The sequence below is a fragment of the Emydura macquarii genome, unplaced genomic scaffold (genome assembly GCF_026122565.2).
Source record: "Emydura macquarii macquarii isolate MOO-44397 ecotype Brisbane River unplaced genomic scaffold, CSIRO-AGI_Emac_v2 contig_2473, whole genome shotgun sequence".
Lineage (NCBI taxonomy): Eukaryota > Metazoa > Chordata > Testudines > Chelidae > Emydura > Emydura macquarii.
The window spans coordinates 12,394,980-12,539,158 of NW_027132610.1; the positions used below are offsets into that span (position 1 = coordinate 12,394,980).

Consider the following 144,179-nt stretch of genomic DNA (forward strand, 5'->3'; position numbering starts at 1 on the left):
TACAGATTTTTCCTTCAGCTGTGGTCTAAATGTTACTTTTGGTTTAACTTTTAAATACTGTGTGTGAAATCTATTAGTAAAGTAGCTGCTGTTCCTAAAGGAAACACATTACAACTCTTCCATTACAACCGCTGAACAGCTGTCAGAATAAACTGGCAGAATGACTAAGGAGGGCATTGCATTACCCTTTCATATGCTCTTAAAGGAGTCACATAAACATAATGTAGGTTGACACTGTATTCATAAGGACTGATTTTTAAAAAACAAAAGATGGGCCAGACTCACAAGTAGCTTCACTGAAGTCAAAGTAGCTACACCAATCTACATTAACTGAGCAAATAATTGCACTATATGGTAACCTAAAATAATGGTCCAAAACACTAGTCTGTGCACTAGTTTCACTGCAGTGGTTTAGACTGTCTCTATTTACTTTTTTAATAAGAACAGTTCTCATAGTGTAAACTATTAAAAAGCAAAACACCTGATAAATAATTAGAGCAATGTGACAACAACAGAAGTAAGGATGGGTATGAGTAATGAATTTTGGATTGAGTCAGGTCTAAATTTATCTAATGCTCTGTAATGTTTGCATTCCATGCTGCAGTTTTGACTCTTCTCTAACAAATGGTGTTTGGAAAGACCCAGCTAGTTAATATCTTTATAAGCCTGTTTTACAAGTTTGAAGAGACAGTATGATCACATTTGTACAACTACTCTTCACTCTGATCTATGCTTGTTACTTTGATTATCTTTGTGCACGCTGTTAACCTGTAGTTTAACTTCAGATTCCATTTCCAAAATAAAATGTCACTAAACTATTTTGTACAATGGAGGAAAGAGAGCAAAAGTACCTGGCTAATGAAGGAGCAACCACTTAGAACTCCTTCAGCTGGCTATTTTATTTAATCTACTTTTGCTGAAAATAAATTTAGGAGAATGAAACGTTTTTGCAAATTTACAGTACTGGCAATTTGTCATAGTGCAAGGAGTTTCATTTCTTGTAGGATGACTGCAGTAGATCCTGAACTGTCATTTTATCACTGTTGTCAATACTGAATTAGATTAATCCAACAGAGTAGATACTATGAAAATGAACATTTCTACTGTTTCTTACTCTGGGGACAAATAGAGCATGAATGAAAACAGTATGATTAATATTGGAGCTAATAGCAATGCTTTTTCAGAAATTAATCAGTTTCATTGTGCATGTTTAAAGCCAAAAACCTTCACAGAACAGGGCATATAACTTTGTTTAATTTGCATTATTATATTCGAAATTGAAATTAATCACAAAATGGCCATATTGGATCAGTCCAGCACTCCATCTAATTTTGCATCCAGCCTCTGGTTGGTTAGTGGATGTTGCAGATACTTCAGAGAAAGGTGCAGCAACCACACCATTGTAGGCAGTTACAGAATAACATGCTCTTACAGGAAATCTTCAAAACCAGGATTTTCCTACCCAAATTTCACACCGCTCTAACCTATCTCACAGCTGTTTGCAGTATTTGGTTCTTCATAGACTTTTCACTGCCACTGCATTCCCCAATAGCAACAGCTGCCAGAGACAGGATGGGTAAAACAGCAGCAAAGTTACAGCACCAGCTTCCATTCATCTCTTGCCAGAAAGTTATACTTCACCTTATCAGATGCCAAGTTGGTCACAGGAAGCCATGCGTTCCTGGCCTCCATGCTCACTACTCCAGCACACCTCTGCGAATGCCTAAGCCATGGAAAGAGCTGGCTGGTTCTTAATACAGCAGCGGACCTGCAAAGCAACACAGGATGATATGAGTATGTTGCCCTCATGCTCTAGATGCCACTGGCTCCTCATCGAAAACCATATCAAATCCCAGGTTCTCTTCCTAAACTTTGAGGCTCTCAAGGAGGTGGGCCCAGGTTGCATCTGGGCCTGCGTCGCCCTGTTTAGTATTGCTCAACAGGTTGTGCTCCTCAGGAACCATGGAACTGTTAACAAGGGTAAGTTACAAAGTTAGGAGCTGCTTCCTCTCTGGGCTCGATGCCCATATCTTGCTCCTCAGTCCATAAATAACACAATAATTATGAAACAGGATGGTCCTGGTACTTCTCCACTTAAAAAAATGCTCCTGTACCTATCAGAGGGCAAGGGCTGCTGTGCATTGCACATCTTACAGCTGAGTTAGCAGAGAATGAGCGGTGCCATGCTCAAAGGGAGTCTTAGGGTACATTCACAATGCAATTAGACACCCGCAATTGGCTGGTGCCAGCTGACTTGGGCTAATTAAACAGCCCCTTAGCCTGAGTCAGCTGGCATGGGCCAGCCACAGCTTTTAATTGCAGTGTAGACATACCCTTAGATGTATATATGCCTCTCCTTCTATGCTGCATGGTGTAGCTCCAGTGCACATTGATGTTCCTGTTATAAGCTGATTTTTTTGTTTTTGCCTGACTATAAGTGCTTCTGCCACTTTTCTTCTTAATAGAGGCAGTGAGGTGATGTAATGTAATAAATGAATGAGCCCTGCATTGTTCTCCAAAGTTTCCAAAATCTACATAGGGTTAACTCTCAAATTTCGTTGTCTACCACGTTGTGCTGTGCACTGATTAACTTGGTGATATCCACGGATTCCACGCACAAACCACTCTAGCTCTGCTTTTACCTACCTCACTGGCCTTCAAAACAATGCTGAGCACTATTGTCAATATAGCAACATAATTCCATGCAGGTCCCTTAATTTTCAAGCAGAATTAACTCTGCTAAAAAATCTCTCCTTGCCAACATCTGGTATAAAGGGAACCCCAAACTTTTTCTACTTACATTTGTTTGTTTTTTTAAACCAAACTACTGACAATCGGACTATTCCTACTGTCCTCACCACAGAAGAGCTGGCCAAGAGCATCCTGCCACAAAGCTTGTAGTTGACAAAAGTAGTAAAAAGTATATTGCCAGGAAATGTAAATTTTTGGGAGAATCAGGCTTTCCACAACATGGGACTGAGGGCAAAAATAAAATTTGCACAAACAATTAGTGGGGAATCTAACACCTGATCATTGCTTTTAAAATACTGTAACCAAGATTTTTTTCAAAGATGCCTAAAATGAAGTTCTTAAATAAATGGCCTATTCTTGAAATATCATGAACCGTCCAGCAGCTTTTCTTGGATATGGAGCTATTTCTAACCACTGAAGCTGCTAAGTGCTCACCACTTACTTGGGCACCTATATATTTACTTAACTTTAAGCACCAATTTTTTAAAAAAAATCTTGGGCTCTGTATTTCTTTAATTATGTAATAGTCAAAGATCACAGAGAGGCAAGCATATTGCCTTGCACCTGCCATAGGGCTCTCAAGTGTTGGACCATAGATGGCCAATACACAATTCCCCCCACCACACATTTAAAGAGACCGGGGAAGGTGGTTTAGTTTTTTGCTTAGACTTTATTTTTATTAAAAAGTTTACAAAACAAAATTAATAATGTAGTGATTTTTCTAAAAAGACTGAACAAAGTTTTTGTTTGGATTTAAATTTTTAGCATTAATCTTTAGGTTGCAAAGGCTGAAGCACCAGGCTGGTTAAGGAGAGTCAGAACGTGAAAATGATTTTTAAAAGAGTCGAACTAGTGAAATAGACTGGTTTGTTGTTGCTCTCCAGGATTACTGAAATGCAGCCCACAAAACAGCAGCACAAAGCATGAATGTTAAATTCATTCAGATTTTTAAAATTATCCTAGTTTTTGAACAAAGGCATCAGTCACATTGTGAGAGTGTATTAAAATAAGATTTTCAAAATCATATCCTTTCATACAGCAGTATGTTTGAGTCAAAGTAAACAGCACTACTTGGACTTATTAATAATCATAATACAGAACACTAATTGGCTAGAAGACTTTGATTTTAAAATATATTGTATTAAATAACTAATATGAGCAAGACTGATGTGAGATACATCCTCTTCTTTACAAAAGCGGCAGCCTAATTTTTATAGGTTAGAAGGCCAGCTAGGTAAGAGAAGAGCTCATTATCACAAATTTTCTTTCCAGAGCAGGAAGTTCAAGATTATTACAGTTCATTGATATAAAGTAATAGGTATAATTCATCTTGTTTGACAGATTTCCAGTATGCTTGAGTAATCCTTAATCCTTTGTGTTTAACAGTTTCTTGCCTGCACTAACAATTAATGCTGCACAAAATTATTGCATCGACTTTCAGTCAATGACCCATAAAAGAAAGCCTAAAGATGCAGTTCACACAATAAAAGCTAAACTGACAATTAAATGTGCTTGCGGTTCCGGAAAATCTAAACATTTCACTCTTGAGCTTTGAATATTTTTTTAATGTGGGTAGAAAGAAAGAAATTTATTAGCATGCAAAAAGGAATTAACCTTCCACTAATGGGTATGTCCCATAGGATTATCAGCAACATATTGTACATATTTACCTAATGTTACATATAGGTTCATCAGACATCTCCAAAAAGTCTAAGATCAAGGAGTTTTGCCATTTACTTCAATGGGACTTGGAAATCATGCGGAGAGTTTCTGTCCTGTGATTAAATTGAGAGGATTTTCTCTCCAAATTAGCCAGGTCACTCAGGGCTCTGCCAGTCAGCATTTTTTAGCACTTTGGCTGGTTTCCATGGCTGAAGAATTAGTCTATTTGCAATTAGACAGACCTTCAGCAGATTTGCTTGTGCCACATTTATATACAGTGTTTATGTTGAACTCTTAAAAAGAGTGATCCTGAATAGTTGCATCTTTTTAATGTGGTGAGAGATAAATGAGATGATAAAGATACAGGATGCTGTATCATGTCAACTATATTATTTACAGGAAGGTACACTCTTAGGCTTGAGACATTAAAGTGCTGTGAATGCTTCTTTAAGGTGCCCAGAACTCCCCGTTCTCACTGATTGCAATGGGCATTAAGGGTGTTCAGCCTCTTACAGGATCGAGCCCCTGAAGAGAACACAAAGCAGAGGGTGCAAAGATGTGCAAGTGGTGGTGTAGCTGTGCTGGTCTCTAAGATGTAGGAAAACATTTTCAAACTTCTAAGTAGAGCCCTGCGCAGGACTATTCTTTAATCCTGCTCCCATTGTTATGGCTTTGGATCCTGCGGGATCCCAGGCCCAGTGCACAATTCTACACTAGTCCTGCACAGGGCTCTACATCCAAGTTCCTTGTTCAAAAACACTGAATGCCACTATTTCTCTGTCTCTTCTTTTTCCAACTGCTGTGGTATGGTGAGAGATTCCTACCAACTAAATCCTCTCTCTCTGGACTGTGGTTGTCAAAGTCATCATTCCGGTCACACTGGGGATGTCAATCAGAATCACTCTTGGGTCTGGTAGGCAGGCACCAATGCACCTATAGTTGTCTACATTGACAAAAGGGAGCCATTCGCAGCTCAGAGAAGTGTCTCCATTCTTCCTCATCAGGGAACTTCTGCCTTTGAGACATTAGGAAGATGCTTAATCAATTATAAGTGTCTCAGTTCCTCATTTCAGTAGTTGTAAGCAGTTAGGCCTGGATTCAGAAAGGGACCTAGGCTTTGCAATGCTCAATGCAAAGCTCAACTCCATCTGATTTTCAGGTGCCTAGAAAACTACTGGAACAATGTGTTCTATAAAGCCTAAGTTAGGTTCCCTATACAACAAATGGAGACAGCTCAGCGCCTAAGAATACATTCCACAAAAACCAGAATGCTAGGTGGAGAGCCACCTAACTTGACCAATGAGAGATGCTAACAACAGGGGTGAGAACTACATCCCACCCCTTTCACAATTAAGTGCAGGTCTCTGCTAACAATTCACAACTGGGAAGCCCTCTCCTGGTGTCAAGTGGTTTAGACACCTAAGGCCTTTCTTATGAGAATGAGTTAGGCTCTGCCTCACGCTTCACAAAATGGTTAGAGGAGGTGGTACCCACGTTAAGACTTTTGGCCCAGTATTTCACGTACTCACCCAAGATGTGGAAGACCCAGGTTTGATTCCCCCCTCTGCCTGGTGGGGGTGGGGAGGGAAACAGATCTGAACAGGAGTCTCCCACCATTGGAGGAGAGTGCTCTAACCACTGAGCTTTGGGATTGTCTGATGTAAGGCTCTCTCAATCTCTCCTACTGTAGCTGTTCCGGGTTGGATAAATTATGTTATTGGAACAAAGAATGGATCCTAGGATCCAAGAATGGCTCCTCCCAGGTGAGGGCCCTAACCACCAAACTATAGAGTTATTCTCTCTCAGGGTATGTCTATACTGATGATGGGAAAGTCGCAGTCACCAGATCGATCTTTCTGGATCGATTGAGCGGTCAGTGTAGACCCGCTCAATCGATCAGGAAAATCGACTGAGTAAAACCACCCCCTCAAGTAGCGTAGCGCTGCGTCGACGGGAATGCAGTTCCCGTCGGTGCAGTGCAGTGAAGACGGCACGGAGAAGGGAAGCACAGCAGTCGACGGGAGTTACGCAAGCTACTCTGCGTAGTTTGCGTAACTCCTGTCGACTGCCACCAAACCTCCAGGTAAGTACAGACCAGGGCAGAGTGAAATAAAACAGCGCCTCACTCTCTGGCTCAATAACACATAGTGGCACCTAAAACTAGGACTTAAATTACTTTTTTATTATATTTATCACTTTTGCTGTTATTCATGAAGTTCCGACTGTGATTTTAATTGCTATAATAATATTTCTTAGCAACAGTATTGAAGTTTTACTAAATATGCAGAGCTCTATAGAGGGTCACGTCAAACTGTCCCTGTGCCACCAGCTTCTAGTGACGAGCTAGCCACTGGAGAGCAAGAATCCCATCTGCTTTACAGCTAAACTTTAAATGTTTTTAATTGATTTTCAGTAAATGGATGGGGGGGAGGGTGGAAGTAGGGGCAGATGGTTTCCTGGAGAGCAAGCACCAAATGGGAGGGAAGAAATAGAAGAGGTGATGGGAACATGTTGATGGGAGGGAAGGTCACAGGCCAATTCATTGTAATTAGTGGGAGGCTGCAGCTCAAAAAGGCTGGAACCACCGCATGGTAGCTATTTCTGAAGCTCATCAGGCAGCTGTTCATTGTGCATTTCAAGCTTGTTTCTGTTCTCTTTAGAAAGGTCACACATGCCATTGTGCAATAAAAGCCATTTTCAATTAGGTTTGTAGCAAAGTTGTCAGGAGCTCTCCTGATCCAACTGAGAAAAATGTAGAATAAAAATACTTACCTTTAGCTTAGGAGAGCTCACATCTTACCAGAGAGCTTCCCTCATGAATTTCCCTTCTTGCTAATGATATCAGACAGCCCTGAAGTAATTCCATAATTTCTTATACAGAAAATGCATATTTAGAAATTATTTTTATTTTCTTCTAATGTGATAGTTTACAGGTGGCAAAAAGGAGAGTTTGCATTTGTGGACCATCAGTGGTCATAAAGTAGAGTTTGAGATATGCTGTCCTAATTCAGGCAGTGGTCTAGTACAGCGGTTCCCAACCTTTCTGAGTGTGCAGACCCTTTTTTAACCTCCAAACTTTTCGTGGACCACCACATGCTACTAGTTTTATTTGAAATTGTACATTTCCTTGGTGAGGATATTATTATTTTTCTTTTCCGCAGACCCGCTGTAGTAGCCTTGTGGACCACCAGTGGTCTGTGAACCACAGGTTGGGAACCATTAGTCTAGTATATTCCAGGAAGGATTTTTTTTTTTTTTGCCTAAGATTACAGCTGTGCTGCTGCATTAAAACTGAACCCTATAGCCACTACTAGTCAATACTGGCAGAATATATGGGCACAGTTCCATGGAAATAAAAGACTGCCTATATTGGTTTGCAGTGAGATTCAGCCATAGGCAAGCTGGGTTCTTATTCAAAATGTGAGGGTTTACATGCCCACGCGAAATGGCTTTACACAGAAAATCATGAATGTATTTGGAAGTGAACTCAGAACATTTCACAATGCTTTAGTCATCAGAAGAGAGCGGGACTTAAAAGCTGTACATTTCAAGAAGTCTATAAAATGCTTTCTGTGTTTTTTCCAACTAGAAAAAAAACACCAGGAAAATGTTAAATTTCCAAAAGTGGGTGAGAATGAAGGAAAGGAAATTGACAGCCTAGTCAAAGAGAAGGGGGGAAAAGTGCTTTGTAGGAGGCAGCAAAAGTCAGATCCTAAAGGAAGGCAGGTATACTCATCAATGTTATTTACATTTCAAAAGACTAGTTAATTGTATTGTTATTTATCATACCCTAAAGTTGGAATCTTTACCACAGATCATGAATAATGCACATGGGAGTACAGAGCAGGTGACCCAATAGGTCTCTTCCATTTCCTTAATCTGATTTTAATTTGAAAAGTCAGTGGAGACTCCCCTGATACATGGCAACTGTAGGCCAGTAAATACTAATTAAGACAGACGATAAGATACTGGTTAATACACAGCCAACTAGATCACAGGGAACCTTGCAGAAAATGATTAAACCAAATCAAATAGTTATCATCCAAGGCTGTTTCCTACCACATAATACCAGAACAATTTTGAAAATTAGAGGGTATGAGGACCAAAGAAGAATGAAACTGTAGTTTGAGTTTTCTCCAGTGATGCAAAGAAAGCTTTAGATATGATCAAGTGGGATTAGCTACTTGCCACTTGGTATACAATTAGGAGAGGGCAGAATTTTACCCTTATAAGGCAAAAATCCATTATGGCAATTTCACAATCATCCATTCTATCTATGCTAGAAAATTAAAAAAAAAAAAACAACAAAAAAAAAGCCAACCTGAAAAAAACCCTGGAAAAAACGGCCACTGTTGCTAACATTGTTTCAGCTTCATCAATGTTAGCAACACTGAGGAGCTACTGCCTGCCAATCATGTGTCACTTAGACCCCATCTGAATATGACTAGATGATACACTTATTAAAATGGTAGTGGCAGCTAATAGTCTGCCTGTGCTAGGGCCCCCACTGTTGTTAGCACTGGTGGAATTGAAATGGTGTTAGCAACATTGGGAAATGTCCCTGGTACGAACAGGATCTCAATGGCTACAAATGATCACTCCCTTGGGCTATTCCAGATGGAGAGAAGGACAGGTCTGGGTTCTCTCTTTCTTCCTTAGGTTTTGGTTTAGTAGTGAAATCCCATAGTTCATCTGATATAGCACTTTAATACTGTGAGATGACAGGGTGAACAAAATAAATCAATATATTTGTTGCTCACATTTAATTCTACTACTTTGGTCTCAAAAACTGAAGAGGGAATTTGAATAATAATTAGATTCTAAAACTCAGTGCAGAAAAACAAAGATGAGATCCTATGAAAAGAGACACACACACGAAAAAACACCATTTTGAAGAACTTAGCACTTCTACAAATGGTTAACATAACACCAAATATTAGGCCAGCATTTCCCAAAACCTCCTATTTCTGCTCATGTAACTTGGCCCTTGGGATTCCAAATAATGCTGTGTGGTGGGCACAGAAAAAGTGGTAAACCCTGAGGTAACTGATTCCCTGGCTTTGTCAATAGTAATCAGAGAAAACATACCCCTTTTTAAATGGCAGTTTTGGCTTGTTAGTGTTTCTAAACATGTATCAATCTGAGGCAACATTATATGACAATATCCATTTTCTTACGTCCATGTTAATGCTATTTTTATTTTCTCTCCTTCAAAATTCACAAAATGCAAGATGCTGAGCATCATTTGTGATGCACTAAGTACCCTCAACTCGCCCTGGGCTTCATCAGAGTCGAAGACACTCAGCACTTTTCAGGATTGGCCCAAAACTAATTATTTGTTCTTCTATAAGTCTGACTAATCAACATCCTTAGTAGCACCATCCACGTGGAGGTAGGCCCTAGCTCGAGATAGAGAAATTAATTTCTCTAAGAAGCACACAGAGAACAAAAGTTGCTAGAACTTTCAGTATTTCTAAAGAAGGTAAATTTCCTTTTAGATAAGTTGGATACCATCTGTCACATGGGTCCTGTTTAGGCACATGTTTGGGGAAGGAGGAACAGCAGCAGGACTAGATGTAGTAGAAATCAGACAGTGGCATATCATATTTTGGTGCAGGGAGGGAGATAACTGGTAGCTGGGGTGGATGGTACCATTATTAGGAGCAGCAGGGTGTAAGTTTGTAACTGGGAAAACAAAGTAAAATTGAGATACTTCAATAGGTGTCTTGGAGGATTAAACATCTGTTGGGAGAATGATACATCAGATTGCTTTGGAGATACCAATGTTCAAGGGGAGGGATTGGCTGCTCCAGACAAACACACTTATCCATAGCCTTCTGCAGGTTAACAATCTGTTAAACAATGGGAAAATGGATGGCACATTAGTGAAAGCCCGTAAACTATAATGACATCAGTGCCACTTAACACATTGTAAAGTCACATTGGGGAGTAGGGGAAACTATTAAAATCCTTTCACTGTGGAACAATGATATAAAATAAATGCAACTGTGTATTTATATTTTGAAGCTAACCAAATGTAGTAGTTGGAAATAATGATTTTTTGTTCATTTGCACAAAGGTACTAACATCATGGGAAAAAGCCCAACATTGTAGAAACAGACACTGCAGATGGAAGAGACCAATTAGATCATCCAATCTATTTCCCTGCAAATATAAAATGTAGCATACTATTCTGCAGATTACATAAACTATTTCAGGAAGCAGAGAAATTTCATTAGAGATATTACAGCCAAATTGAAGTAAAATTACATTAAAAAATTCAGATTACTGTACAGTTCCCTTACTACTCTTGAAAATACGATATGTATCATGCTACTAAGAATTTAGTAAGACACATTATGAATTATCAAAGACATTGGACATGACTGTCTGTCTCCCCAGAAAATAGGATTACTCTTTGGTTTGGGGATTCCAGAACCCAAAGAAAAGAAACTAGTGAAAACCTCTGGACAAGAATACAAATCACCTAAATAGTGATCATTAGGGACAACAATAACTGATGATTTTTTGCCACTGACTTGCTGCGTGGGTTTGGGCAAGTTTCCCTATCTGTAAAATAGGAAGAATGAAACTTACCTCCTTTGTAAAAGAGTTTGAGGATGAAAAAGTACTAAAAGCATTAATATTGCTTGCTAGTATTGATAAATATTATTTCCTTGAATTCACCTGGCTGTCATCCAAGCATTGTTCTGTATTATCGTCATTTATTATAGTGATTTAAATGGTTTATTAAGAATCCCTTTGATTCCTCTCCCAGCTTTTTGTGACAGAGGAAGAGGATTTTCGTTTTGAATATACATGTCAAACTCACAAAAATACACAGCTTTAAGATTTATTTGTGATATATATGGAGTAAGTCCATTGTATTCTTGACTGTGACAGTTAGGGAGCAACAGATGAGCTGTCATAAGCCTATCTGACAGTATGTCCCCGGCTATTGTCTCTGGGTTATAAATAGCTGGTACTTCTTTCATCAGGACTGTCTCTCTGTTGTGACTTGAGGTATCATATAGAATGACAGGCAGACTGTAAAAAAATAATGAATCCTTCTCAAACACCATCAGCCTTATATTACTCCAATTTCCAATGCACAATGCATTTTAAATATAAAAAAGACATTAAAGATAATAAATTAATATAAATGAATAATAAATGCCTTTAATATCCATATAAAAACATCCCAACAGGGAAAACTTCTAAATACATTTTAACTATTTTAAAACAACAAAAACCAAAACTGACAGCTATTGTTAAAAAGCCAGGGAAAAACATCTTAAAAATGTATTCAACCTGAAATTACAATTATAGAAGGAAATGTTTCTATAAAATGCTCTTAAAAAGGTTAAGTCAAAGAACCCGAGAAAGTCAAAGCACAAGAAAAAGGGGGATAAAAAGCTCCGGAGGTAATTTTCAAAGGCACTAAACACCGAACTCCTATTGACTTTCAAAGGGAGTCAGGCACCCGTGCTTTGAAATCTTCCCCTAGATCTTCCATACTTGAATCTTTTCTGCAATCACACACCAATTTGCATGATCAAAGTATGAATGAATAACATGTAGCTCAGAAACATGATGTTTTATCAGTTCAACCAACTCCCCTTCTTTAAAAACGTGGTAGTACCTAAGACAAGCCCCATTAGGACTTCTTTGCTGCTGCTTGTTCTGTGTGGCCATGGCACAGCCATTGTCTGGATCCTGTAGAGAGTTTCTGTTCTGGGGTTTGCAGAAAGCTGCCTGTTTCGGGTGATAATCTATTTTAAGTTGCTGTTTGACAGTTAGTTCTTTTTGATGGGAAACCAGATCAGGTAAACACACACTGCTGCAGTCATGAATTACAGCTGCACACACTGGGGGCTGCTTAGTGACCTGGCGTAATTCTGAATAACAACTTTCGAAAGGCACAGGATGAAATAACATAGATGATCCTGGTTCTACAGCCACTTCAGAAGCATTATCTTCAGAATTCTGTTGGCAATGTAAAGAGAAGTTGGAAATATGCTCCATGAAGTCACTTTGCCTGGTTTGTTCAAAAAGCTTTTCTCTGTTTAATTCATCCAGCTGAATGCTGCAGTTGCAAAATGTGCTAAGCTCTCTTTGGTGCCACTGATTACTCAAATCTGATACTGAATCAAGTGATCTTGAAAATAGAGACCATTTCATGGATTTTTCAAATAAGTTGTGTGAGGTTTCCTTCTCCCGCAAAAAGGATGAGCTGCTTGCTTTCCTGTGTGCTTTCAAAGCTCCAGCTAACTTAGTGGAGTGTTGGTTCAAAGCCAGCCTTTTGTCCTTTTGATTAATTGATTTCTGGATTCCACATGAACAAGTATTACCCAAGGTCCAGGAAGGAGGTGAAGGATTCCAAGGAACAAAGACATCCTGCTTTTCAAATTTTCGCCGTTTTTGCTCCATTGCCCACACATATATCATTATCTGGCCTCCTATTCTCAAGGTACGAGCCATCTCCTTTATTGCTCGTATACGCCGCTCCTTTGTTGAAAAATGGTGGATCACTGGAATAGAACATATATGGTGAATAAATATTCCTCAAGTCACTAATGACTAGATAGAGCATGGAAGAATACTGGATCGGACACGTTGGCTTAAACCCCAGGAAAGGATAATGTACTACACATATGTCCTTTCCATATGTGAAAGGTATTCACAGCAGATTTATTTATTTTATAAATACAATAAAATTTAAAAGTATGTATTGGTGCTAGTGTCAAGTTCCAGATTGACAGCAACTGCAACTGCAGTTCCACAGTTGCAGTTGCTGTCAATCTGGAACTTGACACTAGCACCAATACTTACTCATGAAATAAGTACAAGACTGGTCATGGCACAGCAAGCTTACCTATTTTTTTACCCTGCTAGCATGGCTCAAGTGTTGTCTGAAGAGAGAACTTCTAAGAGAATAAGGGTCTATCCATTACATATAAATTTGCTCCAATAAGAGTGATACAAGGATGCCAATTATTGAGACATGGACACGTGTTAAATTGGAACTGGACTGAAATCACCTACTCATTTTACTTAAGTAATTGAACAACCACCAAATAACTAATACAATAAAGATTATCTATCACCACTACTCCTGTGTGAATTTAAACCATTGACGTAGCAATGAAAAAGTCCATAGCCAATTACCAGTCATCTAGTCTTGCTAGTTCACAGTGTTTAAAAGATAAATTGAATAATTACAATCCTATTTTTATTTAGTAAAATAAGAACATAATTATGTATGATATTATAAATAGATGAAGTATAGTGAGAACTTGGTAGTTCAGTAGCAAAGATTTTTGTTACCTCATTGGTAAAGTGTTTTGAGATCTACTAATAAGAAGTGCTATTAATTATTATTATTATATGATCTTGTTTTTTATGTTCATAACTTTCTGAACCATTCACCGTTGCAGCTGAAATGCTCCATGCTTGATTTTCTCAGAAGGTTTGACCAAAATCCTTTAGGCCACATTTAAGTTATGAGAAAATGAAAAACAAATACACTTTCCCATCAGACAAATTATCATGTCCCTTTTTTAGACAGGACTGCTGAAAAAATGGCTTAGGTTTGAAACTTAACTTGGCCATAGTCCTCACTGAGGATAGAACCTTTGCCAAATGTGGAAACCAATTAGTTTTGATTAAACAAAGACGTGACTATTGGAAAATTGCATACAGAGCATGCACAGTAGAAATGTTCCCATGTCTACAAGGCTCCCTTTTAAAGGGAGGCACGCGGTTTATGGGTGCATAGTTATTTACAGAATGTTGAAATACATAGTTGTCACTGTCTGAGCCAAATTCTGAAGTCAAACTCAGGCAAAATTCCCAAAGACTTTTCTCAGGGAAGCTTTGCTTGACTCAGAACTGAGTTCAGGATTTGGCTTTGAAATCAATAAAAATTTTGCCCAATGAAGACCCGTGTAGGGCTCATGATTTGGCAGAGCATTTTGCCTGAACACTGAGGGCCAGATTCTGATCTTTATTATACTGGGGAAATTCCATGGTAGACAATGACAAATATCAGATTCTGGTACAGATTAGGGGCTTCAAGATTTGGTTGATTATGGAATTCATACCCCCTATTACCAGTTACACTGAAGGCAAGATATGACTAAGGAGCAGTCAAAGATTTTAGCAGTAGTGACAGAGAGGAAAGGACTAATATTAAAGATGTTGTACAAGAAAGAGCAACCAAATTTGATGCAAGTCTGGATGTGAGAAGAAGAGAGAGAGGGAAATCAAACAGAACACCGAGGTTGTGAACATTGATGGGGAAGATCTTGAACACAGGCTATGACTACACATTTTCATGGATCTGGGGATGGAAATGGTTTTGCTCAATGGGTATTATGTGTTATTTTTATCTAACCTTTTCCCTAAATTTTCTTTAGTGAAAATACCTACACAAATGACTGCCTTCATTTCTATGCACTATCACTTCAATCTTTGGTGATAAAGTAGCTTTTCGTTACTGTGCTGCAGTGCCTGCCCCCAGATGAAAATAAAACATCTCACTGGAAACAACTGTCTCCCCCTTACAGAAATGTATGTGCAAAAATGCTGCCAGCATATCTATATGTTCAGCATATCCTAATCTGCCAGGGTGAGAGCACTGTCCAACCAGTTCTTCTTTCCCTCAGAGGAAAGGGATACTTCTACAATTAAAAGAATAACAGCATGGAATCAAGCTAAAATAGGGAAACACTCTGCCTGAAATGAATGATGAATTCACCTCGTCTGCAGCACTGCGAAGATCAAAAGGTAATCTTTAAAGAAACAGGCTCTTTCAACATCTGGTTATTCAGCTACTCTGCCTGCATGTTTCACTGGTTCTAGACGAACAGAAATCAATTCCAAAACTGCTCAAATTCTCAGCAATAGCTGAGAGTCTGACATTGAAACATTACGGTCATTTTAATTAAAAAGGCTTCCAGTAGCATTTAAAGAGTTACAGTTTATTAATAAAACCTTCAGATGCTTAGCAAAAGTTTAGTGTGGTACAATAAATGTGTGTGTGGAAATGAGGAGTAAATTTCAAATTCCCTGAGTGAAGCATTACATTTAAAAAGGCATAACCTGCGGAAGCAAAAAGAAAGTGTTTTCCTTGGATAACATCAAGTTGCACTTAAATCTCAGATCCTCACGAGACCTACTGAGCATTTTTCTTTTTAACCAAAGCTACACTTGTCAGGAATCACAATTAGAACACATGCCCAGTCACCTAAAGCAAGCTGCTTATGGGAAAATTCATTTAGCTTTTTGTTTACACATTCAAATCTTTATAGAGGGAAGCTAAATTTAAGTCCTCAACCACTTGTGGTCATCAACCATTCAAATACATGCTCATTTTCAGGGTGCTATGGTGAGGGAAGGGATTGAGTTAACTCTGCTGTTGCATCTCTCCTCCTCTGTATCCCTTCTTGAAGCAATCCCTCCTCTCTCTTCCTTCCACTCCCTCTCAGCTGCTCAATGTAGCCTCTTTCCCCATAAGCACTGCAAAAGAGCCCTCCTTCCCAGTCAGTGTCATCACTCATGGGTGTCATCACTCATCTGCCTCTGCATGCACCTTCAAAGAGTGTCACAGAACTGTACAAAGTTGCATCCAGTGTTACAAAAACAGCTAAAAAGACAAAAGCGAAGAGTTTTGAAACTGATCCAAACTCATGTATCAGGGCATAAGCCAACCTCTAGTCACTGTGGCTTAGGAAGAAACTTTCTATTCAAATCCCCTTATTCTGTAACTGCCTACGCTGGGATTTCTTGCATCTTTCCACGAAGCACTTGATACTGCCCACTCATGATCAGGATACTGGACTAGCTGGACCAGTGGTCTGGTCTAAACTAGCAATTGTGATGTTTTTATGCTTGTGCCAGCTTCTCCCCACCATGGTTTATTCTGCTGTCACTGGACTCCTCCTGTTCCTGGCAAGAGATGGGGACAAGCCTGCTAGCAAAGTGCCTGATTACTGGGAGATTTAAAAAAAAAAGAGAGACTCTCTAGTTCAAAAGGAATTATTCTGGGGAAGTTGGATGCCTTGTGCTATGCATGACACCAGACTAGATGATCACAGTGGTTCCCTCCAGCCCTAGAATCTATAAATCAGTGGTTTTTACTCACCTCCTCCACCAGCCACTCACTCTTCCTTTGCACTACTCCTGAAATTCTCTAGCAAATGGCTAGTTGTGAAGGTATTTTACATTTTAGGATTAGCCAGTATTTTAAGGATTAAAGTTTCCCTGTCTCTCTCTGCTAGGCAGGGATTTTGTCCCAATTGTCATGGTCAAATTTAAACATGGGTAATTATATATGAAATTCTCCCTATAGCCTTATCTGCAGAAGGTATTATTTAATTTCTGTTCTAAACTTATTTAGCTTAGTTGCTCTAATCCATTTCAGAAGTCGCTGCACATCAATGATGGATGAAGAATTCGTAAGTATAATGAGGAATTGACTAGTACATATATATATATATGTCACTCTTCTCTACAAGAAAAAATCAGAACTGCACACCTGTGTTTGATAGCCTCTCTACTGGTAATATAGTTAAAGGAAATTCTGCACCTCAGCTGGTTAAGGCCTCTACCCCGTCGGATCATGGAGTCATGAGTTTATTTATTATATAATATGTTTATTACAGCAGTGTTTTGGGGCCAACTCGAAGAGTGATGCCTCATTGTACTAGACACTGTCCATACACAGAATAGTAGATGGTCCCTTCCCCAAAGAGTTTACAGTATCTATCTACAAGACAGGCACATGGTGGGGAAAGGGGTAAAACACACAAGCTGAGTGAACAATGTGATGGCAGCAAACGTCATGTTAGTTCCACAATTTTGTGGTGTAGAGGAAAGGGGAGGTTATGTTAAATGGAAAGAAAAGGGAAGGAGAGGGATGGAGAAGAAGGTGGCAGACAGAATCTGAGGTGAAGAGACTGGGAGGGAAAGGGAGAAAGAAGGAGGGGAGAGGGTTGGAGCAAGCAGCCTATCAGCACTGGGCAGAGAAAATTCAGTCTACACTGTGGAAAGCTCTCCACATGTCCCAAGGACCCTGCTTTAGCTGATTCTGCTCCTACTGGCTGGAGAACCCCAGTGTGTGTGGCAGGGGAAGTCTTTCAAGCCTGCCTAACACCAGACAATACATAGGGAAGGCTGCTCTCCCTCATAATAACCTTTAGTCCAGCGCTTAGGGAACTCAGCTAGCTTATGAACAAGCATGGGTTCAAGTCATCCCTTTGCTTGATGAGGAGAAGGGATTTGAAGAGGGATCTGCTACCTTTCAGGCAAGTGCTTTAACCATCAGACACAGAGTGAATCTCCCTCTTTCCCTGGCACAATTAATACTTATTCATTCAATTATTTAATTAATATGGAACTACTTCAACAGCAGATCTGAGGGAGGCCCACATTAGAACATCCCATAGTCCAGTGGCTAGGGCACTTACCTGAGAGGTAGCAGATTCCTCTTCAAATCCCTGCCCTTCATTTGGGGGTGGAGGGGTGGGCCTGAAGTAGGGAGTCTCCCATATCCCCGGTGAGTACCCTAACCATTGTGACAACGATTCTAAGGGAGATCGTCCCCTGCCCCAACTATTTTGTGTGAAGTGAGGCAGCCTATGAGCACGCCTACCAGATCAGACGTCTTATGCAAGATAGGTCGAGGAGCACCTGTCCTCCCCTGGCAGGGCCCAAGCATAATTTTTTTGGGCCCAGTACAAACTTGTAACATGGGCCCTCTCCCACCCACATACCAATGGGGGTTGCAGCCTGGGCTGGGCCCCCCAAGCCCCAGTAAAGTGTACCATTTTTCCTCCCCATGTGGGGACCCTGTCCCTTGGTTCACGGATTGCTCTGGTGCTTAGGCAGGAGATGGGTTGCTGGATGGCTAGAGGAAAGCAGCAGTGCACATACTCAAAGGCAGGAATATAGGCACTGTGGGAATTTTTACTGCAAAAACTTTATGCACTGCGTGAGTTTTGGCATCTACAGGGTTAGAGGCACCAGCTGAGCAGAAGTTTTGTAGATTACTGTGGAACTGGGACTTAGGCATCTAAGCACCTTTGCGGATCCAGGCCACAACTATTTGATCTAGATGAGCTAAAGTTTCCTAACTTTTTGGTTATGGTCACCTGTGGATCAAGGTATTGTGTCCTGACTTAGGTCCTGATCCTGCAAACAGTTGCACTTGTGTGAACGCCTGCACCTATGGAAAGTCTCATTGAAGTAGTGTATATTGCAACGTATCTATGGCCAAATAGAAAATTAATTGATTTCAACTGGATTCAACAGAGGGACAGGGATCTGCATTAGCACAACTGTTTGCAGGACCAGCACCTTAGTTTGCAGACAAACAGTTGTTCTAAATTAAACATTCCTTTTAATTTCAGCCAGATATCAATCCTCCCCAGCAGATCTAAAAGTCATTCCAAATTAATTTTGTACTCTGCACTGTTCGTTCCCAGCACTTTCATTTAAATTGAAGACTAAAAAGATTTCAGACATATGAAAAATGCATAATGTAATTCTGATCTGAAATGCAGGGGTGGGGGAAGAAGAGCATTTCAAAGATTTTCATTCATTTCATAAGAATATAATTAATTGCTTCTTCTGTTAATTTAATACTGTGACTAATCCTACTAAAAGGGATTATTTAGAACAAGCAGACAATGTATGATACAATTTTATCCCATTCAGCTGTCTTCAAAGGAACAAAATAGAAAGCATCAACAACTTTGAATTTTTTTTTAAGAGGTAATTTTTAAAATGAGTATTTTAGGTCACTGATTCAATTAAAGCCTGTAAAACCTCAAGGAAAATGGTGTATTCTGAAATTACTTTGTCAAATTTTTATACTAAAGTTAAATCCCTTTAGAGACATTTGAAAAGTATTTAAGGATCACAGAATCTCAATCTCTTTTTTATATACTGTATATACACTTTAGATGTCACTTTATCTTTGACAGTCCAGTAATAGGAACACTCAGAACAGACATAGAATGTATGACTCCAAGTAAAATGCAATTTTATTCTCCTCCTTACAATGGTATTAAGAGAATATCAAGGGAAAATATGCTAAAATGCCAATGAATTACCACAAAGAATTTATTGGATAAATTAATTATTTTCCCATGGACTACTTTTTGTCCCCCACAACATACACATTTACAAATTCCTTAGATGATGAAATTCCTGCCACCTTAGATTTTTTCCAATATTTGTGGACAGCGCATAGCACATGTGAATGCAACCTTAATATAAAGAACTGTCAGTTTATTAAAGCCCTGACTCAGCAAGGTACTTTGTCATCTGCCTAACTTTAAGAATCTGGATAGTCCCAATGGCTACAGTGGGATTACTGATGTGTTTCAAGTTAAGCACAATCATAAAGGGGTGCAATCAGCATCACCAAGAGACTGGTTTCAGGAGGTGGGGATAACTGCTGTAAAATATCAACAAGTTGAGTTTAAAAATAAAATAAAATAAGGGAAAAGAGTCCTCATGGAGCCTTTTATTTCGCTCTTTACTTTCTTCTATCCTCAAAGAACCTACACTGAGTTTGATCCCACAATCTTTATTCAGCCTAAATTTACACTGAGATCAATTGAAATTTTGCCTCTGCCAGTCTGCAGGAATGGTCCCACTGCGGCAACTTCAGCATTCAAATGGTAAATGCATTACAAACGTACACCTCCCTTCCTTCAGTCTTTTCTTCATATTAAATTGGTTTTCTTTAACAAAGGAAGCTTCCACTGTGAGCCTGGAATGACATTCCCGGAGACAGTGTTGTTATAGTTGTGTTGGTCCCAGGATATTAGAGACAAAAGGTAGGTGAAGTAATTTATTTTATTGGACCAATTTCTGTTAAAGAGAGAGACAAGCCTTCAAGCTTACACAGAGCTTTTCCTCAAGTCTGGGAAACTTACTCAGTGTCACTGCTAAATACAAGGTGGAACAGGTGGTTTAGCATACATATCTAACAACCAGTTATGGCTCCCTTTCAGTGTTGCTCTATCAGCTGGATAAGGGAGATGTGGTTACTGGAGAGCAATCTGAGCTGCTCACTGGTAGACCTGAGGAGGGAGCTGGGATTTTAAATGGAGCATAAGGTGAGGGAGGAAAGGGGAAGCAAGAACTCTGATGTCATACACCACAGTCTCCATGTAGGGTGCAACCCTTCAGCCCCTCACTCTGGCACTACCACCTGCGATGCAGCAGTACAGAATACTTTCCTGGGGCAAGAGACAGCCAATGAGAGGGCAGCTTGGACTGAGGAGGGGGGCTGGAATCCAGCTCAAGGGGCAGCTTTTAAAAAAAAAAAAAAAAAAGCTGTTAGGGAAGAAGAATTGAGATGGGAGTTGACAGATGAACCGGAGCCTGGGTAGGAGGTCAGGTGATAAAATAAAAGAAGAACAGGAGAATAAAAGTAGGGGACTGGGAAGCGAGGAGGAGGAAAGAAGGCAAATAGGAAAGGTTTCAGGTCACAAGAAGCAGAAACAAAAATAGACCTGGGTATGTGAACAGACATTGTTAGAGAAGGGAAGTAAAGGGAAATAAAATCTACAGATGTACCAGAAAGGGTATCAAGAGAAAATAACTGAAAGGAAATATAATTGGTGAAAAAGCAAATAGATCAAAAAGCTGTGTCAGATAAAAACAGGTCCTGGAAGCAGTAAACAAGAAACCCACCCACAAAGGACCTAAAGTGTATGAACAGAGAGAATGACTGTTTGAACCTCTATTGACAGAATACAGTTCAAAGGTGCATAATGGACAAGTGAGGGCCCACTAGATGAAGAAACCCGACTTGTGGATAAACTCGGTGAAAAGAGGTACCTGCCACAGAACATCAAATCTAAAGAGCGCTTCAAGCTGAAGAGAAGCAAAGGAACAGGACGGCTGAACTTACAGCCAAGGAGAGGAAAAGCTGATCCTTCTCTGACCCAATCTCTCGTTAATAACAATGCATTTGGTACTAACTGCACAGCATGTATAAGCTCACAAAAGTTAATGTGTTGGTAACCTATATTTATTATTATAAGTAGTAAGTCATTGGTAATGTTCTGTTATTTATGTTCCTGGTACAATTTGGGGGTTTTCCTTATAAAGTTCTAAAAATTTAAAATCATCCTTTTTGTCTTAGTTTGCCTTTGCCTCTTCTTCCAGTTAACATAGCCCAGGCTAGTGTCACCACCCTTTCTCAGATAAAGCTCCTATCGATATCAATGGGAATTTTGCCTGAGTAAAGACTACAGCTGTCTTAAGTTAGGATCTTATGCAGCAGGGCAGCGATTTTATTGAGTTATACAATGAAAATTTGTGCTCTGGCTTTCTTAGAGCTATGAAACTAATGGTATGAACTTGAGAAGAAATCTTGTGAAAGTTGTTTAAACCTGAGAACTGTTTCCTTAAAGCCATAGCTGTGTTGTTCTGCACAGGAGAGATTGGAGGACAACAGTCATATTTACAAGTTGCTCAGTCAGTCACAAGCTGTCACTTAGTTTAATGACATGGAACAGATGGCCAAGCCCTAGTAACCAGGTAACAGATTGTTAAGTGCACGCGGCTAATATTTGAAACAAAGCTGTATTGTCAACATGACAGCAGTAATAATTCCACTGATGACCAATTACAATCTAAAATGAATAATTAAATTGAAAAAAAGCTTATCAGGCCACTGACAGCCCAATGGAAACACGGAAAAACTCAAGACCTGATTCTGGTCTCACACCGTTTTACAATACTCTAACTTGTAATAGTATAGGGAACCTGAGAGATACGGTTGTTCCTCATGTGATGCAACTTCCTAGGGGAAGGCAGGGCGTAGCAAATCTAGTTAATAGTGTGGTCAGGTAAAGCTGCCTGTGTAATACCCAATAGAAGTAAACTTACAATTTGCTTCATAAATCCACTACAGCTTACCTCTTTTCAAACATTTATCAATGCCAGGGACACTGGAACAAAGTTCAGTGGAGTTACTCTTGGCTTACTGTAGTGTAAGTGAGATAAGAACCAGGCCCATAACATTTAGCAAGAATTCCACTGACACAATGATGTCAGTCCTCTGCAACAAACTGCAAGGATGTCTGCCAGTCCCGCCACACACTGTAACCACCATCTTGGATTTTCTCTGTCTCAGAGGATAAGACAGTTACTAACCTTCTGTTAATTCTTCGAGATGTGTTGCTCATGTCCATTCCACATTAGATGTGTGCGCGCACCACAAGCACCAATGCCAGAGAACGTTTTTCCTCAGTGGTATCCACAGGGCCAGCTCTGGTGCCCTCTGCAGTGGCACTCGAATGTGCCAGTATATAGGGTGCCTCTGGGCCCCCTCCCTCTCAGTTCCTTCTTGCTTGAACGCCAACAGCGGGGAAAAGACGGCAGGTTGTGGAATAGACATGAGCAGCACATCTCAAAGAATAGCGGTTACAGAAGTTTAGTAACTGTCTTTTCTTCTTCCAGTGCTTGCTCACATCCATTCCCTGCTAGGTGATTAGCTAGCAGCGTCTCTATAGGTTGGCCAGGAGTTCATGGACTGCCATTTGCAAGACCGCTCTGCGAAAACATGCATCATCTTGTGCCTGCTGTACAAAGGCATAGTGAGACGTGAAGGTGTGTATAGAAGACCAAGTTGTGGTCTTACAGGTATCCTGTATTGATTGGCACTTGAGCCAAAAAGGCCACTAAGAAGGCCTGAGCTCTTGTTGAATGCGCTGTCAGAAGTTGGGGGTGCATCCTTAGCTGCTCATAACACGCATGAATACAGGAGGTGATCCAAGATGAAATTCTTTGAGATGACACTGGTTGGCCTTTCTTGCGATTGGCCACCACCAGAAAGAGGTGAGTTGATTTCCTGAAAGGTTTGGTCCTTTCTAGATAAAAGGCCAATGCTCGTCTGATGTCAAGAGTGTGTAGGCGTTGCTCCTCTTGAGAGCCATGAGGCTTGGGAAAGAATACTGGAAGAAAAATGTCTTGGTTGACATGGAACTGCGATACAGTCTTAGGCAGGAATGCCTGATGGGGTCTCAACTGGACCTTATCCTTGTAAAATACCATGTAGGGAGGCTCTGAGGTCAGAACCTTGATCTCTGAGACTCGTCTTGCTGACGTAACTGTCACCAGAAATGCAACCTTCCAGGATAAGTGAAGGAGGGAGCAGAAGGCCATGAGCTCTAATGGTGGCCCCATAAGTTTGGAGAGGGCCAAGTTAAGGTCCAGTGGGGGAACTGAGTCTCTAACATGCGGGAAGAGCTTTTCTAGGCCCTTTAAGAATCAAGTCGTTATTTCACGGGAGAAGACCAGACTGCCCTGGACCTGTTCATGCAAAGCCAAGATTGCTGCTAAGTGCACCTTGACAGACGACAGCACCAGACCTTGCTGCTTCAGGTCAAGTAAGTAACCCAGGACAGCTGGTAACAGGGCCTGAGATGGGGACAGCTCACGATCCCGTGCCCAGGTGGAGAACTGTCTCCATTTTGCCAGGTAAGTGGCCCTAGTAGAAGGTTTCGTACTCTCCAGCAGGACCTTCTAAACTTGGGTGGAGCAAGATCTTTCTTCTTGGTTCAACCATGCAGCATCCATGCTGTCAGGTGCAGGCTGCCTTCACATGCTTTCCCTTCAGGGACCTGGCTGTCCCCTCAATCTGGGCTAGGTCATCATCAGAATCTGGGGGAGGTCACGATGTTGTAAGGGAGTGATGCTCTGAGGCCCCCCCGAGACCGACCAGTGACAGGAACAGGAGACTGCGGGGAACCCCCACGGATTCCAAATTGCCAGGGGCCTGGCCACTGCATGGTTGGCCAGCTGCCTGGTGGGACAGCAGGATGGAAACCCGTCACTGTAGCTGAGCACCTGTGAGTCCCATGAGAAGGACCTTCCTCTAGGTCTGATTCAGAAGAGGACAGCCACAGCAGTGCCGTCCTCGCTTCCAGTTCCTTACAGCGCCTGGAGCAATGTCCCATTGCAGGGAGCGGTACTGGGGTACCGGTGAATGGGCCTGAGACTCCCCAATGGCCAATGCTGTGGACACCCAGGCTCTCAATCTCTTAAATGTGACCTCGACATCAGGGATCGGTGCCAGGAGTCTGCTGTCCTGTGCTGACACTCCGTTGAGCCATGCCATGTTGCTGGCGAGCTACCCCCCAAGCTCTGTTGGCTGCTGCGCCGTAAGGATTGCGGTGCTGTTGGTGACCGGTGGTGAGGCATCAGCAGGTGCTGTGGTGGCGATGAGCCGTGCAGTGGCACTGATATTATGATGGGGCCCCACTGAGGATTTTCTCCTTGAGCTGCCTCTGGCCAACCAGCCTTGTGCAGTTTCTCAGAGGGTTTGTCCTCCCAAGGGGTGGGCAGCACTGGGAGAGACAGCAAATCCATAGCTGACTGGAAAACCTCAGGCATGAATGGACTACCAGGTGCGAGGCCTCCTTCCGTTGCCCAGTGCTGGCGGAGGGGCCTGAGGCGGGCTGGGAGCTCTAGGGGGTGAGGTAACCACTGCTCCAGACTGTGAGGAAGATGAACGGCCCACATTGTTCTTGCTCCCGACTTGCTCCGCTGGGGCGAGGAAAGTCCCCTGTCACTGAGGGTTCCTGTGCTGTTTTTTTGGAAGTAGTGATGGGGACTGATGCCGGGATGAACCCGGTGCTGACACAGATACGGGGGGTGGAGGGGTGCTTTTTCATGTCACAGCTGTGCTCGGTGACAAGTCCGATCGACCGGGGTCGGACATTGGTCTAACTGCCAAATCCATTAGAAGGGCCCTTAATCTAATATCGCGGTCCTTCTTGGTGCGGGGTTTGAAACTCCTACAAATCTTGCACTTTTCTTTCGCATGCTCCTCACCCAGACACTTGAGACAGCTCTGGTGAGGATCAGTCATGGGCATCGGCTTCTTGCAACTTTCGCAAGGCTTGAAGCCTGGGGAGCAGGGCCTTGCCCCAACTTCCTGGCTATCCCAGATAAATGGACAATTCTTAAACTACTAAAAGTCAGTTAAACTACCAAAATTCACTAAAAACAAAAGTGATCAACTTCAAACCAACAGAAGAACTATATACAATACGTAGGTAGAAAAACTACTGGGGAGTTGCATGCTGAGGCAAGGATGTCCCAGCACCGTCACAGGCGGTAAGAAGGAACTGGGGTGGGGGGGCCTGGCGGCGCCCTATATACCGGCACATTTGAGCACAACTGCAGAGGGCACCAGAGCCAGCCCTAGGGATACCACTGAGGGAAAAAGTATTCCGGCACCAGTGCATGTGGCATGTGCACACACCCAGCGTGGAATGGACATGAGCAAGCACTCGAAGAAGAATTGCTGGTTTAAGGATAGCTGATTTTATTTTTTTATTTTTAAAATAAATCAAAATACACCCTTCATATGATTTGGTAGCACTAAGAACAATCAAGCTGCATTCACTGCCAATTTTTATAACCACATGATCTTATTGACATTACTTTCATCCGCTCCATTTCTCTACCATCTTTACTTCTTTGATCTGTACATTCATTTATTACATATTGTTTCCAATAAGGCTGTAATATCTGTGGGGCAGGGACCATATCTTTGTATGTGTTTATTTAGTGCCTAACACAGCTAGTCAGCAAGTTTACAAATTTCCCAAAGGATGTGAATGATAAACGCATGTTAATGAGACTCCCATTATTTGGGAAAAGATGTACAACTATCATCAGTGCCTATGCACTCATCATGACCAACCCAGATGCTGTCAAGGACAAATTTTATGAAGACCAAGGGTCCCTTATGGCAGAAGTGCTGAAGGCAGACAAACTCATCATCCTTGGTGACCTCAATGCTAGAGTTGGCACAGATTACCAGGCCTGGCCAGGTGTGATAGGAAGAAGTGGCCTCGAGAAATGCAACAGCAATAGGCTCCTCCTGCTGAGGAAATGTGCTGAACAGGACCTACTCATCACCAATACAGTCTTCCACCTGTCAAACCATAACAAGATGTCTTGGATGCATCCACGCTCCAAGCACTGGCATCTCAATGACTATGTCATCATCGAGAGAAGAGAGAGACAGGACATTAGAGTAAAGTTATGCACATGCTTAAGTGTGTGCAGGATTGGGGCATATAAAATTTAAGCATTATGATTGCTAACAACAATAATAAGAGAGAAATGATGTTATGTAATAGAACAGTCTCTAAATAGAGAGAGTGGGCCTTATTCTCCTCTGCCTTGCACAATCATTTATAACTGTGCAATGTCTACCACACTGCCATTCTGGTTTAGTAAAGTTTTTTTTTATCAAGGTTTGAAGTGAGGCATGAGTGTATTGTGAATAAAAAAAAGAAAAGAAAGAAGTGTAAAGGCTGTTTTTAGGATCACCTACAACACCTTGTACTGTTCCAGAGGGGTAGCCATGCTAGTCTGTTTTTAGCAAAACAGCAAGAGTCCTGTGGCACCTTAAAGACTAACAAATTTATTTGGGCATAAGCTTTCATGGGCAGAAGACCACAAAGTGCATCCAGCGAAGTGGGTTTCTGCCAAAGAAAGCTTATGCCCAAATAAATTTGTTAGTATTTAAGGTGCCACAGGACTCTCGCTACCTTGTACTGTATTTGTCACTGGTTTCTGTATAATACTATACATTGTACATACTGTTATACAGGTTTATCTGTTAGGTTTTACTGGAGTTAATTCTGGATTTACACCAACGTAACAGAGATCCGAATCTTGCCCTTCAGACAAGAATCCCCATGAATGCCATAGGGAACAATGAAGGCATTAACAGAAAGAAAAACAAGGTTACTTACCAGTAACTGATGTTCTTCGAGATGTGTTGCTCATCTCCATTCCACTATAGGTGTGTTCACGCCTCCTTGCACAGTTACCCGGAACCTTTTTCCCCTTGGCAGATCCCTTAGGGCCAGCTTCAGTGCCCCCTGGAGCCCCGCGCACATGCAATATATACGCAATGTATATGAGGCGCTGCCGGCCCTACACCCCCTCAGTCCCTTCTTTCTGCCAACTCCAGCAGGGTGGACAGGGGGTGAGTTGTGGAATGGACATGAGCAACACATCTTGAAGAACAGCAGTTACTGGTAAATAACCTTGTTTTCTTCTTCAAGTGCTTGCTCATGTCCATTCTACTATAGGTGACTAACAAGCAATACCTTTGGAGGTGGGTCAGAGTTATTGGTGAGCTGCTCCCAGCACCGCTCTGCCAAATCCCGCGTCCTCTCTCGCCTGCTGGACGATGGCGTAGTGGGACGTGAAGGTATGCACCGATGACCAGGTGGCAGCTTTGCAGATGTCCTGCAGGGGCACTCTTTCCAGGAAGGCTGTAGATGAGGCTTGAGCTCTGGTTGAGTGCGCTGTGATGGTTCCCAAAAGCGACACCCTCATCTGCTTGTAGCAGAACTTGATGCATGATGTAATCGACGAGGAGATGCGCTGGGTGGATACAGGTGAGCCTTTCATCCGGTCAGCCACTGCGACGAAGAGCTGGGTTGATTTCCGGAACGGCATTGTACGTTCGATGTAGAAGGCCAGGGCTTGTCTCACATCCAGCGAATGCCATCTCCTCTCCTCCTCTGAACCATGCAGTTTGGGAAAAAACATGGGGAGAAAAATATGTTGATTACAATGAAACTGGGAAATCACCTTGGGCAGGAAGGCTGGGTGTGGCCTCAATTGCACCTTATCCTTATAGAATACTGCATAAGGGGGCTCCAAGGTCAAGACCCTAATCTCGGAGAACCTCCTAGCTGAGGTAATGGCCACCAGGAGGGCTACCTTTCATGAAAGGATGAGCAGAGGGTATGAAGCCATGAGTTCAAAGGGGGACCCCGGGAGTCTCGAGAGGACCAGGTTGAGATCCCAGGGAGGCACCGGGTCACGGACCTGCGGATAAAGCCTCTCCACCCCCTTAAGGAACCTGACCGACATGGGATGGGAGAACAGCAATCTCCCCTCTAGTGGATGATGGAAGGCCAAAATGGCTGCCAGGTGAACCTGGAGCTTTAGTTGGAGCAAGTACTCCAGGATCGCCTGTATAGACAAGAGACTGGGTGGAATACCCTGGGACTCCACCCGATACACAACCTATGTAGAAGGCTTCCTGCTGCCAAGCAGGGCTTGCTGCACCTGCACGGAGCAGGGTCTCTCTCCCTCCGTCAGCCACACCGCCTCCACACTGTGAGGTATAGGGAGTCCAGATCCGGGTGCAACAGGCGACCATGGTCCTGGCATAGAACGTCGTGCTGGCTCAGGAGCTCCAGGGGTGGGGTGATCGAAAGGTCCAGCAGCATGCTGAACCAGTGCTGTCTTGGCCAGGCTGGAGCTATGAGTATCTGTCCCTCTTTATTTTCAGCAGGGCCTTGGGCAGGAGCAGAATGGGTGGGAACACGTACATAAGGGTGCCCGTCCAGTCGATGAGAAATGCATCGGAAATCGACTCGGTCTCATGACCCTGGAGCGAGCAGAACCTCGGACACTGTGTTCCGGGCCAACGCGAACAGGTCCAGTTGGGGAACTACCCACTTCCGGAAGATCGTGGCCGCCACCTGTGGGTGTAGAAACCAGTCGTGGCAGGGTAGAAACGTCCTGCTGAGGCAATCCGACTCGTCGTTCCTCACTCCTGGGAGGTGAGAGGCCATCAGGTGGAAACAGTGCCTCACAGCAAGGTCCCACAGATGGATAGCTTCCTCACAGAGGGCTGAGGAGCGCACCCCCCCGCCACCTGTTTATGTAAAACATGGCTGTGGTGTTGTCGTCAGCACCTGCACCATTCTGCTTGTCAGGAATCGGAGGAACACCCTGCACACTAGGAAAATGGCCCTCAGCTCCTTCACATTGATGTGCAGGAGCCTCTCTTCCCCCGACCAGAGCCCCTGAGTGCCTAGGTTGGCACTGATGTCGGCTCTCCATCCTAAGTCCGAAGCGTCGGAAATTAGGGTGACCGATGGGACCGGTTCCCTGAACGGAATGCCCTTCATCTCTGCCCTGCCACTAGTTTAGGGAGGCTAAGACGGGCGGGGGAACTGTGACCACCAGGTCCAATAGGTGTCTGCTTGGCACATATACAATGCCTGAAGCGGTCTGAGCCTCAGGCGAGCTAGTCTCACTACGTACGTATAGGCTGCCATGTGGCCTAACAGCTGTAGGCAGTGCCTGGCTGTTGTCATGGGGCACTGGTGCAGCTGGGAGATGATAGAGACCATTGCCTCGAAACGTGGCTGAGGCAGGAAGACTCTGGCCTGGGAAGCGTCCACGGTGGCCCCAATGAATTTTATGCGTTGCACTGGGGTTAGTGTGGACTTCTGTTCATTTACGAGTAGCCCCAACCTGCAGCACAGAGAGCAAGTGAGGGTCACGTTGTCCTGCACTTGGGACCTGGACCTGCCTCTGATCAGCCAATCATCCAAGTAAGGAAAAATTTTCAGACCTTTTCGTCTCAGGTGGGCAGCCACTACCCCCATGCACTTTGTAAGCACCCTGGGAGCCGAAGATAGGCCAAAGGGCAGGGCTGTCAACTGGTAGTGGGAGCCAGCCACCGTGAAGAGAAAAAAGCACCTGTGGCTGGGGAGGACAGACACATAAAAGTATGCGTCCTTGAGATCGAGGGCAGCATACCAGTCTCCTGGATCTAGGGAAGGGATTATGGAAGCTAGGGAGACCACGCGAAATCTCAGCTGTTTGACATATTTGTTTAGATGACGCAGGTCTAATATGCGTCTCAGAACCCCTTTTGCCTTGGGGACGAGGAAGTACCTCGAATAGAACCCTTTCCCCCTTTTGCCTTGAGGGACCATTTCCACCGCTCCCAGACTGAGGAGGGCGTCCACCTCCTGTAAGAGGAGTTGATCATGAGAGGGATGGAAGTGGAGGGTTGTTAGATGTAAACTGAACTCAGAATACCAAACAAGTCTCTTAAACAAGGGGAATAATACTTGCTGTGAGCAAGGCTAGTTCCAGCAACCCTCACGGGCAAAAAGAAGAAACTGAGGGGGCGTAGGGCCGTACCGCGGCATGGAGCCGGCCCTACAGGATCTGCTAATGGGAAAAAAGTTCCAGGTAACCGTGCACGAGGGAATGCACAAACCTATAGTAGAATGGACATGAGCAAGCACTCAAAGAAGAATAACATTTAACTTATATTATAATACACACTATTTTAAATAATTTTGCATTTTTTTTAAACTGCCATTTTAACCTGTGCTGCAATTATGACAACTGAGACCCCTCTCAGGGCAGCAGGTCTCCATACGAGTGCAAACACAATCACATGAAACAAGATGTGGCATTTTGCACTTTGTTTAGACCTTGCTTGCCTTCTTCCTTGTTGTGAAGAGGCAGAGTGATGAAAGAATCTTGCTCGCTATAGCTCACAAATATGGAACAGATAAGTAGAGCAAAGAAGAGAACGTGACATGCATACACACCTAGTGGAGCTAATCTTAGGCCTTTCAACTTCAACAGAGTGCTTTTAAAAATTCCTCATTGTGATAAAATATCAGAATGTGATTCCATTAATACAAAACTTTTCAGCATAGAGTTCTATATTGCAGTACTGACAACTAACTAATTTTACAAGAATTTTCTAGGCAACAAATATTTACAATGCAGATACAAAAGGAGAATTTTGCCGTTTGTTCTCATGTCATATATTCAGATCTTTCCATACTTCCTAACGTTCTTAAAGCTTTCTCTAAAAAAACAGTATGAGCAGAACAGTCTTCCTAGCAACTCTGGGCCAAGGCTTCAACCGGTGCAAACTGGCACAGCTCCATTGATTTCAATGAGGCTTCTCAGATTTACACTAGTTCAGAATCTGGCTCTCTATGTATAGTTTGCTGTACTGACCAAAAGATGACAGATTAAATTGAAGTTAATGCCATTATATGAAAGTTAACTTTATGCTATCCATTCTAGCAGTTTCTTTCTTCCTAGTGGGACAAAGTAACTGATCAGATAATTTGGTAATAAAAAGAAACCACTTTACTAACAGAGTATCGGGGGGGGGGGGGGGGGGGGGGGAGGAGGAAGGAGGAGAGAGAGAAGCAGCACACGATGGCTTTACTGCTACATACAAAGGAAAGAAATGACTTATCTTAATTAAAAGAAAAAGCTTTGTCTCTCTGCTGCCCCCATCTCAAGTAGCCGTATATAAATCCATTGCCACTATATAAATCCATGGTACACCCATACCTTGAATACTGCGTGCAGTTCTAGTCATCCCACCTCAAAAGATATATATTAGTATTGGAGGAAGTACAGGGAACGGCAACAAAAACGATTAGGGGCATGGAACAGCTTCCATATGAGGAGACAGTGAAAAGATTGGGACTGTTCAGCTTGGAAAACAGATTACAAAGGGGGATATGATAGAGGTCTAACAAAATCACGAATGGTGTGGGGAAAGCGAATGAGGAAGTGTTATTTATTGCTTCAGATAAGACAAGAACTGGGGGTCACCCAATTAAATTACTAGACAGCAGGTTTAAAACAAAACAAACGGAAGTACTTCTTCACACAATGCACAGTCAACCTGTAAAACTCATTGCCAGGGGATGCTGTAAAGGCCAAAAGTATAACTGGCTTCAAAAAAGAACTAGGTAAGTTCATTGAGCATGGGTCAAACAATGGCTAATAGTCAAGATGGTCAAGGATGCAACCTCATGCTCTAGGTGTCCCTAATCTCTGACTGCCAGAAGCTGCAACTGGACAACAGGGAACAGATCACTCAATGATTGCCTGTTCTGTTCATTCCCTCTGAAGCACCTATCAGAAGACAGGATACCAGGCTAGATGGTTGTGACAGACTGTACCCTATGTTGACCACTTTTACAAGATCATAATGGATTATGTACAAAATATGCCTTATGAGGTATCCTTTGAAAACTCATAATGTGCTCAACATTATTATCCTGCTAAGATTCTACTGTATGACTTTACGGAGACATGCTCCAATTTTAGAAAAGCAGGCACAAACCAGTTCCGCAGAGACAACAGGCAAAATAATGGCTCAGCCAGGTGTCAGAATAATCAAATGGATTATCACCTGGTTAAGTGGCCATTCTTTGGCAGGAAGAAGGGTGTGAGCGATAAATTTACATCTTGGCAAACAGACTTGCTGTCGCCTGAACCCCAGCTGGAGGAGATGATTCTCAAAGAGCACAAATGTTATAAGAAGGGAGAACAGAAGATACAAATCACTTCTCTCCCTTCATCTCTACTCATGGCACTAACAATATTTGAAAGACAAAAGGAACTTCACTGAGCTGGGGAAGGGTCTTGACTGAAAGATCCAGCCAGACTGCTGTAAGCATATGGTGAGAAATCTTTGCTTTAAATTCACTTACCTAACTTATCAAACTATTAGTCTGTGGTTTACCTTTTATTTCTTTGTAACCAATTCTAACTTTTATGCCTCATTACTTGTAATCACTTAAAAATCTATATTTCTGTAGTTAAACTTGTTTTATTATTTTATCTAAACCAGTGTGTGTTTGGGAAACTTTATTTGAAATAACAGGGTTTATGCACATCATTTTCTATTAATGAGATGATGGACTTTCTATGAGCTTGTACTTCACAGAAGGAAAAAGCTGAGCAGTACAAGATGCACATTTCTGGGGACAAATCTGGGACTAAGAATTTGCTGGTATCACTCTGCAATGTAATTTAGGAGTGGCTAACTGAAGCACTCTTGCAGTATAGCTAGTAGTTATTTACATGCTTGAAGTGTGAGAGAGCAAGACAAGGAGTGGTTGCTCTCAAAGCAAAGCAGTGTAAAAGCTGACCACATTGGAGAATTGATGGGACACAGCTATTCAGCAGTCCAGACTGTACCCAAGGGAATATCACAATGGTCCACTGGTCTGACCCAGTATGGCCATTTTTATGTTCTTATGATCATAAAGAGCATGATATCACTAGGATAGAGAAAAAGCCATTTTGAAAGAGCTATAGATTTGCTAAATGGATTCAGACAGCATTAATAATTCTGTAACAGAAAGTGAGATATATGAGTGCCAATCCTACTGTCACTAAAGTCAAGGGCAAAACTCCTTGTGATTTCAATGGGGCAGGGTTGACCCCAGGGCTGCATACAACCACAAAAAACGTCAGTATACGTGATTGTGATAAAGGAGCTGATTTCTGTCAGTGAGTGATATTTAAACTGGAGTAAAATTATATTATGCATAAATGGCGAAAATGTAAAAGCTACCTTTCCAAATGCAGGCAAAGAGATGTGGAATGGATGTAACCTCAAACAGTGAGATTGGTCTGCTGGGAGTTAATCCTTTGAAAGGAAGCTATTTAGATCTATTTTATGCTTGTAAATTTTGCTGGTGTAGCTTTACTGCAAAACCCTTTGAGTGTAGATGCAGCTTATATTGACCAAAAAGTACTTTTGCTGGTACAGCTTATACCAGTTCCCTGAGAAAAATTAGCTGTAATGGCAAAAGCACTTTTATGTCAGTGTATCAGCATCTGCATTAGGGCTTTTATTGGCATAGAAATGTAGCAAAAAAACAAAAAACAAAAAAACCCCATGAAGTTACCACTTATCAACATTGCTTTGCTGGCAAAAAAGTTTCTAGTCTAGTCCTGGACTTAGCATTGCTGAAGGACCTTCTTCGTGTCGCTAGACAATCTCCTGGAGGATAGGGAATACAAATGTTTACCATCATCTATAGTGTTTACCACCATCTATCTTCAGAGATGGGGGCTGTCTGTAATATTGCCAAAAACCAATTTTTTAAAAAAAGAGTCGGATCCAAAAGCCAAGAGATTGGCTTAGAAATCATGAGATTTAAATAATAAGAATAATAAGTTTGGAATTCTTTTTATTTTCCTTTTGATCCTTTAAAGTGCACTTGAGTCACATTTTCAAGCTTTTCTCAGCAACTATGAGGGGCAGAAGCTTCATTTAAAAAAAAATTACAACCAGAAGCTAAGATTCTCACATAATCCTATAACTCCAAAAGCTTGTGTTTTGAGAAAAGCTCCAAATATCATGAGATGCACGATAAAAAAACCTCATGAGTTGGCAATATGATCCACTACAGCATATGGTCCCACTTCTACCATCAAGATGACCCAATGTTTAAAAAAAAATCAGCTTATGTATTAACAGCTGGCTGATGCTGAACCCAACCAAGACCAGTTATACTTATAGTCAGAGGAAAACACTCTGAAGAGTTTGCAGCCATGACTAACTCAAAAAAATTAAGAGAATTAGTTAGGGAAGTGGACTGGACTGAAGAACTCATGAATCTAAAGGCAGAGGAGGCTTGGAATTACTTCAAGTCGAAGTTTCAGAAACTATCTGAAGCCTTCATCCCAAGGAAGGGGAAAAAAATTCACTGGCAAGAGTTGTAGAGCAAACATCTTAGATAGATGATTAAGAGAAAGCAGAAAGCTTACAAGGAGTGGAAGATGGGAGGGATCAGCAAGGAAAGCTCTTGGATGTCAGAAAGTGCAGGGATAAAGTGAGAAATGCCAGATACCAAGTAGAGTTGGATCTTGCAAAGAAAATTAAAACCAACAGTAAAAGGTTCTATAGCCATATAAATAGGAAGAAAACAAAGAAAGAAGAAGTAGGACCGCTAAGCACTGAGGATGGGATGGATCTTAAGGATAATTTAGGCATGGACCAATAGCTAAACATATACTTTGCCTCAGTTTTTAATGAGGCTAATGAAGAGCTTCAGGATAGTAGCAGGGTGGCTAACGGGAATGAGGATATGTGAGGTAGAAATTACCACATCCGAGGTAGAAGCCAAACTCGAATAGCTTAATGGGACTAAATCGGGGGAGTCGGATAATCTCCATCCAAGAATATTAAAGGAACTAGCACATGAAATTGGAGCCCATTAGCAAGGATTTTTAATAAATCTGTAACCTCGGGGGTTGTAGCGTATGACTAGAAAATTGCTAACATAGTTCCTATTTTTAAGAAAGAGAAAAAAGTGATCCGGGTAACTATAGGCCTGTTAGTTTGACCTCAGTAGTAGTAGAGAAAGTAGTTAAGGACATCGAGGTTAACAGTAATTGGGACAAAATACAACATGGTTTTACAAAAGGTAGATGCCAGACCAACCTGATCTCCTTCTTTGAGAAGGTAACAGATTTTTTAGACAAAGGAAATGCAGTGGATCTAATTTACCTACATTTCAGGAAGGCATTTGATACGGTTTAACATGAGGAATTATTAGTTAAATTGGAAAAGATGGGGATTAATATGAAAATTGAAAAGTGGATAAGGAACTGGTTAAAGGGAGACAACAACGGGTCATACTGAAAGGTGAACTGTCAGGCCGGAGGGAGGTTATTAGTGGAGTTCCTCAGAGATTGGTCTTCGGGCCAGTCTTATTTAACCCTTTCATTACTGACCTTGGCACAAAAAGTGGGAGTGTGCTAATAAAGTTTGCAGATGACACAAAGTTGGGAGGTATTGCTAATACAGAGAAGGACTGGGGTATCATACAAGAAGATCTGGAGTAAATTGGAGTAATAGAAACGGGATGAAATTTAATAGTGGAAAGTGCAAGGTCATGCATTTCTAACAAGAATTTTTGCTATAAGGTGGGAATGCATCAGTTGGAAGTGACAGAGGAGAGGAAGGACCTGGCCATATTGGTTTACCACAGGATGACTATGAGCTGCCAATGTGATGTGGCCATGAAAAAAAAACTAATGCAGTCGTAGGATGCATCAGGCGAAGTATTTCCAGTAGAGATAGGGAGGGGTTAGTACCGTTATACAAGGTGCTGGTGTGACCTCATCTGGAATACGGTGTGCAGTTCTGGTCTCCCATGTTTAAAAAGATGAATTCAAACTGAAATAGGTGCAGAGAAGGGCTACTAGGATGATCTGAGGAATGGAAAACTTGCCGTATGAGAGGAGACTTAAGGAACTTGGCTTTCTTAGCCTAACCAAAAGAAGTCTGAGGGCAGATATGATTGCTCTCTATAAATACATCAGAGGGATAACTACCAGGGAGGAAGAGGAATTATTTAAGTTCAGCACCAGTGTGGGACACAAGAACAAATGGATATAAACTGGGCATCAGGAAGTTTAGATTTGAAATTAAACAAAGGTTTCTAACCATCAGAAGAGTGAAATTCTGGAACAGCCTTCCAAGGGGAAGTGGGTTTTTTGCAGTGGGGGCAAAAAACCTATATGCCCTCAAGACTGAAGTTGATATGTTTATGGAGGGGATGACTTGATGGGACAGCCTAATTTGGCAATTAACTGATCTCTGACTACTAGCGATAAATATGACGAATGGCCTGTGAAGGGATGTTAGATGAGGTGGGTTCTGAGTTATTACAGAGAATTCTTTCCCGGGTGTCTGGTCAGTGAGTCTTGCCCACATTCTCATTGTTTAGCTGATCGCCATATTTGGGGCTGGAAAAGAATTTTACCCCATGGTTGATTGGCAGAGGCCCTGGGGGTTTTTTGCCTTCCTCTGCAGCATGGGGCATGGGTCATTTGAAGGTGGATTCTCTGCACCTTGAAGTCTTTAAACCATGATCTGAGGACTTCAATAACTCAGTCACAGGTCAGGGATCTATTACAGGAGTGGGTGGGTGAGGTTCTGTGGCCTGTGTTGTGCAGGAGGTCAGACTAGATCATAATGGTCTCTTCTGACCTTAAAGTCTATGAGCCTATAAGTCGCCTGTCAATGAAGGTACACACCAACAATTGATCAATTCAGTCTGTAGCTTAGGAGTACTCCTGGATACCTTGCTGACTCTAAGGGCTCACACAGCCGCAAGTAATTCTTTCTACCATCTCTGTCTCGTCCTGGCTGACGATGATGACCTGGCCTCAGTTATTCACACCTTCACCACCTCTGGGCTGGACGACAGCGGTATACGTTAGCATGAAGGCATCACCTTTTGAAAAACTCAAACTAGCACAGAATGCTGCAGTGCATCTCCTCGGCCACATGGCCTACTGCAAGCACATCAACCTATCCTCTGCTCTCTATGCTGGCTTCCCATAGAATATCAGATCAAATTCAAGAGCTCAGTCCATATCTTCAAGGTGCTCCATGTCCTGGACCCAGGGTATCTAAAAGACTACCTAAAGCTCTGGGATGAAGACTCTGGTCAACAACTAATTCCATTGTGCTGGCAAAGCATATTTATAATAAGGGTAAAGCTCATCTGCACACAAGACAAAGCTGCTTTGGGGGTTGGCCCTAGGCTGTGGAATACATTTCCACAGGAACTAAGGACCATTACAAATTTCACCACTTTCTGCTCTAACTGCAAGGCATATTTCTGTGACCTTGCCTTCTCTAACAAACACAATGTAATGTGGGTGTGTTAACATTACACACACACACACACACACACACACACACACACACACACACAAATTTCCAAATTAAAACCTGGAGAAAGGATGAGAGAACAAACATGAGACACACATATAGTTGTATGGCTTAATATCCCAGTGGAACTACAGTGGTAAGCATGGCATGAATACCTACATAGAACAGAACAGAACATTCTAACTAGCATGATAATGAACTCTGGAAACCTCTCTGAACATCAAAGGACTTGATGTAGATTTGGTATTTGAAAAACAAAGTCCCAAGGGACTGAAAGACTCTCTGAGACAGGGAGAGAAGCTGTGTCAGGCTGATCAGTGATTAATTTCAAGAGATGTAAAATATTCACATTTAATTTTGCTTTAATGAAACTAGGAGTATCTCATTTTGTTTAACGTATAGGAAAAGTAAATCATCTATTAAGCAAACAATTTCTTTTGTTTTAGTCCCATTAGTTCTCTATTTTTAATCAGTTCTGTTCTTAATATGGTTATTTGACTTGCGGACAGTTGGTTAGGTAATTTCATGCAGACTGCCCCAAAGAGAGGAGAACCCCTCTGTTTCTAAGGAGAAGTAATGAAGGGTATGAAGTTTCAGCAGCCTCAGTCTTACTTGAGGTCTCAATTACAGCAGCAAAGACAGACATCCTCCCCCATTAAGGTGAGCTGCAAAGGGTAGATGAATGAAAGAAAAGAAGCCTTAAGAGAAGAGAGGAGACATGAGTTGGTGGCGAAGAAGGTGATCACATCATGTTATGAAAAGATGGAATACTGGTGATTATTTTAAAATTTCAGTCTATTGCAGTGACTGATATTTGTCAAGTATTCAACAGCTAACTATTTCATGCGGAATTTAAACATTCGACGGGAATTAATGTCATCACAATTTCACCCAAAACCCTGGATAACTGTACAAAACCATCAGCGTCATCTTTTCAATGGGCGCCGTTATCATGCACTTCAACTTGTAATTACCTGATTTGAATGTGCAAATATGGGTTTTCCACACATCCTAAAGATAAGGCTGCTACTACCTTTGACATAAATCTGCTTCACTAGAGACTCCTTTGCTGGCTCCTGAGCACCTTTTCACTGTATTTTCCTGTTGGCAGATGGTCAGCATTTCAAATTTGTACCACTGGGAAAAGCCCAAATAATACCTGGTCTATATTTGGGTTTTTGCAAACCCCTGGTGTAGGCAGTGCTTGTACCAGTGTAACCTACCCTAGTAAATTACTAACAGAGCACTGCAAGTCTCCTTTTGCAATGGCAAAGTAGTGAGTGGTTTGCAGTGGTGCAAATTTCCTTGGTCTTACCCAAGTCTTGTGCTGGCCGCTGCTAAAAAACTTGTCAGAGAGTGTGAAGCCCTTTGAAACTTTGGCCAACAGAAATTGCCAATGTATAAAACTTACCAGCAATGGATAAAATAGCATCAAAGCACTCATTCCGATATGGCAGGCACAGATTATGGCACACCATTACTTCATGGCCATCATTTCGTGCCGACTCCACCAAAGGGAAGCAGTAATCACAGCCCAGCTTATAGGTTTGAGAATTGATATGAAGGTATTTGCCATTTCCACAGCCTGAAGTAGTAAAATAAAGAGGAGAAAAGAGCGTCATTCAGTTTCTGTATGCAAGAGAAGGCTCTCCTGACATGAGCAATGAGATGTGCCAGTGTCTGACCTCAGTAATTTGAAATTCTCTGCCTATTAAATAAAACCCAAGATGGCATTATAGACTAGAATTTATTGTCTTGTGATCATTTTAGAACAATGAGCACAGACCGTTCCTATCTGTCAAACTGTGGGCTCTTTGCTGCGTGTTGTTAAGCGTTGAGATGGGATTGCTAAAGAGCATTTATCTTGGCTTTCTTGTGGCATACAAAATCAATAACATTTAAGTTATGACACTATTGCACTTCTGCTTTGTAAGAAACCAAAAATACAGTATTAAAGCATCATATGGCAGCAGCACAGGATTATTCCTGTGTATTCAAACTCATATAGACAAATTAGAAGGCTAAGTAATTAAATTACTATTAGACCAAGCTGTTAAATCCATTGTTTTCATGTTAACTGCTGCTAATTGTTGTTGCCTTGACAACTGGAGCTTTCTTTGTCTGATATCACCCTGCAGTTTCTTCTTCATAACTGTATGCTTCTTTGATGTGGAGATATACAGCGTTCCCACAGTGCAATAATTCTGTTTTGAAATAATGTAACAAAACTTCAGACAAGAACTATTTTATTGCCAGCATTTTCATCTGGGGCTTAAGTACCTGAATCCTTATAATATTAAGTCTGATTGAAAAACCATTTACAATTTGAAAATCTAACTAAGAAGTTACCAAATGTGATTTCTCATCTCTTGTTTGAACAACTGTCATAGAAATCACAAGTCAAATTAAGAAAAAGGAGGGATGTGCATTGGGTTAATATAATAGCCTTTCACTTCTGGAGACCTCAGTTCAGATCCTCTTTATGTCACAGACAAAATTCAATTTGATGGTTCATAGTGCATATTTATTTGTTTATGTAAAAGGATTGAGGCCTACCTTATAGTGCCCTCCGCCCACCAGACCAGGCTTTGCTCTTGCTGAGTCAGCTCACTCCCTGAGTTAAATCTGTCTGAGCTCTCTCAAGGAATCGAAGGAAGCAGTTTCCAGCAGGGGTTATTTAGTTTATTTTAAGCCTTCTCAACAAACTAATCAAAAACACCTTGCAGACTCTCCCTTCAATGTCTGTGCAGGCCAAGCAGTCCTTCATACCAGTAACCAACATTCCCTGGCTCTTACTTCAGAGGCTCAGCAAAAAAAGGACTTCTCGGTGTCTTTCTTTTGTCCACGTGGCTCCTGGAGCAATTCCCTTTGGCAGTTGCTCCCATAGCAGTCCACTGATGGCATGGCCCTTGGTCCATCAGCTTTCTGGAGGCTATTACAATCCCCTCCTCCATTTCCTTCTGCCCTCTTTTTCCAAGAGTCAGCTAATTAAGTTCCAGCTCTCTCAGATGCAGTGGGTAGGGCCAATCAGCCAGCCAGAGTTGCAGGCCTCTGACCCCAGAGATCCCAAGGCTTATAGCTTGACAGTTCACAATACCATTTGTGAGTAGACCCAGAAATAAAACAGATATGTAAAGCAGAAAGACCAGCATGCACACAAAGAGCCATGTACATGTTTGGCCCAAGCCATTGTGATTGATACCTCTCTTTCATCACCCTAAGAATTGAAAGAAAAAAAGAAAGGGGCTGGAGAGATGATTTTAGCAAATTGAAAAAGGAGTGGAGAAGCAGGTCAGTAGCAGCCGTGAGTTGGCCATATCAGACCTCTGTTTGGTGGTCAACGTGAAATCCTTCTTTAGTCTTAGTTCAGTTTCTAACAGGAAGGCGTCTGTATCACAATTAGCATCCTTGGAGGCAATGCCACCTCTTAAAGAATGAATGAGGACAGTGGCAAAACTACCAGCTGGCCAGTACATGTTGGCCCTGCAGGCAACAAAGTACATTGGCAGAGCAGGACAGGGAAACTTGCCCTGGCATGATCCATGCTTTAACTTTCTTTAGAAAAATAGAAAACTTCAAATTCCAGAGTTATTTATCCTATATATATTAAACTTTTCATATCCACTAACAACACCTTAAGTAAAAAAAGGAAAATTATTTCCAACATTATTCAGCTATTTGGTCCTTTCATACTTTCCTTTACTAGTGGTGTGGCACTCCCTTCACAAGTGCCTCCTAGCAGATGGGTGTTGTGTACTGCAGGCCTTTCCAGCCCCTGGTCCCCCCAGTAGGTTGTCAAGCTTTCTTTGTAGGTCTTCAGTGGTTCAGCCCTCTGGCCAAGTCACACAGTCAAATGGATGTAGCAGGGTTCTTCCAGGGTAGCAGAGTTCAATGGTAGGGTCTTCAGTCCCATCTCTGGGCCTTTTAAATCCCACCCTTCATTCGGGTTTCTAAAGGAGCCTTGTCTGCTTCTCAGGGCTTAGAGCACTTCATCAGTGGGAGAACCAGGGCTCACCCACTACTCCGGGTCCCAACCCAGGGACCCTATCAACAGCAGCAATGTACTGCTGCCTCCAGTTCGCTGCTGCCTGCCTGCGCCTCTTCCCACATAGACTCTTTTTCTTCACTCTTACCTCAGGGTTGATGTTCTCAGATCTTCCTTCTCACCAAATGCAAATGCCACCAGAACCCATCTTCTGGTTCTCTCTCAAGCTTCTGTGACCAAAAAGAAGCATCCTTTTTTGCTCCTCTGGTTCCAGTGACCTGTTCAGGCATTGCAGTCCCTTTTATCTGAGCCTGCTGGGCTCTGATTGGCTGTTTCTGTTCAGCCTCTTTAGGCAAGCCTGGAGGACACACCTTCACTGCTCCTTTCCTGGGGCAGGCTGTGCTAGGACCACGGGCACTCCAGCAGGGGGCCACAAAGACTTGGTACACCCCATCACAAGTAGGTAATGGGAAAAGATGCACAACCACATGGATTGTGTATATCTATGGGTGGCTCTGGAATTAGGTCCATTATAGAGGAAAGAGGAAAGAGGGAGAGCAGGCAGCAGGAGGCAAATTTGATAGGCAGCCAGGCTATGATGATTAAAAGATTACCTACCAGCTCCAAAACACTCTCTCATTTTGCAGATGAGCACTCGTTTCAAACCCTACAGCCTCTGGTAAGGTGGCCTTGACCATCCCCAAAAGTACTGCTTAATACAGAGATGAGACATCCCTGGATTTGATCACTATCAACACAATTAAAATTAATTTAATTTTTTTAAACAGTCGTCATACTCAGGGGTTTAACTTACCAATATCAGCAATCAGACTGCCAGGTTCCTGATCTGAAAGGAACTGTTGTACCTTTGGCCAAGCCTTGTAGCGTGCATCATGGAAGTGAGGAGCAATTTTCTCATACACATTATGGACATGTTCCCTCTCCAATTGGCTTGCCTCCTTCTCCATCACAAAAAGGCTACACTAACTCATTGAACCCAGTGCTCCTAAAGAAGCAGAGAGGAGAAAAACAAATCAAAGGAAATTATCTCAGAAACCTGTGTGGTTTCTTAAAATTTAAGTAGTATTGTGCAGTTAATTTTGAATCTTCATTTTCTACTTGAAATTGGTCAGCATCATAAACAAAGAGAAACAATTGGGATTTTTAAGGCAAAAGGCATTTAATCTGTGCCGCTATCTGACATTATGGAATATTGTGTTATATAAATATGAAATGGGTTATCTAAATCAAGTCTGCTGTTTACAACTTAACTAATAACTTGCTTTTGTTGCCCTACCTCAGAGTTGGTCAACCCGAGTTTCATGACACCCTTCTTTCTTCCTTAATCTTTCTTTGAAAAATAGTTTCTAGCTCTTATGGCTGCAGAGATAACCTCAAACATGAGCCGAATATAAACTGATGCATTGATAGCTGCCAGAATCTGCACAGTGTGAAAACGATACCTCTAAGAAGTATGAGCTACCCCATTCAGTTCATTCAAGGCCCTCTGGACTCTACAGGAGACAAACATCTTTGACGCTTTCCAACCATTGGTATTTGCAGCTGTGTTATACTGGCATGGTGTGTTCATATTTGCACGGATCACAGGAAAACACAGTGGTCTTTTGACTAGAATCCAGCCTATTGCACCTCAAGCCATTTTGACCTATAGAATAAATTCACTGGAAGCACTGGCAGTAAAGGATGTCAGTGGAACCAATGAGTCTGTAACAGTTGTGCTCTTCATTTAAAGTAAGCCCACCAATACAAGCCTTTCCACTATTTTATGTGAAGAAAAGGGCGTTCAATAATGGCAGCTCTGCTTCCATATAAAAATTTGTGGAATGGCCTGATTCTCCACTACTTCACATTGGGGTGAAATCCTGACTCCATTCAAATCAATGGCAAACTTCAATGAGGCCTGGATTTTACCTCAGCTATTGCCACTTTCTCCTGCACAGTGAGAGTATAAGGTATCTGTTCTGATCTGATATTATGTTGTGTGTGCAAGTGACCGTCACCAAGGCAAGGAAGTGGAGAATCAGAACCTGAGTAAGAAAGCGTAAGTAGAAAACACTATATGGCAATTGCTTATTCTCCTTATAAAAGCACTTCCCCAATTCACAATCAAGACTTGTCTCTACATGACTAAGCCTTGCTAATTTTGAGTCCAACTCAGCAACCATTACCTCACATGGAGTAAATAATACGTTATGCTGGATAGCCCTGTTAATTTCAAGATGAGAAACTGTTTCAAAATCAGACCCATCATCACTATGAAAATCCATTAACAGCATAATTGCTGAATATGATCCCTGTGTGCTGACGAAAGCTGTGCCATTGACACTACCATAAGTCACGAGCTTCCTGCCAGCAGAAAAGGCATTAATTATTGTCCTACATCTTATTTCTACTACAAGAAAATATTTAAGTAGATAAATCTAAACAAAGTTCTTTACTGATTGTTCATTTCCCCCTCCACCTGTCCTTTATAATAGTGGACACAACATGCAGTACCCGTTTTACTTGAAAAACTAACAAAAATCTTGCTTATTTAAATTGACCACCACCTAGACCTCCCCCAATACAACTTGAAACCACTTCTCCTTGGTCTCTCATCTGCCACCGCTGAGAACAGCCTCGCTCCATCCTCCCTGGAACCCCGCTTCAGGTAATTCAAGGCTGCCTCACTCTTCTCTTCTGAAGACTAACTAAACCCAGTTCCCTCAGCCTCTCCTCAAATTATATGCACCAGCCTCCTAATCATTTTTGTTGCCCTCCACTGGACTCTCTCCAATTTGTCCACCTCCTTTCTGTTGTGGGGGGGCCCAAAACTGGACACAGTACTCTAGATGTGGCCTCGCCAGTGCCAAATAGAGGGGAATAATCACGTCTCTCAATCTGCTGGCAATGCTCCAATGCAGCCCATTATGCCATTAGCCTTCTTGGCAGCAAGGGCACACTGTTGACTCATATCCAGCTTCTTGTCCACTGTAACACCCCCATACAAAATGATGGGGTTCAAATTAGCTGTTACCACTCCAGAAAGAGATCTTGGAGTCATTCTGGATAGTTCTCTGAAAAACAGCTGCTCAATGTGCAGTGGAAGTCAAAAAAGTTAACAGAATGCTGGGATCATTAGGAAAGGGATAGATAATAAGAGAGTAAATATCATAATGCAGCTATATAAAGCCATGGTATGCCTATACCCTGAATACTGCATGCAGTTCTGGTTGCCCCATCTTAAAACAAGATATATTAAAGTGGAAAAGATACAGAGAAGGGAAAACAAAAAATGATTAAGGGTAAGGGTATGTGAGACAGTCTACAAAATTATGGTCACCACAGTTTTACAAAATTATGATAAATCTTTTACAAAGTATGCTTTGTGTGGTATCAACGTAAAAGTTAGTCTGCTGAATATTACTGCCCCGTTAAAATGCGTGTATCGACATGGAGATATGAGATTTGCTGTATGTTTGTTACTGAAACATGTTGTGAATCTGGGGAATATGCACAGACTAGCTCTTTAGAAATAATAAAAATAACTATAAATGAAGGACTGGCATGTCATCCCCCGAGAGACCTCACTTATACAGAAGTTGCAGGCAAGAATTTGCAATTCATATGAAGGACTGAGTACAGAGCACATGGACAAGGGAACTGCCCGACCCCATGACACAGCAAGGACTTTTCCTGTAAAAAGGGTTGATATAAAAAGGGGGGAACAAAGGCCCCTGGCATACCCTTTTCATTGGGCTCCCCCCTCAACACAAAGGGGATCGATGGAAGACAAAATCCTTTTCTTTTTTCAGGCAATGGCCAAAATAAAATGTAAATGAGGTAAAGAAAGAAAAAGGGCATAAAAAGAAGTTAAAATGAGCAATTCCAAGAGAGTTAACGATCCAAGAACAGGCAGCTCTAGCTCTGTCTCTAGCCAGGATGGTTGAGAAGGAACTGAGGAGGTATTGCCCGCACATGTTGGCTGGCTTTGTGGCAGGTGGGGAGCAGTGCATGCGTGGGCAGGACAAACTGCTACCAAAGTTCTCCAGTCAGCAGCACAGGTATGTAGACACCACAAAGGGGCACCCATAGGGACACTACTCGAAGAAGAACAACATGTTCCTCTTTGGCTGTTACAGAGGCTTAAGGCCACCATCCTGCAAGTACATATGCAGGTGACTAACTCTGTATGTGTGACTAATCCTACTGAATGTGAATTCACTGGGACTATTCATGGGCCTAAAATTAATCACATGCTTTAGTTTATGCAAGGAGTTTTGACAGAGAAGGGTTTTTTAATTATAATTTATTATTATTATTATTACTCTTCATAATAACCAAACTCTGCTGTAGGAGCTTGTTGAAAAAAAAAAATGCCTTCAGAAAAATCCAGGCTGAAATAGTTGAAATGATCTGCTGGGGATCATTCCAAGGGGAAGATGATGTGCAGTCAGATATACTGAAGAGATATATTAAAGAAATAAAAAGGGAAATTGTTCTTTGCAGTTTCTCCAACATAATTTCAAAGGCTTGCTATTGGTTTATTTCACAGGAGGAAACAACTTGTAGTCTGATGTCAGCCCATGGGAGTAGGGAAAGGTATTGTTTATGTTATGCTCTACGTTTAAAAGCAGGAGTTTTAAGTTTTCAAGTTTGCATCTACTGAACATACCTTACTTTCAAAGCATGAACATCCTAAAACTTTAAAACAAACAAATATATAACAATGCAAGAAAACAGGTACATATTACTTAGATAAAGTTGAGACTGGAAGGTTTACTTTAGATGTTAAAAAAAAAAAAAAAGGGAGCAAGAAACTTCAATGGTAAAAGAAATTAACAAGTATTTCTGTGTAAAGATATTCTCTGTCTTTGGAGTAAGAAAAAGGAGAATTACAGGAAAATGTAACAGGAGTTAGAAGTACTTACAAGGTGGAAGAAAGAAAGAAGCAACATCTAATTAGAGAATAATGACTTTAACAATAACCACTCTGCCAAGTATAAAGGCCCAACCCAGAAAGGTATTCTGGGAATAAAGTTCCTATAAAACGCCAGCAGTGGGAAGAACTAGTAGGTACTAAGCCATCACGAAGGAAGAGGCTACTTCTGTGGTGTACATATTATGTAATACATTGGGTTTTTAGGAATGTAAATACTTTAGTTAGAACACATATACAAACCTTTACCTTATATAAAATAAAATATGTTATTCTGAAGGATTGGGTAAAGAGCAAAATTAAGAGAGACACACAGCACCAGTTCAGCATGATCACTTGTCATATAAATACTTAGCTAAACTTGGCACAACTTGATTGAAAATTAGATTTAATTTGCGTTTATCAAACTTCTTAAGATTCATCACCAGCTGCTGTCTTCATACATGATTGTTTATTACTTTCTATGTTTTATGAAACCTGAAAGTGATCTCATGAGATGAAAACCCGCACAAAGTCTATGTGAATTCATTTTGTTTGGGGAACTGTGACACCAATCCACCAGCTCACCAATCCACTCGACTGTAATGCAGTCCTGAGTGTTTAGGCTTCTGGATCCAGAGCAGAATTTGTTCCTCTCTGTGTTACAATTTCTATTTTTCTGGAAGTTTTCTTAAAATTATTTTTAAATAAAAAGGTTGGATTTTTTTCTTTTGATCTTAATCAAGAACACTTTGGGGAGAGGCCAATTATGTCAATTTGACTCAGCTAAACTATGGCTTAATCTGGGCTGTAAAGGGTGGGATTGTTAATGTAAGGAGATTTCCTTTTGGTACTGGTATCTTTTAGAGAAACACCTTCCACTGATATCAGAGATTTTCCAAATGTAATGAGTAACTCCGAATTTTATAAAATGCAGATTATTTGCCTGCGAGTTCTCTCTGCCCTTTCAGATTGTAAAATGATTAGTTAATTGAAAATTCTTATCGCTATTTGAATATTTGTGGTTCTAGAGATAGTTCCAGGAGTAACTATTGTCAAGGATTATGCAGATCTTGGGCAATGGGAGATGCAAAGGTACCCTAAAGCATGGGTAGTCAATAGGTGGACTGCAGGCCAAATCTGGACCACCAAATGCTTTGAATGGACCCCAAAATCTTTTTATTTAGTTATTATCATTATTGGGTTTGGGTTTGTTTTGTTTTTTTTAATTATTATTATTTTTTGTTTTGACTATAAAATAACTGACTTTTTTTAATTATTATTGACCAAGAAATATGGACCTTGACAAAAAAATAACTGACTACCTCTGACCTAAAACCACCATTACACTCCTACCTCCCATTTTAGGGATGCTCTGAACTGGTCTGCCCTCCTCCAAGAGCAACTTGGAGCTGTCTGCCTATGGTCTCAACAAGCAGCAGGACAGATGCCTCGCTCAGGCCTCAGGCAAGGCGAGCCTCTGTGCTGACTGTAGAGAGGCTCAGGCCTCAGGCAAGGCGAGCAAGCAGGAGTCTATTGCAGGGTGAGCAGGCAGATCGCTCAGGCCTCAGGCAAGGCGAGCGAGCAGGAGTCTATTGCTCCAACCCCTAGGCAGGGTGAGCAGAGGCAGATCGCTCAGCGGGGGCAGCAGCTACTCAGCTGCACAGTGGACATTTTCAAGAGCAGGAGAATTTGTTTTTAGGGTAGCTTTTTCCAGCAGAGTGGTGCAAAGCTGGCCTAATGTGGGGTCTCGGTCCAAGGTGGAAACTGGCCCAACATCTCTATAACATAGCTCTTTTACTACCTTGTGAGAGAAGGTGACAATCTTTTTTGCTCTCCACTACATGTTTTACATGTATTATTACCTCAAGGTATTATTTTTTTAGGATTGTCTAATTTTTCTTCCTACCTTTTATCTGTACCAGCAATGTTCTTGTCTTAAAAATGATAAAATAAGCATAAAACATTCTCTTACAAAGATGACTGGTTTTAAAAAAAGAAAGAGGGATACCCTTCTTCACACTTCCAGTTCATTCTGCCTGAGCTGCTTCACTCACTGCCCCGTCTGCTTTTCCCACACCAAGCCACATAGTATTTCATCGACCAGTCATGCTCCTTGTTTGTTGCCTCTTTCCCTTCCCACTTGTGGCTGCAGAGACAGTGTTGTAAAACCTGTCTGTAAAGCCATGGTTCCCAACCTTTTCTCTTCCGTGGCACACCTCAAGATCCAGGGACCTCTTCTCCCCACCCCCAGCCGGTGGCTGCAGGAGAGGAGCAGAGGGGCAGAGGAGCTAACCCATTGTTCACACAGGAGGGGAGGAGGAGAGGGAGATTGAACTCTGATTGGTTGCTCCGCCCCTGGAGGTGGTGCAGCAGTGAGGCAGATGGCCAATCAGAAGATGGCTCCCCCCCCTTGTTCTCACATGTACTTTTTCAAAAAATTCCAGGGCACACCTGTTTGGGCCTGACAGCACACCAGTTGAGAAACACTGCTGTAAAGCACCCTAAGCAAATAGGGTCAGGTTTTGCCTCCCCTTCCAATAGAAAGGGGGCTGATCTGGTGGCAGCTCCTCAAAGTCCAATACCAAGCTTGGTTGTTCACTCCTTGGGTCAGCAGGCAGTGGGATTGACACAGTGCTCCCCAAATTCAGCCTCTTTGGGGATGGGTATTAACATACCTCTCTCTCCCTAGTGACCCCACTGCAGGAACAGTTTCTGTCCAAATAAGTTCTATACATTCAGAGCCTGAAAGATTTCTGGGGTCTTGCATGTGTGGGTGGTTTGTCACCTCTGCAAACAATGCTAATGTGGTTAGTATATATGAGCTTTGGTTTTTTTGGGGTTTATTAATTTCATTTTTAGGGTTCATTATTTATTTTAAAGCAATTTTTTAGTTTTATGTAGATGTCCAAAAATTGAAGGGGGGGGGGGGCGGCGGAGGGAGTCAGGGCTCTCTCTTTGTAATGTTCTCTAGTGCGCTTTAACATAGTACTGTTTCAAACAGCACTATGATGAAGTGCATGAGGGAACCATTAATGCCCACCAGCAGGATCTATACAGTCCAATTAATGCAAAACACATTAGTGCACTTTAGAAATCACATCCTGTAGTCTGCATTCCTGCTCTGTGTACACAAGCCTTTAGATATCAGTAACCATTTCTGGTGTTTTCCCCCATATTTCTTGTATAAAAGACCAATTTTATTATTAGTAGTAGTATTATTAGTATCAGGGGTGTTTTATGGTTGTTTAATGGTTAAAACCTAAAACAGAAGCCCTGATTTCATTTAACTGCAATTATGACAAAAATTGGATGTCCTGCCCAATTAATTTATCATCTACAGAGCGTTTTTATAAACACACAATGGCAACAGCTATGGGTAATCAACAAGCTTACATAATCGCACCTTGCCTGCCTGATTCAGAGAAATAGCCAGCAGAGGGACTTTTACAATTCAATTTCAGTTTGAGACACTGCAACAAATCTTAGTGTTGCCGAGAAAGTTGATGCTATTCTGGGCATTGTGACAGGGTCAGACCAGATGGCTACCAGAGAGTGCTACTATTTGAATTCCAGGAAGTGGGTGGGCTTGTCCCTGGACCTGGGACTCAATTGATTTCAGGGGACAACTAATGAGAAAACAGGAAAGCGCGTGAAGGTCAAAGGGTCAAACAGAGGGAACCGGACACTGAACAGAGAACCCCAGACAGCGCCCACTGCTCCTGGAAGGCGTCTAGGGAGCCAGCAGACCCTGCCCAGAGGGACTCTGCCCAGATGCATGAACGGATGAAGGAATGGAAAAAGGACCCGCAGTCACAGAGCACCCCCCCAGCCAACCTCCTCTCCCTGGTGTTACAGATGGCCACTTTGGCCAGCGCTACGAGGAGGTTGATAAGGAGGTCCTGCAACTCTGTGGGACCTTGGATGAGGTGTGCATAGAGGAACAGGTTCAGGGAAAAATGAAGCCAGAACCTCAGCAGAAGGTTCTGGAGGAGCTGGAACAGAGGCTGCAGCCTGGCACACTTGAGGTAAACGTGCGCCAGGGTCTCCCTCACATCGCAGAAGAGGCAGGTGTCAGGGCGAGGGGTGAACCTGCCAACTACACACCCGTGCTCACAGCTCCATGGAGGAGCCTCCAACTGATGTCCCCGGTGGGCTGCGGGGTCAGGGTGGAATAGAGACTGGCCTCCCGGGGGTCCTCGCCCTTCATAGGTGGTATCAGGTCCTGCTATTTGGTGTCTGGATGGGACACGAGGGTGAGGAAATGAAGGGTGTGGAGCACAAGCGTGTACAGATGGTTCCTGGGCGCGGTTTGGAAATGGACTGGCTGCAAGTCTAGCAGCCGGCTCGGTGCGTGGGGAGAGGGCGGCCAAGGGAGCATGTAGGGCTGGGGCCCCGATGTAAAGCTCCAGAGGGCTAGGACTGGCGGGGAGCACTTTCTCAGAGGACTCGCTTGAGATAAACCCAAGCAGCAGGAGGCAAGGCTGCCGTCACCTCCTGAAGTACATGCTGGGGGGTTCGAAGGGTGGAGAGTCCTATGCGCCAAGCCAGCACCTGGAGATCCACCTAGTCTCCCCCCCCCCGTCATAGTCCAAGAGGTCTCTGATCCTGGTGACGCCTGCCAGGACCATCCTCCATCGCAATGAGGGGGACCTCCGCCACCGGCACAGGGAGTTGGGGGCTGTGTAGCAGGGGTTCCGCAAGGAGGTCCTTCCCCTCAGTGACTTCAATTGACCTGAAGGTCGTGACTAGTCTTCAGGTCCGGAGGAGGTTCTGGTAGAAGACTGGCAGCTCAGAGAGGTCTCGCGAAATACCTCTTGGATGGAGATAAAGGAACTGCCAGTTGTATCGGAGCCCTCGGAGGTGATGGAGGAACGTGTGGGCCAAGTGGCTCCATGCCGGACTACCTGCATTATAAAGGCATCTCTGCAGGGCCTGGAGGCGGAAAGTGTGGACCTGGCTGTGAAAGCAGCACAGTCCCTGCCCTCTTTCCTCCAGGGGGAGACTCAGGGTCCCTGCAGACACCCAGTGCAGTCCTGGCCAAAAGAACTCCAGAACTGTCTTCTGGAGGTGAGTCAGGAAGCTTGGGGTTGGGACCAGGGTGTTGAGCTGGTGCCAGAACATGGACAGGACTAGCTGGTTGAGCACCAGTGCCCTCCCCCAAAGGGAAAGGTACCAGAGCAGTCTTGTCCACCTCCAGAGCCGCTCAGACACCCTGCCCTCTAAATCATGCCAGTTCTCTGCCGGGAGGGATGAGTGGCAGAAAAATAAATCCCCAGATAGAGCAGCGGACTCACACTCCACCAGATGGCTTGAAGCATGGGTGGGAGGGAGCTCATCTGCCACCCAGCCCCTACTATCAGGCCAGAATTCGACTCAGTTGACCTGGGCAGATGAGGCTGCTGAGTAGATGGCCAGGCAGGCCTCCAACTGCGCCAGGTTGCCCAGGTCCTGGATCACGAGGAGTATGTTTTCAGTGTACACTGATAGGACCAGCTTCAGCTCTGGCTCACGAAGCACCAACCCCCGTCAACCTCTGGCAGAGGAAGGGCTCGATGGCCAGAGCACACAGCTGGCCTGACAGCAGACAGCCTTGATGCACTCCTTGCCTGAAGCTGATTGGTTCGGTTAGGATCCAGTTGAGCCTGATTAGGCACTCTGTGGAGGTGTACAACTCTTGGAGAAAGTCCACGAAATGGGGCCCGAAGCCAAATGCCTGCAAGGTACCCAGGAGATACCTGTGGTCCATCCTGTTGAATGCCTTCTCCTGGTCCAGGACTAGGAGGGTGAACGACAGACCATCCCTACACCCAAGCTCCAAGAGGTCCCAGACCAAATAGAGGTTGTCAAAGATGGTACAGCCCAGGACGGTGTAGGTCTGGTCAGAATGGAGCACGTCCTACAGCACGGACACCAGCCTCAGCAAGATGGCCTTGGCTATGATTTTATAATCCGTGCTGAGGAGCGAGACAGGACGTCAGTTCCGAATGTCGCAGAGGTCCCCCTTCTTGAGTAGCAAGGTGAGCATGGCCCACCTGCACGAGAGGGGGAGCACTCCACTGCCTTCGAACTTGGCCCAGAGCCGTATTATCCATTAGGTACAATAGGCACAGTGCCTAGGGCCTATGAAACTTTCAGGGCCTATGAAAAATTTTGTGAACTAAAATAAAATTTATCGAAAAATTTGAAAAGCAAATGAAAAAATGAAAATTCATATCTTCTTAAATTAAATATATTTACATAAGGTACAAATTACTATTATATTATTACATATATCCACTGTAAATTTAATTCTGTGACAAGATTTAAAATTTTCTAAGCTTTTAAGGCATATGGTTACAATATTAGCAAAAGGGAATGCATTAAATGCAGGTTTCAATGTTGAACAATTTTTATTTGACATTTTGCTCAGAGTGGCATAACTGGGGGCCACAAAACCTCACAATTAATGTGCTTAAATTAATAGCTTAAAATCAAATGAGTTATTTTGGTTGGGGGGCCTATGAAGCAAGTGTGTCTAGGGCCTACTAAGGTCTCAAAATGGCCTTGACTTGGCCCAGAGGATGGCAAGGTCCAGGCTGAGGATGTCCCAGAACATGTGGTAGAACTCCATGGTCAGCCCATTGATGCCCAGAGATTTATTCGTGGGCATGAAAGAGAGGACTTCTGAGAACTCGGCCAGGGTGAGAGGCAGCTCCAGCCAGTCCCAGTCGCCCACGTTGACCGTGAGAAATTCGTTCTAGAGCACCCTGCAGACGGCAGCTTCCATCAGATCCGGGAAGAAGAAGCTAGTGTAGAAGGTCCTGGCCCTTCCATACATTTCCACTGGATCCATGAGGGGGGCGTCATCCTCTGCTAGAAGGCAGGTGACGTGCCTTTTGCCCCCCTGTTTCTCCAGGGTGTAGAAGAAGCAGGAACCGTGATCCATCTCCCGAAGCAGATGGGTGCAGGATTGAACAAAGGCGCCCTAAGCCCAAAGGTCTTCAAGGGCCCAGAGCTCCTCCCGCTTCTCCAGCATGCTCCACAGAAGGATTGATCCTTGGGGCTGGCAGCCCGACACCTCTCCAGCTTTAAGACCTCCCACTCCAGCAGCTCTATCCCCGCATCCCCCTGCTGGCAGGTCCCCGAGTGTAGTCACAGCGGAAGAGCCAGGCGCGCACCTTCCTCATGTCCCACCAACACCGCGCTGAGGGAAAGGTGTGTGTCTGCTGCCTCCAGCCAGCCAGAACCCCCAAAAGGATGCCACGAAGCCCACATCCTCTAGAAAGCTGTTGTTAAAATGCCAGTAGGAGGCCCCAGCCTCCCTGCCATGAGAGAGGCGGCCACGGCTACCATATGGTGATCCAAGAATGGGGCCAGCCAGATGCTGGAGGAGTGGGCCCCTGAAAGATGGTGACGTGAGAAATAGTTGCAGTCTAACTGGGAGTGGCATGACTGATCATCTCCCACTCGAACAAAGGTGAAAGTAGTGATGTTGTCCGGGTGGTGGTCGCGCCAGACATCCACCAGGGAGTGATGGTTGATGAGCTCCCCGAGGATGTCTGCAACAGCCTGGCAGTGCTCGGTTCCTGTGCGGTTCCATTCCTTGAGGGTGGTGTTAAAGTCCCCGCCCAGGACCAGGCAGTTGTGAGGATCCAAGATGCCGAGGAAGGCAGATGCCTGCTGGAAGAAACGCACCCACTCCAGGCCTAAGTTCGGGGTGTAGATGTTGACCAAATTCAATGCTAGCCCCTCCCTATGGACCTGGAGGTGCAGCAGGCGACCCATCATGACCTCGGCAATCCCCAGCACCTCAGGCTGTAGGTCAGGGGAGAACAGGGTGACCACTCCCACCAAATGGCTGAAGAGATGGCTAAAATACACCGTCTCCTCACGCCAGCCACCAGCTGGCCTCGGCAGCTGGATCTGTATGGGTCTCCTGCAGGAATACCACAAAATAGCCTCCTTCCTGCAGGCGGAGAGCACCTGGCGAGACCCATCCTACAGTCCTGGATGTTTAACATGGCAAATATGGTTTGGGCCATGATGAGGGCTGAGAATCCTCACAGGCAGGAGTGCTGGCAGCCCATCAGACCCCGCAGCAATCCGTGACCGACCCTGAAGGTTATCAGGGAGTCACAGAAGCTGCGAGCCCACTGGTAGGCCACAGCATCCTGCCTCCCAGTCCCTTTGCCCTTCCTCATTATAGCCCTCATGGTCCGGAGGAGGAGGTGGAAGTCCCCCCAGCACTTCAGAGCGATCCGCACCCCATCTCTGGCCCCTCGTGAGTCAGCTAGGAAAGCTCCCAGCTCTTCCCGCAGCACTAGGGGGTCCAGGGCCAAAGAATCCCGGCTGTCCTCCAGCCAGGTCCCCGTGGCAGCCCCGTGGCCAGCCAAGATGGGCAGACAGGAGGCTGATCCCCGATGCGGTGCCAACGTTGTGGGTGCTGTGCTGCCCGGCTCGGCCTCCAGCACAAGGGACGGTGGCGGAGGAAAAACAGCAGCCCTGGTGGGAGGGGGAACTTGAATACCACCTCCCAGGAGCTGGCAGATGTAAGGGGGAAATGACACAACCCCAGGGGCAGCAGCAATATGGGAAGTGGATGGGCAGGGGACAGGAGTGATATCAAGGGCGGGAGCAGGGGCAGAGGCAGGGCTGGGATCAGGGGCCCTGGCAGCCGAGCCACCGGGATGCAGCTCCATTTGACCCAGCACGGGGGTCAGGGGCATGGGTTCACGAGGAGGGCCCACATGGATGCTGGGCCCAGGTGCCATGGTGGACTCAGCACCTGCAGCCACGGCGACGGGTGGTGGGGGAGACTCAAGTCAGGGCCCTTGGAAGGGGATGGGGGCTGAGCTGAGGGTGAGGAGGCAATACAGGTAGTGACTGGCGGTGGTAGAGGGGGCAAAAGTGGTGGTGATGGTGTGGGGAACAGATGGATTGGGGGGAGGGCTCCACGCCACTCCCCCCTCTCCCCACAGCAACAACAGTACCTTCCTCCACCACCATAAGAGCAGAGATGGCACAGTCACTCAGCCCAGAGATGAACAAGACCCCTCCACAGCTCCTGGTGCAGTCCTGAGCACCCCCCCCCCCACCAACAGTGATTATGGTGTTCCTCCTCTCTCTCATGGGCAGCAACACATCACAGAGCAGCAGCAGGCTCCGGGCAGCAGCAGCAGCAAGCAGCCGGCCAGGTGGTGGTATCAGTAACAGCAGTGATGGTGGTGGGGCCACTCAGTCACTCACTCCCTCCCCGCAGAAAGGGAGGGAGGGAGGCAGGCCAGCAGAACCCCCCAAACAGCAGCAGCAAGGTAAATAACCATCTTTTCTTCTTCAGGTGCTTGCTCATGTCCATTCTATTGTAGGTAACTCACAAGCAATACCTTGGAGGTGGTCGGGGTTATGGATGAGCTTGCCCGCAATAAGGTGGAGGAACATCTGCATGCTAATCGAATAGCCCATAACTCTCTTACATTGATAAGCATGCACCTCTCCTCCCTTGACCTGACCCCCTGTGTGCCGAGTCTGGAGCAGATAGGGTCCCCCACCCTAAGTCCAAGACATACGCTACCAGGGTAACCGAGGGGATTAGCTCTTCGAACGGTACACCCCTTAACACTGCCTGGGGGCTCTGCCACCAGTCTAGTGTGGCCAGGATGTGAGGGGGAACTATGACCACCCAGTCCAGGGAATGTCGTATCGGGGCATAAACCAAGGTTAATCATGACTGAAGTGGTCTGAGTCTTAGGTGATTCAGCCTCACCACATAAGTGCAAGCCTCCATGTGGCCTAACAGCTGCAGACAGTGCCTGGCTGTTGTCATTGGGCAGAGGTGCAGGCAAGCAATGATGGCCAACATCGCCTTGAATCATGGCTGGGGCAAGAAAGCTCTGCCTCGGGAAGCATCCAGAACTGCCCCAATGAACTCTATTTGCTGCACCGGGGTTAATGTGGACTTTTGCTCATTTATTAGCAGGCCCAGCCGGCAGCAGATGGCGCATGTCAGATCGAGACTTCTCTGGACCTGCCCCTGATTAGCCAGTCGTCCAGGAAAGGGAAAGTTTGGACACCTCTGCACCTTAGGTGCACTGCCACCACCGCCATACATTTTGTAAACACCTTCAAGGCCAAGGGCATTGTTGTAAACTGGTAATGGGAACCAGCTATCACGAAACGGAGGAAATGCCTGTGACTGGGGAAGATAGAAATGTGGAAATATGCGTCCTTCAGATCGAGGGCATCATACCAGCCTCCTGGATTCAGGGAGGGAATGATGGAGGTAAGGGAGACCATGCGAAATTTCAACTTCTTGAGAAATTTGTTGAGATGACACAGGTCTAGTATAGGTCTTAGACCCCCTTTCAAAGTTTTTGGGGATGAGGAAGTACCTCAAGTAAAACCCTTTTCCCCTTGCATCTGGTGGAACCCTCTCTATGGCCCCCAGACTGAGAAGTGTCTCTACCTCTTAAATGAGGAGTTGCTCGTGAGAAGGGTCCCTGCAGGAGGAATGGGTGGGAGAGTTGTTGGGAGGGGTAGAAGCAAACTGGAGGGCATATCCTGCTGAAACTATGCCAAGGACCCAGCAGTCTGAAGTGACCTTGGCCCATTCGGACAGGAAGGGAGCTAGGCGGTTCAAGAAGGATCTGGGGAACAGACTGGTATGCCACCTTCAAAACTGTCTCCTTGATTGCCAGATCACCTAGATGACCCTTGCTGGGTGGCTGAGGAAGACCCTGGAGTTGGTTGATCCCCTAGATCCCCTATTTCTATCCCTCTGCCTGTAGGGCATGAATTGCTGAGTCTGGTACCTTCGCTGTTGCTGGCCCGGAGGATGGAACTGGCATCTAGAGGTCTGGGGCTTATAGAGACCCAAAGAGCGGAGCGTGGCGCTCGAGTCTTTCATACTATGCAACTTTGCATTGGTCTGGTCCATAAACAAGGCCGACCCATGAAAGGGGAGGTCCTGGATAGACTGTTGGACCTCCTGTGATAGCCCCGAGGACTGCAGTCACAACCACCTGCGCATGCAGATGGCAGTGACCATAGCTTTGCCCGCCGAGTCTGCTGCATCCAAAAGACACCTGTAACACCACTCTGGCCACCATGATGCCCTCCTCCAGGATGGTACTAAAGTCCAGTGCCTGGTCCTGGGGCAAAGCATCCGCAAAGCGCTTTAGCGAGTCCCAGAGATTGAAGTTGTACCTGCCCATGAGTGCCTGTAGATTGGCAATTCGAAGCTGCAGGTTTGCTGTTGAATAAATCTTTCTCCCGAAGAGGTCCAGCTTCTTGTTGTCCTTGTTTTGTGGGGTGGAGCCAGGCTATCCCTGCCAGTCCTGCTAGTTGGCTGCATCTACCACTAGGGTACTCGGGGTGGGGTGGATGAAGAGGTACTTGAACCCTTTTGCCAGCACATAGTACTTTTTCTCAGCCACACTGGAGGTTGGGGCCACTGATGAAGGGATCTGCCACAGGGCCTTTACTATTGTCAATACCCCCTCATGCACAGGGAGGGCAACCCTGACGCCTCCTTCAACTCCTCAGCCTCCAACCCCAAGTTGGAAGCCACCCTTTTGAGGAGTTCTTCGTAAGCCCTGAAGTCATCCAGGGGTGCAAGTACCCCTGGTTAACCACCTCAAGAGGAGGACTGGAGGGGTGGGGGCATATCTACCCGCTGACGGGAGGCCCCTGGGGGTCCGACTTGTCACTGGAAACTGAACGATGCCCCTTGTCTGCAGTCGATAGTGCAGACAACCTAAACGACTGAGGGCCTGGTCCAACTGGATACCCCTCCTCAATTTGGCCATTGGAGAGGCCACTGCCCCGGAGGCCATACCGGGGCTGTCTGAACTGAAAGGTGCTCTGGCACCTTTTGCTGGTGGCAGCGGCTCGCCTGGCGGTCGTCCTCTTGAGAGGACCCCAACTCACTGTCTCACTACCACGGTGGGGCTACCTCAGAGGTTCCTGCTGCACGGTGCTGAGTGATGGGGGAACAGTGACCTGATCTGTGGGTGCTCCGGCGCACAGGAGAATGGCCTCTTGGCAGCGTCGATTGTGATGACGACGATACCCGGTGCTGGTGCCGCGACCGGTGCCAATGTGGGGAATCATGCTCTGACTGCGAGCTGGAACGTCTGGAGTGTCGCCTGGGCACTGATGACTTGTGGCGCCGCTTCCCTCTCGGTGCCAAGTCAGCCTCCAGCGACCGGTTTCTGCGCTGCCTCGTTGCGGTCGAACTCCTTGATGCTGGGGAGTGGGAGCCACGCTGACTTTCCTCTGCGGAGTAGCCTCCTGCAGGTGACCCCAATGGGCGCCGCCTCCTGGTGCAAACTTCACCCAGTGCCGGGGATTGTGATTGGTGCTGGGAGGGCGACCTCGCTCCTCGCACCGCCAATGCCTGGTGACTGTGACCTGCAGCGACTTCTAGGGGAGAGGCGCCGAGTCAACCCCTCCACCCAGGGCGATCGGGTTGTCGGAGATCTTGTTCCTCACTCCAGGGATTGCCTGATCCAACCAAGAGGTCCCTGTGTGGGCTTTCCCCTCCATACCGGCCCCTTCTCTCTTGGCGGAGGCCAGGGCAGTGGCGTGGGTAAGGCCAACAAGGTCCGTGCTGCCTGAAATGCCTCTAGTATCAATGGTGCCGGCAGATGCAGAGACACCCACCCACTCCCAGGAGTCGGAGGTGGCTCTCTAGTTGGAGACATGGGCTTCTGTGGTGACGAGCGAGCTCCACAGTCTGGCTGGGGTATGGCACCATGCTTGACCCCGCTCTTGTCGGTGCGGGGGAGCGACCCTGCTCCATACATTGTTTGCACTGCTTCTTTCTCAAACAAATAGAGAAGAAGAAGGCTGGTGCCGACACAGATACCACACTCGGTACCGAAGCAGAGCGGGTTGGCTCGGAGGCCGGTCGGAGTACCGCCTCCATTAGTAAGGCTTTCAAGCGGATCTCTCTGTCCTTTTGAATCTGGGGCCTGAAGGCCTTACAAATCTTACACTTGTCCTTGTGGTGAGCTTCCCCCAGGCACTTTAGGCAAGGATCATGGGGGTCGCTCAACAGAAAGACCTTCCCACAGGAGGCACATGGCTTGAAGCCCGGTGACCAGGGCATGCCCCACTCCTGGCAAAGTCCCAGTTGGGACTATCCTAAGCTGACTAACTACACTATTAAGAACACTTAAAGCCTAATCTAAGTTAAACAAAACAAACAATTAGGGTCAGAACAACAGGGAATGAGCACTTGCGATTGCAAGCCAAGGCAGTTCCAGCAACCATCACAGGCGGAAAAAAGGAACTGAGGGGGCATAGGACTGGCAGCGCCTCACACACTGCGGCATGTGTGTGGGGCTCCAGGGGGTGCCGGAGCCAGCCCTATGGGTACTGCTAAAGGGAAAAAAGTTCCAGTAACCATGCACGAGGGCACACACACCTACAATGGAATGGACGTGAGCAAGCACTCGAAGAAGAACTGCAATATATTCTTTCAAATCATTCTGTGAGTGCAAATCCCTCTTCAGTACATCCATGCGGCAGAGTGCAGGGTAGACATGTGCCAAAGTGCCCAACTGTCAGTGCAATACCACATTTTGAGTCTGCAGGACAGCTAAGTAAATACGAGTATCAATACCAGGTAAATGGAAATAAAAATGAATACCTAGATTATAGCAGTCTCTGACATCGCCTGATACCAGCATGCTGAATGGCATATAAATTCTCAAGCAAGGCAACGAGTGGAAAGCCTTGAGCACCCCATCATCCAACTAAATAAAACCCCCAAAGTACACTTGCATCAGAACAAGCTGGGAGCCTGACCTGCAGCATTTCTGTGAGACTACAAAATCAAAATTTTGTCACGCAAAAACCCAAATGCCTTAATTAAACTCTGCCCAGTGGAATACCGCTTTCTTAAAAATCAAGTTCCAGCTGCTTAAGACATTGACAAATTGGCTTGCAATAAATGTGTTCATGTCATAATTGTAGCTTTAAGATACTCTCTTTTGATGGTACAAAACCTTACATAGTAACACATTAAAGAGATGGACAGGAAAATGGGGAGCATCTCCACACACCTCTACAATTTACTTACATTATCATCAAGTGTGAATACAAATCCATAGAATGATCAAGATTGAGATTCTCTTTTTTCCTCCTCTACAACTGTAATTTAATTGGATTATGTTGGATTAAATGCTTTAGTGCTACTTTATACTATTATAAAATTGGCACAATTACGCAAATGAAGAAGCATAAAACTAAATGTAAAACTGTAATTCATAAGAATTTTGTGCTTCTTCTCCCAGTTTAAAACAAAAAACAAAAAACTCTCTCTACATGCTGCATTATGGCCAAATTCTCCCATCTCCTCCCATCAAGCCTGAAGCATTGAAAGGGGATTGATCTGCTAGGAAAAAAGAAAGGAAGTAATTTCCAGCTTCGTGCTTAAGCATTTATGCATACAATTTCCATTAACTGCACTAATATTTACACTCAGAATCCCCACTTTGCATAGCTGAAGTATACCAGAAAGATTAAAGTTTATAAGAAGTTTCAATAACCAACGAACCCACATTTACATTTTCAATGTTTTGCTTAAAAAAAATAATTGGGAGGAAAAAATAATAAAATGAGTCTCTGGCCACTGAAGACTGAGTCTTTTTTTTTTTTTTAAAAAAGATTATTTGCAGTATTGATGCAGCTGTGTTAGTCCAATAAGAGACATTACCACGCTCACCTTGTCTTTCTTTTTTATAGATGCAGATGCAGTTAGTCAATTGAGTAAAACAGTATATGACATGATAGACAATTCCAAGGAAGAAAGAGACACATACAAACATCCTTTGAAATAGCTTAGTACAGAACCCTATACTAAAAAGAAAACAAAAATAAAAACCTGTGTACAAATGTAGTCTGACCAGATAATCAAGAAAGTAAACGTGGTGAATTTTTTATAGTCTGAGCTCTCTATTTTGTGAGATGACTAATGCAACCTGCCTTTCTGAGGGGTCTTCAATACATGGCGTTTTCAGAGAGAAATGTGGACACAACACTCTTTTTAGCAATAATCCCGATAACAATGATGACAAACCAGTCTGTTTTGTGACTTGTGGCAAGTGAGTAAAAGTGCCCACGCCATCACCAGAACAATATAAAAGTAACATGACACATATTCAATAGATTAAAAGCTGGCTGACTGACAGATCTCAAATTGTAGTTGTAAATAGGGAATCATCATAAAGCGGGTGTGTTTCCAGTGGGGTCCCACAGGGATCTGTTCTCGGCCCTATGCTATTTAACATTTTTCAATCAATGACCAGGAAGAAAACATAAAATCGTCAATGATAAAGCTTGTAGTTCAGGGGTCAGCACCTCTTGGGAAGTGGCGTGCCAAGTCTTCCCCCTGCCCCCTCCCATGTGATGTGGACCCAGCACCGGCCAGGAGCCACTCCCAGCCCCAAGCAGCGCCACGCAGTGGCTGCTTCCTACCCCATCCCGTTCCTAACCCACGTGACATGAGCCCAGCACTGGCCAGGAGCTGCTCCCAACCCCAAGCAGCGCCACGCGGCAGCTGCTCCCTCCTCCCAGCCCTGCCCCTTCCCTCCCAGGGGAAATTGTACTAACTTTTATACCAAAATTATACAACCCTGATGTGTGCTGCTCAAAATCATCTCACGTGCCACGTTTGGCACGCATGCCAGAGGTTGCCGACCCCTGTTGTAGATGAATAAAAATTGGGGGAGTGGGAAATAATGAAGAGGAGAAGTCTCTAATATAGAGCCTGATCTGGAATGCTTAGTAAATTAGACACAAGCAAACAATATGCATTTTGAGAAGAATGAGAGGGGATTTGATAGTAGCCTTGAGCTACCTGAAAGGGGGTTCTAGGTAGGATGGAGCTAGACTGTTCTCACTGGTAGTAGATGACAGAACTAGTAGAAATGGTCTCAAGTTGCAGTGGGGGAGGTCTAGGTTGGATATTAGGAAAATGTTTTTCACTGGGAGGGTGGTGAAGCACTGGAATGGGTTACCTAGGGAGGTGGTGGAATCTCCATCCTTAGAGGTTTTTTAAAACCCAGCTTGACAAAGTCCTGGCTGGGATGATTTAGTTGGGGTTGGTCCTGCTTTGAGCAGGGGGTTGGACTAGATGACCTCCTGAGGTCTCTTCTAACCCTAATCTTCTCTGATTCTATGATTAATACACTTAAACGTAAATGAATGTAAATGTATATATCTAGGAACAAAGAATGTAGGCCATACTTACAGGATGGGGGACTCTATCCTGGGAAGCAGTCACTCTGAGAAAGACTTAGGGTTAATGGTGGATAATCAGCTGAACATGAGCTCTCAGTGCAATACATTAGTCACAAGGGCTAATGTGATCCTTGGATACATAAACAGAGGAATCTTGAATAGGAGTGGAGAAGTTATTTTACCTCTGTATTTGGCAGTGATGAGATCACTGCTGGAGTACTGTGTCCAGTTCTGGTGCCCACAAGTCAAGAAGTATGTTGATAAATTGGAGAGGGTTCAGAAAAGAGCCATGAGAATGATTAAATGATTAAAAAATCCCTTATAGTGATAGACTCAAAAAATCTCAATCTTAAAAAGAAGGTTAAGGGGTAACTTCATTACAGTCTACAAGTATCAACACAGGGAAAGAATATGGGCTCTTCAATCTAGTAGACAAAGGTATAACATGATCCAATAGCTGGAAGTTCAATCTAGAAAAATTCATATTGGAAAGAAGGTGTAAATTTTTAACAGTGAGAGTAAGTAACCATCAGAACAATTTACAAAAGTTCATGATGGATTGTCCATCAATGACAATTTTTAAATCAAAATTGGGTGTTTTTCTAAAAGATATGCTCTTGGAATTATTTTAGGGAAGATCTATGGTCCATGTTATGCCGGAGGTCAGACCAGACCATCACAATGGTCCCATCCGGCCTTGGAATCTATGAAATCAGAACATAAGATATGATGCTTGCAATTAACTAGCTACTTATAAATTAAAGATTTTTTGCTGGAACTTAGCATTAGGCCAACCAGTTGTGAGCAAGTGAGGATAAATTCCTTATGTGCTGTATGTCTAGTTAAACAAAACTAGAATCTATTTATAGCGCATATATCACTGTAGTGCCTACGCCGTGAAGAACAGAAATTTGTACTAAATAAATCCTTATACTTTCCAATTTTGGTTTAGCTGCTTAGATTTGACATGTTTTTCTTTTCTTCTTTCACCCTCCACACAGATGCTGGTATTGTAGGAAGGTTTTTGAGTAAAGGTGGATTTTGCAATGGGATCTGAAGTCAGTAAGGGATAGGTTCATTTGGATTTCATCCAGCAGCAGGTCCCATAGATGAGGATCTTCCATTGAGAATGCTCTTCCTCTGGCTCAGAAAAAAAAGTTTCACTCTAGGCCTTAATCACTTCATCTTTCCTGATGAACACAGCTGCCTTGGTGAACAATAGTTTGTTTCCAAGATAGCTGTGTTGATACCATGTCTTGTCCTACCTTATGTGACATGGAAGGGGGCTTTGAAAAGCTATGCAAAACCTAGCTAAGACCTGATCCTGAAAGATGCTGTCTTCCATCATAGCCAACTGAGTGCAACAGGAACAGAGGATGATTAGCCCCATAAAGGATCAGGCCCCTGGTTCACAATGAGGCACTGCCAGCATGGACAACATAGTCCATCCCTGTGGAAATCTCTGTGCAATACACTCTTCCTCCTGGACAACCCACTATTACAACCAGATACTTAAGAGGGAAACAATGAAAGTGGTAGGGGCCAGGCTGATTCCTGTTGGATTGTGGACCTCTTACTTGGGTTCAGAGCAGTCACGAGGAAAGAAAAAAATTACCCCTGATTCATACAAGAGTAACTAAAAGTTCCTTCCTTGAGGCAGTTGGCAGTGAACTGGATAAGAAAACACTGCCAGCTGCTCAGGTAAGCCACTTCCCCTCCTACATCTATGCAGAAGACTTCATTAACTGCACATGCAGGATCAGGATCTTCATTTGTTGATACAGCTACGCACTTGTTCTGCTACTACAAACAAATGCACTGTTCTTGTTAATCCACCTCATAGGTGAGATGATCTGACACCACTTACACATCTACTTGAGTTTTTTAGATACAAAAGATTTATAATGCTATTGGATCATTGCCAATCTAACCTGTGTCTTCTGGTCTCTGTTTGTTTGATCACAGCTGCTATTCTGGAGGCGGCAGCAGCAACTCCATAGTGAAGGCTGTATGGAGATCTTACTTAGTGCAGAACCAAAATCAGTCTGTTACACACTTTAATTATTGCATTTAGTCTCACTGAACCATATAGGAGCAAGGGCAAATAAGCTGCCCACTCCCTAGCTACCCTCCTGAGTGTGATTCTATCCACAGATGGATGACAGGGGCTCCTTGCCCGATATTCTCCATGTGAGCAGGTGGGCAGAAAGGGAATGGACCCAGGATGTATTTCCTCTCTAAACCTCAACCAGTTTTAAAAGGGCATCTCTATAATAAAAGGGTTTGCACAATTTTAGTTAAACCGAGTGCTGTATTTTATTTTGTTTGTGACTGTTACTACTTTTATAATGCAACGGCTCATTTGTTTGCTTCTGAAATAAAATGTTTTAAATAAACACCCCAATACTTGCCTTATTTGACTATATAGCTTTCAAAAGCACAAAGTCAATGGAAACTTAAAGCAGGTACAAAATACCAATTAATACTAGCAATCATGAAATAGTTGATAACCTGGTGTCTATTTATGTTTCAATTGTCATAAAAACATAAGTTAGTCTAGAAATGAAACCATGGCCCACCTTAGCATAGCCTGTGTCAAACAGCTCCATACCCAAAGGTTCTCTCACCACCACTTTCTGTCTGCTAGAATATTGATTTATACCATACACACACTAAAAATAAAGGTAGCCAAGAGGCACCAAAGGCCAGCGTACCTACTTGACAGCAGATAAGAAGGGGGGTGGGTGGGAAGGCAAGTGCATGAAGAAATATATAAACAAGATGAACAGGAAAGTGCCTGGAAGATCAGAGATGGGAAATATAATATATGTAAGGACTAAAAAGAGAAAGAGAGCAACTTAGAAAAAAATAAATCTTAGAGATGAAATCCTGGCCTCCCTGACATCATTGACTTTAATGGGATACAGATTTCACCTCATTTTCTTTCTTAATTTGGGCCTGATTCTACCACCTTTCTTGATGCCCACTAGTAATGAGACTACCTGTAGAATACGGTACTATCTAACATGGTCATGCTCAGATCTCAGTGGTACAGGAGCGAAATTAGTGATCAACATTACCCAGAAGAGCCACAGTAGTATGAATTCATTTTTTTCATTTACTATAGTATTATATATTCATATTTAAAGAGTAGCACAGGGGAAATACTTTAGGGTTATATATATACACAAATATATTCTCACAGCAAGTAAGTTAATAACTCAGTGCAAGTTGTTAATTGGTTAATAACATAGTAAAAGCATCCTGATTGGTTAATAAATAAAATCACACAGTGTTTTAATACCACATGCTGCAAAGAGCTGCAGGAGACACACTAAAGAGTCACTTTCAGTTCATGAGCCACAGCCGCAGTATTGTTGATCTAATGTAAGGGTGGCAGAATCAGGTCCTCAACTGGTTTATAAAACATCCACCTCACAACAGCATCTGGGGCAATGTACATAATAAACCAAAGTTATATCAAACTGGAATCTATGTCCAGCAACCCCAGCATACAAACATGGGGGTCAATCCTGTAAATACTTAAAGCATGAAGTAGCCCCAATGGACTTCAATTGGGACTATGTGTGGGCTTAAGAGTTTGTGGAATCTGGGCCTAAATGGGGAAAATAAACAAAGGAAGATCTGGTGAAAAACAAGTGAAGCCAAAATGATTAAGGGTGAACTGACCTGAATAGAATTGTTCAGGATGAGAAGATCAGAAGCAAACAGGGAACACAGTTGTATTGCACATTTGTATTAGTAAGCTTATTGAGCCCTGTGAAAATTGAAAAAAAAAAAAAAAAATTATTTTTGGGGAATTTTGTTTGATTTCATTTTATTGTGGGAAGCCCAGAGGGGGAAGGAGTTAGGTTCTGTTTCAGGGATGGGTAGAAGGATCATGTGGGGAGCGGTGCAGGTTGCAGAGCATGCTCACCCTGCACTCAGCTCTCAACAGAGGCTCCTCTCCTGCAGGGTTGGGCCCAGCTCTCTGCCTGGGGTGTTGCATGGGATGGCAGCACCACTCAGGTTTGGCCTGTCTGCCCCTCCATCATGCTGGGGGCAGCAAATGGGCCAAATCTGAGTGAGTGGTGCTGCAACCCTGCGTGCCAAGACACGCCACCACTCACTCAAATATTGGCCCAAGCAAGCCTGCCCTCAGTTGCTCTGTACCTCATGTGTCAGGTCCCAATGCCTGGAGTGGGAAACTAGACCCAGCCCTGAGGGACAGGAACTTCAGGGTGTGATCTTCATTTTGTTTTCCATTTGATAGCTTGCTTTTTGTTTTATTTAATATTATTTCACATTTGTGAAAAAAACACAGGGCTCTACTAAATGATCATCTTTTTTCCCTTGAAAGTTTTGTATCTACTCAATTACACCAGCACATAGCAAAAGAGGGGAATTTGTATTCAATTCAATATCAGTAAATTTACTGACATGACAAGATATACAACAAGGCCAAAGCTGATAAATTTAGGGACCAATCATATTTAAGGCTAAGATTTTGTCACGGTTATTTTTGGTAAAAGTCACAGACGGTTCATGGCCAATACACAAAAATTCATGGAAGCCCGTCACCTGTCTGTGACTTTTACCAAAAATAATTGGGGGAGGGAGCTGAGGCATTACTGAAGCCCAAGGGAAGGGGGTATGAGAGCCCTAGACCTCTGCCAGAGGGAGAGGGTCCAGCAATTGCCGCCAACCCGGTCCCCCAGCATTGGTGCTTTGAGCTCCCCCCTGCCCATGGCTGGAGGCTGCGGGGGCCGCCAGCTGAGCTGGGGCTGCAGGGTGCCCCTGGGTCCCAAGCACCCACAGCAGCTCAGAGCCAGAGTTCCCCACCGCCCGCCCCGGCGGACAGCAGTCGGGTCCCCACTGCTGCCTATGGCAGCTTGGAGCTTCAGGGTCTTTACTGCCGCCTGGTTCCTGCTGCCCGCAGCGGCTCGGAGCTGGGGGCCCCTGCTGGCAACCTTTTGGAGTTGGGGGCCCCCCAAGGTGGCTGAGAGCTACTCCCCTCCCCCACAAGAGTTTGGGACCCTTGTCACCTGCGGCAGCTGAGAGCTCCCAGGTCCTTGCAGCCCCCAGATGCAGACAGTCCCAGGACACAGGGCGGAAGCTGAAGAGCATAATTTCAAGAATGTCTCTGGAAGTCACAGAATCTGTGACTTCTGTGACAGACTCGCAGCCTTAATCATACTCCATTTGACATCCATGGGAGCAGAACAGGACTTCAAATATTTGTGTACAGAACTGGTTTCACAATGGATTTAATACAACGAGTACCTGAGCTTGAGGGAAGACTAACACAGAGAAGGTGAAAGAGGATGCTAAGCATCTATAGCCACACAGAAAGGATCATCAGAACTTGAACTGTAGCACCAAAATGGCCCAGACGGGAGATGCTAAAAACCACAGGTTGCAGAACTCCTCTCTTGCAGCTGCCTTTGATAATACAGGCTACATGCCTTTTGTTTTGTCCTCTACTCACATCCAATTTCAAGTGGCTGCCATATTCCTGGCAAGAACTACTTCTGACAGCTGAGTCACAAGGCTCAAGGCTTTGTAGGCCTCAAGAATACATTATTTAACCTGTCTGCAAACATTCGCTTGAATAGCCTGAAGGTCCTTGTTGTTGGGATGAAAACAGACAAAGAGGATCATCATTTTCAAACCCTTTCAGCTTTAGAAAGGTAGAATTTAAAAAACCCTAGAGACATCAAGGGAAAGGAAGCTCTTGTCCACTAGTTTCTATGACACAAAGGAAAGGATAGCAGCATTTTGTCGCTTATTTCCTTTTCTTTTCACCTTGAGACTAACTAAACAAAAGCTTCTAGAACTAACTTCAGACAAAAATAAAAAACACAGAAGAGCCATGAATAAACCCGGAATTACTTCAATGAGCCAAGTCAAGGCAAGCACAATACACAGGGAGTAATAGAGACTCAAAGGAAAATCCATAAAGGCTTCAAAACCAACATTTAGGCTTTAAGAGTCATCAATCATTTGTGGGCTAGATTCTGATCTCTGACAGCCTATCTCAACAGACATCAACAATTACTCTGGCTTCACACCAGCATGACTGAGCTTAGACTCTGGCACTGTGTGTATTTTAGAGAAGCCTGTCACCATTTCCATAACACCCCTCTATTTTACAGGTATTGCAAAGCTATAAGTCAATTCCTAAAAATTCCTAACATATGGATATTGCTATAGGTACCTGCCATAGAGTTATGTTGGGCCAAGTCTTCAGACAGCATAAACTGACTTCAGTGGAACTACACTGATTTACACCAGCTTGAGATACCATCCTATTTGCATATATTATTTCACACATAACAGCTTTGGAAAACATTTTGCTGCCCTTGCCAGGGTGCTATACAACATAATAAAAATAGTCAAAATAAATATAATTAAAACAAAAAGCAGTTACTTGTGGCTCAAAATATCCAAGCTGTGAGGATGAAGGAAATCCTGTTCTTCCCTCCATGGGTTTCAAGGGCCCCACAGGCAGGGGAGATAATTGCAGTGTTGGTGCTTCTGTAACAACCATTTTGCTTCAGCTTCACTGAAGAGAACAGGAGGATCGAAACTAATTCTCCCTCAAGATGTTCGATGGAATTCTGTGGTTGATTGTTTTGAACAATTTATTAAGAACTGGCCTATTCCCATAAAACTTGGCTAAGAAAACCATGATAAAAATAGACGGAAGTATCTCATCCAAAATATCTAACATTGGATTAAAGAGGAATGTAGAGGATATTCTCAGTATACTGAAGCCTATATCTATAGCCTTAAACAAACTTCAGAGAAATTGTTGCTGCACTGCTGATGCTGTCAAAATCTGGAAGGCACTTCAAGAGACATGGAAGAAAGAAATGCCTTACCAGAAAGTCAAACTGTAGGCGATAAAGAAGCAAATGGATCAAGCAGTAACTCCACCTCATTTTCTTATGAACATTCTCAACCCCGGATATAAAGGTAGATGCCTAACTTCCGAAGAAGATGCTGCTGCCATGGTATGGGCATCTCAAAATCACTCTTCAGTTATGCCAGTCATAATAAATTTAAGGGCTGGAGTGGAACCATTTAAACAGTACATGTTTACTGATGATGTCACTCCCCTGAATTGGTGGAAATCATTAGCCAGGCATCTTGAAACAGAGTTCCTTCAGTTGCTAAGCCATATTTTCACAGCAACAGCTTCCTCTGCAGGCAGAGAGAATATTTTCATCGTTTGGTATTATTCACTCAAAGCTAAGAAATCGACTTGGTGTTGAAAAAGCGGGAAAACTCATTTCTGTTTCAGTCTATGAATAAAAATGACAGTGGGAGGAGGGAAGATGAGACTAGTTGTAGAAGTTAAGGACAGCATACGTTTAGTGTTGTGATGACTCGTCTGTTAAAGTTAATAAAATTTGAAAATTAAAATACAAAGCAAAAAAAGAGTTTAAGGATAGCTGTTAGCCAGCAACTCTGGAGACTGCTGCAATTGCAAATGTAAAACATTTATGTAACGTTAAAGATTTAGTTTAATAAAATATAGGTGCTATTGTGTTTGTGTGTGTGATTTAGTTCTTACCATTCCTAATGGTAAGCTGCATCTGCAGCTTGACACAGATAATGACTATTATATACCATTTCCTAAGTTATCTAAAAAAATGACACAAAGTATACCCTCCTACATGTTGTAAAATGCTGTATTGAGTTGTAAATTAACACGTTTTAGTGATCAGATTTGCACCATTGTTTAAGAAATATGTGAAAAAGTATCAGTGGAAACCCTGATTTAAATAAATGATTTTCTCTTAATGATTTAAATCAATGATTTAAATCGCCTTGATTTAAATCAATCCAACCTGGAATAAAGAGTTTTTAAAAAACTCAAGATAAAGGAGGTTTTTCCAATGGGCAAGGATAATGATACCATGTACACAAGGCTACAACCGCAATGCTAAGAATGGTAATTCTTCTGCCTGTGCAATCTTTCCTACATTCTACACCTTGCCCTAACAGGGTAAGATGGCACATACAGTGCCAGAAATTCAGTAAAATTATGTGCTGAAGTTAGAGCAAATATTTGCAAAAGAAAACTTCTTATTTTTCCCTTTACATTTTTTCTTCATTTGAGTAAAGAAAAATAAAATAATTACAAGCTGGTGTACAAAGGGGGCTTATATCTTCTTATATAGCAATATATTCAGAACTGTTTGAAGTTAAAGAGCCAGTTCCACACAGTATGCCATCAACTCCAGGGTTCTCAGGCAAAAAAGGAAATCCTCTGCTGCTTAGACAGATATTAAGACCTCATGGTATCTGAACTACATCTTCTCTACTAAAACAGACATTTCCTGCTTTACAGAACTATTCCTTGGAGTAACAATTAAATCAAACCATGGCAACTGAAAATGGCCTGATGATATGAAAGACAGGTCCTTTTGATATAATGACATAAGTGCTGGATAAGTCTGTATAACTTTCACAGTCCATTCAGCACAGGAAGTGATTACAAGGGGAAAAACAAAACAAAAACAAAGAACAAACACTTTTCAATTAACTTAGAATTGTTTTCACATCTAGAAGACATCCGAAGGGACCTCATTTTTCTTTAAAGTACTGTATTTAATAAATAATAAAACAATAGAAGTGGTACAGATCCTTGGCCTCCTACATTGCCAGCACAAAAGAGCCATAAAGCCAACTAAATTGGTACAGAATTTCCTCCAGCATGGAGGAATCACTGAAGGGAACAGAGCCACTGTACTTACTCATCACCCAGCTCCCAGCCCCTAGTGCAGAGGACTATATGCCCCAGCTATCTCCAGCTGCCGGAATGTTCCTTCAGTGTCATACACTGCTGGGTATAAGTTAAAGTAGCTATGGGCAACAATAACTTACACCAAGGCCTGGCAAGTTCCTGGCTAGCCCCAGGACTGGGAGCCAAAAAGGGAACATAAAGTTACTTTTTCCCCTCTCTTCCTAAACTACAGACCCTTTTCACTTAAGGCAAAGGGGAATCTCGATTAGCTGTTAGCAATATAGAGCTTATGACACAATGCTGAATGGCTTGGATGTCATCCAGTCCAAAGTAATGGTATGCATATAAATTACACAGTTAATTACAATACAGCCAAGTCTTAACTATAACCCATATCTCAGGAGGCACAGAAATTATTTTATAGCAAGAGAAGGTGCCTTTAATTCAATTACAAACCCAAGTTATGCATTTGGAAAACTGAAAAGTCACCAAACTGCAGTGGAGTCAATGGTTCCTAACACTGGGGGAATTCTGCGCTAAAAAATTAAAAATTCTGCACACAATATTTTAAAATTCTGCAAAATTCTGCATATTTTATTTGTCAAAACAACACAATACAATCATGCCATTTTCAATTATTTTGGTAATTTATTTCAAAATACCTGTCAGCAAGTATGTCTGTAACAAAACAGACAACAAAAAAGATTCAGGAATGTTTTTTTGACAAATAGATTCCTTACTAGGCATATTAATACAGAACTTTGTGTAATAATTCATTTAAGCTACAATACAGAAACATATTTCCATAACTCTCAGAAGCAGTGCAAAGCTTGGGGAAGTCAGGAGTAATGGAAGACCTGAGGGACAGGGAAGGGATTGCTGGGAAGGAGCCTAGGAGTGAACCTAGAAGGTTGTTGGGTGTGGGTGGGAGAAGTATGGAACAGTTTTTTGGAGGGGAGGGGGTAGAGGGTTCCCAGTGCAGACCCTGACTGACCCCTAGCTTCTCTCATTCAGTCAGACACATCTGCCTCCTTCCCCATGTGTTCCTGCACTCCTTTCCCATCCCCCTGTGTCCCTACACCCCTCTCCCATTCAGCCCTTGAGTCAGTGCTGTCACCCTGCTAGCTCCTGTGCCCCTCCCCAGTCTGTCCCCCATTCCCACTAGCCCAGGGGTTCTCAAATTTTTTTTGCTGGACCACTTCTGTAAATATTTCCTGCTGTGATGACTCCCCCCCATTGCCATGCCACCCTTACTAGCATGCACAGGGGCTGACAGCTCGCGACTCCCCATAATAACCTCGCAACCCTAGAGGGGTCATGACCTCCAGTTTGAGAACCCTGCACTATAGCCCTTCTGAACCGCAGTCTCCTCGCCCCCCCCACAGCCCCGTGTGCCCCGCTCTGTCTGTGTCCCCCATCTTGGGCCGCCTCAGCCCCTTCCATGTCCATGGTTAACTGCTTCAACTGAGACAGCTGCCCTGTCTTCTGGCACCATAGCAGTCTCTGTTGGGCAGAATGTATTTTCTTCGGAAGAAAAAAGAAAATCTGCAGGGGACATGAATTCTGCATATGTGCAGGGGCGCAGAATTCCCCCAGGAGTAAACACTACTGCAGGCATGTTTTATTCTAGAAACAAAGAAACTGCCATATGACAATAAACCAGGATCTATCTTGTCTGGAAATCTGTCTCTGACTCCAGCTTACACTGAAATATCTAATATAAACTCATGACACACCCAGATAATTGTGTACTGCTATCCCCTTGGATGAGAGAGGAAGAATAGCCACAATATGAACTCAGTGGAACCGATAAATTTTGTAGCTATCCTAGTTTGTGTAAATCAGAATTGTTCTTATTTTCCTCAAATCTGAATAAAGCTACAAAAACCCTCCACAATTGGTTCCATATTTTTTAAATTTTATTTTATATACATTGAACCCTTGTCTAATTTTTAAAAGTATTTTAATCCTTCACACACACACACACACACACACACACACACACACACACGTATTTAATCCTAGTTTCTCTACGTTATAAATAACACCAGTGATATTAAATTCTTAAATATAACAAAAAATAGACAAGGTAAACTTAAGATTCTATTTTTTTTTTACTTTTACCACATTTTTGTGTAAACCTTTTCCTATTTTTAGAATTGTTTTTAGTTCCTGATTGCATATTATTGTTTACATTATTGTTATCATGATAATAATCAGAATTTAACAGTTAAAGAGTTTCCCAGTTACCACAGTTTCTCCCTTACTCTAACCTCGCCCCCTAGATCCATCACAGGCACCTTTTACATGCTCCCTCAAGTTACAAAATAAAGCCACAGAAGCCTCAGATATTGTAACCACATAAGCCTGAGCTATTAAATTTAGGTTCTCTTTATTTTGTAACTTTAGGGAGCATGTAGAACGTGCCTGTGACGGATCTAGGGCTGAGATGAGAGTAAGGTAATCTCAAGTTACAAAATAAAGAAAACCTAAAATCAGGTTTTTTTGCAGTTTGGACAGGGATCCCATAACTAGCTGTGTGCTGGTTGAACTGCAAGCAGCCTGTGGGTTGAGAACCACTGACGTAAATAAATATCTTAACAGTATAACGGTAAAATATGATGATTAAGCCCCATGATAGAGTGTGTACCTCACACAGGCTCTGAGAGGGTTAATGTGGGTCTGAGATGCCAATTAACATATCGAGCTGCTTCTGGAGGAAGAGCCAGGTTTCACTGAAGATGAAACCCAGCTGGGGAGGGGCTGGGAGAGGACTATAGAGAAAATTAAGTAAGCAGAAGTGGGTGGGGGGTTCTGGGCATTGGGCTGCAGCTGCTGAGGTAGGGCTCAGTGGGTTGCTGGCTGGCTTACGCTTTGGCTGACAGGCTAGGCAGACAAGGAAGGTGAGGTAGGTAGTATCTTTTATTAGACCAACCTCTGTTGGTGTGAGAGACAAGCTTTCGAGCTTACACAGAGCTCTCCTTCAGGCTGGGAAAAGAAGGTCACGTCTACACTAGTGAGCTTACAGTGGCACAGCTGTACCCAGGCAGCTGTGCCGCTCTAAGATCGCTCTTGTAGCCACTCTCTGCAGATAGGAGAGCGCTCTCCCGTCAACATAATAAAACCACCTCAACGAGTGGTGGTAGCTAAGTCAGCAGGAGAAGCTCTCCCACCAACATAGCGCTGTGCACACTTATGCCATAGAAACTTATGACACTCAACGAGGTGTTTTTTTTTCACAGCCCTGAGCAACATAGGCCATGTCTACATTACCACTTATGGCAGCAAAACTTAAGGCTTGGTCTACACTAGACTTATGTCGGTATAACTACGACACTCAGGAGTCTGAAAAACCCACGCCCCTGAGCCATGCAGTTATATCAAATGAATTCCTGGTGTTGACAGTGTTATATCGACAGGAGGGCTTCTCCTGTCACTGTAGCTACTGTCTGTCTCTTGGGAAGGTGGAGTATCTATGCTGACAGGAAAAACTCTCCTGTAGGTAGCATCTTCACTAAGAGCTGCAGCAGTACTGCATATGTAGACAAGCCCTGACTCAGTGTCACTGCTAAATCCAAGGTTTGAACAGATTGTTTAGCATAAGTAGTTATGCTCATTTCTAGGGCCCATTTAAGGTGAAGTGGCCTGTTAACACCCCTCCAGGCATATGGAGGAAAAGGGTGCAGTGGGAAGAAGCTGGTGGGGGGTTGTTAGTGGGGAACGGATGGCTGTAATATACCATAAATCCAGTCTCTCTATTCAGTCCATGATTTTTAGTGTCTAGCAAAAAGTTATGGATTTGAGCTCCCAGGCTCGCCTTTTAAAAGTGTTGTGCAGGTTTCCGTTGAGGATGAAGACTGGTAAGTCAGATATAGAGGGATCACTCTGTGAAAAAAGTGTTCACACACAGGTAAAAGATATTACCTCTCCCATCTTGTCTCCCTATCCTCGGACCTACACATATACAGCAACCCTTCATACAAGAAGCTAAGTAGCAGAAGGGGCTAACAAGCCCTCAACAGCTGTATTACTTCATTTAAAGGACGAATTGTACCAATTTTAGAGAATCAGTTATTCTGGACTAAACCCTGTATTCCTTCTCCTGTGAGATGCTACAGGTAACAAAGATTTGGTCGTGTAGCAAACAATTGCAAAGGAAAAATATGGTGCAGCAAGTGTGGCGGTGACATTCATATGAAAATTGTGAGGAAGGGACAGAACAAAAATTTTGTAACTGTGGAGGAAAACTCAGCTCAGCAGGTGGAGGATATACTGAGACAAAGAGAACTACAAAACTCCCCAAACCATTAATAATATCTGAAGAAGGTCCTAGGAGATACTTTAAAGAGGGGGGTGGAGGGGAGAGAGAACCTGATTTGCGGAAATGGAATAGCTAGCAACAAATTAATGGGAAGGAAGTAATGAATGACAATGGCGTAAAAGCAGATGACATAACTTACAGAAACACAGATTCATTGTGTTGAGGATTGAAGTAATAAATTCTGTCTCACACAGGAAAGAAAACAGAGAAAATTAGAGTTATAATTAAAACTACTGAAACGTACCTACAGGCTAGCAACATGTCATAAAAAAACAACTTCATATTTTCTTAATTGAAGGAAACATTGAAGGTTAAAAGAATGGTTGTGACTATTTTCAGCTGGAATGCCCATAGCCTAATAGTGCATGGGCAGGAATTAAAATTAATTATTGATATGAAAACAAAGCCTGATCATAACATGCATACAAAAGATTTGGATAACAGAAAAACTAGACAATAAAATCCCATGATATGGTGCATCCAGACATGATAGAAAACAGGAAAGGGTGGGAGTTTCTGCACCTCCATTAAGGAAAGCCTGAACTACCTTGAAGTAGAGGTTAAAAAGCTAAATATTGAGCACAATGCTACTGAGATATTGATGCAAAACAATTATATGTCTAGGACTTTGTAATGTTTATAACCCATGCAGGTCTCAGAAGACTGGGTTGTAGACAGTCAGGTCTAATGGTCAGGGTCCAAATGTTAGCACCAAGGGTCAAGACAGAGTCGGATTCAGGAATCAGAGTCGAGGGTCAGAACCAGATCACCACATGTCAGGGAAGGCAGGAGCAAGGCTGGGGACAGGATGGGAACAAGGCTGGGGACAGGATGGGAACAAGGCTGGGGACAGGATGGGAACAAGGCTGGTGCTGTGGAGGAGCAGAGCAAGAGTAAGGCTTGGCAAGAGACAAGCACAGGGAGTCCTAGCTTGAATGTTGAACAGCTGCTGCTGAGCTGAAGAACCGGTCTGCTAGCTTCCTCAGCCGGTCAGGTAGGGTGGGTCCATCGGGCAGCCTAGTTGGGTCATTAAATTGTCAGGAGTGTTGAGTAGGTGAAGCTTCAGGGCCTTAATCCTGACAGCAGGAAACTAGAGGCTATGGACCTGAAGGAATGAATTGGAGATGTCACATGCCCATTCACTATCTGTGATCTGAATAGTCACAACAGATTATTGGGAAGTAGGAAAAGTGATAAAAATGGAAAATGTTTAGAGCAATTCTTTGAAGAGAATAGTTTAGTAATATTAAATGATGGAACCCCCACCAGGTTTAATACAGCTGACAGAATGGAGGTGTCTCATGCTTGGATCTGGGAATAGCTTCGAGCACTATAGCAAGTAAATGCAGCTGGGAAATTTACAGAGAAGGGAATTAATAGCGACCATTAATTATATATCAAGGGAAAGGAAAATACTGGAGATGAAGATAATATCCCCACCTGAAATCTAAAAAAAGCAAACTGGAAACACATTAGAAACAGAAGAAGTGAGGGCAATGTGAATGAGCACTGTATAAATGAAGATACTGAGGAATTCTGTAGTACTGTTAACTATGGGAATCATAAAGACTGTCAGCCTTCCTATTCCTAGCATATCAACAATACTTAGAGAGAAGAAAAATATACGATGATGAACAAAAAATGTGAAATGGTAATTAGAGAAAGGAATAAAGCATAGAAGACTGCAAAAAATTCCTTAAATAGCAAAGACTTACTGAAATATTAAAAAAAAGAGGGGAACTTGCAACGAAGGGCTACATTAAGGGCAAAAAGCAAAGGCTGGAGAACAAACTACAGGAAAGTAAATAAAGATACCAACATATAAACAAATTAGGAAAATTAATGGAATAAAGAGTAAGAACCACATAATACCAAGCCTTGCAGCTGCAGTGCATAGAGTAATAAGCTCAACAAAAAAAAAAAAGGCAGAAATTCTGGCCCCCGTGTTTCAAAAAGTCAGTAATGACAAGGATCAGATGACAGAAATTAGGGAGAGGAAAAAAAATTCATTAAGGATAATTATGAGATGATGAAGCAGTTATTATTTTAAAAGAAAAGTTTAATATGAAAGATCTTCAAAAAGTGATAATGAGGAGCAAAAGTGCCACACCAGGCAAGGACAAAATAAACTTTGAAATGCTTAAACACTTAAGTGAAGGAAGCTTGAGGGTGATACTAAAATTATATAACATATGGAGACAAGATGAAATACCTAAGGACTGGAAAAACACGATTATCATCCCAGTTAGGAAACCAGGAGAGGCATATAGACCAATTGCACTCACAGCATGTTTAGGTAAAACCATAGGAAGAACGGTAACAGAGATTAGCAGCACATGTAGAAAGAAACAGGTTCATAGATGGAACTCAAAGTGGGTTCAAAAGAGGTAGGAGTGAGATTAACCACATTGTAAGGACAGAAGCACAAAAAAGCATGAGAACCAAAGAATTCATGACAGAAATAGCCTATGACCAGGAAGATTACTATCATGTGTTACAGAGTGAGGGACTACTACATAAAACTAGCCTCCATGGGTATTATAGGAAGAATGTACAGATGGATAAGGGACTTCTTAAGCAAAAGAACTATACAAGTCTGAATAGGGAAAGCTTTTTCCAAACTACACTCAATTGCAAATTGAACACCACAGGAGCGTGTAATTAGCCAAACCCTCTTTAACATCATGATAAATGGTCTCCCTAAGGAGATAAGTATAGGACTAGGGATCATGTTATTTGCTGATGACTGTGCCATATGGACCAAAAGCAGAAACTTTGAAAGCCCATCAAAAAAACCAAACCAAACAAAACCCAATGATGCATTTCAGATGAGTGCAGAATAGGGAAACAGGTGGGGCTTCAAGTTCTCCATAGATAAAATTAAGGGAATGATCTTCACAACAAGGAAAATCCAAGAGATGTAAAGTTATGTCTATATAACCAACAGATAAATATAGGGAAAAATTACAAATTCTTAGATGTGATATTTGATACCAAGCTCACTTAGAGAGACCATAATGAAAATATTAAAGATAAGTGCAAAGGTAGAATTAACTTACTTAAAAGTATCTCTGGAACATTTTGGGGACCAGATAAGAAAATGGTGGTATCCTGCTGTACAGAGCTCTAATTATAGATGCCAGGCCTTTGCATCATCAGCCAACATAAATCTGAGAAAACTAGACGATATCCAGGCACAGGCATTGCATGTGGTGCCTTCATTACTACATCTCTGTGTGTACTACAGATAGCAGCCAATGAAATACCTATCATTCTTAGAATGAAGCTCCTAGACTTAACTTTTTGGGCAAATGTACTAGGTAATTGCAAAGATGACAACATGAACCAAATATTTATTGATTGCTGGGAATTAAGTGGAGGTCAGGTAGGACCAAAAAAAATTGCCCATGTAAAGAGGGTATAGAAATGGTTAAAGCAACTTAATGAAAAGAAAGAATTGAAAGAGACCAAAATCTATAGCTATGGGAAAGTACTTTATCATTGGAAAACCACCCCGAGATAGATATGGAATTATAGAATGAAATAAATAAAAGGAGAAAACTGATAAATATACAAGATGTAGCAAATCTATATAGTTTTGATAAATGGGGACACCACTGCCAAACATATGCAGATGGCTCCAAAGAGGAAGGAACAGAAAGTGTGGGAATAACTTTCTGTGTGCCCTCACTTAGACTCAAAGAAGCCACAAGGTTAATAACTTTGCATCTATCTGTCTTTATGGCTGAGCTAACAGGAATTATGCTAGGACTAAACTGAGCTTGAGATGTGTGGCCAGCTGCTGTGGCCACCCTGCCTGATTCCTTGTCAGGGCTGCAGGCAATTTATGGTGGTAAAATGACCGTAGAAATGATATTCTTAATGAAGTATTACTACCAACAACCAAACCGGCACAACTGGATATAAACACAGCACTAGCATAGATCCCAGGGATACTAGACGACAAACTGGCAGACTAACAGGCAAAAAGTGCTACTTATAATGAACAAGTTGACCTAAAAATTCCCTTAAGCAAACTTTAAACACCTAACTAAAAATGAGCTAAGGAAGGAATGGCAAGAACTGTGGGCAAACTAAATGAAGGCAAAAAAAATCTGATACGTATGCTCAATAGTTGAAAATGTTGATGTAATCCAAGGCCCTGAAAGGAAGAGGGAAGTGGTTCTATTTAGAATTCTAACAGGGCACTGTAGATTAAATATTAATTTATTTCTAATTAACAAGCATAAAGATGAATTATGCATAACCCAGGAAGCAATAGATCAGATCCTGTGGAACTGTAAAGACTGGACCAGTGAAGGTGGTGTTTATGGGGCCCCAATAAGAAAAGCTCTTCTGCAATTCTTTAAAAATACCAGGAAAAGTGTGAGACTAAGTCATGAACAAGATACAAATTACAGAGCATGGTGATCATAGACGCAGGAAGTGAGTTAGCTATGCCACAAAACTCAAAAAGAAGGAAGCTACAGGGAGAGAGTCTGCAGTCACTTTCTGGGACTACAGAGAATAAAGACACTATGAAGGTCATGGAGGAAATCCAGCAGGGATATTAAGCCCTGGAATCCTCTCCTCAACAGAAAAGTTGGGCAGGAGGCCAGGAGAGAGATGAGGCAGCCCCTGGGAGTGGAGCAGATTCTAGTGGTAAGCCTTGATAAAAGGGCATGATCTGGACTGGAGAGAGCCTTGAGAGTTGTTTCATGGAGGAACAGTCAGGGGAATTTAAGAGGCATGAAAAGCCAAGCCTGAGGAGGGGAGAAGTTGGTTTGGGTTTGTACCTTGGGTTTGGGTTTGTTAGGGAATTCCAGGGAAGAGCCCTGATAATATGTCTACACTGCAGTGGGAGCGAACCTCCCGTCCTGGGTTGACAGACTCATGCTAGTGAGACTTAAGCTAATGTGCTAAAAATTGCTGTATGAACGTTGCAGCTCAAGCTCTCAAGCCCACCTGATCCTGTGGGTCTGAGCTTTGGTAGCTAGCCTGAGTCTCTGCCAGACTCACAATGTGCACACTGCTACTTTTAGTGCACTAGCTCAAGCCCGGCTAAGGTAAGTCTGCCTGCCTAACTTGCTGAGCTAACCCAGCCTGGAGAAGAAAGGTGGACCTAGAGAGGCTGTGGGGAATGCAGGCCTAAGAAAGATTGAGTAGGAAGAAGCCCAGGGAGTCAGCAGCAAGGAGTTGGGTGAAACAGTCATTGACTGCTGGTTACAGACTCCCTGGGCTGTAAAACATTGTAATGGGAGGGCCTGGATTACCCTACCAGCCACAGGAGAAAGCAGTGTGAAGCTGAGAGAAGGGGATAAGGATCAATGGAGTCCCATCAGAAGGGTGCAAGGACTATGGGGCCCAGAGTCAGATCTGAAATCTTGATAGAAGGACACCACCCGGGAAGGGATGGACTTAAATCATGACTTGTCTGAGGATCAAGCCTGGGAAGAGGTGAACCACCAGAGGACTAGAAAGACTGTCAGAAGGAGGCACTAGTCAGGTATGTTTTGCTACACCCAGCCACTCTAATGGTGAGTCCACTCTTTCACAAAGCCATTTCCAGATCATGAATATATTAAACACTGCTCCTATTGGTAGTACTCCTCCCTGGTTAATTTCATTGCATGCTAAAAATGAACAGTTTATTCCTATTTCCACTTTATTTCCCCTCTGTTTTCAATCCATCATAGGTCTTCACCTACCATCCCATGGCTAACAAGTTTCATTAATAGCCCATTGTGAGGAACCTTATCAAAAGCCTTTGAAAGGCTAAAATTATATCCATTTGTTCTTTTATGCGCTACTTTGTGGATATTTTCAAAGAATTCTAATAGGTTACAGAGGTACAATTTATAACAGCTGTGCTTCTTTGTCTCTATTATATTTTGTAACCAAGCAAAGATGTTCTGAACTAGTTTTCCATGCTGAAGGTTCACTGGTATAATAACCAGATGGCTGGGGGGAGGCACTGGCAGTACAAATCATAAAATAGCCATAAACCTATTGGAGGAAGATGTGCTGAGGCACCAGGCCTCTGTGCAGATGGTGCTTGCCTCCAAAGATCTATCAAGATATGCAAATTATGGGGGCAAGCCCCATATCAGTTCCATAGTGAATACTATCCCCTAAAAGAATGATAATAAGGAAACTCAAAATCCAAACTTAGGGAGTCTTCTTTCTCTTGAGGAGGGTCCATATATGTGTTACCAAGTTCTCTGGCTCCAGAAAGGAGGCTAATTAGGACTGTGCAACATGAACCTAGAGCAGAACTGCACACCAGTTAAAATTTAATTCCTAGGAATTCTTCCACAGTGGGCAAAGGGAAGTTTTCCCCCCAAGTCTCTGAAATTTGCAGGGATCCTGGGGCTTCTCAGGAAGCAAGAGGCAACCAGGACTCTGTATATGTACTTGAGTGGCCAGCGTATGCTGCCATGGCTTTACTGCTATTTTTATTTGAGCTCTAACTAGCTTGGGTTGTGATGGTATATATATATATATATATATCAGCACCAATTTTACAAGACTATGATAAATTTTTTATAAAGTATGTCTTGTGAGGTATCATTTGAAAACTCAATCTGCTGAGCATTATTGTCCTGGTAAAATATGTGTATCAACACTGTATGCAAAGTTATAAGTTTCTACTATATATCATTGCTGTAACATGTTCCAGAGTTAGAAAGGCAGGTCCCAACAAGTTTTCAGAGATAAAGATACACTGGCCCCCCCAGACAGGTATCAAGAAAGTCAAATGACTTACTTAAGCAGCCATCCTCCAGCAGTGGGAAGGTGTGAATAAGAAATTTACATTGTATCACAAGAACATTTCAAACCTCATGTTCACAATGGAGTACGTATCACCATGACTTTGCAAGGATGTTTTAGCGCAATAAATCGAGTTAAAAAGTGGGAGGAAAACACTTGACTTTACCTCTTCTTCTCCCAGCTCAGCTCATGACCTCAACAACTCTCAAAGAGCTGAAGTAAGGGGGGATTGGTCCCAGGCTGAAAGGAGATGATGCCTGTGAAAGTTACAGCAGCATATGGTGAGACAAAGCCTTTGCTTTTAAGACTACTTAGTTTACTAAGTTAGATATTAGCCTGCATATTACTATTATTTTCTTTTGTAACCAATTGTGACTTCTATGCATCAATATTTGTAATCACTTAAAGTCTATCTTTCTGTAGTTAATAAAATTATCTAATTGTTTTATCTTAACCAGGGTATTTGAATTTGAAGTGTATGGAAAACTCCATTTGAGATAAACTAGGATGATGAATATATCATTTCCTTTGATGAAATGACAGGCTATGAGCTTGCATTATTCAGTATTGTGCTGGACAGTATAAGACACACATTTCTGAGGGAAACCAGGCTAGGACTAAAAAATTGTGGGTGTTGCACTGTATATTATTCATGAGTGACTAATCAGAGTGCTCATGTATTTATCTGGGAATGAATTTGCATGCTGAACGCAGTGTGAGCAGGCCAGGTAGGGCTGTTCAAATAGCAAAGCAGTGCAAAAGGCACCCAAGCTATAGAGGTAAGGGGACACAGCTGTTCAACCGTCCAGATTGTACCCTGGGGAATGGCATATGGCTATGTCACCTCTATTTGCAGTGTAGACAGATCCTAAGAGTTATTATAGTTTCCGTTCGGCTTTTAAGTAGTGTATTTCCCAGTCCTGCTTTCAAGACCTAGAGAAACTACAAGCACAGCATTCAAGCAAGAATAGTTGAGATATACACCAATTACCTTTGCAATAAATAGACAAGAGTCAAATGAGTAGAATGTAACAGAAACTGAAGGTGTGCTCTATGGAGAAATGGGATCTCAGTCTATGGTTGAATATTCCCAACATACTGAAAACTGCCTCATGCTCTTCTTATGAAATATCAGAGACACTAGACACATACTCAGTCTAACACTAGGGTTTTCGCTTAAGAAATTGACTGCATGACTGCCTGTTCATAGAAGCCTAAATTTCATCTGAATACCAATGCTGGCATTGTGTTGACTTTATTAAGTCGATTTCTAAAATGCATACTATCTGTTCAACTGCTGTACAAATTTCCTTCATTACTGCTGGGGCCTCACATTCCAAAACCCTGCCTTGCAAGACATTACACGCATTTGAACACTGACAACAAACAAGATCTGACAAGTAAACATTCTGCAGCAATGGGATTGGAAATCTGGACTTTAAACGCCTTCATCTCCTGATGAGATCACACCGCTGGTTTCTTCATGCAAAGCATTAAAAGTGTCTTTCCCCTTTGAAATGTCACAGAGAATCAATGAAGAATGTGAAATTTCAACAGGCAATGGTTCCCACAAGCTAAACCAATTAGAGAACAGCGTTCAACTACATACCTGTCAGGAAGGTGAAGCATGGAAAATCGCCACACCATTTTGTTATAGAAAAAAGAGGTCGCCCTCCACAAACACATGTAGTTGTTTACTTGAGCTGGACAATATAGGCCTGATTCTCTTCTCTTACACCAGTGTAAAACTGGAATAACTCCACTGAAGTAAAGAACAAGAAAATCAGAGAGAATTGATACTATCTACTGTACCAATACTTTTTTACAACTGTGGGATTAGATGAGTAGTAATTGTTAATTATAAAAACAATCTGAAACAAGTGGTTTTATAACTATTAAATTCTCCTACATCTGTAGCGATGGAAGATGTATGGCAGGGGTGGGGAGAGAGAGAGCAAAGCTAGAGTATATTGTGCCCTGGCAATCCCCAGTTTGCAGAGCTTCCTTTTGGGAGCCATAGCCAGGCAGTAAAGATTACCGCAGTCTCCATGCTGCTCTAATCTATGTTGAGGCCAGTATATAACTGGTTCCTGAATCAGGGAGCTGCAACCAACTCCTTTGTGGCCCCCCTCACAGAACCCAGGGAAAATTGGGTTCAGCAGAGAATGTAGGCCAAAGAGATAGAACGTCAGCAGGCACAACTTCTATCCTCAAATTCTTCCTTACATCTCTTGAGACACCTATAAAAACTTGACAAACATTAGGCAGCTGGTGTACTATGTGACCAGTACTTATCATGCTGACCAGTTTTGTCTTATTGTTACTTTGTACTTCCCCTCCCCCACATCTGTTTGTTTATCTCCTCTTTTATATCTAGATTGTAAGCTCTTTTAGCATGGACTTTTGTTATGTGTTTGTGCAACGCCTAGCACAGTGGGGCCATGATCCATTTTTGTGGCATGGAGAAGTTACTGCAATGCTAATAATAAATAATCTACATCAACAGAAGTTGTACTTGCTTATGCAGGTCTGAACTTGATCCAAATTGTTTTTAATACTTTGGGAAGAAGAAAGGCACACTTGATGATCCCATTTATTTTTCCTCCAAAAATTATCTGCTGTCAGGATAAGACAGTGTTTCTGTTGGGGTTCTCCCCCCCCCCCTTTTCTTTATGTACAGCCATATTCTGATCTGTGCTACTCCAGGGAACTTCATTGAGTCCACGGAGTTACTCTGGATTTTCATCAGAGCAACTAAAATCAGAATATATGTATTTTCTCCTTTTACTTTGCTTCTGTTTCAGTCCTTTACCCTTCCCCCACCAACCTTTTAGTTCCCTGCATCTGCATTGCTGCGTCAAGTCTTTACCTCACAGGAATATTCCCCAAAGTCTCTGTTCCTTGAAACACATAATTTTTCTAAAAGGCAGAAATGCCTTTGCGGTCTGACACTGGAATACCTGAGGGATTTCTACTGAACTCACTGTGTGAATGCTGACAGAATGAGCAGGAGACAAATAGAAGCCTTATTCCTCTATACAGGGTCATAGAATGTTCTACTATAAATACAATGGCAATGAAGAAGGCATTTGGGGATATATACATTCTGCACAAGTCTGCTTAAACAAAAGAAAAGCCACTTGTGTAGCAATTCCATTAAATAACCCAAACAACAGGAAACAGTCGATACTGGTATCTCTCCAGATTTTGTTGTTGTTTGTAGCACAACTGATCTATGGCTAATACAGAAGATCTACCACACACAGGTTCATTATTAATGTGGTAGTAGAATTAATATACAATACTTTCCGCTATTATAAAATAACAGCAATTGGAGTTTTGTTGACAAAAATAGGAAAATTCACTACCTGTGTATTAACTTCTCATAGGCAGAGCCCTGCAAATCTGCTTTATACCCGCAGACCAGTTTTTGTGGCTGGTGGATCGGATGCAGACCTCAAATGAGGGAAAGCAGCTGTCTGCAGCTCATAGCCTTTGAGGCTGCTTCCCTGCCTTTGAGATCCAGGGGTAGGGGCCAGCCGCCAAACAGCTGCTTGGTGGGGCCCTCCAACTGCTGCTGACCAACCATTCAGCCTGGCTCCACCAATCAGCTGTTCGGCAGCTGCTGCCTGGAGGGGCAGGCCCCCAAAAGCTGATCAGCGGCTGCAGCAGGGCTAGCCTCCAAACAGCTGACTGGGGGGTCCAGAGCTGAGGGTGCATGCAGGTGCAAATGCCATAGGAGACAGAGACTGTGGATGTGGGGTATGATGTAAATTGATTCTTACAGATGCGGATCAGATGCAGATCCACATTTTTGTACCCATGCAGGGCTCTACTCATAGGCAGAGGCATCCACCAATCTATTACTGTTCAGAGCCAATGATACATTTGTGGCTAGAACATGCTGGTTTCATCCTCCTTTGGATACCACACTGAAAAAAAAGGGTAAAACAGGTAAGTGCGACATAGCCCCATCGAATTATATTCATGCATAATAACATAATCCCAAGCATCTAAAACCAATGTCGAGCAGTATTTGAAGGAATGTTCAAAACTAGATGGGAAGGAATGGGGGGCTGAAAATAGCAAATACATGCTACTCGGATATTTATTAAAAATAGACAAAGCTTGGTCTATAATTACAACCTAGCATGAGGTGCTTTAGCTATGCTTTAAAGTATTTGTGTATATGTAACGCAGAGGCCATGTGCCCTCTTCTACCATCTTTTCTGCGCTCTCTGAAAAGGTCACAGGATGGAGAAAGACAGTTATGTGAAGACTTTACCACCCCTATCCTTAGTTAGTGACGGTGTCAACATTCTCATTTGATCTACCAGTGGAACCCCACTCAAGGCAACCACACTAAAAGTTGGGGAAATCAGTGAAACCAGGAGTGAGAATGCAATAGTCCTGCAGCAATTTGGAGGGGAGATTACGGGATGTAAAAAGACTAGTCCCTCTCACCCCCTCAGTGGCTGCACCTTCAAAAAGGCCTATTTGATGTCCCTGAGTTTGCATCCACGCAACTGAAAGGAGAATTTTGCGCATCATCTCTCAACCATGGAGTTGCTTTGGTGTTCCTTGATACTGCTGAGCTAGATGGTCAATGGGTACTGGATTTCTTTTTCTGTCTCTTCTGTTTGAATATGCTTGGTGCAAATTACAGATAAACATGATGACAGTCCTAATCCTGCATTTAGCTCTGCTGAGAGCAAACTTCAACAAACTTATAGTAGTTGGATCTTCCTAAGAGTTCCATTGAGTGTCATTAGGAAACAGACTCCTTTTTCAGCAAACCAACAAGAAGGTGGATGGGGACTGCAGAAGAATTTTTGAATTCTGCGTTGCCCTTAAGGAGCAATGAGCTGCCTTTACAGCCTGTTCATGCCATCTGAGTGCTGTAAAAGGCCTGTAGGACAACAGAGAATAGACCTCATATACTTTAGGCCCTGTTAAGGTACATTTCAGTAATATAATCTCAAAATGACAAAGGCACAATACGCATAACCTGGTCTAAGCATGAAATGTAAGGTCCCATTCACCTTAGCAGGTACAGATGGTAAAAAGTATTCTTGACATGGCTGCTGCCTGCACATCCAGCAGCAGCCTCTGTTCTAATAGCTATCTCATATTGTAAATGTGATTCACAAGTAACAGGCACCTCCGTCCAATTAAAAGAGCTGCTATATATTTTACCATTCCTTCCAGTTGTGTTCCCAACAAAACAGAATTAACCAACTCTTATCCAGATTGGGTCTCAATGCAGACCTCTTGCAGCCTCAATTTCCAGCTAACAAAAGGCCAAATTCAGCACAGAGACTGAAAGGAGGTAACTTGTACCTCCCTTATTCAGAGGCTGCTGGGGCCAGCTCAGCCTCTGACCCAGGATAACTGATGCAATGGCATCTATGAGACATTGCAGGCATAAGAACACCCAGCCATTCCCTTTCCTATATCCAATACACCCCTACCTGCCTTGGCCCACCCTAGAATGTCCCTCTGCCAGGGCTTCCAATGGGATGGGCAAGGTGCACAGAGAACTGTGAGGCTCCATCAGAGGGCCTCTTGCACACTGAGTATTCCCTAGTGCAGTGTTTTTCAATCTGTGGTGCGCAGACCCCTGGGGATCCACAGACTATGTCGAAGTTTTCCAAAGGTGTCTGCATCTCCATTCGAAATTTTTTTAGGTGTCTGCAAGTGAAAAAGGGTTGAACACCACAGACCTAGTGAGATATGCAGCTCCTGTCCAGTCACTTTGCCCCCTTGCACATAGCCTCACCGTTTGAGACACAGAAACAAAGCTCTGCTAGCAGCTCTCTTTCAGAAAAATGAAAGTCACACACCTTTTAAAAAGAAAAAAAGGAGATGAAATGAACCAATCTAAGTGTCTTGCCAGCAAATCCAATGCTTGTAGTTTGACACACATTGTAGCTGATCTAAAATACAAAATTGGGGTGGGATTTTTCATGCTAGAAGAGAAGTAAGAAGAGAAAAGTAATCTTGTCAAATATATAATTTTTTATATTTTATAGCTGTTGGGAATATTTTTTTAAAATAAATTAAAGCCCAATGTTGTTATATCACAATCAGAATAGAAGTTCTGACTGAATTACACTCCCCCTCGCTTTCCTAAGCAGTTCCTAGTTTTTGGCAGTAAGATGCTTCTAGCTCTAAATTATTTTTGCATTTCAGATTTATACAGAAATATGTATAAAGCAAATAAAGAAAAATGAAAATATATTCATGCAAGTGTTTCTGCCTATCACCTTTAATCTTTCATTCACTTTAAAATATGTGCTTCCCACAGAAGGGGTGGGGGAAGGGGGAGAGAGAGAGATCTATTTTTGCTTTATGTGATATAAAAGTAATTTGTTGCCATAGTAATATTTTTCCAACCCCAATGTTCTGAACACTGTAGTTGCTTCAGCTTTTGGGCAAACTGTAACCATCACCATACCCATTTAAAATGTCATGCTTCACTAACCTCTTCAGTTCAGCTTTGATTTCATCTTTCTGCTACACAATATTATTAAAAACAAATTAATTCAACCCAGATGTTTATGTCTATATGAACTTACTGGCAGAGTCCAATTTCAAATAATCATTTACTTCTATCTTGTTTAATTGAAGTTCATTGGAAACCGCAAGCTTCTCTAACACAAACACAGAAATAAAACCAAGCTGTACACAATGGGCCAAATTCCGAAGCCCATGCAACTTATGGAGGACAGATTTTGGCCTGGATTCGGCCTGGATTTATTTTCTAAGGGCTGTATCATCCTCTTGTAGACTACTCCTATGTAGGGATCAGGACAGGAGGAGTTAGCACTTCCACAACCTTGTCCCTTCCCTAAGGGAATAATGCTGGGGAAACGAGAAGTGGCCCTGTGGGTTAGCCTCTAGAACAAGCTCTGCACAGGAGATTTACTAGAGGCCAGATCATGCACACACGAGCTCCTGTCTCACCACTATGTGGAGTAGCTTTCACTGTTTTGTAAGGATAGGACATGTAGGGGCAGACACCAAAGGTCATCCTACATTTTGGAAGGTGGAGTTCTGAACCAGGTGGCGGAGCACAGGCTGCAGCAGGCTGAAGCCTACAGCAGCCTCTCATTGCTGTGTTTAATGAAAAATAATGTATTCATTAAATATAAACTATCTGTGCCTTAATAAGAACACCACAACTCCCTTGGTCCTTTCCAGCTCCTTTGCTGCACAGTTACAGTTGCCCATGCCATGATCTATCCCACCAGTCGCTTCCTCTCACCTCTCCCCCACACCTTGCATAAGGGGGTTTCCACACTGTCTGCATTAACTTATGTAGAAAAACAAATACAACTGGACTGAGGTAGGTGTGATACCACAGTAGACAGTAACCTCATTAGCTCTGCTTCTGTCAACCTGCAATTTACACACTGTGGAGCAGCACCCTATACTCCACCAAATGTTGAATCCCCCATTTGAAAGGGAAACTTTGTGTGTGTATATGTATGTGTGTGTTGGTCCTAAGAATTGTGCACATGCTATTGTGGGATTATTTTTGTTGTTGCTATATCATGTTACTTTCAATCTCACCCCTCAATTTGTTTGTCTCATCCATTGTTACATCTTGTCTTTTAGACCACAAGCTCTTTGGGACAGGGACTGCTGTTTGCTATATATGTTTGTCCAGAACATAGCACAACCAGTCCCTGACCTGGCTGGCTTATATGCAATATACTACAAAGTAAGTATTAAATAATATTACCTAGCATGTTCTGAGACACACTGATTGGATAATTTATTTCTTAAATTTAGCATACACTTTCTTAGTCCAGACATAAATTGTGTGTTTCGTATTTTATTTAAATTGGTACAGGCATGTTTAAGGTAGATAAGAAATACAAAATAATGTCTTTCAGATACTTTGTCCTCAATCTGAAACACTACATGCACTTTACATTTCAGAATGAAATTTACCTCAGATGACCTGCCCAGGGCTGATTCTCCACTGCCTTGCTCCTCCCTTGTGCAATCTTATACCAGTGTAAAGTGGCTGTAAAATGTTACCACACTGATCTGGGATATGATTGTCAGGAACAGCCAAGTCCAAGGGGAGAGAAAGGGCATGCCTGGAAAGCACTGCACCATTGCAACACGACTCTTCTTTGCTTCCCATGTCCTAGAGGGGCCCTAGGCAGCACATCATATGCTAACTTACACTGAGCCAGGGAGAGGACCCCCACGACAAAGCTCCTTTGTCTTCCTTGCAGGAGCGGAGTCACTGAGACTCAAGCCCCGTGGGTCTGCTTCTGAACACAACCAAAGTTTGCAAAATGTGCAGACCTTCCTCTGCAAACGCGGGCTAGCTGCTCCGCTAGTTTCCGAGCAGGCGTCGGGAGCAGACGCAGAGGGAGGGAAACTGATTTCCATTGTGGAAAGGAGTCACTGAAATTATGCCCCAAGCGGGGAGGGGAGCCGCTCGCTCCAGGGCCAAGGTCTGCTCGGGTGACGCTCGCGCGCCAGCCACCCTTTGCAGCCCCGACAGCGCGGCTTGGGCCACAGGCGTCACCCCCTGCTCCGAGCCGGGGAGCGGCTGGTGCCATCCGCCGGCGCCACTCGTGCACGTGCGGCGCTGGGACAGCCGCGGGGCCAGGCCACCCCGCCCTCCTTCGGGTGCGACCAGTCCGGGCCACGTGCCCCACACGACCCTGTGCACCGGCCGCTAGCGCACTCCCCCCGGCCACGCTGCAGCAAGTGCTGCGCTTCCCCTCACTTGACGCCGCTCCTCGCCCCTTCCCTTCCCCGCCCCGCACGCGGCGCCGTCCCAGCCCAGCCCAGCCCAGCGCGCTCTAGTCGCTGCGGCTACTCACCCCCGCTCCCTCCTGCCGCACTTCGGGCAGGCGCAGAGCTGCTCGGGGCCGGGGGCTGCCTGGCGGCGGCACAACACGCCTCGGGGGCCACGTGGGGCTCGCTCCCGGGGGGCCAGAGGCCAGTCTGTCTCCCTGGAGCCGCAGTCCGGCCGGCCAGCGCGGCGCCCCGCCTCCGCCCCAAACAACGCTGCTCTCCTAGGTTACGTGCTCGCTCGGGTCCCTGGTGGAGCCTTTTGTCCTGTGACTCACTGGTGCGGAGCCGCAGGCGCAGCAGCTGGTGTTGGGGGAGGGAGGCAGGGGTTCCCCGCCGGGGGAGCCCTACAGGGGATTCCCCCCACGGGCTGCCGAGCGGCCCGGGTCCGGCAGCTGCAGAGGGGCTCGGGAGAAGTGTCCTCCCCCGGCGGAATTCCCGCAGGTGACGCCGTGGGCGCGTTGATTTGTCTTTAGGAGCCCGTTGGGCCAGATCCCGCTGCCCTTAGTGTCGAACTTGACTCTGTGGGTAGCTGGGACCTGAGCCCACCCCCAGCTGACTCAGTCTGATCCCCTTCCCTCACTCTGGGGAGGTCTACAGGGTTGGAGTAAGGGTGGGAGAAGCTGACCTTTCATGTAATGCCCTGCCTTCAGATCCCTACGCCCCAGGAATGGCAGAGAAGTACCACAACTGCAAGTAATTTGGGGCTGAGGTATGTGGGAGCTCCAGGAGAGGCCTCCTTTCCTCCAGACAGCTGCAAAGATCACCCTCTCCCTGGCTGTGGGCAGAGAAGACAAAACTCCACAAATCCCCACGCAGAGTGTAGGATGGTGGGAGAGGAATGTCAGTTCTGTACCATTGCTCCCTTGTCCCCCCAGGCTGGTGCTAGCAGTTCTGATGTCCTAGCTGTGACAAAGGTACCACAACTTGGGTGGAAAGTCACCCCATATGACCAGCCTCCCCAGCTATATTGGCCAGGGACAGCTGAGTGAGAGCTCCACTGTAATGGTAGTTTCTGGCCCCTGCTGCTGTTGGCATGGGGGATGCCCTTAAAAGGGGCAGACGTGCCAGGAAAAGTTGTCTTGGTTATAGAGAGGGGCAGTTGAACCAGAGCCACCCCTAAAAATGTAGTGCAGTAGGCAGCCACCTATGCATCCTCGACCCCCACACTTGCCTCACATCCTGTGTAAACACTTGTACAGAGATGGGAACCTGTCTTGGTGGGGTGGGACAATCTGGAGTGGGAGGGGATAGGTACTGCATGCATCATCCTGCTTACAATTTTGCAGGGATTGATGTTCAGCTCATCTGTGAGAGAAGAAAGTTCCTGGCAGCACCACACCATTGGAGCCATGCCATCAATGAACAAAGGGTCATCAGGGTACCTAAAGACAGTTTGAAGGCACAGGGCCACTGCACAGGGGGCCTCTGGAAGGTCTCTCTAGATCCAGTGGAATCTATGGGTTTTGCAGGCCATTCTCTGGTCAGATTTGCAGATGAACAAACACTGCCTCCTCCCCCAACTAAAAATCTGCAACATTTCCCTCATGGGTTTTCTCGTAACACATGCAGATATTCTCTATCTGTATTATATGTAATATACGTGTTGCATATGCTACTAACTCCTCTAACATAAAAAAGTGCAAGTTTTGTGAGACTGACAGTATAAAACTGAGGTGGAGAAGGGATAGGTTAGGATTATTGGTGAGTGGGGGTTTGCCTGTCTGTTTTAAAGATCTCTCTTGACTTTTGTAGCCATTTATCTTTAACTGATTCTCTTCTTACTGCCGCAGCTGCAATGCTGTTGATTTGAGTGGAGTCACTTCTGATTTGCAGCTGTGCAAATGAGAGGCATATCAGGCCCCCTGTGTTGGTAGCACTGCCACCCACTTTGCATGTGTGTGAATGGCTACACAAGGTGCAAAACCATGATGAATCAGGCCTATAATTCACTTTGATATGTAACCCCCATTAGTGTTAGTTGTATTTTCCTTGTCCGTTAGGACGATTCTCCTCAAAACTGTAAAGGATAGTTGTGAATATAAAGGTGACTTTGCTGTATTAATAGCAATTATAGTTGTGGCACATGCTTTTTAGGATAAATGTAGAATGGCAAGGAACTGCTTAAATTATTTTTAATAGAGTATTAAAAAGAGAATGAGGAAACAATCATTATTTTAATTAATGCTTTAAAATATAAAAGAAGTAGGTTGTTAAAGTCAGTACAAAGCAAGGGAAATAGAAAAACAAAAGAACACCATAAAACAAAATACCCCTAACCTTAGCTACACAGGATAAAAAGGACAGGCAAATCAACTGTAGCATGTTGTACAGCAACATTGTGCATGTGGGCAGTGATCAAAGAGCTAGTGAATTCTTCTTAAGGAAGAATTATCTCTCTCTGTCCAGTGTTGGACAAAAATAAATATTTTGTTATTCTTTGCTGTGCTGGCAGGTGTCCCTTTCTGTTGGCAGAATGGTCCCTTGAGTAGGCTATTAGACTGATAGCCAGGAGACCTGAGCTGAATTCTCTGTTTTGCACGGACCTGCAAGTCATTTGACCTCTCCTAGTGATTCATTATCTTATAAGGTGCTTTGAGATCCGCAGAAGAAAAGTGCTTTATGTGAACTGTGTTATTATTATGGTATATTTGTTAAACAATCTGAGTCACATGAACCTGGTGTGGAGAAAGAGAGAATTATCTTTGACTAACAGCAGTAAAAAAATAACCAGGAAGACTATCTCCAGCAACAGCTCATTTGCATAAAAAAACCTTTAAAACCAACCACAAGAACAAACTGAAGAAACTCTGCATTTGCAGAAACAAATCAAACTGTCCAGGGAAATATATTTTTGCATGAAATATACAAACCCTACAGTAAATCCTTTGTATAAACTTCTTCATAGAACAACCAAGCAAATATACCAGAATAGGAAACAGAATATGTTTCTATTTCAGCATTTTTCATCAATAAATTAAAATAAATATTGATGTGTCAAAAAAGCCAGCAACTGCACCAAAGACAACAAAGTAAAGCCCAGTCCTGCAACTGCATGTGTATGTGTGGGACCCTTAGCTTCCATGGGGTTCTCTGTAGGTTCAGGGGATTCATCTGCAGTTGCAGAATCGGAGGCTAAATTCTGAGTGGCTCACCTGCCCTGTCATGTGGGATTTACAAGGGCTCAGACTGCAAACTCTTACTTTGGAGAGTAGTCCTGACCTCACATGAGTGGACTTTGTCTCCTTTCTTTGTCCTTGTTCTTCTCTTTCCTTCATTCTCTGTATATTTCTCTATTTTTGTCTTTCCCTCTTCTTTTTCCCCCCGTTCTCTCTTTTCTCTATATATTTGTTCTTTTTTTTTCTGTCTTTTTCTCCTCGTCTTTATTTTCTCCCTCCCTTCACTTTTTACCTGTTTTTGGTTTTTTCAAGGTCATCAAAATTCAACCTTTACAGTGGGACTCTGCGCGAATAAGGGCAACTCACCTGAGTACAAATATACAGGATCAGGTCCCAAGTTTCAGTCCTTGTTCCTGGGCTCCTTTTGTCTGGAGGCAATATAAAGAGTTACTGCTGTTGACCCCGGGAGAGGGTCTGGGATCATTTTAAATGCTTAAACTTTTTTAGATAGAAAACTTTCAACGTAAATAAAAACATCACTCTCTGTTTCCCTTCGCTGTGCACGTCTCTCATCTCCCACCCAGTTATAACGCCCTTCCCTGTGCACTTACCAAGTCTGCAAAAGTGGAGCTCTGCTTTGTTGAGACTCAGAAGGTCTTCCAGAGGAGGCTATTCCTGCCTTACATGCCAACCCAACTTAAACTTTGGGAAGCCACATTCTCAGAGTACGTGGGTGCAGCTCGACTAAAGTCAGTAGAACTATTCCTATTTACATCGGATGATATTGGTTCTCATGCTCATGGAAAAATCTGGAGAATTCACAAGTAGAAGCAGTTAAGGTGGAACATATGTTTCAAAGGAGTGCAGTGAATGCCTCAAAACACAATTACATTTTATTCACATAAATTCTTCAATTCAAAACAAAACAATAGAATGTCTGGAAATAAAAAGGGGATCCTGTCACTTCCCTGCTGACGTATAATCCTTCCTCACTCATTATCATCCCTTCCAATACACTTCCCACTCATTGTTAACTTTGACCCTTTGTTTTATAGTGGCAGTGTATTGTTAGATGTCTACTGTTCAATCTACTGTACAAAAGCACACTATATTTACCATGAATGGATACTTGAATAGAGAGATGATTAACAATAGATTTGAAACTTGAAGCACTATTTAAAAAATTGAGGTGTGTAACTTGCATGGCTGGTAAAACTGGTTTGAAAGGTGCCTGTACATCTTAGAAAAGGTATTGAAAAAGTTATCAAAATAAAGAGTAAAATATGTTTTCTGATCCTAATTTTTACTGTTCTGGAGATTTCATTTCTTAGCAGTGTATATGAGAGATGAAGTAAGTGAAATGTTTGTGGGGATGGTCACAGGACTTTGCTTATCTGGTAAAGGCCAAATCCAAAGCCCATTGTAGTCAATTGAAGGACTCCCATTCATTTCATTGAACTTTGGATCAGGGTATAAAAATCTTGCCATATTAGCAACTTTTGTACTGTACATAGAATATTATTATGGCATCAGCCCTGGCCCTTCTCCATCCTTGACACCCCTGGCTCAGACCCCTAGCTCCACTTCCTGATCATGACTCTGGCTCACCCATCATTGGCTTTGGCATTCAGCTTCTGAACCTTGGCTCTGACACTCTGCTGTCAATTGTGCCCCTGGAATTCCTGATCTTTGACTACAGCTCAGCTCTGCTGTAACCTCCAGGGACTGCCACCCTCATAGCTCTGACCATTAGGCTCAACAGCCCACATCCCAGTCATGACCCTGAAATCTACTGGAGGGAGGTCATGCAGCTGGGCCCAGACCATACCCTTCATGGGGATCTTGGAAGGGAGAAAACATTGGCTTGAACTTTAGACCATTTTATTTTTTGGCCTGGAGTCTATGTTACAAAATACGGGAACATCCTTGTGTCCAGAGTGCCAGCTCCTGGCACCCTGACCAGCAGAGAAAGCTCCCCTAGCCCCCTCCTGCTGGTGAGCATTCCCTTTGAATGCATTGGATGGAAATTGCTAGCCATATCGAAATTTGATGCACACTCTATACCCTGTGTTGAAGAATTATTTGACCAGCTAGATGAGGCAGAGTATGTTACCACTCTAGATCTGATCAAGGGGTATTGGCAGATCCCCCTCGCATCTGCTTATTGGGAGAAAACAGCCTTTCCCACTCCTTTTGTCTATTTTCAATTCCAGACAAAGCTGTTTGGATTACATGAGACCTCGGTCATATTCCAGTGACTGACGGACTAGGTCCTCTGCCCCCTTAAAGGCTATGCCACCACATACCTAGAAGATGTTGTAATCCATAGTCAAACCTGGAAAGACCATCTAAAACATATTAACTACCATGCTCCAGTCCCTCAAGGTGGCTGGCCTAACAGCAAGTCCCACTAAATGTCCTCTAGGCAAAAATGAGACAATCTACCTCAGATACACTTTGGGAAAGGCAAGGTGTGACCTTTGGTGGGTAAGGTTTAAGCCTTCCAGACTTGCCCCATGCCAACCTCAAAGAAACAGTATGCTGCTTCTTAGGACTGGCCGGGTACAACTGATGGTTTATTCCAGGCTTCTCGACCATTGTGGCCTCTCCTACAGATCTCCTTAAAACAGTAGTCCAAAGAAGATCTAGTGGACCAATGCTTGTGAAGAGGCCTTTCAAACCCTGAAAGCACACCTCTGTAGAGAACCAGTCTGGTATAGCACCAACTTCGTGACCAAATTCCTGCTACAGACTGATGTCCCTGAGGCTAGATTAGGGGCTGTTTTATCTCAGGTAGTGGAAGGCAAAGAGCGCTCCATCTTCTACCTGAGTAGAAAAATATACCAAGGGGGAAGGCTTATTCCGCAATCAAAAAACTGTTTGCTGTGAAGTGGGCAATGGACTCCCTCTGATTCTACCTTCTTGGCAATCATTTAACCTTAGTCACTGACCATGTCCCATTCCATTGGCTCCATGCCATGAAGGACACCAACCGCCGAATTATAAGGTGGTAACTGTCCCTCCAGCCCTTCTCCTTCTGCATCCAGTGCAGGACCACAAGAGCCCACCTGAATACTGATGTTTTAGGGGGAATGGGGAAGAGGGAGAGGGATGTATCTGTAATGAGGTCGGGATGGGGATGTGTGATGGGGCAGAGAGGTCCCACACCAGCGGAAAAGGCGTTCAGGGGAGCCGTTGGGCCCAGCTAGCCTCCCCCCATCCCACTATGCTTGCAGCCAATGCCCAGCTTGGAGAGGGAATAAAAGGAGAGAGCCAAGCTGCATTCAGGGCTGTCGACTGGCCAAGAAAGAGAACAGATCTTTGCCTCTCTGCCTGAAGGGAGCTTCACTTGTGGAGTTGTGGAGATAGGCCTGGTAGCTGGAGCAGCCACTGGGCAGGAACAGTGATACTCCAAGGAGCAAGCCGCACTCAAAGCAGAGACTGTTTGGGAACCAAGCCTGAAGAAAAGGGCATGAAGGCCCCTCGTCCCCACGGAAAACTGGGGGATGGCACAGTAGTGAGTTACATGTGTTTTTGTGTTGTAGAACATTTTTCAACTGAGCCTCTTGACCCTGCTTAGAAGGGGATATGACTGAAGAGACAATTAGCCAGTGGGCTGGAGTTTACCTCAGTGGACACCAGCAACAGAGACTTCCTCCCCCACCCTCAGGAGACCTCAGGCCACATCAGTGTGCCTGGAAAGTCCACAACAGGGCACTGCTCCAGTCACACCATACATTTACTGATTGAAATGCCAGGTAAATTTTACTGTTATTTTGACCTGGATTGAAGTCAGGTTAACTGGTCTATAATTACCCATGTGATCCTGCTTGTCCTTGAATATTAGCACAATATTAGTGCTCTTTTGGAATTTCCCCAGAATTCCAAGATCTTTTAAAAATTATCAGCAGGCCGCAGATCTCCTCAGCAAATTCTTTTAGGACTTTTTGGGTGGTGCAATTTATCTGGGCCTGCTGATTTTGAAATGTTTATCCCTGCTAGATTCTGCTTAATGTGCTCCTCACTTACTAATGGTCTGGAAAGTAGTTTGTTATCATGTGATACAAGTACATCATCCTGCTTTCCAAATACAGAACAGAAATATTTATTGAACACATCTGCTTTTTCTGCATCATTGTTAACAATTCATCACATTAACTGTATGTTATCCTATTAATAAGGCTGGTGTCATTCACTGTGGAAGTTTTGTGGTATGTAATGAATGAGGCATGGGTCCAGTATAAGAAGATGGTCTTGTGTGTAAGACATTCTCTGGCTCCCAAAAGATCTGGGTTTTATTCCTGATTCTGCCACATACTTTCAGGGTGACCTAGGGTGAGTTACAGCTCCTGATGCCTCATTTCCACATCTGTGACACAGGGATAACAATTCCTGGCCTCCCAGGAGAGCTGTGAGGATAAATTAATCATTTGTCCATGTTACTGAGGCCAAGGTTTCTCTCTTGCTCTCTGTTTCCACTCTCTCTGCCTGCCACATCAAATCCATGCAAACTCATCTGCTACCCTTTGGGACCTCCACTTTCCCCCTCTCTTTTCCTAAAACACTCTGTCTTCCGTTCTGTTACCCTCAAAATATAATTCTGTGCTCTCTCCCATCTTCCAAAACCCACCTTTGACTTCAGCTGCTGCCTCAGCTCACTTCTTCTCTTTCTCTCTAAATCTATCAAACATGCTGTTTACAATCATCGTCATGCATTCCCATCTTCCAGCTCCATCACGGTTCCCCTTCAGTTTGACTTCTTCCTTCTTCAGTCCACTACAACTGCTCTCATTGAGATCTCAAACACCCTATATTGGCTAAATCTTAGGGCTCAGTGACCTCAGGCTACGTGGTCCTCTCTGTAGCTTTTGACACATATACCCTAACTCATAGAATCTTGTCCTTCCTTGCTTTGCATAGCTGTCTTCTGGTTCTTCTCCCTTCCTCGTCTGACCTTCACTTTATCATTTCCTAACTTTGCAATTGTAATGTTCTTTTAATATAGGTTTTTTGTATGGAATTTGATAGACAAAGAAACTGGAAATTTGCAAGTACCTAGCCAAATCCAGGGCAGCTTTTCCCCCTTTGATTGATAAGTTCAATGTTTGTGTCCTTCTTACATTTCAGGTCCTCTTGACTGCAGTAAAACTCATTCTGAATAGTTCAATGGGCAAGATACAAAGTCTGTCGATGATCCGTTGGGTCAGATTTAATCATAAAGTGTGCCCAGCGGTGTCCTTTTGAGCAAAAGTGACCTTTTCAGTCACAGCACAGTATAATATTTGCATATTTGCAGGCAATGAATAAATGAGTAGATTGATTTGGGAGTATCTTTGTCACTGAGTACAATCCCACCAGAAAACCTATAGGAGTGGATGTAATGTCTTCAGAAAAGTCTTCACAGTTAGATCTCTCTTGTGATTTATATACAGATTTATGTTTATAACAGAAGCTGTTATTAGCACATTATCTTTTTCCTGATACACAATTAAATTAGCTCAAAATACTTATAATATTAGGGGAAAGGTGACTACATAAGACCCTGAGCTGCTAGAAGCTTTATCCATTTATTACAAATTTGTCTTCAGTATGATAGCTAATGATATGAAAAGAGAACGCAAAAGCATCTCATACTGCTAAAATGGCAGGGATACAATTTCAATATTAGGATAAGCTTCTCCTCAGCAGAGCTTTTACACTGTTTTCTGTTGATATAACAGAGTCCTCTGACACCCTAGTGGCAGGAGGTATATCCAATTACCTTCTTACTATGTTTTTCACCATTTGATAAATCCATTGATTTTTTAACAGGCAGCCTGATTGCCTGGTAGGATATCTCATATCCTAAAGTTCCTAAGTGCATAAAAAAGAAATGTCACTGCTTAGTCTGCTTGTGAAAAACGTTAGTTGATTTATTTTACTTTATTTTTATTTTGGTAGTATTCTAGTATTGCAGTCAGCAACCTGACCCAAATTTCAACAAATCAAAGAAAACACAATGGCTTTAAAATCTGCCCTCATGATTTATAATGCTGCACATAGGTAGATACTAGAACTTGAACAATTCAATAAATCACAAAGCTATAAACTATGCCTTTTAGAAAATGCATCTTCTTATAATCAGTGTGATGGAAAAGACCTGATTGGTGGTAAGAACACATTCATTCATTATCTTTTATTATGTTTTCAGGCTATACTTACTATATTGTAAAATCATTATCCTCTGAACAAGTAGCATAGCAATCTGAACCCAAAACATCAGCAGGCTGCCAATTTTAAAGCCCTCCAAGCAATAGCACACCGTGGTATAATAACCTTTCCTGGAATTTATTTTTTAAATGATCTTTTCCTTGTCTTCTATCTTACTGAAATAACAACTCAGAAGAGGTAACCACACTGGCAGTGAATGCAAGAATCTTGATTAATGATGACAATTATTTGGAACAAGCCATATTGAACAACAACTGCCTTTTTAGGCATTGTGACTGACTCCTGGAATTACATTTGAAAGGAGTGCAACAGAAATCAAGTTTGACCTCAGCGTGTGTATATACGTAGTCACTGGAATGGAATTCAAGGCTCAAGGGTTGATGGTGAAGTCAATGGATTGTACCAATGTAACTAAGAGCAGACTTCAGCCCCTAGAATATACTGAACAATTCACATTGAAAATCCTGTCATGAATCAGGCAAAACCAAAATGTAACATTTACCGAGACATAATTCAGTCAGCAGAGAGGAATTGGCCATTTTCAGTATTAGAATTTTGGTTTCCTTTTGTATTCTAGTATGAATTTATTTTTAAAAAGACTTTAGTGAAAAAGTATTAATATGATTGCCTGTTAAAAAGTGTTTTTATTTTATTAATTGTAAATGTTGATATAGTGTTATTTGTATTAGAGTAGTAGCTAGAGGCCCCAACTCAAACTGAGTGAAAAGCAAAATTTGTGTCCCACAGGAAATTCTGATAACAAACCTTTTGTTTCAAGTCAGTTCAACATTAAACTGCATTTTCCTTTGGAAAATGGCCTCATGGAATTGTTCTTCAGATTTCCTGATGCCCCCCATTTTTCTTCATGGGCCAGGTGCTCTGACAGGACTACATCTCCCATGATGCACCTGCAAACATGTGACTCCCATGAAGCACCAGGCTGCTTATTCAGAGTAAAATCAGTACTACACTATGGGATATGTTGTCTGGCTAGGAAGCCCAGCCAATGAGAGAGAATGAGGCCCTAATTATAATGATGCAGTGCGCAACAGTGGGTAATGCAGGTTAAAGTCAAACTGACTTGAAATGAAATATTTTGGGGTCAGTTCAGCAAAGCATAATATTTTGATGAGGATCAAACTATCCTGAAAGGAAATATTTTATTTCAATTTTCTGATGGAAAATTGAACATGTTGGCAACATCTAAATTTTTCTGCAGAAAATTTTTATTTTGCAGAAACTCCATCTGCCATCAAGAAATCATTCTGTTGGAAGATTCATGATCATGACCAGTTCTAGCTTCATCTGAGATCAGTGCCCCATTGTACTACATGCTGTACAAATCTAAATAGACAACACAGACATTGTGGGAGAAAGTTAAGTGTTGTCACCATTTTACAGATGTTTAAGTTTAAGGGCTTGATGCTGCACCATTAAAGCGAATGTCAGTTTTTCCTTTGATTTGAATGGAAGCAGGATCAAGCCGTAAGTTATTTGTCCAAACAGTAAGTCTGTGGTAAAGTCAGCAATTTGAGCCCAAATCTCCTGAGTCCCAGTGCAAATGCTTTAATCACAAGATCATACATTTTCTCTAATAAAATTTATTTTTGTTTTGCATCAATACAAAAATATCACAGAACACTTTATAGCTAATCATCATCTACTGGAGATGGTAGTGAAGTATGTAAATTACATCATGGATAACATCTGTATATATGGAACAGAGGTGAGAAGTTTACAAAATATACTAATATTTGAAAGAGAACCTCTTTTCAGTTAAAACTATTTAAGGGCTGCCTGCCCATCACTTCTGATTGTCTGTTTAGTCACTTGAAGCTCTGATACCTGTGGGCCCAGCTCTGCAAGTGGTATATATTGGCATAGCTCCATTGACTTCACTTAAAACACAGAGGTAGTGGGGGTGAGGGTTCAATTCCTTTTCAACACAAAAGATGTAGGAATATACTTATTGTTTGGTGCATCTTAAATACACTGTCATGCAAATAGAATTACATATAATTTCAGACTCTTATATTCTGAGGACTGTGTCTCAAGTGTAATATTGTTGAAGGCTTGGAGGAGCCTTCGTGCTTATTACAGTGTAGGTTATTTGATATATTCAATTTATAATATAGACATTATTATGAAAATACAACTTCAATATATTTTTGTCAACAAGGACTCCCTAAAGTCTACTCTAGTTGTATTTTATCAATAGCAAAGAGTAATACTGGAGTTGAAACAACTGAACTTGTCTGTATTTTCTCTAATTTCTAAGAGATGGTGTTTATGTCAAACAGATTAGATCTCACATATGTTGATGAACTACGCTTAGTGAGGATGTTGAAAATTTACAATAATTTAAAAAAATGTTTTATTAATGCTTCCTCTCCAGAGTGTAAACATGCCCGATTTAAAAATCATGCAGCTGCTCCTGCATTTGAAGCTACTGAAAATTTATGATTTCTTTTCCTTTCATTTTTAACAAAATTCTTGGCAGTGCTAGGAATGAAATTGTTATTCTTGCAGCAATATTACATTTGAGACACAGTCCTCAGAATATAAGGGTCTGATATACAATTCTATTTGCGTGACAGTGTATTTAAGGTAAAATGTTTACTTCATTAAGACAAATTGTTGTTAATGCAATGTTAAAGTTGAATAGATCAGCAATCAGGAAATATAGAAGTTAAGATTGAATATTTAGAGTCAGATTCTCCATCTTGCATGAGGTCCATTCAGGTGCATAGGAGAGGTAGGACTGTCAGAAGGTGGTTTGCAGCTCTCTGAGCCTGAACTACCTGGCTCCAGTGCAAATTAGACCTGGAGGGATGTCATTGACATAAGGTTTCTCAGGGAGCTGGATCCCTGAAACTGCTCTAATTTACACCATTGAATTAAATGGTTTCTAGTGGGCCAGAGGATGTCAGAAGGGTGCTGAATAAATGTGTTAGCTGAATGTATGTTGCTAGGGTCTGGAGGAGACGACATGCCTCTTGTCCAGGCTAGCACAACATGAGTCTTCTCCAAAGCCTGTTGAAGTCAATGGGAGTCTTTCCAATGACTTCAGTGGGCTTTGAACCTTCCCTTATGCCAAAATCTATCCATCGGCTGCTCACAAAAGTTAGTGCTTTCTGATGTAAGTTTAATGTGTTTTGCATGTAAGCTCAACAGTGTATTGTCACATGTACAATATTGTATCATTTATTGTATTTTTTCCTACTGTGATTTACACAGGTCAATTATTTCCTTGGGCCAGAGAGAATGAGAATGACTCTGAAGCCTGTTGGTTAGTGCATCCATATGAGACCCAGGGTCCAGTCCCCCTGCTCCAATCACTCTTTAATTATTTTTCCACAGTGGAACAGCTTCAACAGGGGAGAGTGAGGAAGCTCTATATCAGAATATCCCATGGTTAGCAGTTAGAGCATTCTCCTGAGAGGAGGGAAGCCCCTGTTCAAATCCTTTCTCCCCCTCAGACAGATAGGGGAATTGAGCCTGGATCTCCCACCTCCCAAGTGAGTGCTCTAAACATGGGGCTAAAAGTTACAAGGTGGGAACCACCTCTTCCTCCTCCTTCTCTGGACGCTGTCAGGTAGACGGCTTCTGAGCTTGCCTGCCAAATGGGGCCCCGCACACAAGATAGGTGGGCAAATGCCTGTCTTCCCCTGGTCCATGGATCACACTGGAGTTTAGGAGAGACAAATGTCTGAGTGCCTTGCGTGGGGCAGCAGTTTATCTCTGTAGGTTTTAAGTGCTTAAGCCCCAGATTTAGGTGCCTTACTGCCTTTGTGAATCTGGGTCTGAGCAACTTCAGGCCCTGCCCACAAGTGGAGGAACAGGAGTCACAGAACTGACACGTTCATTTTCTGGTGTTGGTCTTCTGCTTGGGCACCTCCCTTTTGACTCATTCACGCTACAGATTGTGTAGGATTTGGCGGCCTTGCCTTGAAGGATCAGAAGGGGTTATTATAGTTGACTATGTTCAAATGAGAGAAAAAAAAAGAAAACAAAAGTGTGTGTGGGTGGGAGGGGGAAATATGAAAGACAAGCTAGAGTCAGGCCTCACATACTGACAGAGTGAGGACTGAGGGCAGGTCTACACTGCCAGCAAAATTTGGTGGCAGTCAACGGGAGTTACTCAAGCTATGCATAGTAGCTCATGTAACTCCCGTCGACTTTGTAACTTCCCTTTAGCACGCCGTCTCCACTGCGCTGTGCTGATGGGAATGGGTACCCGTCGACACAGCGCTAGACTCTTTGGGGAGGTGGTTTTATTAGATCGACTTCTGGATTGATTGAACGTGTCTTCACTGCTGCTCAGTTGAACTGGAAAAATTGATCTGATGGCAGCGAATTTGCCGCCGTCAGTGTGTACATAGTCTGACTTCTAAATTAGTGCTTGAAGAAATGTGGATAACTGACCTTGTGCCTGAATGAGGGACGGATGATCAAGGGAGGGACCCACAACCATTGCCAAAAAAATACATCAGTAATTAAATGTCCTTTACAGATTGTGAGCTCAATCTGCCATACTTACTCACATGAGGAAATCTTTAATGGGATTACACAGACAAGAAAGGTTCATTCCTGTGAGTCATAGTGGCAGAGTCAGGCCTTATCTTTGCTCTAAAACACCTCACAGATACTTGGTACAGTAAGTGAGAATGTAGGAATATAGACAAAGGCATTAGTAATGAATAGTAGAGGGTATTTTGCAAACAATGAATATTAGATTTATAGTACTTGGATAATGATTTGATCATTGAATAAAATGCAGCAAACATTCTAAATGGAATCAGTGTTCTCAATTACTGCTCAGAGACAGTAAACAAAAAGGAAGGAGAAAAAAAAAAAAAGCAAACAGCTACCTATTACTACCATCTAGTGGTTAAAAAAGAAGAAAAAAAAAGGGATATCTTTGCCTTGAGAAAAATTTTCTGTGGGAGAGACAAGACACTAGAACCAGGTAAAAACAACGAGAATTCTGTAGCACTTTAAAGACTAACAAATTTAATTTCAGCAGGCATAAGCTTTCGTGAGCTTCATCTGAGGAAGTGAGCTGAAGTTCACGAAAGCTTATGCCTGCTGAAATTAAATTTGTTAGTCTTTAAAGTGCTACAGAACTCTCATTGTTTTTGCTGTATACAGACTAACACGGCTACCCCTCTAGAACCAGGTAAGAAATTAAAACACTATTGCCTGGTAGCCAGTTCATCTTCTAACTATAAACTCTATCGTCCAATAGTTTTCATCTCACCAACATTGTATGCAGGGGTGATGCTGGAAAGCCAAAAGACAGAAACAGCAAAATAAATCAGTGAAAAATATGCTTCTGTGTACTTCATATTTTACATATTTGCCTGGTTAAAGAATACAATTTAATCTCTTTGAGGCAGGGACCATCTTTTTGTTCTGCATGTAAATTTAGCACAATCAGACTGGGGGCTCATGGTGCCACTACAATAAAAATTAAGTAATAATAATAATAATAATTAATAAGTAATTTATAGTATTGTAGTCATGATAACAATGATTATGATGACAAAAAAAACTTGATCACTCTACCAATAAAGTCAGTGACAAAACTGCATTGATTTAAGGGGGATTGAATCAGACCCATATTCCTGGAGGCACTCAGGTTTTTTTTTTAGAAAGTTAAATTAAGTGACAGTGATAAATAATTCATGGTCCCTTGCCTCCCTTCCACACTCCACACACATACTTTCCCTACAGTCATTTATTAGAATGATGCTTTATTACATTTATTCAAATATCTATTGCTAAGAGTCTTAAGAAAATAGAAAAAATAATTATTCTTCATTAGGATGCACTTGAGCTTACTGAGATATTTGATATATAAGTGGCATCTACTTAGACAGAATTCATATGATAAAAGATTATGTGGTAATTTCAGTTAAAGCTCACAAGTAATTTGAAATACAATTAGCATGCATAGTTGTTTCGTCATCACTGTTAATATGCTGCCATTCTATCTCATGACGGCATTGCTCAGAGTTAATACTTTACAGATGATTTTAGTAGAATCTTATCTACAAGTTACTTTTACCAAAGCATTCATTCAGTTCATCTCTTTCACTTCCCTGCTCATCCTTAATTTCATTCCTTATCTTAAGAGAATCTTTCTTTTGTCAGTTAGGTACAACTTGAATGATCTTTTCTAATTTTATATGATTATTACAGGATCCAGAAATATGCTAGATATTTGCTTCACAGGAAAAGCAGAAAAGCATGGTCCCTGAAATCGACCCAATGTGCTTACATCTAGTTTCGGATGTCAAACAAGTGGTCAAAAAGGTAACAAATAATGAGGAGAAGGAGTGAGGAAGGACAATTTAATCACAACAAGATCACATGGTTAACTCTGATGCCAAGCCCTTAAAGGAATTTAGGTGCTTAATACCTTTGAGGATCTGGGCCTGTGTACCTAGCTGACTCAATTAAAAGGATGTGGTATTTTGCTGGTAAAAACTAAGCAAGCACATCAGGATTTTTCCCAGTGATGCCATCTGCTCTTTCCTTGATCTATGTGTTTGTCTTTCTGGTCTACCGTATGACATGTAACATACTTTTTACCTTCCGTGCTCAACTTTTGCATTATTTCTTCCATCTTTCCCTCTCCTCCATATGTCATAGTGAGAGCTAAATAGCTATTAATTCAATAACCTCCATTATATGGGATATTTTTGTTTGCTTTTTGGGACTGAATGAATCTTTCCAAATGCTCTCCATCTAGCCAAGGTTCTCTTTATAATTTCTTTCTCATGATCATCAGTTTCTAAACTGAAAAGCTGTTCAAGGTAAATATAAATTTTTGATTTTTTATTACTTTCCATTTACCAAGATTATTTTGTCTTGTGCATAAATGTTTTTTGTCACCTTTAGTTTCCTTCATATTTATTTTAGCTTTGCATTCCTTTCTTGCTGCATGAAGGTAATTTATTACTTTCTTTCTATAGCCTCTAGATACACAAGAAATTCATTGTCATGTGCACATTGCATAGGCACTCTTCATTTATTCTCACTCTAATTTTACTGCACTCTAGCCTTCTGGAAATTTTCTCCAAGCATGCATAGAAAAATGTGGATGAGATGGAGTTGTATTAGCAAACTCCTTTCTCTACCTCTATTCTCTGATGTCTTTTTAATAATTCCCTGTTGCTGTCTTTAGAATTGTTGATATGATAAAATATTTTCTACTTCAGCCATGGGCTTGATTCAGGAATTACTGGGTGAAATTCTATGCCCTGTATTATACAGGTCAGACTAAATTATCACAATGGTTCATTCTGTCCTTAAAATCTATTAATTCAGGTATGACTGCTTTTCACTTTTTGTTCTTGTAGTAGTTCCAACATAGCTTTGAGTATTAATCTAAGCTAAGGCACATTATCTTATTAGATCTTCAACACTTTTCTTTTGTAAGGGTTCTAATCTTGCAGACATTATGCATCCAAAATTCCCATTGGGCCAGGAGGTTTTGGGTACACAAGGACTGCAAGACTAGGATCTGATGTACAACTTGAGCGTGAGAAAGTGAGTGAATTCTGCTACATACAGGGTACATGTCATATCAAATTCTCCATAATTGATTCTATTGGTTAGCATCTTCACAAATAGCTTGTAAATATTTGTGAGTACAGTAGGTTAATGGGGTGGTAGCGTTCTACATTTTTGTAACTTTCCTTTCTTACAGGAAAAGATAACAAAAACAATTTCCAATTTGATATAATTTCTATTAAAGAAAAAAAGGTTAAAAATGTTGCCAATTCTTTGTTGATCACTTTTGTGTTTGTGATGGTCTTAATGGAGACTCCTTCCCCTGTAGAAACAAGCTTTTTGTCCCTCTTATTTTGTATGTTGCATGATTGACTACTCTAGGGTCACTTTTTGGCGACTTCCTTTTCTTCTCAAGGGCACAGTCCTGAAGTCCTTGCTCAGGCAAAACTCCCCCTGACTTCAGGGAGAGTTTTGGTTAAATAAAGACTGCAGGATCAGCTTCTAAACTTGTAAGGTGCTTAGACTGCATTACATGTAAATGGAGCTCTCCATAAAAGTTCTTCATTGTCTATGTATTATCATTTGAATATTTGTGTAAGATAGAGGGCTAGATTGTGGTCTCTGAGAAGGCTATTTTGCACCACTCTGTAAACACAGAGCTGGCTTAAAACTATTCTAATTAGGCTGTAGAGAGTCTCCTGGTGTGGGGGAACTCATGGTTGAAATAGAACCAGCAAAGCCCGCTCTACACCATTTACCCCTTCCATCCCACCCAGCTCAGAGGGGCATGCTCCCACAATTCACAAGTGGCATCAAGGCCACCTAGGGCTAGTATAGGTTTTTTAAGTGACAGGAACACAAAGAAACATGAGAAACAAGACTCTCTTAAATGACCTGCCACTCAAAAAACAGTTTGGAGAATTTTCCTCAATCTTCAGTGCAAAAATCTACTGAGTCTTTAGAATAAAGCTAGCAGTTTTCAGGTCAAATCAATGTTGCTAGTCAAAGATATGCAGGGGTAGGGAGAGGGGCTAAAAATAGAGCTTATGTAATGGAATCTGGTTGCAACCCTAACTTGAGAAACTGTAAATACTTTTAGTCTAAACACAAAAAAGGCAGGATGCAATGAGGGACTGGGGCCCAGAAAAGAGGCTTTTCATAAGGCTGGGAAAGAAATACCTTGGGAAGGAAAGACACAAAACTATGATGGACTAGTATTGGCACACGGATCAATGATGAAGAAGTGCTGTTGGAAGCTCTGCTTCAGGAACTCTGTTGCTTACTGGGTACGGTTCCTTTTAGTAAATGGACTGATATTATTATATATTATTTGTAATACTCTAGCAATGTTGTCAGCCCCAAATCTTCAATCATGAGATTGGCTTAAAAAACACAAAACTTAAAAAAAGATAATAAATATTGGGTTCTTTGTATTTGCTTTAGGCTTTGTGTTTTCAAGATTTTCTTTGTAACCATCAGGGCTAGAAACATAGTGTTTCTTTTTTAACTGGAAACTGAGATTTTTCATTTAATCACATCACTCCAGGACCTGGAGCTTTAAGAGAAACACCAAATATCGTGAGATGAATGATAAAATCACAAGAGTTAGCAACAGTGCTAATTTCTGAAAACCTCAATCACATCAGGGCCTCATTGTGCCAGGCACTGTGTAAGCACATACTAAAAGACAATCTTGCCCTGAAGCAGTCTAAATAGACAAGACTGCCAAAGGGTGTGAGAAAGGAAGACATTATCTTGTCCTGGTTTCTTCATGTCTACAAATCATTTTGCATATTTCACCCAAGGAGACTTTTTAAAAAGAACACAGAAATCAATTCTTTCCCAGTTTGCAGGAGGCAAGCTTGCAGCAGATTTCAGTTCATTCATATTGCAAATATCTTTATCTGATAAACTTGCTCACCAGGCAAACCTAATTCCACTTCTGATCATAGTAAAGAGAAATACACTGGCCATCAAGACTAAAGTTATAGAGTTAACCTTACTTTAGTGTAATTAAGGGGAAGGTGGGGTACAAGATAGACCACCACTGAGAACTTAGATTTTAAAAAAAATCTGAGTTATAATTGCATCTTCTATTAGACAAATCTCTTATCAGGATATTGACTTAGACCCTGTCTACACTTACCTCCAAGATTCGGCGGCAGTCAATGGGAGTTACGCAAACTATGCAAAAAACTTGCGTAACTCCCATCGACTTCTCTGCTTCTCTTCTGCATGTCTTCTTCACTGTACTGTGCTGACGGGAACCGCATTCCGGTCGACGCAGCGCTACGCCACTTGTGAAGGTGGTCTTAGTACGTCGATTTCTGGAGCGACTGAGCAGGTCTTCACTGGCCGCTCAGTCGATCCAGAGAAATCGATCTGACAGCGGCGACTTTGCCGCCATCAGTGTAGCTGTAGCCTTACTTTCCTAATGTCTCAGGCCAGCCCCTAAATCTTTTGAAAAGTATATATGAGGAGTTTATTTCTTTTGCCAAAGAGTGAGTGAGCAGGAAAAAGTGAGAAAGGTTAAAACATTAGCTATTGATTTTTGGCAGGCAAAATTAATAGAGGTTTTTCCTTCTCCCTAGTTAAATCTGTGCTCCAGCTAGAATCTTTCCTTTACTTGGAAAACGAAAGGAACGTGCACAAGTCCTTAGGATTGCTTTTTTGTGTGAACCAATTAAATCAAAATATTATTCTTCATGGGAGGTTGACTTGGTATTTGGGCTGCTGATCTAAAATGTTTCATTTCATTTATTCCCTCAGGGAACTCCTGGCCCAGCTAACAACCCTCTTTTCTTAGCTTGGGTTTCCAGAGGTTCACAACTTAGCCTGATTAGAACAGACAAATCATGGTTGCATAAGAATCCAGAATAAATTGTATATATTTTAATATGTAGCAAAGATGAAACTCAGTTACCTAGGATCCAGTCATCTTGAAACAAGTGAAATTTTCATAACAGGAACATTTCTGATTTCCTACAGGCCTAATGTGACTATTGACAGATACAGAAAAAGCCTTCAGCAAAATGCTTCCTAACTCTTTTTCAAATATTTTTTTCTGGCCATGTGTGCACACATACCAAAGAAGGCGCAATAAAATTATTCTGTACTAACAATGTTAGATTCAACTTTATTTTTCTGAGTCATAATAATAAATCACTGTCAGCCCTGCATGCTTACTTAGCTGCAGGCCTACCAATCAGGGGGAGCAAAGGGGGCTATTGCCCAGGGGCCTGGCAATTTAAAAGGGCCTGGGCAGATGGGAGGATAGATACATATCCTCATCTCTCTCCTCTCCCTGCACCTTCCCCCGGGGCCTCCGCTGCTCATGCTCTCTGCCCCTCCCTTGAGCTGAGCTTATTTATTATGCACCAGGAAGGTTCCCGGCTGGCTGAAGAGGTGCTGTCTGCTACTCAGCTTCCTGGGTTCATCAGTCATCTCCCTGGGGAGTCCAAGGGCCCTAGGAAGCTATGTAGCAGATACCGCCTCCTCAGCTGCCTGAGAACCTTCCTGGCACATAATAAATAAATAAAATCTTCTGGCAGAAGCCCACTTGGACTTCAGCCATCCCTTTCTAGGGGGGCCATTGACTGTTCTGCCCTGGGGCCCGGAATTGCTGTCAGCGGGCCTGCTTAAGTCTGCTTAGATGAGACTCTTTTCTTTACTTACCGGCTCAGCTGATGACATGGTATTGCATTTCCTTTCTTCTTCTCCCTAATTATTGGTTTTATACTTTTAAAAAAAGCAGCCTCAAAACAATCACCATCTAAAATCTCAAAGTCCATGCATTCCTACCTTCTGGAAAGTTTATATTAATAGATTTCCCTCTGTAAACAAGATATTGCACCTTTTAGGTTGTTCCTATGTTTTTATCATGGTTTCTGTTATTATTCCCCTGTGGTTTTTCCTTTGTATTTTATATACATTTTCATTAATTCAAACATTTTGGGTTCAATTCAGTTATTCGTTAATGTTGCTTTGAAATGCCCTGGTCTCCAGAGGATTGTTTCTGCATAGAGGGATTTTTGGCGATGCAGAGGGCATGGCTTGGCTGGAGACCATTAATAGTTGACATAAGATGCAGCAGCCTGAGGGCTGCTCTAACCTGAGCTGAGGGCTGTCTGGACCGCAGAATTTGGAGATTACAAATGTGACTTCAAGCCACCTTTACACCCCTCTGTTAAGTTGCATCAAGGATTCCTTGGCTGGAGTAAGGTCCTGGGACTCTGTATTCTTTACATCCTCGCTTAAATATTTTGTGTAACTTGTACTGCAGTTAGAGAGAAAATCCTATCCCCTGCACCAAGTCACAGTAGCAGCACTTGGGATAAGAATTTTCCAAAGGAGTTAGAACCATGAAGGAACCCTCCCTACCCAGGCTCCAGAGGGCACTGGCTAGTGAATCTGCGAAGCCGAGTCACTGACTCAAACCCTACTCTTCTCTCTAGTCCTCTAAAGACATTTGTGTGGGGACATGAAGTGCAATCCTGCAAAACTGGGCTTGGTTGCCTGCCGCATAGGCAGACCACTTCACAGCCCTTCTGAATCGTGCCCTTTCTTTGAGGATACACTTTGTATGAAAGATACTCCACAAAATAAAGTTCTGCTGGAAGAGGTAAGGCAGGGGGGATTAAACTGATTAAAATGTAGCTCAGTCCAAAGATATCATTTGTTGGACTTTATCAGTCCTCGTGTTTACATTTTGCTTGCTGACTCTGTTATTCTCTCTGGACTCCAAGTCAACCACTGCTAATGGTTAAGATTTTGTTCTACTAGACATTCATAATTCTGCCCAAAATTATTGGCCTCTCACTGGTAAACAAAGGACCATTTATTATTATGGCTCAAAGGAACAGAATTAGTGTATCAAGAATTCAGAGTAATCGGTTTTTCCATTTATTAGCTCTTGCTCACCATCTAATTTCAGAGTGGCATTTTAATAAGAACATAATTTTTTTTAAAGAAATAAAATTGGCTATATGGCCTAACACCCTATCGTCTTATTGCTTTCATAAAGTCTTATCGTAAATGATTGGCAGAAAGTTTTTTCTGACCTGCACAAACAAGTCATGAATGTATACATATGTAATATGTATGTACATGCACGACTGTGTCTCTGTATATATATAAATATGTATCATGTACATAGGCATATATTCTTGACTCATTTCTCATGTCTTGCTTATTTTGCAGTTGGGTTTCATTGAGCTGAAGTTTCTGTTGTTAATTACCAGATCGCTTAAACAAGAGACTTACATTTCCGTGTGCAGACATTAATTTGGTAAAATCCTTCAAACTGTGCACTGGGTGGAACTGTTCAGCTGTCTCATGGCTGACAGGCAATAGTTACTTGCTAATGTCAATAGTCAGTTAGTTGCTGTTATTAATCTCCATTCTGCAAATAAATTGTAAGTTTGGATAAGTAGCATAAAAAAATCAAAATCAAACGATACACTGGAGTGAGAGTGTGCACTTGTTCTTCTCTAGAGTGCTGTGAGGAGCAGGGTTTCCAAGCAGCAGTGGCTGAAAGGAGGTGTGCTCTGTCATACTCCTCACACTTCCTTTTGAAAAGAACATTCTGCATGGCCACCAGTTTCTGCTACCAGTTGTATGCCTAGCTGCAAGTGCCTCTTTGAGGTTGTGGGGCACTTCAGGATGAACCAGCTGGCCCCAAAGCCTAGCACTTAGATCTTTATTATGTCTGGCCTCGTGCACCTTTTTTCTTATCTGTTCTCCTCCTCTGCCGAGGCAGACAGAATTTTGTCCGTCATATACAGCATATGTGGGATGCCAGATTTCTCAGATTGGGGAAACTAGTGGTAAAATGCGCATGGAGAACCCCAGAACCACCGAACTCTCCAGCTTTAGTTCAGAAGACAAAGGAATATGAGAAGGGAGTCAATCTGCATAAATTGTCAGTAACATGCAAGCCAATGTCCAGAAGGAAATAATGTCATGAATTGGCAAGGCAGCAGCTGCATTCACGAGCTTCAACAACATTTAATCATCAAAAAGCTGAAACTGAAAGACCAAATTATGACTCTTCAACTCAAATGTTATTTCCATGTTAGCATATGGATGTGAAAGCTGGAAATCCACCAAAGGTACAAACAGAAATCTAGATGCCTTTGAAAACAAATTCCTTGGAAAAATATTAGGTATTAAATGGAATTAATTTATAACAAGTTCCAAAAACCATTAAAGAGTTCAACAACCCCTTTTCTCTAAAGTTATCCAGAAAAGAAGATGTAAATATTTGGGACATATGTTAAGAATGAAGCCAGAGGCATGCCATTGGGCAGTGGGAGGAACACTCAAAAAGGGGCTGTTAACTGGATTAAAAACTAAGATCACTAGCTTTACCCCAGGGAGCTAAAATTCACAAAGACCCCCTTTTTCAGGCCCCTTCCCGCAACCATATCTGTCATCAGTAGTGATTTGTTCCACACAAAGATACAAGGAAGACAGGAAAGATATAACAGACAAGTATTTAGTTACATGAACAACAAAACCACTTGGTTGTTAACACCCAATGTTTGGCATAAAGCCAGCCCGAAACAAAATAAGTAGGTATCAGTCAAATAACTCTATACATCACCATGTCTTGCAGACACACGAAAAAACTGGACTACACCACGAACTATGGACAGGAACCACGAGGACCACTGGGAGACAGCACTCAGGATCACATCGGGACTGCTCACGGGACTGGGATCAATGACACAACGAAGACAGGATCAGGATCAAAAAACATGTAATAGGCAGGTAATTTGGAATTCTCCTCTTCTTTGGTCATCACACAGATGTACATGATATGCACAGGCACACGACACTGGGTTGCCACTGGGGCAGACAGCACTTGATGCTGGATGCATGGTCCTTTTATATCTTCTTGTTGCCAGGCAGATCAACCCAAGCCATGTGATTGCTTCCCTCCACAATTGTCCCACCTTTACACCAACGAGCGCCAACTGGGTGATAAAGAAAAGGAACAAAAATGGAGAGCAAACAACAGCTCTAGCAAACAAAATGGCAAAATTGGCCAAAATAGCAACCAAAAGAATCCTTTCATCGAACACTACTCAGCAAGGAAAAACTTATGGGACTTAGCAACATGGAGACAACGTAAAGAGTGGGCCAGGAGTGACAGGGATGGCAGAACCTTGTTCATGCCCTAAGCGACATTTGACAGTGTGGGAAGGATTCAGAGTCAGCACTGCTGAAGTTTAAAACCTCTTAGCATTTCCATTTCAAATCAGTTTCTCAGGGGTTAAAAAGTAGGTTTAAAATTTCAGTCCAAGATGAAACCTGGAACATTTGCTGGCCTCCTGCCATGTATGGTGGTGGTGTTTATTATTTGTATTGCAGTAGCATCTAGAAGCCTCTGTCAAGCATGAGACTTTTTTGTGCTAGGCGCAATAGGATCCAGTATGCTAACCTGTGCTGTGAGACTCCTCAGCTAGCTGGTGAATCTGGGTTTATGGTGCTTTGCGTCAGTCTTCTAGTGCAAAGGAGATGCTGTGGGGCTAGAAACAGGCTCATTTTGTACAGGTATAAATGACTACACAAAGTGGAAGGCAGTTGAGAATCAGGCCCTATGGGTTTCTTGGTCTACTTTATCACTGTCTCTTTGTACAATACCGAGGAGCTAAAGACCAGCGTATTCCATGAGCTATGTTCCTTATTGACATATATCATTGGGATGGAATGCTTAAACTGTATTCTAATCAACCATTTAGGTGGTGCCATGTAGAACATATCTTATCTGTGCCAGTAATAGCTATAGCCAGCAATGCATTAAAGTATCTTATGGAGGACACAGCTGGTATATTTCTCTATAAAGGAAGCTTTGCAGCCAATCCAGGTATAGGAGCCTGACCTGCTAGTAGCAGCCTAAAGAGTGCCAGAGGAGGACAAAAACAGAAGGAAAGCAGCAACAAAGGTTGAAAACAGAAGGGGGCGGGGAAGCAACAAAAGTTGCAGGATCTCATCACCATGCCACGCTTCAGTGCCCCAGGATACTTCAGCTTCAGAATGGAAGCACTGTTTTGCAAGATTTCACATTGTTACTAAACTCTATAAGAAAAGTGGAGACATTCAGGTCATTGTCTTTAATTTATGCTATGGGGAAGCAGGCAGAGCATATCTTTAAATCCTATATAGCTATAGCCAATAGTGCATTAAAAGATTTTATGTAGGACACATCTGGTATATCTCTTTCTAAAGAAAGCTCTAAAGCCAGTCCATAATCTGCTAGTAGTAGCCCTGAAACCTATGGTGGATGAGAAGTTCATGACCAATCATCCACGCCATGAAAGAGCATACTCTTGCAGCACTCCTGCACATGCCCAGTGTAAGCATAGAAATTGCTGCACACGTGCAAGCTGAGGTTGCAAGCATATGTAGCAGTGCAGTACTGAATTGCACAGGCACATGAGGGAGGTTTTGAACTTGAAACCTGATCCAATGCTCATTGAAATCAATGGAAAAAACTTGAGTGGTCTTTGGATCAGGTCCCAGTAGTGGTACTATCAAAAGTGGGGGTACGTTGGGGTACATGTAGACTTTATTTCTGTGACAATCTGGGTCTAAATGAGCAACCACAATAAAAAACAAAAGTTATAGGTGTGTGTGTGCACATGTTATATATTTGTCTTTTGAATGCAAATTAGAATAGAAAAAAGAGTAACCTACGGTGCTGATAATTAAGTCAAAGAAGCATGTTAACAAAATACATCATACTTTAAACCACATAATTAATTGTAATTTTTCTAATTATAAAAAAGAAAAGTGCAAATGTCTTTGTTTGTGAACGTTACATTCAAACTTATGCAAATGAAAGGAGTAGGAACATTCTGTCCCTTTGTAAATTGCATGAGGCCTTATACTATCTGCACAAATTTAGATAATATAACAAAATGAATGCAGCTCACATGCAATAATAGAGTGCCATTATTCTCAAAAGCAATAGGGCAATTACAAATGAAAAGAAATAAAATTACACAGTTCTGTTTTATTCTAGTACCAAAACAAAATCTGCAAAGCGGAGTCATTCTTCTTAGAATTTAAAAAGAATCTGGATAGCTGTTATTTAGTTGGCTCGATATTTTTAAGGTGCCTTAAGAACTAGAATCCTAGAAATGCATTCAAAAATATTATTTGCAAAGTACAGTTCTTTGTTTACATTGTGATTTTCTACTGTGATTTCTTCATATAAATGTTACTATATAAAAACAGTACCTTATTTTACTCCTTTCAAAAAAACCACATGGTGTGGAGCCACAGATGTAAGAAGTGGAAATGACTTTTCATAATTTTATAGAGGTTACAGCTAAAAGGGACCACCATCAAGTCATCTAGGCTGACTTCCCATATATCACAGGCCATTAAATTTCACCCAGATACCCCATTATTAAGTCCAAAGACTTTAGTCAGATCAAAGCATCTAATTCCTTAGGAGACTAACTTATATACCATAGGCAGAAAACTGGAAAGATTGAGGTGCCACCAATATCCAAGTCCCCTGCAATAGTAGGGAATCAATTAGATGAGATATGCCTAGATTATCCCAGCAAGCAATCCACACTCTATCCTAGGGAGGAAAGTAAATGTCCCCCCAGGTCCTTGACAATCTGACCTGGGGCAAAATTCCATTCTGCGCCCAAATCTGGTGATCAGTATGACCCTGAACACATGAGCAAGACACACCCAAGCAAACATCTAGAAAGAGGATTTTTTGTGTCACCTCAGAGCACTTGCCTACTCCATCCAGCATCCTGTCTCCAACTATGGCCATACTGTATTGTTTCAGAAATATGTGAAAAAAACAAACCCATAATACATCTACCCAATTGTGCACTGAGGAGAAAATTCCTTCCTGGCTCCTGCAGTTGCTGAAGCCCTGAAGCATAAGATTTGATTGTAGATGAGATTATCCTAATGTAGAGCTGCAAGAGTTATGAGCATGTTGAGGGCAATGCAGGCAATCCTGTTCTCCCCATGGCCTATGACAGAAGGGGATTCAAAGATATACCAATTTCAAGACCAGAAGGGACCACTGTGACCATCCGGTCCCCCAGTTCCCTGCATACATAGGCTGCAGAACTTCTCCCAGGAGCTAGATTAAACCATATATTCTAAAATGATAGCTAATCTCATTTTAAAGACTCAAAGTGACCGTGAATTCTCCATCTCTTCTGGTAAGATGTTCCAGTGTTTAATTACTCTTACAGATAGGATTTTTTTTTCACGATTGAATTTATCTAACTTGAACTTTTAGCCATTGGATCTTGTTATGCCTTTGTCAGTAAGACTGAAAAGCAGCTATTATCTGGTATCTTTTCCATGTGTAAGTACCTATGAACAATGATCAAATCATCTTTCAACCTTCTCTTCAATAACATGAATAAGTTGAGCTCCTTAAACCTCACATTATAAGGCTGGTTCTCCATTTTTGTTGCCCTCCTTTGTGTTTTCTCCAGTATTTCTACATCCTTCCTGAAGTATGGACACCAGAAGTGGACACAGTTTTCTAGTAATGGTCTTACTAGTGCTGTGTACCGAGACAAGATCACTTCCTCCTTCTACTTGATTTTTATAAACCCAAGGATCACATTTAGCCCTTTTTGCCACAGCATTGCATTGAGATCTCATGTGGAAGTAATTGTCTGCAATGACCCCTAGTAATTGTCTGCAATGATCTCTGAATCACTGCTTCCCGAGACAGAATCCCCCATCCTGTATGTATAACCTGCATTCTTGTTCCCAGATATATTATCTTGCATTTGGCTGTATTAAAGTGTATTTTGTTGAATTGTGACCATTTAATCAAGTGATTCGGATCATTCTGTAATAGTATGAGGACAGTGTGAGCTGTCCTCATTATTTACTACCTAACCAATCTTTATCTGATCTGCTGACTTTAGCAGTAATGATTTTATAGCATTGCCTAAGTTGTTGATTAAAAAAATATTAAATAGCATTGGACCAAGAACTGATCCTTAGACAACTCCACTAGAAACAGCCTCATGTCTGTGAATGTCATAAAATGCAAGTTTTCAATCAAAAGGGCATGTGAATTAAAGGAGATGCCTTGGAGAAATCCAGGACCTGAGAGCAGATGAGAAGTCATCAACACTGATAGATTGGAAGTTACAGAAAGGCCCGGTGACAGAGTGTGGGGGTGGTCTGATAAGCAACATTGAAGGTGACAAGGCTTTGGTCGAAGAGGGGGACCTCACCAACAGAGATCAGAGAGAGAGCGGTGGTTGGTGAAGACCAAGTCAAATGAACAGCCCTTCTGGTGAATGGGAGAGTTGGACCAGGGCTGCAGATTTAATGAAGAGGTGAGGGCAAGGAAGCCTGCAACTAAGGGGCTGAAGGGGTCGTCAACATGGAAATTGAAGTCTCTGAGGAGGAGTGTGGGAAATTGTGAGGAGAGGAAGAAAGAGGATTTCTGAGAGGAAGATTGATGGGGAGGAGTTGGGTAGATGACAGAAACAAGGAGAGAGTTAAAAAGTGGTACAGGGAAAACTAAAATGGCCTTCAGTTATGTTTTATATATAGCTATGAAGCTATAATGATTGTATTTTCTGAGTGCTGCACCTTTGTATTCCCAAGGCATCTATCTGCCTACTATCTGCCTAGATGCCCTCAGTTTTGGAAAACTATTTCAATCCAAATTACACGTGACATGCTTTCTCATGGGAAAGTTACACTTTTTCTCACTTGTTTTGTTGATTTCATTAATCTGAAAGGAATGTCACTCAGACTCAAAGTATGTTTGGTTTGTGTGTATGGAAAAGAACACAAAGAAGAATAAATGTAAGATTTCCATAAGACAAGAGGTGTAACCCACCCCATACTCTAAAAGCTACCATCTTGGACTGAAACCACTCTTCAGAATTTTCCCAAACAAAATGTAATGTCATTTCATAACAAAATTCTTTGTGGCATGGGGGAAGATGTGAAAGAAATTCAAACACTTGCTACATTCACAATCACAACAGTCCAAACTGATGTTCAACACTATGACATTCTCTGAAAAGGCAAATTGTCTTGTCGCTCATCTCATGGCAAAAATGAAATAATTTTACAACTTAACAAAGTCACCCATCTTACCTGCATGTAAAGATACCATGAAAGTGATGCTAAGAGGCAATGCACCCAAAGATATTGTTCAAGTTCTATTTGTTCAATAATACAACAGCCAGTGTGTTGAAGATAAGTCTCCAGATATATTTTGCCTATTTTGCTTTGGTCTTCACTAAAAAGATTAATGGTGACCAGATTCTCAACTCATTTAATATTAACAACAAGAGGGGAGGAGCACAAACCAAAATAGGGAAAGAATAGATTAAAGAATTTTTAGATAAGTGAGATGTTCATCAGCAGGGCCTGATGAAATTTACCCTAAGGCACTTAAGGAACTAGCTGAAGCAATCTCTGAACTGTTATCAGGTCCAAAATTTAATGAACAAATTAAATGGACAAGTTCTTGTTGCTTGTAGAGAAAGCTTCCCCATATTTGATCACAAACCATGTAGTATTGTTCTTTGCCCCTATGTGCTTGTCCAAGATGCACTTTTCAACCATGATGTTCAGTTCCTTTTCTATCAACCACATATCAAGTGAGACTGATGGAGATCAGGGACTTAAATTTGGAAAGATCTGATTTAGAACTTTTAAGAAATCTAAGGTGTGCTTTCAGTCAATAAATATTGAAAACCACTAAGGTTCAAGCTTCCTGTTGCCCCCTGGGACAATCTACATTCACGCTATCCCTAACTCAGGGCTTCTGGTTAAATTAAAAAATCTAGAACTTTGTGTTTAAACACAAACATTGAGCAGCTCCTCTTCACTATGTAAATATCCAGAATATTCACCTTCTATCTCTTAAAAAAATGGAATGTACATGCATATATATTCAGGGTATTTATAATTGGCTGTAAAGCCATTTTCTTATAAGACATTTAGAATCCAGCCCACGGGTGACTACTGGATGACTTTCTGACTGTTGGATAACTGTTTACTGATTGTACACACCAGAAAAATCACCATTAGAACTGGGCCAGTTTAACTGTGTCAGCAAAGAGGATTAGGAATTATTAAGGATGAAGACTGAGCTATATTGTCATCCTATAGGCACCTTTCAGGCCAAGGCCAAGGGGAGTCCAAAGTGCAATGTGTAGAAATGAATACCAGGAAGCTCACAGGATTGCATATAAAATGTATTTTAAAAAGAGAACATTGTAGAAAAGTGCATTGTAAGAGAAAAACATGGTAGAGAAACTTTTCTCAGCCAAAATATATGCATATCTAATTTGAAGATGGAGTTGCTATGGTAACTTTTATTTACCAGAGGAGCAATTGTAGCAATTTTTTTCATAACCGTTTTATGAACAAAACACACTTGTTCCTGAGTGGGCTTAAATTACTCACCCGTCTTTTCTATGTCAAACTTTTTATTTTCCCTTGCTTTACTATTTCAGATACCATATACTTCTTCCACTCATGACTAGTGCCTCTTTTCATTTGCAAAATTCACTGTTTCCTAGTAAAAAATTTTAGGGGTGAAAAAACACACATACAATTTTTGCTTTACAATTTTGCTCTTTTGAAAAACAGATATATATCTATAGCTGTTTTCACTTGTAACCCAGATACATGTTGCTTTTTATTAGATTGCAGACTTAATATTCAGCATTTCTCTACTGCACACTGTTCTCATGCCAGAAGAATTCTCTGAAAAGAAGAGAAATTGAATTCACAGAGGAGAGGGGATAAAAATAAATCATTTCCAAAATTAATTGATTTGAAACTATAGACAGTGCAGTGTGCATTAACAAGCAAAGTAAAACAGGCAGAGGCAAATATACCCACCAAATTTTAATGGTATTGATTCTTTCTGTGTTATTTACGATACATGCAGATTTGACTTTTTGTTGGGTCTAGTATGATGATATGTCATACACTGAACAAGCAGCTTACTTTGTAGCTAATCTTTTAATAGGTTAAAGTGTCCATTAGTATCATTTGCCAGAAAGGAGGGATGAGATCAGCAAATTGTGGGTACATTAGGATTTGATCTGGCAACAAATTCAATTAGATCAAAGCATTCTAGTTCCAAGTGTCTATTTTTAATTTTATACTTATGCCTGAGGGAAAAGAAATGAGTGCCATGGCAGATATATTCTATGATGATAACTGAGACATTCAGGTCTCAGAGTACTCATGATTTGAGGACTATAATGTCAGATGCAGGGATTTTTAATTAACACCTTCTGCATGCATTAAATATGCTCCTTCCATCCAACAAAGATTATTTTTCCTCTTGAATTCCCTGAATTGCTTCAGGTCTTTTATCACTATCAAGGAATAATAGCAGCCAGTACATTAAAAAGAAATTAAGCAACAAAATGGAAGATTTGCTTGGCTGAGAATGCGATAAAGTATGTACGGTCATTTGTAAATGTGGGTTAGCTCTTGCTTATTACTATACTGCTGTGTTGTTTTGGGGGAGGGCATTTTGTCAAGGCAGTGAGTAATCTGAGGGTGTCAGTTGGAGTTAGGGGTGTGACTGAGTGAATAAACATAGAACTCCTCCCACAGAGACCATGACCAAATTTCAGCCTAAATCCTTAATGGCCAGAGTATAGGCCAGGCCCTATGGTTATTCAGGAGTATAAATAATACCAGACCTACCATGTGGCCTTCCCATATTTTGAGTTCATGTGGAGAGGAACAATATCCACTGCTAGTGTTGTGTTCCTCCCTACCCAAGTAAGTGGGTGGTGAAGTGTGGGCTCCAGCTCACCAGTGTGGTGGGCAGGGGTACAGACAAGTATCAGCTTACAACCACTTTTGGGGCAAGACAGGAGCAGGGAAAGAATCATGCCACAGCTACACATGGCTCCTTAGATAGGGCAGATTGCAAAACCACAGTCCCACCCTGCCTGAAGACTGATTCACCATCACACTGTCGTCACTGGAAATATATCAGTTTCTGTGGAAAACACCCATTTCTTCAAGGATTTAATTGAATGAATGAATGAATGATCAAAATAATGTTCATTAGTGGTCAGGAAAAGCTACTATTTATCTCCCTCCTATCTTTCTCACCTCCAGCTTCTCTTGCTTTCTCCACATCTCCCACTCCTTTCACCGACTTCCACTAACACAACTCTTCTTCAGACTCCATCTCTACTCCTGCCTTCTCATGTGAGGTGATATTCACAAGGAGGACATAGGTGCCACAACGCTGAGCACCATAGCCCATTACTTTCAGCTACCCTGCTTCCTAGTGGAATTCACAGCCACAGGGTAGGCAACAGGCTCTGTATAGAAGGCCTGGCAAGAGTTAGGCACCTAAACAAGGGATTCACATAAGCCAGAACACTGAGCGGGGAACCTCCTAATTTAGCCAGTGGGAAATGCTGAGGAGAGAGGTCTGACCTACGCGTTGCTCCTCAAAGGCAGTTAGACACCTAACTCCAGGCCGGAGGGAGACACTTATCTCTGGTGGGTATTCACAGTGATGAACCCTCCCTGGAGTTAAGCACCTAAGCTAGGTCAGCCCTGGCACATGAAATGCTAAGGAGGAGGTAGACCTGCCCCCCACCTTTACCCCCAAGACCCTGCTCCCATTCAGGCAGAGTGGGGATTTGAATCTGAGCACTCTAACTACTGGGCTGGTAGGAAGGAGGCGCTACCATCACCACCTTCTGTGGCAGTGTGGGTTAGGTGAGCTCAGAGCACACCTACCGGATTGGGCTCCAACTGGGACACAGCAGGGGAACCTCTGGTTTGAGAATCCTGCTGGGGTTTAGACATGATTTAGGTGCGAAGCTGCTTTGAGCCATCAGCACTTAGACAGCTTTTCACATGCCCACTGGGTGAAATTTAGGAGGTCTTTACCACTGGAAAGCTGGGTGCCTACAGGGTTAGGAGGCAGCTGAGGGGTGGTTTTGTGAATGCCAGTGGTGCCCAACTACTCCTTTAGGCACCTAATTCCCCCTTGTGAATCAAGCCCCTGGTGTCATCTCCTCCATCGCTTAGTTGTCCCCCATCTGCAGTTGTGATTGTGGTGGCCTCATGGCATCTATATCTCATTCCTACCATTTCCAACCTCTCTTCCTTTAACTCCTTCAGAGCACCCGCATAGTGCTCTTTCCTCCTCTCCTACTCCATGCTGCTGCAATATATTGCTCTTCCAGCCCCTTCCTCCTGCCCTTGCATGGAACTTCAAACCCTATGTGTTCCATGGTGTATTCCAAACATTGGAGACCTCCAAAATGAGTGGAAAAGGTTGAAATTTTAGACCTTTATCTGTGCATTTTACCAAAGCTTGCTTTTCATATATTTTGCTGATGAGCTCCATGAAATCCTCCCCTACCACTCATCTACTATTTCACTATGTTTTTCTCCCTCTCTCTGCCCCTCTTCTGCTTTGTTCACAGTCACTCTGTATTTGTTTTTCACTCTGCCCACTCTGTTCCATTTCATACACTGTGAGTTCATTGGATTGACTCCCTGCCTCTTCTCTGCTCTCTCCCCCCTCTACCTCCTCCCATCTCTCCCAAGCAGAATGCTTCAGAGCCTGAGCTTCAGCCAGAGCCACTTCAGCTACACAGCTATTTTTCATGCCATAGGGAGAGCCGGAACCCTAGTCTGTCAACCCAGATTCCGAGACTCATTGCTGCAGGCTACTGCTTGCTGTGTAGACATGCCCAAAGAGAGAGAAGGCTCAAGTATTCAAAAATGGCCTCCAGTTTGGGACGCCTCAGGGTTGGGTTCCAGACTTTGGACACCCCAGCTGTAAAATGCTAAGTATACACAAATGGAGGCCCATAAAGGTTAGAAAATCTCAAATGTGAAATGAGTCAACCCCAGAGTTAGGAATAGAATCCAGAGTTAGAGCTTGTTGGGAATTTTCTTTCAAAATGATTTTCAAACAGAAAATGCCCTTTTCGCAAATTCAAATTTTGCTGCGGGAAAAGTTAAATTTTGACTAAAAATGTCAATTTTCCTTTGGAGGTTTTTCCTTCCAGGGCTTCCAGAAAAACCCCTGGCTGCCTATGGGGCATTTGTGGTGAAAGATAGAAGCTGGTCACAAAAAGGGCACTTTCAGCAAACATCCCTGGAGGCTGCAAAATTCATAAGTGTTTCAGGAAGAGTTAAAAGCTTATGAAAAAAGCCGTTTATTTTAAAGTATGCAGAAAATGATGGTATTGGTCAAGGAAGTGATTCATAATCTCTGGGCTGGAACATGTCATTGCTTGAAACATGAATCTCAATTATTGCTCCAGTCTCCTCCGCCATTTGCTACTTTTTATGCCAATTGAGTGATATGACAATTTATTAACCTCACTTGTAAAATCTAGCCCTTGAGTGTAATGAAGATCTTTCTTTTATCTATATTATATTACTACACTAGCTGACAGTGAGAGCCTTCCAAATGTTGGAACTGTAAGCTCTGTTTTAGGTCCTCCTGATCCTGCACAAAGATACACACAGGCAGATCCCTGCATCCACACTCATCTCATTACAGTTTCGGGGCCTTACCGGGACTCCATCCTCCTATATGCTCGTGCAGCAGCTAGCACAATAGGGCTCCTGATCCTGATTGGCACCTTTTGGCATTACCAAAACAGGATTAAATCAAGCAATAGTGAATAACATCAAGGTGATATACATGCTTAATCAATAACTCTTTTTAATAAGTTCCAAGTTGTTTAACTTATAGGCAGCATCTCAGTTCTGCCCACACACAAATCATTCACCGTTCTCTGAAAATATCCTTCAGCAGAGATGACAAAAGAAGCTGGTGTTAGAATGGGGTAGGACAGGACAACAACTTTATTAAACAAATTCCAGTATTAAGAGACCACCCCCAAAGTATTCCCAAGTGTACTGAGTACAGTTCTGACCCACCACTTTTAGACGGCCTCTGATGTTAAGCTACTGATTTTTGTCCCTCTCTTAAGGAATGTTAAGAAATGTTTCAGCATATCCCATACATACAGTGGCTGCTTGTGCCAGCCTAGCTTTTTGGGTTGTTGTAATGGGGTAGTCTACTCTGGCTAATACATAGCCTAGGCTTTCCTTGAGTTAGATACAAATGTAGGTTTATTTTTTTAAATTCAACATAGATTGAAATAATAGGAAACAACTGACTTGATCTTCCAAAACTTTTAACACACCAGTAGCCCTTACTCATGGCTGTAGGCCCACGGTAGTCAATAGGCATATTTGTGTGAGAAAGGGCTTTTTCTAACATAAATATTTGAAAGGTCAGGCCCAAGGTTTGTGAAGGTCAAGAAGGTTTGTGAAGCTAATAAAGAGAGAATGGATATTTGTGGGAGCAGGCCTTCTCCTGAACAGTCAATTAGATTATACATTTTTCAGGGCAGAGGCTAAGAATCCATATGCCTGGGGCATGGGACAGAAGGGAGAAGTAATGGCCATTTCCCAGTCTCACCCAGAAATGCCTCCTGAATACTGCCAGAATCAATAGTTTGCTCTCCCTCTCACACTTAGGGAGGGAAGACAGCCAACTAATTGCTGCCTTCCATGTATGAGTACTGAGAAGTATGGGCCCTTGTACCCCTAGCTCACCTGTACTGGGCCAGTCATTATTTTGCCCATATTAATTAAAAAGGGTTTTGGAAACTATGTTATTTGACAGTCGTGATACTCGTAGATCTCCCTTGTCTACTGTCATGCCATTTAGAATAGTTAACCGCTCTTCTTGAACCTAGTAGTTAACTCTGGTTGCTGACAGTGTCCTAGGAAAACTGGGCTGTGAAGCACTGTATATTTATTTGCTTGGTTCCCATCAGAAAAGAGAACTTCACTTTTATAAACTGCAAGGTAGGTCCATTTAAAGCTATCAGAGATTTTCCTTTTAGAAATTGTACTGAGGAGATTGTTCCTAAGGCATTGACCTTTAAATGGTCTTCATGTTCCATTAAAACGGTACTTAAAGCCTCAGGTCACTTTCACTTTTAATTGTGCTTTATTATTTCCGTTGTTGCGGGGTGTTTCGGACAATTTAACTAGAAGGGAATTTCCTACTCTTCCCTTGATGGGTTGAATTCAGGTTGTAACCATGAACAATTAGTCTTGCCTATTTTATTAATTTCAATCTTGTTTCATTTATTTTTTTAAGTTTAAACAGAGCTCCTTCTTCAGGATGTTGTGAAGCGAGTATATTGCTGATTAATGAGATGAGGTTCTCTCTGTTACTTGGGGTGAAAGGAGAACTAGGGGAGAGCTAAGAGGTGGTGGTGGGTGGGAGTTTAACACCACTCCGCTTTTAAAATAATTGCATGGTTAATATGTTGTGGCAGAGTTAACTGAAAATTAATAAAGTTTTAGTTTTACTTGGCATTTAATCCTAGGGATAGTCTTCCAGCACTGTTACAAGCTCGTTGAGCAAAGCATCAGCTTGCATTCCTTCCTTTCCAAGATTTACTAATTAGGCTCTAGCGGTAAAGTAGTAGAATTTAGTACATAATAAATTATGCAACTGCCAATTAAAAATGTGATTATTAAATGCATAAAACACATGAAGGTAACATCAAATGTTCTTTCTATAATACTCTGGCAGAGCTGTTAGATGTTAATCAGCTTGTTAGTTGTGAGCTTTTGACATGAAAAGTTGGTGGGGTTTTTTTTTTAATTCTCTGTGATTGTTCTCATTTTCTCCCACTCCATCTTTATTCAGCCTTTCAGTTCTCACAACCAATGGTTCATTTTCTTTCTTTCTTTCTTTCTGCCACTCCATCTTTATTCAGCATTACTGTTCTTAAATCTCATTGTTCTTTATTTTAAATTTTTCTTTTATTTTACTGGCAATTTGGCCAGCGAAACAAAAAATCAGTTACTCAGACAGCTCTAGTTGTGATGCCTGTGCTCCATTGTGGGCCCTTTTGTATATGGAAATGAGGTGTGTTATAGACTTGTGAGAAGAACCACGTGGTGGTTGGTACACCAAATGCTTGAGTGCATATAAAATGACAGACTTCAACAGGAACTTTATTTGACTAAAGGCTGGTATATTAGGGTCTGATCCTGAGATGCTGACTGTTATCCCGGGTTCTTTCAACCCAAAGCTCGGAGTAACTGTATTTTTTGCAAGCAGTGTCAGGAAGAAATCAAAGGGGGACACAGCATGTCCATCTGATTAAAGATTGGCACAAACCCAAAGTGCTTTTATTTTACTATTTTATTAGATCTCAAGCACATGTCCCTCAAACAATAGTTACCCACGATCTGGAGGGGTCAAATGAAAAGGTTCAAGTGGCCAGCTATCTGCCCATTATTGGAGATTCCAAGGGATATCCAGAAGGTCAAATCCAAATTCCTCAACCCTGTCTACCCCTTTTATGTTAGTAACTGCTATAATTACATCAACAACATCAATCAAAGAAAAACCATTGAGCAAGCACTTTTAAGCTGTTAGTCGTACAGCTGTATTTCCACACAACAACAATCCAAAGATATAGCTAGACTTCCTGTTTTTTTAAAGGCACAGACTTCAGCAATTCCAAAAGAGAATTTAACTAGGAAAGCAGTGGTGTCATGCTCACTTCTCATGGACACCCCGTCTTCCTGGCCTGCCTAGTTATGCTAAGGCTGCTACAAATGTCTACTAGTTTAGCTGCTTTTTGGTAATAAGTATGATAATTGGTGTTCCAGTTACTGGCAGTAGCCTGGGCATTGTAATGCACTGCCAATGTCTCCCCTAACAGACTATCCTCAACTCCCACTGAAATTAATGGGTGTTGAGGGCACTCAGCTCTTCTCTGGAAGTGCTCAGTACCAGGCATAATCAGGCCTCAAAGAAGCAATCATAGTACTGTGGTTCAGGATCAGGGGGATATAGTGGATCATAGACTGAATATGAGACAATATGATGCAGTTTCAAAAAATGATAATATTCTGGGAGGTATTAACAGAAGTGTTGTATGTAAGACATAGGAGGTAACTGTCCCACTCTATTTAGCACGGGTGGGGCCTGAGCTGGAGTACTTTGTCCAATTCTGGGTCCTGCGTTATAGGAAAGATATGGACAAACTGGAGAGAGTCCAGAGGAGACCAACAACAATGTTAAAAAAAAAAAAAAAAAGGTTAATAAAACTTGACCTATGAGGAAAGGTTAAAAAAACTGGGCATGTTTAGACTTGAGAAATGAAGACTGAGTGTGGATGTTAAAGGCTGTTATAAAGAGGATGCTGATCGATTGTTGACCATGTCCACTGGAGGTAGGACAAGAAAAATGGGCTTAACCTGCAGCAAGGGAGATTTAGGTTAGATATTAGGAAAAGCTTTCTAACTATGAGGGTAACTAAGCTCTGGGATAGACTGCCAAGGGAAGTTGTGGAATCCCATCCTTGCTGGTTTTTAAGAACAGGGATGATCTAGGTATATTAGGTCCTGTGTCAACTCATGGGGCTGGACTAGATGACCACTGAAGGTTCCTTCCAGCCCTACATCTCTATGATTCTTTGATGCTACAGAACCACTTCATCCAATTTGGCTGATTAGTACAATGTCGCATTATTGGGTACATAGTAGTTAGGACATTCATGGAGAGGTGTGAGACCCCTGCTCAAATCCTTACTTATCAGGGAGAAGGGAGAATTGTACCAGGGTCTCCCACATCCTGGGTGAATACCCTTACCACTGGGCTAAAAATTATTAGGAAGGTCATCTCCTCCTCCTCCTCCCAACTCCTAGCCATTTTGTGTGGAGCAGGCACTTAAACCATTCTCACAAGAAATGTCTTAGATGCCTAAACCAACTGACTCCTGTAGAGGGGTTGCCCACTGTGTCTCACAAATAGAGATAGCCACCTCCATCCATCTCAGACTTCGGTTCTTTACTCTGTGATTGGGACAGGGTTCAGGACACTTCCTCTCAGCAACATTTCCCATTGGCTAGTTTATGCGCCTTCTGACTGGCATATCAACTTCTGTGGATCCCATTCTCAGGTGCCTATTTCTCCCCCATTCATTGTACAGGGAGCCAAGATACCTCACTTAGGCTTTATGGATTCCAGTGACTTTCAAGAAACGTACAAGTTAGTCCTTTTGTTGATCAGGGCCAGACTCTCTAAACAAAAATTACTAATCTGCTTTTAGACTGTAAACTCTTCTTGGGCAAGGACAGTCTCTTTGTTATAGGCTTGTATAATGTCTAGCACAAAGGTGGCTCTGACTTCATGCATTATTACACTACAAATAATAATCATGATAATTTTTAGTTTCTCCCAAATGCAAATTTATCCATGTTTCTCATTATTTCTACTACCTCTCTTTAAACCCTTTCTCGTTCTGCTCTATCTTTTTGGAGATGGTGTGACCAAGCCTGAGCATGGTATCAAGCCCTCTATCTTATTAATATTTTGTGTTAAGAATGTGTTAATTTATGCATTTTAGCAAAATTTTCAAATTAGAGTGCTCAAGTTAGGTTCCTAATTCCATATTTAGGTGACCAGGCCCTAGTCTTGAGAAAAGAAGGTGGGCGGGGGGGAACCTAGTAACAGTCTTCAGATATGTTAATGGCTGTTATAAAGAGGACCGTGATCAATTGTTCTCCATGTCCATGGAAGGAAGGACAAGAACTAATTACACTAAGTTGCTGCATTATTACACTACAAATAATAATCATGATAATTTTTAGTGTCTCCCAAATGAAAATCACTCAAAATCCTGAGAGCATGAGACAGTAGTTATTTAAATGTAGAAGCTTCAGTAGTGCTGTGTTGGACCAGTGTACGTCTCTGATCAAACTGAGAAAAACTGTGGCCTATTTTTAGGGCTTACTTTCCTTAAATCTTCTTAATGAATGAACTGAGTTAGTTCTCTTTCAAAAATGCTGTTTTTATTTTATGTTAGTAATCCTTCCTCTATCCACTCCTATAACAGTGGGAAGGTGACACTAGGAGCAAAGCATTGTGCCTTAGGAGACTGGAAATAAAATTCTATTATGAGACTTCAAGTGAGGAGGTATTGCATAAGCATCAAACTCTATTCTGAGAAGACAAATTGCTGGTTTTCAGCTCTGCAATGTGGTTGGTGATAAAGATGACCTATTTATACTAACAGTTGTAATATATGCATGCATCACTGTACGTATGCAGAGTGGCTGAGTTACTGGTGCTTGGGGAAACCATAATTTTGACTTTATGCTCTTCAGAGCAGGGACAAGGTCCAAAATTGTTTTTGCGAGGCACCTAGCACATTTGGGGGCTTTCAAAAATAATGAACTTCTCAGCTTTTGTGAATTTTAATTCTCAATTTTCATTAATTTTGTTCTGAAACTCGCTTTTATATAGTTGTTTTGCACTGAATTTCCTTTTTAAAACATTAGAAATGAGAGACAAGAGAGAACAGAAGCGGGGGATGGAAAACATGAACGCTGCATAATTTTCTTCTTTGACAGTGGAACTAGCTTAGTGGATAAGAGAGAACAGTAGATGTGATATACCTGGACTTTAATAAGGCTTTTGACACAGTTCCACATGACATTCTCATAAGCAAACTGGGGAAATGTAGACTAGATGAATTACTTTATGGAGGGTGCATAACTTGTTGAAAGACCATTCTCAAACAGTATTTATCAGTGGTTTGTTGTCAAAGTTGGAGGACATAAGTCGAGTCCTGCAGGGGTCTGTCCTGATTCTAGTACTGTTCCATATTTTTACTGGGACTTGGATAATGTAGTGGAGAGTATGCTTATAAAATTTGCAGATGACACCAATCTGGGAATGGTTGCAAGCAATTTGAAGGACAGGTTTAGAATTCAAAATGATCTTGATAAGTTGGAGAACTGGTTTGAAATCAACAAGGTGAAATTCGATAAAGACAAAAGCAAGAACTGCATGTAGGAAGGAAAAAATCAAGTGCGCAATTACAAAATGGGGAATCACTGGCTAGGTTCTAGTACTGCAGGAAAGGATCTGGGGGTTATAGTGGATCACAGACTGAATATGAGTTAACAATGTAATGCTGTTGCAAAAAAGGCAAATATCATTCTGGGATATATTAACAGCAATGCCATATGTAAGACGCAGGAGGTAATTGTTCTGCTCTGCACTAGTGAGGCCCCAACTGCAGTACTGTGTCCCGTTCTGGGCACCACCTTTTAAGATAAATGTGGGCAAACTGGAGAGAGTCCAGAGGACAGCACAAAAATGATAAAAGGGTTAGAAAACCTGACCTATGTGGGAAAGCTGAAAGAACTGGGCATGTATAGTCTAGAGAGGAGATAGCTGAGGAGGGCCACACTAACAGTCTTCAAATACGTAAAGGTTGTTATAAAGAGGATGGTGATCAGTCACTGAGGGTAGAACAAAAAGTACTGGGTTTAGTTTGCAGAAAGTGAGATTTAGGTTAGATATAAGGAAAAACTTTCTAACTATAGGGATAGCTAAGCCATAGAACAGGCTATCTAGGGATGTTGTGGAATCCCCATCACTGGAGGTTTATAAGAACAGTCCCTTCCAGTCCTGCATTACTATGGCCTGGGGCATTATGCTTCAGATTACAGTGCATCCCAAGAGCACACAAAATATGAAATGTGGTGATAGGAGGAGGATGGGACATCAGAAAGGCCACTCTATGTGTTGGGCCCCTTCCGATGCCATCTTAAAAGTGCTGGTGTGAGGTGTTTAAGAAACTTCATATCCCACCCACCGCTTTTAAGATGGCATTGGAATGATCTAAGGAGTTAAACAATATTTTTATACTTACATATGCAGTAAAATCCAGGTAAACTTGAATACAGTGGTAAGAATTAAGAGCCAAATCCTGCTCCCACAGAAATCAGTGGCAAAACTCCTACCAACTTCAATGGGAGAAGGAACAGGCCTTTGTATTCAGCAAAGAGAAACACAATTATCCTATTTGGGTCCTCATTCAGCAAAGCAATTGGGCGTACGCTCAAATTTTAAATCAATGGGACATAACCAAGTACTTAATGTTCAGCATGTGTTTTGTTGTATCAGGGCTTTGGATTGCTCCTCATCTATGCCAGAATGAGGGACTAGCCAAAATAACTCTGTAATATATACTGGTTTGAACTCTGTTTCCTTCTTACTTAGGATCAGATTCATGGCACTTACTCACATAAGTGGTCCTACAGGATGACTTGTGAATAAATGCTATTCAGCACGTGCAGGGTTCGCAGAATCTAATCCTAAATTATTTCTTTAAATTGTTTCTCTTTGACTTTATCTGGTCTAACAAACTATTTTCATTTTACAACTGGTAATAGTATATCAGTGCATTATTTATAACTGTGAGCATCAGTACTCTTCTAAACTAAACTGAAGACTTGCAGCTCTCTACTAATAAAATGTTCAGAGCATCTAATTGACCTGTGTCTGATCTCTTCTTGAACTGGTGGTGGCCTAAGACTTGTAGCTGAATTCATGCAACAATTATATATATTAAATTATGTCATTTTACAACTTCCCTGTCTAAGCATCTTATTTCAGATGCAGCCATATGGAATTTTGACACTGTGCCTATGCACTAGATATTGTAATTTTGAGAACTCAGATGACATAGTAATTACCACAAAGCCATCAAGTACCACCAAATAATTTGCATCTCGTTAGGGAGTAGTTTTCATATAGAAGAAATAGCAGTTGTCTGGAGACTAAGCCCTGAAGAATAATTTTCTTTACATGCATCCATTTAAATACAACTTAACAAGTTTTAACATAAACAGTACCTGTGACTTTCATCCTTAAGATTTTAGGATACTAGAGACAATTATATTTTCAAATGTATTTAATGTTTTAGTACTGAGGTAAATAAAAACTGGATTACCTCATCTGTACCTGACCTACTGTTGTGACTGTAATTTCTGCAGTCCCAGTTACCATAGCACTTAATACTAGAAAACTAGCATTCCTCTTCTCAGATAAACCAGAACTAAAAGATACAGAAGGCTGAGCCTCAATGAGATTTTGGTTTCTTTTCCTTTTGATACATTGTATGACTTTGAAAACATGCTGTCTGCCTTTGCTTATTTTCCTAATACTTTCTACTGCTAACAGACTCTCAAAGGTCTGATTGCTTTTTCTCCATAAACTGAGATACATTTTGCACTGAAAATCCAATTTATTGCTAAGAAACCCTCACAAGAACAGACATTCACCTACACTTGTATTCTCTGGCTCTTTTGAGGTTATCTCAGGCACGTAATAAGCATTATCAGCCCATCCATTAATAAATGTCTTGCAGCAAGACAGCAGAAATGTTTTACCCATCAGAGCATATTAAAATCCTGAAACTGCACACTAACTACAATGGCCTGTCTTTCTCGGAAGCTTCATCAAAATATAGGAAGAAGAATTAGTACTCAAAGGCTAGAAAGGAAAAATGTTTTGATATGTAAAATACCAGAGAAAACAGGTAGGCATCTTGACATAAAAATCTGTCAGGCTAGACCCCTCCTTGTCATTTAATGAGCCTTTTGAGTATGATCTCTTTTGCTTACCACTTTAATTAAAACAACCCCATGCTGCGGTATTTTGCTTCACTCAGTGACTTTGGGCATTACTGTGCATTGATAGTCTACACCCGGTGTTATGGTGGTGTGGAGACAATGCTGACTTTGGTATTTTAATGGTTATTATAACATGCTTTGCTGAACACATGCTGTAGCTCAGGCTGAGTTCCAGCTTCCAGACTGACCTCCATTGTGTAATTGCTCCTAATTTCCTCAAACAAATTCCTGTGGGGCTGAAATTTTGCATGTTTGTTCCCAGGGCATAGGTATTTGTTTGAATTAAAAATGCTTCAGACATGTTCTACAATCACTTTTTGAGACATTAAAACATGATATTGATTTATAGGCATTTTAAGATCCATTTCTAAGAAGATACATAAATTTAAGCCCTTGCTCCAAAGAGCTTAAAATGTGAGCTTGGAAGCATATGCTTATGTCCTTCCTTGTTCAGCAAAGGACTTAAATCAGGCTCAAGTGGACATATTTACACAGTTAAAGTCCAGCATCTGCTTATTTGCCTTGCTGGATCTCGGCCAATGGCTCTGATCCTGAAAACATTTAAGCATGTGTGTAACTTTATTCACACAAGGACTAAGAGGGCCTGCTCATAAGGCTAAAGCTACATACATTGTTAAGTATTTGCAGGATCAGGGCTTAAATGGTTAAACATGGCTAAATCTAAAAACAGTTAATGTCTGGTTCAACATGTAACTACAAATGTTACATGTGTTTGGTGTCCTTGAAATATTGGCAGTTTCAACTGTAAGAGAGCTAATGGGTTTCTTTTGAAATTGGTGTGTTTGCTATTTCTCAAATGTGATCAAAACAAAATACTTTCTCACCCTCTTGTGGCACTCAGCCCGTTAATAACAGAGAGAACCCCTTTGCTTTTGCTCTCTCAATTTAACTTCTTTCTTTGAAAGACAGTTTGTGTTCACTTCAACATTTTCTACACAAAGAAAACTTTCCTGTAGGCTGGTTCCTCAAATCCTTTTCATTAATATCCCAAACTAACTGAGAGTCAGGCTATTACATCTGCTTCCTGCTACTATTAATGATTTAAAGAATTATTTAAAGAATTAGCAAAAACTATTGATTTAAATTTATATTACCAGTGTAAGTTATATTTGAAGAGTAAACATTTAAAAGCATATTTGATATGAATATGGTAGTCTAGGCTGTAATCTTTTTCATCTTCAAGACTGGATTACATAGTTGGAAAGTCTTACTTGGATTTTTAATATCTCACCTTCGTATTATGTTTACCTGATTGAAAAAGGCATGTACATAAAAGCAGCATTGTAACTAGTGAAAATGAAAGGTTTGTTATTTGAAGAAACTAATTCACACCTGGAAGTGACTTGGAGATCACTGTGAATGTACATTGGTAAATCTCCCTATTAGAGAGCATTAGGAACTGGGAATGAGGATTCTGAAAAAAACAGGAAGCATTATTTAAATCATTGTATTGCTTCTGGACTATGTTTTGAGAAACATTGTTTATGTCTTTGGCTGAAACGCTGACATTTTGAGAATGCTGTCTCATTTAATAAATATAAATTAGATGATCTTGAATGGACTGAACTATTTGAAGTGCACTGTAACAAGATTTCTTCCTCTTACATATTGAGATACCGCTGACATTTATACCATCTTTTTTTTTCAGTTCATGAAGGGCTAAATCCTCGCTCCAGCACTCAACTCAGATAAATGGGCTGCACACTAGAGAAGCGTGTCGTGTTTAAAGGAGGACAGAATTCAGTCCCTAAGGCCATAGATGATGCAGCCAATTCCGTTTAGACATGGCCTGATATGGCCCCATCACTGTAGTATTTTTAGTCTCACAAACTATAATGTATGTATCTTCACAACACCCCCATTGTCCTAACTGGGAACTGAAGCACAGCAAGACTGAACGACTTGCCCCAGGTCACACAGGAAGCCAGTAGCATAATAAGATATCAAACCTGGATCTCCTGAGTCAAACGTTATAGATTCATATATTCTAAGGCCAGAAGGGACAACTCTGCTCATGTAGTCTGATTTCCTGTATAACACAGGCCATAGGACTTCCCCAAATTAATTCTTGTTTGAACTAGAGCAGATCTTTTAGAGAAACATCCAATCTTGATTTTAAAATTGCCAGTGATGGACAATCCACCATGACACAGTGAATTGTTCCAATGCTTTAAATTTCCTTACAGTTAAAATTTATACCTTATTTCCTGTCTGAATTTGTCTAGCTTCAACTTCCAGCTATTGGATCTTGTTAGACCATTGATTGAAGAGCCTATTATCAAATTTCTGTTCCCCATGTAAATACATATAGAATGTAATCAGCTCACCCCTTAACTTTCTTTGTTAAACTAAATAGACTGAGTTCCAGAGGGGTAGCCATGTTAGTCTGTTTTTAGCAAAACAGCAAGAGTCCTGTGGCACCTTAAAGACTAACAAATTTATTTGGGCATAAGCTTTCATGGGCAGAAACTCACTTCGTCGGATGCATCGAAAGCTTATGCATCTGCCCACAAATGCTTATGCCCAAATACATTTGTTAGTCTTTAAGGTGCCACAGGATTCTCGCTGTTTTGCTAAATAGACTGAGTTTCTTGATTCTAATCCTTTAATCATTCTCATGTGTCTTCACTGAACCCTCTCCCATTTATCAACAGCCTTGCTGAATTGCTGACATCAGAACTTGACACAGTATTCTAGTAGTGATGTACCATTGTCAAACACAGAGGTAATATAACCTCTCTACTCATACTCAAGATTCCCCTTTGCATACATCCAAGGATTATATTAGCCCATGTGGCCACAGCATCACACTAAGAGCCCATATTCAGCTGATATAAACCATGCCCCCCAAGTCTTTTTCGGAGACATTGTTGCCCAGGATAAAGTCCCCTGTGCTCTATATGTACGGCCTACATATTGACCTAGGTGAACTACTGTGAAAGTGGTTGTACATAATACAGTTCAAAGACTTACGTAAAATATACTTAAAAGATATTACAAGGCAAGGACAAGTGCATTGAGTACAAACTATTCTATTTAAAGAAAAGCTGTATGTTGCATAAATATGCAATTAAACTCTGCCTTCATGGTTCAGCTCATGCCCTCCTTCAGGAAAAGTCCATGGAAGGGGATCAGGGGAAGAGAAAGCTTCATAACAACCACACAGAATTTCACCCACATTTTTGCATTAGTGGGTGGTTTTACCCATTCTCTCATCGTCCTGTGAATCTGGCCCAGCATATTAGAATCATATAGTAACTGCACATGAGTTATGAACACTTTTGTCAGGAGACAGTTTATTGGGGGAACCGTCTGTCTGGGGCAGATCTAGTTCCACTCAGTCGTAATAATAGCTGTATGGGAATTTACCATTGTTATGGTCTTCCAACATAAAATGCCGTTTCCGCAAAATTGGTATTTTCCATTTTGTTGAAAATGTTTTATTTTTTTAAATCAGGGAAAATGAAAATAAAATATTTTATTTTAGGTTGGTTTGACCTGAGTCAGTCAGTTCAACAAAACATTAGGCTGTGTTTCCCTTTTCTGGGACATTGCCTTCTGAGAACCTGATTCTCTGCTATAAGCGACGCTCCCTGGAAGACTACAGGCTGTTTGGTGTGCCAGGGGAGTTGCATAACCCTGGGTCCATTATGGGAGATGTAGACTGACCAGAGAGCCTGACCTATAGGGGAGTATGGGGGATTCAGGCTCCTGAACTACAGCTTCCATGAGGCCATGCACCACAATGGGCAAATATAGTTTAGTGTTGAACTGACTCAAAACAGTATTTCATGTCAATTGAACAAGACAAAATGTTTTGATTTTGGAACTTGAAATGTTTTGTGGAATATTTCAGTCTTTCTGATTAAATGTTTTTTGGAAATATTTCATTTTGTGAAAAATTTTAGTATGATTTTTGGTGCTGATTTGGGATGAAAACAAATGTTGAAATATTAGAATTTCCTGTGGGATGGAAATTAATAATTTCACTTAGCTCTTGTTGCAATTCACCAGTCTTTTTCTATTTTCTTCTGTCTCCATTTAAATATGTTTCCATCTCACTTCTAGGCCAACCAATAGCCAGTGTAACCCTAAATTCTCCAAAGAAGAATTTCTGTTGTTTGAATAGAGGAGTCAAGTGACATGATTGCTTTCATTCTGTTTTATATAAAAACCCTACTTTCTCAGGCTGTGACTAAACACACAATAGAAATCTCCTGTATTGTACCATTTTTATGAGAGGCTCACAATCTGTATTTATAGATTGGAAAAATTAGTTCTGTAATTAACCATAAATATTTGAAATTTGAGTACATTACCTCCATTTATTTCATAGGATATTCCACTTATTGTCATTTTGTATACTGACAATATAAGCCTAACATTTATGTATATAAAAATCAAATTTCTAAATAAATGTTTGTTTAAAAAATATACCTTGGCCAGAATAATAAATCTAAGTGGCACACAATAAAGTGTTCCATTTGCACATTAGCTGAAGAATTATTGGTCCCATTCTGCTATCATGCATGCCAGTTTTATTCTGGTATAATTTCACTGATTTAAATGGAGTTACTTTAGAATTATACTGGTGTAAGTAAGAAGTGAATGCAAATATAGAGGGCCACATTGCCAATGGGGTACTCCAGTTTTACAATGGCGTAACTCCATTGTGGTGAGTTGGGCCCAAATATGTTGAATACACCCATCAGTTGTATCACCACGGTCATACATTTTATTGCCTGTCTGATATATTGTCTGTCTCATTTAGAATGTTACAGCCTGATTCTCATTTACGCTAAGGCCTTTTTACACCACTCTGGCAGGCTGAAGATGCCTAAAAATGGAAGTAAAATGCAGGCCCTACGAGCTTTGTGGAAGGGATTAGTTTCCCCATACGTATTGTACAGCAACATGCCTACTGATAGTGCTCAATAAATTGATAATAATTTTAAACCTGGTCCAGCTGCCTCTATGTTGTCCAGGTGTCTCTTGAAAATTCAGACCTGGTTGACAAGAAATTGGTTTGGTCTCAATCTCTGAGTTTCTCCTACTTGGCCCCAGGCATAGACTGAACTAGATGAGCTCCTTGTTTTTTTGAAGCTCCGTGGGATTAATTGAATTCAACAAATTCTATAAAGGATCTTGCTGTTTCTTGACCTGGAGCTTTATTTTACTCAATATATCTCTTCCACTACTTAGCTTTTTATCACCTTAGAAGCAATGCCAGAATTAGGTGCTCCATTACCCAAGCAGATGCCACAAAAGATATTTATGTATTGATGACTAGCAGGTTCTTTACAGCTATTTGATGTATGCACTAAGATGCTAACATTATTGAACTGTAAGTGTATGTGTTAGATATGGTATTAGTGTAGGTGAGAATAGTGATGGTAGAGGGCTAGTGCTTGGAGACTTTTCCTGCGGAATGGGGAGATTGTTGCTTTAACCTGTTGTTTGCTTGCCCATTGTGATGGAATATATTTGAGCAACCCTAACTTTAAGTTAACATAGTTTATACGTGGGAATTGTTATTTTTTATTGTTTAAAAGTTGTACGTGCTAACAATGTGCTAGGTACTTTATATGCAGTATACTTATAGCCATGTTGGTCTCAGGATATTAGCGAGACAAGATGGATGAAGTAATATCTTTTATTGGACCAACTTCTGTGGGTTCCCAGACCTGAAGAAGTGCTCTGTGTGACTCGAAAGTTTTTCTCTCTTACACACAAAAGTTGGTCCAATAAAAGATATTACCTCACTCACCTTGTCTCTCTCTATGTACTTTATAGACAGACATGAAGATAAGGTCCAGGCCCTAACGACCTTGCAAACTATGGTGCTACTGTGGGCTGCCCTGGGGCACTATGTAGGGGTAGCAGTCTGCTTGTGTATTGCAAGTTGCGGGAATGGGCCCTAAATAAACAATAACAAACAATACATGGGGAAAAGGAACCCTGACTGGTGTGCAGTGCAACTGAATGGTGATGTTAAACTTGTGTTGTGTCAGTTCCATGATTTTTGTATTGATTTTCTCTATTATTTACTGCATATGTGTACATATGTATTTTGTCTGCAATGTGAATGCCCTCCTTTCAGAATGAAACAGCAGTATTGTACTGAAGAAGACAGAAGCAGGATTCAAGTAAAATACTGGCAAATAAACTTAAGTAAAGGAAGAACGCTAACATCCTCAGTTTATTCTAGCATAAGGAATCTAAGCCTATTACTAGTCCACTGAAATCTGTAAATAGTTTGAAATCCTTAACAAATATTTATATAATTCTGAGGCTAATGCTAACATGGTGCTCTGGGAAGACAGCTTCCCAGCTTTTCATTTTTCAGAACTTTTCATTCTTAGTAAGAATTTCTTGATCTAGAGTTCTGAAAAAAGATGTGCTTCCAACTATTACATCTATGCCTTCTATATCTTGTCTTGAATCTTCCCCAGAAATCTTATCTTTCCATCATTTACTTCTACCTGTAGCCCTAAAGTGCAATAAAAGAAATACCCAATTGGAAATCTCCTGAGAGACATGAAGACAGCTCTGATTATAATCATGGGGAAATGAAACAAAACTGGACTTTAATATAAACCGGAGGTAGCAGAGAATGTGGCACATACTTTTTTGGATGTCTGCAGACATAGTGGGGTCTTTTGAGAGATGGATTTAAAACTCAAAAACAGAACAGTCCTTCTTTGACATCAAATCCATTTAATAAATTCTGTTTTGGGGATTTCTAAATTTTTCAGACTAGAAATTTTTTTATTTTGTTTTTCAGATTTGCCTTTTGGTTCTCATTTTCATGTTTTGCACATCTGGATCAAAGTTTTAAACCTTACCATTATCATTATTTATGTTATAGTAGCACTTAATTGCCCTAGTGAAGATGGGGCCCACTTGTGCCAGACAATGTAAAATATATTGTAAGACAGACTGACTCTGTCTGTTTGTATAATGCCTAGCACAGAAGTCCCAATCCCAGTTGGGGCCACTACAGGTGCTACCATAATACAAATATTAATACAATCTAGTTACTTCTACAGATTATTCAAGATTTTCTCCCACAAGGGGAAGTGTACAGATTTTGTATTGACTCTAACAAAGTTTGGGAGATGAGACTGCTAAAACATTTGCATTCTCTGTTCTCACCAGATCTATATTTTTGTTAACCCTGGATTTCATGTATCAATAATTTAGACTTTAAAATGACAGCACATAGTCCTTCTATTTTACCTAAATAGCACTGGCATTCAGTCTTATGGAGTTTTGGCTCCTCACCAGGATATCATTGTGACAGTCAGGGTCCAGACACCCCAAAGGGTGAACAGAAGGTTCAAACACCGAAAATAAGCAGTTAAACTAATTGTTTGTATTCTATGTTGTTTTACTGTAAGAGGATATTGAGTTAGATCTCTTGTAAAAGCTTGTAATGCACTGAACTTAGTTGTCATGAGGTATGTGTACAGGTTATGGTTATGACTATATGTATGAATATATGCAGAGAAAATTGTAATTGTAACTATGGTACAACATCAGATTCACTTCACAACAGAGCGGTGAAGTAATCAGGCAGGGAGGGGCTACTTCTCCAACCAGCTGAGACTGGCTTTAAGCACCTAGTTTGGCTCAGAAAAAAGCCGTGAGGAACCATCAAAGGAAATGGGAACAGCTTGAAACAGAAAAGAACTAAAACTTCAAAAATTAAGAAAAAGAGGGAGTTTTTCCCCACTTTGAATATTATGGTGATTGATGGGAAAAAAGCAAGCCCTTTTAAAATGGAAGAGGTTTGAACTGAAGAGCGGGATGATCTTGAGTCAGGTGGCTGCCTGAGAATGCTGGATCCCTCCTCTAGTGAGGGAGTATGCTGGGAAATTCTTTTAAGGTAATAGGTAACTCTTATTAGAAAAGAAATTTTATGTGATATGAAAATATAAAGCCTGAAGTTGCGTCTTTAAGTTTGTTTTCTGTGTAACTTATATGTGTTTGCTTTCCCTTACTATTTCATCTCTGAATCTGTGATTTTTCTCTTAAATAAACTTTTTGTTTATTTTCATCCCAAGCAGGTCTCTGATATGCAAACTGTGTGCAGTGTGTGTGCCAAAGTGAGCTAATAATTGGGGGGCTGGTTTCACACCTTCAGGAGTGATGAACCAGAGGGAAGCAGTTTGAGTGTCTGGTAATTAAGAACTTGACGAGGACATATTTGGGGAGACCTGGAACTGGAAAGGCTATTGGTATCACCCTGCAAAGTGTACCTAAGCTGGTGAGAGCCAGGGTGAGACCTTATGCTTGTGGCCAGGCTAGTGGTGTCAGGGATCTGGAACCCAGAGCACATAAGCCTCTAAAGTTACAGAGTAGGCCATGATGGAACCCTTTATGGATCTGCGCAGAGCCCAAAACATCGCAATCACATTATTATTATTATTTTATTTATTGTAAAGCCCTGTCAGTGGAAGGATGTATCATGCAGGACCAAGGACAAAATAACATCTAGGCATCAGGCTGTTGAGGAGACAACTGTAGGCACTTTAGACTAGCACAAATTCAGTATGCAGGAGTCCTGGGTGGCCCATTATTTAAGCACAAAGCAGTACATGATGTCAGATACCTGGGCACATCATGAATGAGAAGCCAGCAACTGAATAAGATGTCGTAATGGGTTGATCCAATGTAGTTTCTAGACCTCCAATCTACCTCCAATCTAATGTGGGCACTGTATTTGTTGTTATTTGTACCACTCAAGGTTGAAATCCTGGCCACACTGAAATTAGTGGGAATTTTGCCATTGACTTTAATGGAGCCAGCTTTCCATCAAGATTCCAACAAGATGTTTTTTATTGCTTTAAATATCTGAATTTAAGGAGATCACAGGACAGATATGAAATTACAATGTACATTCATAAGTTTTATGTGTAATCCTATTACATATGATGTTTATTTGATCCTTTGTTATTTTTTTCAGCATACTTATAGTATAACTTGCTCACCTTCATTTTTGTGTATTTCCATTTTTGCATTATTTGCCTTATTGGGGTGAGGGAAATGGCAGAATCAAGATCAGAAACCAGTCATAACTACTAACACTGCCACGTGGCATTAAAGGCATACCCATTTTAGTTTATACGTCTTCCATGTCCTCCCCACTAGCCCTTTGAATTCCACCCCATAGAAGGCATAGCCAACACTTCAGGATATGTTGTGTTAGTTATTGGTTGAA

At 42.1% G+C, this 144,179-nt stretch overlaps 1 protein-coding gene across 2 annotated transcripts; it reads right to left on the reverse strand.

Moving 5' to 3' along the window:
• Positions 1-11,129: 11,129 nt before the first annotated feature.
• LOC137163000 (probable tRNA methyltransferase 9B) lies at positions 11,130-91,970 on the reverse strand. 2 transcript variants are annotated; one of them, XM_067562981.1, is made up of 5 exons: positions 91,586-91,970; positions 42,556-42,747; positions 39,168-39,341; positions 12,056-12,944; positions 11,130-11,460 (listed from the first exon to the last, which is right to left on the reverse strand). In XM_067562981.1, exons 2-5 carry the CDS (start codon positions 42,707-42,709, stop codon positions 11,142-11,144), a joined length of 1,536 nt encoding a protein of 511 aa, XP_067419082.1. In that variant the 5' UTR covers positions 42,710-42,747; positions 91,586-91,970; the 3' UTR covers positions 11,130-11,141. The 2 variants fall into 2 exon arrangements, with proteins under 2 accessions (XP_067419082.1, XP_067419083.1); XM_067562982.1 differs by having other exon boundaries at positions 11,253-12,944.
• Positions 91,971-144,179: the final 52,209 nt, after the last annotated feature.

Bases quoted from the DNA above. Each gene is read 5' to 3' on its own strand.
- LOC137163000 (XM_067562981.1), bottom strand. From the start codon at position 42,709: ATGGAGAAGGAGGCAAGCCAATTGGAGAGGGAACATGTCCATAATGTG. The intron at 12,945-39,167 runs GTAAGTTTTATA...GTTCTATTCCAG, and splicing joins TGCTATTTTATCCATTGCTG to TGATCCACCATTTTTCAACA. The intron at 11,461-12,055 runs GTACTACCACGT...ATTTTTTTACAG, and splicing joins CCTAATGGGGCTTGTCTTAG to TCTGCCTGTCATTCTATATG.